The sequence below is a fragment of the Trichomycterus rosablanca genome, chromosome 3, assembly GCF_030014385.1.
Source record: "Trichomycterus rosablanca isolate fTriRos1 chromosome 3, fTriRos1.hap1, whole genome shotgun sequence".
NCBI classification, from domain to species: domain Eukaryota; kingdom Metazoa; phylum Chordata; class Actinopteri; order Siluriformes; family Trichomycteridae; genus Trichomycterus; species Trichomycterus rosablanca.
The window spans coordinates 54,977,240-55,121,418 of record NC_085990.1 but is presented as its reverse complement, the minus strand read 5'-3'; the positions used below and the strand labels follow the sequence as shown (position 1 = coordinate 55,121,418).

General features: G+C 40.2%; 2 protein-coding genes across 5 annotated transcripts in view; one reads left to right on the top strand and one right to left on the bottom strand.

Annotated features, from left to right (window-relative positions):
- Nucleotides 1-28,259, bottom strand: part of LOC134309978 (NACHT, LRR and PYD domains-containing protein 3-like) — a 259,037-nt gene extending 230,778 nt beyond the window's left edge. The window contains exons 1-7 of the mRNA XM_062991482.1: nt 28,195-28,259; nt 27,942-28,062; nt 26,202-26,255; nt 25,193-25,391; nt 22,997-24,788; nt 19,936-20,109; nt 14,785-14,958 (exon numbers count right to left, since the gene is read on the bottom strand). Coding sequence (XP_062847552.1) covers nt 14,785-14,958; nt 19,936-20,109; nt 22,997-24,788; nt 25,193-25,391; nt 26,202-26,255; nt 27,942-28,062; nt 28,195-28,244 — 2,564 coding nt within the window. The 5' untranslated portion in view covers nt 28,245-28,259. The remainder of the gene's footprint in view (nt 1-14,784; nt 14,959-19,935; nt 20,110-22,996; nt 24,789-25,192; nt 25,392-26,201; nt 26,256-27,941; nt 28,063-28,194) is intronic.
- A 22,731-nt stretch (nt 28,260-50,990) lies between these two features.
- On the top strand, nt 50,991-123,565 carry LOC134309981 (NACHT, LRR and PYD domains-containing protein 12-like). Of its 4 annotated transcripts, XM_062991486.1 has the most exons (15): nt 50,991-51,059; nt 51,150-51,213; nt 54,517-54,633; nt 65,941-66,057; nt 68,942-69,058; nt 75,401-75,461; nt 78,100-78,298; nt 78,493-80,284; nt 81,809-81,982; nt 88,543-88,716; nt 92,393-92,566; nt 97,846-98,019; nt 118,229-118,405; nt 119,278-119,318; nt 119,693-123,565. In XM_062991486.1, coding segments are annotated over exons 1-14 (3,351 nt in total). In that variant the 5' UTR covers nt 50,991-51,058; the 3' UTR covers nt 119,288-119,318; nt 119,693-123,565. The 4 variants fall into 4 exon arrangements, with proteins under 4 accessions (XP_062847556.1, XP_062847555.1, XP_062847558.1 ...); XM_062991485.1 differs by having other exon boundaries at nt 119,278-123,565; XM_062991488.1 differs by lacking the exons at nt 50,991-51,059; nt 51,150-51,213; nt 54,517-54,633 and adding exons at nt 66,405-67,717; nt 67,905-68,158 and having other exon boundaries at nt 65,972-66,057; nt 119,278-123,565.
- The last annotated feature ends 20,614 nt before the right edge of the window (nt 123,566-144,179 follow it).

Genomic DNA, 144,179 nt, shown 5'->3' with positions numbered 1-144,179 from the left:
CGATTGATTTTCCGGGTCGGGAGCAACTCAGCGTTTGCTCGGCGATCAAAACTCGGCTCTCAGTCGCTAAGTGTGAACTATCCAACAACTCGATCCGACCGGCTCGCCGAGCGCTCGGTGACTGGATTCAATTTTCTAGCAGGTCAGATATCTGATCTCAGATGTGCAACTGGGAATGAGTGACATGTCAAACAGCCAATGAGAACACAGGATACAGCGTGAAGGGAAATGCAGGAGAGGACAGGGGACAGGGGCTTAATTAATGTAGTTTATATCAGGATACACCGACACACACACGTTTTACAGTATTTCTGATTTGATCGTCCTCTACAAAACATAATACTACAGAACAAGCCATATACTGTTCGTGTTGCCAAATCCACTCAGATTCATTTATTTTTTCTCCTTGATTTTACGCTGCACATCAGCGCACAAACACTTTGATCTCTCGCTACTTGTTGACGTTCATTTTTTTGAACGTGGTATCGTTAAACTTCTCGTCACTTCTCACGTGTTTTTGTAAAAAAAATAAAATAAAAAAAAGAAAGAAAGAAAAAAAGGGAGACCAGAGAAGCTCGCCTGTGATTCCAGTTGGTGATGGATCGTGTAGTGTGAAACCCCCCTATCACCGATCAGTCGTGTAGTGTGAAATATACACCGACTGAAAGACTCCTGATTACAAGAGATTCAGTCGTGTGGTGTGAACTGTACAGTGACCTGACGACTTGGAAAGTCGTGTAGTGTGAACTTGGCATTAGCAGCAGCCAGTCAGAGGACTCGTAGGATCCGGGTTAATTGAGATTTCGGACTCGTGATTCCTGATTCAGTACAAAGATTCGAATCATTAACTGGTCTCTGCATTGTGACCAGATGAACACAATAATAAACATGAAAATGTAATGAAATGATATTTGTTATTGATCTGTACAAAGTTGATATGTCGGGTGTTTAGATGTAAAGTAGGTTTTTCCTCACTGTATATAAATGTCATATAAACGTCATTATGTTCTTAATTCACCTCCTTTTAGTTTTAGTAAATCTGGTATGGACAATTGACTCATTAAAAACTAACATTACAAAATAAAAGTTTATAGTTTAATGAACTTAAATATAAAGAAATAGCTGAACACTGTAGTAAAACTGCTCCTTACTCGCTCTAATGAACCTGTAGACCACTGAAGTCGTGTCGTCATTTTGTAGGCCACGCCATGTTGTTATGCCCATATTTGGTAACCCGGGTCTAAGAGAAATTTTGAATGGGAAATATGAATGGAGATTTCGCAAATTGCCTCTCTCGCATCCTGTAGTCATAAAAATGTTCCAAAGCTGTTAGGTTTTGTTTTATGGAGATTCTTCTGTCTATTATCACTGGATCCTCTGAATTATGAAGTCGTTAAAGAGTCAAAATATGAATATTGCTACATGTAAGCTAATGCTACTGCGCACGGAATTGACGTCACTAAACTTGAAGCCTCTTAATGTTTTCTTTTTTCTTTCTTTTATAAGCCTCTTAAATAAGCGCACGAAGCAGCGCGATTCAAAAGTGTAACAGTGCAGTGATATTCACAAGTTTTGGTTGATATTTTTAGTAGTTAGCTACATTAAAGTAGAAAGCAAGGATGGTCGGGTGTTACGCCTTTGGTTGTACTCAACAAAATCGAGCTGCTCGTTTCGTTGTTTTGGTTGGTGTAGTTCAGTGACGTCTAATTAATGTGCAGTAGCATTAGCTTTCGTGTAGCATTATTAGTATTACGACCCTTTAACAACCTCGTAATTCAGAGGATCCAGTGATCCATCTCTCACGGACATTTTTAACACCCGCTGCATCCGCAAAGCTCTCAGCATTGTGGACGATCCAACCCATCCATCACATGGACTTTTTACTCTGCTCCCGTCTGGGAGACGATACCGCAGCATCCGGACTAACACAACCAGACTGTGTAACAGTTTTATCCCTCAAGCAATCAGACTCCTCAATTCAGTACTGTAACAATTTCCTCCAGAAATTTTCTGCTGCCACACACTAAACTGTGCTATTGACTGTTACTATGCTACTATGCACAAGTTACTATGCACAAGTTACTATGCACAAGTTTCTTTAATTTCTGCACCTTACTCGCATCTTTGCACCTTATTTTAATTTTTAGGCACCTTTTAGGCACCTTATCGGCATTGCCGTTTTACGCTGCTAATGTACAACATGTCACTACCTCATAAACCATTGTACCATCTATTCACCATCATGTACTAACACTTGTCTTTAGTCCTGTCTTCTAATTACTTGTTTAGATTAGGGATAATAAGGAATATCTTTTGTAGTTATTTATTGTAGGAATTTTTTGTATTTATTGTTGTATTTACACTGTTTTGTATTGTCTTGCACTTTTTGTACTGTGTTACACCGTGATCCTAGAGGAACGCTGTTTCGTTTCAATATGTACTTGTATGTAGCTGAAATGACAATAAAACCTCTCTGACTCTGACTCTGATGTACAAGAGAAAAATTTGCACAGGACAAAACGTACAGGGTTCTGAACATGTTTATTTAGCACAGGATAAGTTAGAGCCAGTTCTTTTGAAAACCCAATTCAAATTTCCCATAGGAAATCTGAGTTAGACCCGGGTCTCCAAATATGGGCATAACGAGGACTACAGAATGACGCACGACTTCAGTGGTCTATTCAAACTATGTTTACATCATAGATACAGAAAATCATCAGCTTTATTTCAATATTCTAACTAAATAAAATAGAACAATCCTTACAATCATGTTAGCTTTACTTTAGTTATAGCTTATCTTTAATCATAGAACTGATTACCAAACTCAGTAAGTCATTCCTGAATAAAATCTTCACATTTAAACTCTAAGTGACACATTAAAGACGTTTCCTCTAATGCAGGAGTAAAATTTATTCATTCTGGTACAAGAGTGAATCTGGAACTGCCGTCTACATCCGACCAGTCAGTCTCTCTTATTAACACCAGTTTCATTACATAGCAACAGAGAGAAAACAGCGTCTACAATCAACCTACAATCAGATCTAAACCTGCTGTAATAACTGTACTACTGTTTATAACTCAACATTTATTCACTATTATTCATTTCTACTGTTATTGATAAGAGAACTAACTATACAGAGAGGGGCGATTCAGATCAAGTTCATTTTTATAAATCCTTTACTTTTATTATACAAATCAATTCTCCAGCATGACAGAATAAAATGAAGGTTACTTTACATACTCAATAAAAAAGCACTCGCATTACAGCGTTACATATTGAATTTACTGTGAAGAGTAAATAAAACCAACAAACAGCTCGTAGTGCAGCTGTAAAAGAATCAGATTAGTATGTTCTCCAGAACATTTCCTACTCTCATATTTCTAGGTTATGTAAGACAAGCTGCTGCATTAGTATTTATTTAATGTAATAATGATAAAAATAAACTGTAACTGTAGAACATTTATCAGAATCACTTTATTGGCCGGGTACACTTCATCTCTGGCTTGGTAAAGACCCAGCCTGTCTCCAACATGCAGCTCCAGCAACACTCAAACACATCCTGGTGGGTTACAAGAACAGCTTAACTCAAGGTAGATACACCTGACACCATAACCAAGTGCTGAGGAGCTCGGCCTTAGCACTCGAGCAAAAGAGAGTTACAACCAGTGCCGCCCCCCTTAATGTCCAGACTACCTTCCCACAGTTCACATCCTTTAGGAAGAGGAAAAACAGCAGACTTATGTACACTGAGCATAGCCAGGGACAGTGGTGTATAAAGTACCGGAAGGCCATATGTAAAAGTAAAAGTATCTTACCAGAAATTTACTTTGATAGAAGTAAGTCACCTTTTAGAATATTACTTGAGTAAAAGTCTAAAAGTATCTGATGTTTAATGTACTGAAGTATCAAAAGTAATTTGATATTAAATGTACTTAAGTATTAAAAGTAGAAGTAAAAGTAAATGCTGTTAGTATAAATGGAAGCGGTCATTTTAAATATAAAGATTGTTCTTTTAAGCCTGTAAACCTCCTTAACAATTAACCTGTTTTCTTCCTTTTATCTGAACATGATTTGTGCCAATTCATGATCATAATCAACTGTTGACATCACCTGTTTGAAATCACGACATTATTAAGTTGTTTTTTTAACTTATTACGAGCCCTAAATGTTCCTGTTTCAACGTTTTAGACTGTGAGTCAATGTAAATGTAAGAAACACTGCATCTGTTTTATTTGCATTTTCTATACTGTCCCATTTTTTTATTTGGGTAGTATATTTCAATAACAAAAAAACGATACTAGTATCGGGTATTAGCCCGATACCGCGCTCATTAACTCGTACTCGTACTCGCAAACGAGGCTCCGATACTAAACATCCGATACCGTGTACCTAGTGCACGTTGCTGCGTTAACGCAGGGATTTTCAACCTGTGGGGCGCGAGTGCCTGACCGGGGAGCGTGACATTGCGAGAATTTTTTACTTCTAAAACTAAAGCAATTAATTTTTCACCCACGGGAGACAGACTGAATTATTCTTACTGACCACGCTCACACGCACATTTAATGTTATTTAGTTCCGTTTGACAAAAAAAAAAAAAAAAAAAACTTCAAAATAGAGCTAACAGTGAAGATAACGGTTACAAAAGCAGTGACCGCTGTTATAGGACGTGTTTGTGTTCAATACTCTGTTCACAGTGTCGATACAAGTGATTCAGGAGTCGACTCATTTTAAGTGCAGCGTAAGTTTCTTTTCTCAGTCATCTCTCCGTGTTTACTGTTATAATGAATGATGCGGTTGTAAATAAACACCAAATACTACAGAACATTCTGTGTGACTCGCTTACATTATAAAGCTCAGGCTTAATTATACTGGTTATTACCACCGAGCGGGAGCCGACTCAGAGTCGTTTACGATTTACCGAGGTGAACCACGAATGTACGTGCTGATAGAATCGACTCAGATGGGATCGGACTGTATTATCTTTTTAAAGTAAATATTTCAATCAGCAGAATCGCATCGCATGTGTGATGTGCACAATGTTAATTACGTGCGTTTATTAATGAACGTTTACGTTAGCTTGTCAGAAGCTTTCTTAATGATGTCTGTGCGGTGTTTTTTTTTTACAATTAGTGATGGCAACCCAAGCAACTGTTCCACTGCACTATTTTACACTAAAAACTGCACTATTTTACACTAAAAACTGCACTATTTTACACTAAAAACTGCACTATTTTACACTAAACGTGCTGCATGTTCCTCAGCACCATGAATCTCTCCTCTACTGCTCTAATACAGAAGTTATCTGAGGAAATATTTGTCCACAGGTGAGTTTTTAAAAATAATGGACGTGTTTTCATGAGTTTTGCAGTCAATGAATTCCTAACAAATGTAATGATTTATGAAACGTTTTATTTGTGGTTGGAATGTAATCGGTAAAAATGGTAGGTAGATATCTGAACAATGTTAATGCTAATAATATTAAAAACCGCTGATGCTGCAGCTTTACTTTGTTAGTCATTGTTAACTCACATCAGTGTGTTGGAGCTTCTGAAATCTCCATATTTGCGGGTCTTTGGGTGAACGACGCACTTTTAGAAAACTCTGATAGCATTTAGAGAACGTTTGCACATGCGCATTAATGTGTTTAACCACCGTCTAACTTACAAGCGCAGATTCACCAAACCAGCGTGCAGTCCGTCACACATCTCACATCAATTACCTTCATTCTGTAGTAACGAATTTACATACAGCGAATGTAACGGAGTAAAAGTACACAATTTCTTTAGAAAATGTAGTGGAGTAAAAGTGAAAGTTGCTGAAAATTTTTATACTCCAGTAAAGTACAAGTACTTCAAAAAACTACTTAAGTACTGTAACGAAGTATTATTACTTCGTTACTATACACCACTGGCCAGGGACTGGGAACTGCATGTGGACCTGAGCCAAAGATTCTTTCTATCTAAGATTGCAGTTACTGGACAGACTGTCACTAGAAGATTGAAGGGATGTGGAGCTTCTGATCTCTGTTCTGCTCATGGTGGAGCTTCAGCTTTCCAATGAAGGAAACGTTTCATCTTGATACGAGCTGCAACACACGGGCTGGAGGGCTTTGTTACTACATACTGTAGATGGAGAGAAAAAGAAACAAACATGAACAATAAAAATGTGCTTTTTTAAATGAAAACAAATCCAGAACAATCACTTAACACAACACACAGAGCTGCTGTACAGACTTACTTCAGATCTACTGGTAATGAAGATAATTTTATCTGTTTTAAAGGAACTAAACCAAAGTCCTAGAGATCTGAACCCATACAGCTGATACTTGTACACAGCGCTCCCGTATATTTTATAATCTTTTAAAATGTGTAATATGAGATTTATTTCCTCCTTATTTGCTGTTTTTGTGCTGTTTTACATGGAGACACAAACACATGAGCAGAATGCAGCACTGAATCAGACTGAGAAGGTCAGATCAGGAGTTTACCTGCTATTATTCTTTTATTACACATTTTACACCCCAGATTATTCTGATTTCATTCATCTTTCCTCTTGTGATGATGGAACCAGTTGTACTGACTGGGATGTTGAAAGTGTTTGTCGTGGCTCTGTAGCTTTTTTACTGAAGTTTAGTTTTATTATTTAGTTCCTGAGAACTTCAGGAAGCTCCTTCACCTTCATCATGATGATGATGATGATGATACTCACTGTGTGAAATCTTTCCAACCAATCACAACGTCTTATAGAATGAAACCAGGTGAAGTTTGTACCAGAACAGTTTAATATTTTAACATTATTATCTAGAAACGTTCATGTAATCTTTATATTTATACATGTTAATATAGGGTGTGAATACTTTCTCCTCTGCCACTGGAGGAACTCAGTTTAATGTAACAGGAACTACGTGGCTGTAAAAAGTTTAGGATCCTCTGTTATAATGAAACAGGAAGTCAGTAACTCACTGTAGTTTCTCCAGTTTACAGTGAGGATCCTTCTGTAGATCAGTGAGAAGCTTCACTCCTGATTCTCCTGGTTTATTGTTACTCAGATCCAGTTCTTTCAGGAGTGATGAGGAGTTTGATCTCAGAGCTGAAGCCAGAGATATAAAACCTTCATCTGTAATACTGCAGCTCATCAACCTGCAGAGAGAACAAGAACTTATCACAATTACATCACACACACACACATCACAATTACATCATACACACACACACACACACACACACACACACACACACACCACAATTAAGATATATAATCTCACCTCTCCTCAGTCTCTTCAGTTTACAGTGTGTGTGTGTGTGTTATAATCTCACCTCAGTATTTCCAGTGTAGTGTGTGTGTGTGTTATAATCTCACCCCAGTATCTCCAGTTTACAGTGTGTGTGTATGTGTGTGTGTGTTATAATCTCACCTCAGTATCTCCATTTTACAGTGTGTGTGTGTGTGTGTGTGTTATAATCTCACCTCAGTATCTCCAGTTTACAGTGTGTGTGTGTGTGTGTGTGTGTGTGTGTGTGTGTGTGTGTGTGTGTTATAATCTCACCCCAGTATCTCCAGTTTACAGTGTGTGTGTGTGTGTGTGTGTTATAATCTCACCCCAGTATCTCCAGTTTACAGTGTGTGTGTGTATGTGTGAGTGTGTGTGTGTGTGTGTTATAATCTCACCTCAGTATCTCCAGTTTACAGTGTGTGTGTGTGTGTGTGTGTGTGTGTGTGTTATAATCTCACCCCAGTATCTCCAGTTTACAGTGTGTGTGTGTGTGTGTGTATGTGTCCCCATTAAGAACGATTTCAGACATTGTTAAACTTTCTCAGTAATTTTTTTCTTGGATAATTATCACTTTATTCTGAACACTTATGGCGTCCCCACAACACACCTTCAGTTAGTGTATGAGTAGAAACTGTGTGTAGAAACTGAACTAAACTGGTCCCCACAATGACTGTAAAATTGTGTGTGTGAAAGGTCCCAACAAGGAATGGTGACATTGTGTGTGTGAAAGGTCCTTTTACATACACACACAAGGTTACAGTCATTGTGGGGACCTTTTATATACACACACAATTTTATAGTTACTTGTGGGGACCTTTCACACACTCAATGTTATAGTCATTGTGGGGACCAGTTTAGTTCAGTTTCTACACACAGTTTCTACTCATACACTAAGTGAATGTGTGTTGTGGGGACGCCATAAGTGTTCAGAATAAAGTGATAATTATCCAAGAAAAAAATCACTGTGAAAGTTAAAATCTTCCCTAAATGTTCCCCTAGAACTTACCTTGTAGATACATCACAATAAAGAATTATTCTTACTAGATTATCATCACAATTAACTTATTACATTCCTTTAATTAACTAAAAACCCAAAATACAAAAACATGACAAAAGAGAGGCTGTAGTATACAAATAGTATAAGGCAACAAATTGCAGTTACCATCTGTTTGTGTGCAAAAACAAGTGTACTTGTGTATTTGAGATAATCAAAAATATGTGTAAATTTACTGATGAATTAAGTATTACATTTAGGATTAAGTATTAAGGTTTTTCTTATTATGATTCCTTTTTTTGTAGATGAAAGACACACATCTTGAAGATGAGCAGTGAGCTATTTGATTCTTCATCAAAAAGTGCAGATGATTACATACCTGATACGACTAGTGGCAGTGACACTAGCACTAAACCAAAACAAAAAACAAAGCTTTTGATAATACACTGGATGTCTCTGGCTCAGAGAGTTCCACTGTCTGTGACTCCACAACATCAGACAAAATGACATTTGACAGGCACAGCTTTACACCTGAAGCCACTGGAGCAGAAGAAGAACTTGGTTCAAGTCAGAACATAAATGATCTAATAGTTGTTAGCGGAAGTCAAAAAAGAGTGGATGAAAAAAGAAATCAAAAAAGAGTGGACGAAGAGTGTACGACAAGAAACATTAATGCTTGTATTGCTCTAAGCCTTATGCCAAGATGGCAAGGCACCTAGAACATGTGCATGAAAATTAACCTGATGTGGCCAAAGCTCTAAGCTTTCCAAATGGTTTCAGGGAGAGGGAGAAGCAGCCAGATTATATTCGCAACAGAGGAAACTACGCTCACAATGCTGCAGTTATGGAGTCAGGACAGGGGAAACTTGATGTTGGGCAGCACTTGTTAAACAAAGGGGGAATTCAGACAAGAATCAACAGTATGTGAGAGAGCAGATGCGAGAAATAGGAAGGCTGGTTCACAATGCCAGAAAAGTCACCACCTTAAAGAAAATGAAAGATCTTATGAATCCAAAAAATTACATGGAGACAGTCAAAGCTGTCAAGTTGACATGTGGGTATGATGGTGAAACAAACAAGTTTTTGACCCCATCATTAGCAAACAAACTTGAAAATATCCTGGTTAAAGTAAGCAAACTTTTAAAAGCTCAAGGTTTCATCTCAAACAACCAACATCTTGTGAAGAATGCCAGTAAGTTGTAAGACATCCATCAGGAAAAGTGGAATTAGCTAATATCAGCCACGGCATTGAGGAACATAAGATAAGCAAAGTGGAACGTACCGACTCTCATGCCTTTTACTGAAGACATCCAAAAAATGCATGCATATTTCAGTCAAGTACAAGATGAGTGGTACATTTTACTCTCGGAAAGTCCCTCTGCAAAAGCCTGGATGGAGCTGACTAAGGTGTGCCTGGCTCAGGTTATTCTCTTTATAGGGGAAGGGAAGGAGAAGTTGCCAGCATGCACTTCCGATCACTTCCAATTCCAAAAATGTTTTGTGCATTAGAGCTCCTTGTTAAGCAGAGAGAGGCTTGTGGGGTTCTTAAAGACAATGGTTATATGTTTGCAAGACCAGAAGCTATGACACATTTCAGAGGATCAGACTGTCTCCGTGGCTTTGCAAAGGTGTGTGGGGCAAAGAGTCCCACGTCACTGACATCTACCAGACTGAGAAAGCATGCTGCAACCCTTTCAACTGTGCTAAACATGACAGACACAGAAATGGACCAGCTCGCCAATTTTCTTGGACATAAGAATCCATCATGAGTTCTATCGAATGCCTGAGAAGACCCTACAGCTCGCTAAGATCAGCAAAGTTCCTCAATTCTGTGGCTGATATCAGCTTATTCCACTTTTCCTGATGGATGTCTTGAAACTCACTGGCATTCTTCACAAGATGTTGGTTGTTTGAGATGAAACCTTGAGCTTTTAAAACTTTGCTTACTTTAACCAGGATATTTTTGTTTGCTAATGATGGGGTCAAAAACTTGTTTGTTTCACTATCTTACCCACATGTCAACTGGACATCTTCCAGTTTTTTTTAAGGTGGTGACTTTTCTGGCATTGTGAACCAGCCTTCCCATTTCTCGCATCTTCTCTCGCACATACTGTTGATTCTTGTCTGAATTCCCCCTTTGTTTAACAAGTGCTGCCCAACATCAATTAGAACTTGGTCATTTTTTAATATATCTGTAATTGGGCCAGGATTTATGGCACTGATTACCTCCCAGAGTTGTTTACTCACATGTGAAGGAACAGGCCCTATGTATGTACACATGGCCTGAACACGATTCTTTCCTGGTTTGTGGGTGACCGATCCAGTTCTGAGTGTACAACTACGCATATGTCGCCACAGGACCTTTCTTCTACAAAGTGCTTGACAGTATGCACAGTGCATGAAGATATTTTCCAATGCTTCTTCACATGGTCGTTTAAAGGGCACAAGTTTCCCCTGTCCTGACCCCCAGCTGCAGCATTGTGAGTGTAGTTTCCTCTGTTGTGAATATAATCTAGCTGCTTCTTCCTTGTAGAACACACTGAGTCAGAGACATCCAGTGTATTATTAAAACATCAGCAAAGTTCTAATCTAAGGGGCCTGTGGTAGCCTAGTGGGTAGGGCTTTGGGCTATCAACCGGAAGATTGGCGGTTCAAATCCAGGCTCTGCTATGTAGCCACTGTTGGGTCTTTGAGCAAGGCCCTTAACCCTGTCTGCTCCAGGGGCGCTGTAAGTTGGCTGACCCTGCGCTCTGACCCCAGCTTCCAACACCAGCTGGGATATGCGAAGAAAGAATTTCATTGTACTGTACATCTGTATATGTATATATGACAAATATAGGATATCTTTCTTTCTTTCTTTTTTAATGGCTCTTGAGCAAGGAAGATTAGCTGAGTTTCATGGCAAGAACTTGGATGAAATTGAGCTAGATCCTGATGGTATGTTGTTTTATTTTACTTTTTTTATTTGGTATTCATCATGTTTTTCATTCATTTTTGTTTAAATGCAATGTTAAGCCCTTATACTTAATACATCCACAGAACAAGCTCTGGATAGTGATGAGGAACACATGAGCATACAGAAGGGAAATTGTTTATCTTCAGTTAGTGGTATGTATTGTCAGTAAGTTCCTGTCAAAAGACAACAGTTTGCCTCTTTTGTAGTAAACTTGCCTGTGTGTATTCTACAGTCTGTAAGTGAAGGGGATGAATTGTTGTCATTATAGTGTGTTTTTGTAGAATGTAAATATTATTACGGGGCATATGGACTTGGTACTGGGACGTATGTGTGGGAAGCCACAATTATGTATAACTAAATATAACTAAATATAACTTATGGTGTGACCTAATCAAACAGTGTAACACGGTGTCACTCTTACTTACAAAAACAGACCTACTTTAAAACATTAAACACTAAAGCATGTAGCCTGCTCAGGTAAGTTGCATACAATTGCTACAAAAAGCAGGAAAAACGTAGCTACAGACTGGTCAGGGTGTCCATGCTTACTCCTGTACACAACCAAAAGCACCTACAGTGGACATGTGAGCATCAGAACTGGACCATGAAGAAGTGAAAGAAGGTGGCTTTTTTAAATCATGTGGATAACCATGTGTGTATTACCTGGAGAAGACATAGCACCAGTATGCATATGGGCATTTCCAGTATGCAGTATGCATTATAGAAAGCAAGCTGGCAGAGGCGGTGTGCTCTGGACAATGTTCTGCTGGGAAACCCTTGGGTCCTGGCTTAAAGAATCTGCTTTAATTGTTTTGGTGCCAAGTACCACAACACACCTTTAGAGGTCTTGTGTAGTTTATGTCTCGATGGGTCAGAACTATACAGGTGTCACAAGGGGGACTTACATAATATTAGCCATTTTTTACCACTTTAAGGTAAAGCTGGCCACAAGAAGAAAACACCTTGGCTGCAGAAAGAGGTGCAGGCGGTGAAAGGGCACATGAATCGCCTCATCACATCTTGTATTTTACCAGCAAAGCGAGACTGTGAAAAGGGCTGAACCAGAAGCTCTAAAGAACCGTGACTGGCAGAATCTGAAATTCTATGTTTATAATCGCATTACAGCCTACAAAGAAATTTGCAATACAGATAGTTTAAAGATCATTGAGTCTCTGTTATGGGAGTTTTTGTTTACATTCACATGTCTCAGCAGGACACACATATGCATACACTATATTGCCAAAAGTATTCGCTCGTCTGCCTTCACACGCATATGAACTTGAGTTCATCCTGAAAACCTTACCATATAGAAGCACTTTTTAGTTCTACAATTACTGACTGTAGTCCATCTGTTTCTCTACATGATTTGTTAGCCCCCTTTCATGCTGTTCTTCAATGGTCAGGACCCCCACAGAGCAGGTATTATTTAGGTGGTGGATCATTCTCAGCACTGCAGAGGTGGTGTGTTAGTGTGTGTTGTGCTGGTATGAGTGGATCAGACACAGCAGTGCTGCTGGAGTTCTTAAAACATTGTGTCCACTCACTGTCCACTCTATTAGACACTCCTACCTAGCTGGTCCACCTTGTAGATGTAAAGTCAGAGACGATCGCTCATCTATTGCTGCTGTTTGAGTCGCTCATCTTCTAGACCTTCATCAGTGGCTGATGTGTCTGATCCACTCATACCAGCACAACACACATCTGCTCTGTGGTGGTCCTGTGGGGGTCCTGACCATTAAAGAACAGGGTGAAAGCAGGTTAAAAAGTATGTAGAGAAACAGATGGACTACAGTCAGTAATTGTGGAACTACAAAGTGCTTCTATATGGTAAGTTTTTCAGGTGGAACTCAAGTTCATATGCGTGTGAAGGCAGGCGAGTGAATACTTTTGGCAATGTAGTGTACGTCATAAAGGTCTACTGAACAGAAAGAATTATTTGGTTTTTTTAAAAAAGCATTTAAACATTTTGCAATAAACTGATTTTTTTTTTAAACTGTCAATAATAGGTAAATTGCCAGTTATATTAAAGAAAGCATATGTGACAGTTTATTCTTTGAATGAGGAATTCCTTTGTCAAACTCGGGCAACAGGCATTTTTTGAACTGCATATGTGAGTTTGTTTGTGAAGTTGAACTCATTAAATCTTGAGTTTTGCAATTTAAATGTGTGTTTAATGCCTGTATGGTTTTATAAGTAGTAGCTTTATTTTAGTAGTAATAAGTATCCAGTAGTAGCTGATTCTGGGTGGTTTACTGTGGTACAAAAAAATCATGACAAAGAATTAAAAAAATAATTAATTGGAAAACATGGAAAAATAAAATTATTTGATTTAATATTAAGGTTTAATTTGATATGAGTTAGAAGGTATCCAGACAATAATTTATTACTCTTCAATCCACTGTACATGAGTAGAGATAGTCTTGCTATGTTGTCGAGATGACTACATGCACATGTTCTGTGCAAAGACTCTACATAATATATGAACAAGTAAGCTAAGCTAAATTTAAACATTTTAAATGTGATTTATGTACTATTACTGCATCTTTGGATTTTACATAGATGTATAGATTAAGCCTTTTTGTTTAAAAGTAAGATAATCTGTAGATTAGCTTGAAATAATTACATGCCCTTTAATGATAATATAAATGAATTGTAATGCACTCAATGTTGTTGCAAGGTCCCCACTAATCACATTGGCATTTGTGTGTTTTATGCTAATATTATGCAAATGAGGTATCCATTAGTCATATTTATAAGATTTTTCTAAGTCCCCATTAAACACGGTCCTGACATGACTTCTTCAATTCTGATGTTTAAACGCATGTATAGGCTAAGAAAATGTTGATGTTCAGAACATTGGTCCCCGTCTGACATGAAAACCAGTATGTGTGTGTGTGTGTGTGTGTGTTATAATCTCACCTCAGTATCTCCAGTTTACAGTGTGTGTGTGTGTGTGTTATAATCTCACCTCAGTATCTCCAGTTTACAGTGTGTGTGTGTGTGTGTGTGTGTGTGTGTGTTATAATCTCACCCCAGTATCTCCAGTGTACAGTGTGTGTGTGTGTGTGTGTGTGTGTGTGTGTGTGTGTGTGTTATAATCTCACCTCAGTATCTCCAGTTTACAGTGTGTGTGTGTGTCTGTGTCATAATCTCACCTCAGTATCTCCAGTTTACAGTGTGTGTGTGTGTGTGTGTGTGTTATAATCTCACCCCAGTATCTCCAATGTACAGTGTGTGTGTGTGTGTGTGTGTGTGTGTGTGTGTGTGTGTGTGTGTTATAATCTCACCTCAGTATCTCCAGTTTACAGTGTGTGTGTGTGTCTGTGTCATAATCTCACCTCAGTATCTCCAGTTTACAGTGTATGTGTGTGTGTGTGTGTGTTATAATCTCACCCCAGTATCTCCAGTGTACAGTGTGTGTGTGTGTGTGTGTTATAATCTCACCCCAGTATCTCCAGTGTACAGTGTGTGTGTGTGTGTGTGTGTGTGTGTGTGTTATAATCTCACCTCAGTATCTCCAGTTTACAGTGTGTGTGTGTGTGTGTGTGTTATAATCTCACCTCAGTATCTCCAGTTTACAGTGTGGATTCTTCAGTGCAGCAGAGAGCAGCTTCACTCCTGAATCCTGCAGCTTATTGTTACTCAGGTTCAGATCTCTCAGATTGGAGGAGTTTGAACTGAGAACTGAGGACAGAGCTGCACAACTTTCATCTGTTAGATCACACCAATCCAACCTGAGAAAGAAAAGATGAAACATCAGATTATTGGAAGCTAAATTTGTGTGAAATAAAAATTTCTGTTTTTGTTTTTAACAGAATAATTTCTTTTTTATCTATCTATTTTTTTTTATATCTTATATGATAAATCAGCTGCTCTACTGTTCCAGTCTGATCACTAACAAGTTGTAATTAATTCGTCTCTACACTCAAAAAAACAAAGAATTGGCATTCGTTCTTGTTAAGCAAACAAATCAAATTGATATTAATTGATTTGACCCATTTTTAAAATGTACTTAAAATATGTGTTAATACAACGTAATTATACTAATTGTTAAATTGACCTAATTTAATCAACTCAAATAAAAGAGAATAAATTGAGTTTATCCAACTCTCGCAAGGTTTCTGATTATATCGCGAGATGCACGCGAGCGTCAGAAGAACTCTCTTTCTCTTCAATCGCCGTCCACTATACAGTATAGTGTTAATTTGTTTGAGGTATCAGTACGCATGTCTGTTATGTTTCTTCTCAGGTTCTGTTGTGATTTTACCAATTTTGATTTATTCACTGTAAGCCCGGACTTCATATTTAATAAAAAATTTTTTAGTAATTATTTAAGTTTTTTGCTCTACTATAAAATGCATTGTACTCATATGAGTTCACATGTAAATGTGCTAAAGGATTTAAGTTCATTAAACAAAAAAAATTACTTTTGATTAACTTAAAAAAGTTATGTATTGAACAGAAAACCCCTCCGATAAACGTGTAAGTCTGCCCCTTTGGTGAATCAGGCAAAAATGATTTTCTTGTGTGAGGGTAGCCATTTGTTTTAACTTTTGTAACCTGCAAATTACTTTCTACTTTTCATTTAAGGCTTTTTGTAAAAGTAAACTTGTCTTTCTCGAATATCTTTTGGAAAGTAGAACATTGTTAAACTAAGTGGACGAACTTTATTCCCCCGACTGTTCTGTGTTTGAGTAGCAGGTACATCAGTCTGACGGGGCTTTTTCATCTTTCATCCTTCATCCGTTAACCCAACTCCAGTCTAATTTTGGTAAGTGTTGTACTTTACTTAACAATTTTGTTAAAAATAAATTATCTTAATGTTGACACTAAATAAATAATCAAACAGCGCTGCTTTATTTGCCGTATTTAGGCTACATGCTAGCATGCTAGCCTTCATACGAAGCAAAGAGTGTGCTGGCTTGCCTTATTGTAATCCTTAAATGAATGGTATTAATGTTGATATTAATATTTTTGTTTCTTTGTTTTGTTTTAGAGAGCTGCTAGCCAAACGTTAAGAAATCAGCTCGCCATGTGAAACAGTACAGGTTCATGGTTACTGTAAAGAGTTTCCTAATGTTAATCTTAATGTTTCCTTGACATGTATTTTAAGTAAATACTTCTGAAGTGACATAAAAAAAGAAGAATTTTATGATTGTTTTTCTATAAACATTTCTAATTGATATTTAAAATGTATTTAACAAACTATTTTAAACTAATTTTTTTAATTGAGCCCAAGATAAGTAGAATATTGGGAAAAGCAGTTGGTATAACAAAAAAAGAAAGTTTAATCAACGTGCCTTTTATGTGTAATAACTTAATGTTTTAAAATCATAAGTTAAATCAACAAAGTTAACTAAATTGTTACATCAATTTTAGTACAATTAGTAGAACCAACATAAGTAAAATAAGTTAAATCAACATGGTACATTAGGTTTGGAACAACTTAAATGAAATAAGTTGCATCAACTTAAGGAAAATAAGTTGGATCAACACTAGAAAATCTTGTCCAGATTACCTTGATGAGTTGAGTTAAACTTAACAGATCAAATTAAGTTTAGACAACTTAAATAAATTGTGTTGGATAAACAAAATTGCTTTATGTCCAAATAAATAAATAAAATTTTGTGGAAATACTTTCCATGATTCAATTAAGTTCAGCCAAATAATTTTTTTTTTTAGTGTAATCTGTTAATTTGTTGATGTTTTAAATGGCAGTTTTTAAATAAATGAAAACAGATATTTATAATATTTGTGCTACAAGTTTAATGTTGGAGCCTCCGGGGACGCCTATAAAAATAAAAGAGGTTTTTAAACTAAATAAGATAAAAACGTAACAACTGCTCCACCTTGTTTTCTATGGAGCTGAATTAGTGACAAAATAAAAGTAAAAACTGTCCGATCCATTTTCTGTACTGAATTTGGGGCGTGGCTGAGAAAGCAGACAGAAGTAATCGCTCGTAGCTGTAACTTAATCCAGAGAAAAACGTTCTTTTAATGAAAGAGTGAAAGAGGAAATAAAGATTTACACTGTACAGTTGAGGACGGTTTAGTTACAGACGATGACGTGTTTTTTAAAGCTGAGTGACTTTTACACGAGACAGAACTCAGTAACACACACACACACACACACACACACACTCATACCTGCTCAACACAACCCCACACTGTACTGACCAACACCACACTTGTCTTTTAGTCTCGTGCACTTGATTATTTGAGGTTAGAAAATGTTCTGTGTGTTTATATGAAATCTTTGTATTTATTACACTGGATTTGATCTGTACCGTGTATATTGGGATGTTTACACTGTGTATATTGGGATGTTTGTACTGTGTATATTGGGATGTTTACACCGTGTATATTGGGATGTTTGTACTGTGTATATTGGGATGTTTGTACTGTGTATATTGGGATGTTTGTACTGTGTATATTGGGATGTTTACACCGTGTATATTGGGATGTTTGCACCGTGTATATTGGGATGTTTGTACCGTGTATATTGGGATGTTTGTACTGTGTATATTGGGATGTTTGTACCGTGTATATTGGGATGTTTGTACTGTGTATATTGGGATGTTTGCACTGTGTATATTGGGATGTTTGTACTGTGTATATTGGGGTGTTTGTACTGTGCATACTGGGATGTTTGTACTGTGCATACTGGGATGTTTGTACTGTGTATATTGGGATGTTTGTACTGTGTATATTGGGATGTTTGTACTGTGTATATTGGGATGTTTGCACTGTGTATATTGGGATGTTTGTACTGTGCATATTGGGATGTTTGTACTGTGTATTTTGGGGTGTTTGTACTGTGCATACTGGGATGTTTGTACTGTGCATACTGGGATGTTTGTACTGTGTATATTGGGATGTTTGTACTGTGTATATTGGGATGTTTGTACTGTGTATATTGGGATGTTTGCACTGTGTATATTGGGGTGTTTGTACTGTGCATACTGGGATGTTTGTACTGTGCATACTGGGATGTTTGTACTGTGTATATTGGGATGTTTGTACTGTGTATATTGGGATGTTTGTACCGTGTATATTGGGATGTTTGTACTGTGTATATTGGGATGTTTGTACTGTGTATATTGGGATGTTTGCACTGTGTATATTGGGATGTTTGTACTGGGTATATTGGGATGTTTGTACTGTGTATATTGGGATGTTTGTACTGTGTATATTGGGATGTTTGTACCGTGTATATTGGGATGTTTGTACTGTGTATATTGGGATGTTTGCACTGTGTATATTGGGATGTTTGTACTGTGTATATTGGGATGTTTGTACTGTGTATATTGGAATGTTTGTACTGTGTATATTGGGATGTTTGTACTGTGTATATTGGGATGTTTGTACCGTGTATATTGGGATGTTTGTACTGTGTATATTGGGATGTTTGTACCGTGTATATTGGGATGTTTGTACCGTGTATATTGGGATGTTTGTACTGTGTATACTGGGATGTTTGTACCGTGTATATTGGGATGTTTGCACCGTGTATATTGGGATGTTTGCACCGTGTATATTGGGATGTTTGTACTGTGTATATTGGGATGTTTGCACTTGTGTTCTCTGATGCACCCTGGTCCTGGAGGAATGTTGTTTTATTTCAGTTAGTAATTGTGATTAATTAGGATCTCTTGTGTGTGTACAGCCCCATTAACCACACCCCAGATTCAGTGGAGGATTGTGATTGGACAGTAATTCTTGGCTGGTTGAGACTGAAATACGAGGCTGATCTGAAGCAGCACACAGTGAAATGAAGTCCAGCTGTGAGTTGATGCATTTGAAGCTGATTTGTATTTAATTCTGACACAAATTCTTCACTTTGTTTAGTGAAAGAAAATCCTGGTGTTTAGTTTCTCAGTAAAGACGGTGAGTAAATCCAGGTTTTGTTTTTCATTTTATCACCTTTACTGCATGTTAGTGTGGAAAAGCTCCAATAATATTGTGGACAGTAGAAGAGGGTGCATTACAGGATCTATATCAGAATCACACCTGGATCATAAAGAGGAGCTTCAGGAAATATCTGATGAAATTGAGCTGCAGTTTGATAGAACTGATGAAAAAGTTTTGCTCCTGTTAATGATGTGAGAAAATCAACTATTACAGATAGATCCAGTTTATAGTGTGTGTGTGTGTGTGTGTGTGTGTGTGTGTTATAATCTCACTTCAGTATCTCCAGTTTACAGTGTGTGTGTGTGTTTGTGTGTTATAATCTCACCTCAGTATCTCCAGTTTATAGTGTGTGTGTGTTATAATCTCACCTCAGTATCTCCAGTGTACAGTGTGTGTGTGTGTGTGTGTGTGTGCGTGTGTGTTATAATCTCACCCCAGTAGCTCCAGTTTATAGTGTGTGTGTGTGTGTTATAATCTCACCTCAGTATCTCCAGTGTACAGTGGGTGTGTGTGTGTTATAATCTCACCTCAGTATCTCCAGTTTACAGTGTGTGGGTGTGTGTGTTATAATCTCACCTCAGTATCTCCAGTGTACTGTGTGTGTGTGTGTGTGTGTTATAATCTCACCTCAGTATCTCCAGTGTACAGTGTGTGTGTGTGTGTGTGTGTGCGTGTGTGTTATAATCTCACCCCAGTAGCTCCAGTTTATAGTGTGTGTGTGTGTGTGTTATAATCTCACCCCAGTAGCTCCAGTTTATAGTGTGTGTGTGTATGTGTGTGTGTGTGTGTTATAATCTCACCTCAGTATCTCCAGTGTACAGTGTGGATTCTTCAGTGCAGCAGAGAGCAGCTTCACTCCTGAATCCTGCAGGTTATTGAAACTCAGGTTCAGTTCTATCAGATTGGAGGAGTTTGAACTGAGAACTGAGGACAGAGCTGCACAACTTTCATCTGTTAGAGAACAACATTCCAACCTGAGAAAGAAAAGATGAAACATGAGATTATTCACACACACACACACACACTCACACTCACACTCACACACACACACACACACACACACACACACACACTCACACTCACACACACACACACACACACACACACACTCACACTCACACTCACACACACACACACACACACACACACACACACACTGTACACTGGAGATACTGAGGTCAGATTATAACACACACACACACTGTACACTGGAGCAAACTGCTGGCAAACTCAGGGCACGGATCTCTTTCCAGCAAGAGAAAAAAAAAAATAATAATAATAATAAAAAAAACTTTGGTTCTATCAGGGTTTCAGCAGATTTGTGTTCTTTGTTGTTTACTAAAACTTGAGAAATGAAATGTTTACTATGGAAGCACTTCTGTAAGTCGCTCTGGATAAGAGCGTCTGCTAAATGCAGAAAATGTAAATGTAAAAAGAGACAAGGGACCGCTGTATAATCTGCCTCACAGAAACGTGGTTATCATCGGATACGCAGGACCAAGCCATCGAACCAGCGGGATTGTCTGTGCACCGCGCCGACAGAACGAAGGACCTTTCCGGGAAGAGTAAAGGAGGTGGTGTATGTTTTATGATCAACAATGCTTAGTGTGATCAGAGAAATGTCTACTTTTGCTCCCCGGACCTGGAATATCTCATCATCTCGTGCAGACCGCTGTGGCTACCGAGAGAGATTTCAGGAGTCATTGTTACGACTGTGTACATTCCACCGCAGGCTGATACGGACTTGACACTTGGGAAACTGTACGAGGCTATTAAAAAGCAGGAAACCGCGCGTCCTGAGGCCGCTTTTATTGTTGTTGGGGACTTTAACAAAGCAAACTTTAGCAAAGTTGCAAAGTTTTTTCAGCATATCACCTGCAAAACACGGAAAACACGCACACTGGATCATTGTTACACCCCCTTCTGCAATGCCTACAAAGCCCTCCCCCGCGCTCCGTTCGGCAAATCGGATCACTCCTTCATCCTGCTTCTGCCTACCTATAGGCAGAAACTGAAATGAGAACCGCCTACTATCAGGGAGGTACGTCACTGGTCGGACCAATCGGACTCTATGCTCCAGGACTGTTTTGATGACACCGACTGGGAGATGTTCAGAGAAGCGTCCAATAACAACATTGATGAGTACACTGACACAGTTACTGGATTCATCAGAAAGTGCTTAGATGATGTTGTTCCTACTAAAACTATCCGTGTGTATCAGAATCAGAAACCATGGCTGAACTGTGAGGTCCGTGCAGCTCTGAACAAACGTACTGCTGCTTTTCAATCGGAAAATACAGAGGAGGATAAAAAAGCCAGCTATGCCCTCCGTAAAACCATCAAAGCAGCCAAACGCGAGTACAGAGCAAAAGTGGAATCGCAGTTCAACAGCACCAACGTGAGAGGCATGCGGGAGGGATTAAACACAGTAACGGACTATAAAGTGAAAACTTGCGGTGCAGCAAACATCAGTGATTTGATTTAATTTAAAATAAACAAGGCCATCCCTGAAAGAGACGTTATCTGGATGGGAGTAAATATTTGATAGTGCCTTTCCAGATGCAACCCCATACCATCAGAGATGCAGGCTTATAAACTGAGCGCTGATAAGAAGCTGGATGGTCCCTTCCTCCCCTCTTGAGTGTGCAGAACACGGCGTCTGTGGTTTCCATAATGAATTTCTCATTTTGATTAATCTGACCACAGAACAGTTTTCCATTTTGTTTCAGTCTATTTTAAATGAACTTTGGACCAGAGAAGATGGTGATGTTTCTGGGTCGTGTTGACATATGGCTTCATGATACAGCTTTAACTCGCATCTGTGAATTGCACAGCAAATTAAGTTTATAGACGATGATTTCTGGAAGTGTTTCTGAGTCCATGCAGTGATTACCAGTACAGAATCATGCCTGTTTTAATGCAGTGCTGCTCAAAGGCCCGAAGATCACAAGCATCCAATACTGACCATCAGCCTCGTCCCTAGTGCACAGGGATTTCTCCAGATTCTCTGAATCTTTTCATGATGATATTATGTACTGTAGATGGTGAGGTCATAATTTTACATTGAGGAACATTTGAATGAAATTGTTCCACAATTTTTAGATGCAGTTCTTTACAGATTGGTGAATCTCTGTCCATCTTTGCTTATGAGAGACTCTCTAAAATGCTCTTTTCATACCCAGTCACGTGACTTACTTGCTAATTGCTCCCTCAGCTGTTTTCTTAATTTTCTAGCCTTTTGCTACCCCTCCAAACTTTTTTAAGATGTTTTGCTGATCATTTTGTAAATAATTTTCATGAAATGCTAAAATATCTTTCAGTATCCAATATGTAGCCTATCAGCTGTATCCTAGAGGTTAAGGTGCTGGTCCAGTAATCAGAAGGTTGCCGGAAAATGATCTTGTAGCCTCACCACTGCCAGGTTGCCCTTGAACAATGCTCTTAACCCTCAAATGCTTAGATTGTATACTGTCACAAATGTAAATCACTTTAGATGAAACCATCTGCTTAATGCTGAAAATGTAAATATGTGTTCTGTGTTTTATTGTAAATAAAAATGTGGGTCCATAAAATTTGCATTCTTTTTTATGTTTATTTACATTTTACACAGGATCCCAACTTTTTGAAATTGAGGTTTTAAAATAAAATGTTGAATCTAATGAAATTTACCACACCGACTCACCAGGATTCCTTTTATCTTTAAAATTTGACACATACACACAAACACAAACACACACACACACACACACACAGTTAGAATAAGTTGTGTTTAGGTGGATCAGAACCACTTCATGTTGCTGCACTACATTTATAATAACAGTAAAATGCTGCTGCTGTGATATTAATGATGAAAATACTTACTCAGCTCTTCTGGATTCTTTCACAACTGGCAGCAGCTTCAGAAGACATTCATCTGATCTGTTATATTTCCTCAAATCAAATTTCTCCAGATCTTCTTCTGAGTTCAGCAACACAAACACCAGTGCTGACCACTGAGCAGGAGAGAGACTGGTTCCACTGAGACAACCAGAATCATCAAATACATAACGTGGTTTTATTCTATTCAGGTAAGTCTGGACCTCCTGCACCAGAGAATGATCATTCAGTTCATTCAGACAGTGGAACAGATTGATGGATTTCTCTGGTGAGGGATTCTTCCTGATCTTCTCCTTGATGTACTTAACAGTTTCCTGTTTACTGTGAGATTTACTTCCTGTCTTTGTCAGTAGGTCTCGTAAGAGAGTCTGATTGGACTCCAGTGAGAGACCCAGAAGGAAGCGAATGAAAAGGTCCAGCTGTCCATTTTCACTCTGTAAGGCCTTGTCCACTGCACTCTTGAGGAAATTAGACATGCTGGACTTGGTGAACAGATCAGACAGATCAGTGGTTTGTTGTTCTGTTGGATTTTTGCTGATGAAGCAGATAAATGCAAATAAAGCAGCCAGAAACTCCTGGACGCTCAGGTGAACAAAGCTGAAGACCTTCCCCAGGTGTAACCCAAACTCCTCTCTGAAGATCTGGGTGCACACTCCTGAGTACACTGACACTTCTCTGACATCAATACCACACTCTCTCAGGTCTTCTTCATAGAAGATCAGGTTTCCTTTCTCCAGCTGTTGGAAAGCCAGTTTTCCCAGTGCCAGTATCATCTCTCTGGTCTGATGAAGGTCGGGTTCACATTTCCCATGATACTTTTGTTCCTTGTGTTTGATCTGAAAGATCAGGAAGTGGGTGAACATTTGAGTCAGAGTTTTGGGGATCTCTCCACCCTCTGCTTCACCCAGCATTCTCTCTAGAACAGAGGCTGAAATCCAGCAGAAGATTGGAATGTGACACATGATGTAGAGGCTTCTTGATGACTTCATGTGTTTGATGATTTTACTGGCCAGGTCCTCATCACTGATACTCTTCCTGAAGTACTCCTCTTTCTGAGGATCACTGAAACCTCGTACCTCTGTTATCTGGGCTACACACTCAGGAGGGATCTGATTGGCTGCAGCTGGTCGAGAGGTGATCCAGAGGAGAGCAGAGGGAAGCAGGTTCCCCTTGATGAGGTTCATCAGCAGCACATCCACTGAGGCTGATTCTGTTACATCCCTCACAGTCTCATTGTTCTGGAAGTTTAGAGGAAGTCGACACTCATCCAGACCATCAAAGATAAAAATTATCTTGTAGATGCTGCAGTTTATTGATTTTATTCTTTTAAATTCTGGAAAAAAATAATGAAGAAGCTCCATCAGACTGAGATGTTCCTCCTTCATCAGATTCAGCTCTCTAAAGGGAAGTGGGAACATGAAGAAAACGTCCTGATTGGCTTTTCCTTCAGCCCAGTCCAGAATGAACTTCTGCACAGAGACGGTTTTTCCAATTCCAGCAACTCCTTTAGTCAGCACAGTTCTGATGGCCATGTCTTTAAAGAGGTCGTTACAGTTGATGGGTTTCTCCTGTGTTGTTGGTCTCCTGGATGTCGTTTCAATCTGTCTCACCTCATGTTCATTATTGACGTCTCCACTCGAACCCTCTGTGATGTAGAGCTCAGTGTAGATCTGATCCAGGAGAACTGATGATCCAGGCTGTGAGATTCCTTCATTAATTCTTTTATATTTCTCTATCAGTTTGGTTTTGAGGTTCTTCTGATAAACAGAGACCAGCTCTAATAAACAGAAGAACATGAAGATAAATATTTCACTGTATGTACCAGAGTAGAAAATCTAAATTTATTTACTAATCTAATATGTCTGATCATCTCTATCAGATACTGATTTATTCAGACATAACAGTCCATACTGATCAGATTTAATGACAGAGTTCTGATATCAGTTTGCTGCTATTAATGTTTTATTAGTATTAGAAAGATCAAAACTGAACTGAATATTAAGCAACTAACTACCAGCACGACACACTTTACTATTATACACCTACAATTTCATAGCAAATGTTGTAAATGATGATAACTTTTCAGGGTTTTTTTTAGTTATTGTAGTTTTTAATAAAAAATAACATTATATTGTAGTTCTTCTTAAATAGAAGTGATGGAATAAAACCAGCAGCTCTTACTGGTCTGCAGTGTGTTGGCTAAATCTGTCTGGTTCATCTTCTTCAGGACATGTAGTGTGATCTTCAGCACCTCCTCTCTGAAACTACATTGATCCTCCTCATCCTTCACCTCAGCGCATTCTGGGTAATCTGGACTCAGTATCTTCTTATATTTATTCAGCTCATTCTTCAACAGAGTGAAGACTTTCTGCTCCAGCTCCTGACAAAATTACAGTAACTAGATATAAAAAATGTTAAACCTAGACTGGTACAGTCAGCTCTAAAATAATTGGTTCCCTACTAAAAGTAAAATGTGGATTAATTAAAACATTAAGTATAATTTAAAAAGGTAAAACTTTATAAGACTGCCAGAACCTTAATTAAAATACTATAACAAAGTGTAGGGGTGTACAGGACAACTAGCAGTTGTTTAGAAGAAACTGACTTTTAGGAGTAGGTTATCCAGTTAGGTTTAGAAATAGAAGTACTGATCGATCGTGTGGTGATATGTTGGTGGATCATGTAACTAACGTATCATACTTGATCACAGTTCCAACACAGCGCTCACATCACTGTAGTTTCCTAATTATTATGTTTTAATGAACTGATCAGTGTGTTTGGTGATCTGGTTTGTCACTTTAAACGACCGCTGGTTGTTTCCTGGTTAACTCACACCGTAGAGATACTGTGGGGTCAAATCCCACCTTAGGTCATCAGATAACATTTGTTTCCTTTGGCCTCTGATTATGTTCAGTCACTGCTCTTGGGTCTAGAATCAGCTTGGTGATGAGTCTGTGTACCATCTTTCTTCATCACTCATTACATTTATGAAACTTTAAATGAGTTTGTAGACTGTAGATGACTGATCAGTTATTGTTTATTACACCACATAAACTGTAATCCTCTTTGATTAAGCATTATGTCACTGCTAATAGTTTCACTGTGGAAATTTCTGCAATATCAAAAAGAATAAAATTTTGTAGACGTGCCTGATCACACACAAGTTCCACACAGAGACTCAGATACACACCTTAAATACTGAATCCAACTCATTTCTGCTGCTTCTTTCTGATTTCTTGAATTTCTCTTGTTTTCTGTAAACAATCAAAGCATTAAGTTCAATCTACAACCCCAAATCAGAAAAAGTTGGGACAGCATGGAAAATGCAAATAAAATAAAAACACAGTTTCTTACATTGACTTTGACTTTAATTGGATGTCAGACAGGATGAACCTTAGATATTTCATCTTTTATCTGCTCAACTTAATTTAATTTATTAATAAAAATCCATTCCTGCATTTCAGGCCTTAAGATGTGCAGCAGTACGGGGGGGTCGTTGTTGTTTCAAAATTCTCCACACGTTCTCTATTGGGGACAGGTCAGGACTGCAGGCGGGCCAGTCCAGTCCCCGTACCCTCTTCTTCCACAGCCACACCTTCGTACTGTGTGCAGCAGGTGGTTTTGCATCGTCTTGTTGAAAAATGCTGGACGTCTCTGGACAAGACGACGTCTTGAAGGCAGCACATGTTGCTCTAAGATCTCAATGTACTTTTCTGCATTAATGCTGCATCACAGAGTGTAAATGACCTTTACCAAGGGCACTGACACACCCCCATACCATGATACACCCTGGTACTGACACACCCCCATACCATGATACACCCTGGTACTGACACACCCCCATACCATGATACACCCTGGTACTGACACCCCCCCCATACCATGATACACCCTGGTACTGACACACCCCCATACCATGACAGACCCTGGCTTTTGGATTTGTTGCTGATAACAGTCTGGACGGTCCTTTTCGTCTTTGGTCCGGAGCACACAGAGTCCAAAAAAGACCTGGAATGCTGATTCATCCGACCACAATACATGTTTCCACTGTGTGATGGTCCATCCTAGATGCCTCCAAGCCCAGAGAAGTTGACGCCGCTTCTGGACATGGTTAACATAAGGCTTCTTTTTTGCACAGTAAAGTGTTAAGTATGATTTGTGCAGTAACTCTGTATTGTAGAGCTTGATAAAGGTTTGATAAACTAATCCCTCACCCATGTGGTTATATCAGCTAGTGTTGAGTGGAGGTTCTTGATGCCGTCTGAGGGATGGAAGATCACGAGCGTTCAGATTAAGCTGCACCCTCCACCTTTACACACTGAAATTCCTCCTGATTCCTTGAATGGTTTAATGTTATTCTGCTCTGTAGTGGGAGAACATGCAAATCCCTTCCAATCTTTCATTGAGGTTTATTGTTTTTAAATATTTTAATCATTTTCTCACACATTTGTGGACAAACTGGATCCTCTGATCATCTTTACTCATCAGAGACTCTCAGCCTTTCCTGGATGCTGCTTTTGTACCAAACCATGATTACAATCACCTGTTTAACATCACATCATTATTTAGTTTCTCTACCTCATTACTAGCCCCAAATTGTCCCTGTCCCAACTTTTTTGGAATGTGTTGCAGGCCTGGAATGCAGGAATGGATGTTTATTAATAAATGAAATGATGTTGAGCAGATAAAAGATGAAATATCTCAGGTTCATCCTGTCTGACATAAAAAAAAAGTCAAAGTAAATGTAAGAAACTCTGTGTTTTTATTTTATTTGCATTTTCCATCCTGTCCCAACTTTTCTGATTTGGGGTTGTAAATTCTGCACAGCAAACAGCAATAAACATTTAGCAGATGTTTAACATCATCATATTGCCAAACTTTATCAGGTGGGACTGGTTGTGAAGAACTTAATAAAATAGAAAATACAAGCTGACCTCAGATCAGTAGAAGAATTTCCTTCTCTGAAGTTCATGGGATCTTTCATTGACCGATCACTCTTCATGGACACACAGCTGGGTTCAGGCGAGTCTGATCTTTTACTTTCCTCTGATCTAAAGCACAGAAGAAAAATCAGTGGAGATTAAAATGTGATTATTAAAACTGTGCTGATAAAATACTAATAATAGGTGGAAATCTGAATAATATAAAAAGATTTTTGTCACATTTCCTAAAATCATCCTGACCTCAGATCAGTAGAATGCTCTCTGTCACTGAACTTTGGTGGATCTTCCATTGACCGATCACTCTTTATGGACACACTGCTGGGTTCAGGTGGGTCTGATCTCTCACCCTGAATCCAACTGAAACAAGAACAGAATTTGAAGAATTTCTGTTTTGCAGGTTCTCCATTATACAACACTTTTACTTTCTTCTCTCTTTAATAATCTGATGACGTCACTGTGAAGATCAGATATAAACTACAATCTGTAATGTGAGTCTAAACCAAACTTAACCTCTTAAACTCCACAGAGCCGCCGACACGTCCAACATCAATCCTGTTATTCATATCACAGAATATCTGGAGGACTATAAACCAGTGTTTCTCAACCTTTTTTCAGTCACGGCACCCTTTAAAAGTATTCAAAATCTCAAGTCACCCCAGTCTAAAATGTATTCAAAAACTTACACTCTGCATCCCTCGGACTGCTAACACACAAAAAACTATAGAGAAGAGACAGACTGTGGTTGCATTGCATTAAGTTTCAGAAAAATCCTCTCTTGTACAGAGATGTGACTGTTTGTTTCTGCTTTAAAACATAAGCGCCATGAAAGAACCAGATTTAACACAACTAAACAAGTTTATTTCTCAATTATTTGTCATTATACCACTAGCACTGCTCATTGTCTGCATGGTTTCTCTATAGCTCGGTTACGGCTCTCAAACTTAAACTTAAAAGAAGCTTTATTGGCATGACAAATAAGGACATTCGTATTGCCAAAGCAAGTTACAGAGAAATATTAAAAATAACAATAAAAAAGAACAAAAATATACAAAACAGTTACATGTGCAAAAATATAAAATAGAATAAAATATTAATAAAAAAAGTGCAAAATAATAACAATAAAAATTATAATATTTACATTAATGAGGTAATGAGCTCTCTCTGTGTGTGTGTGTGTGTGTGTGTGTGTGTGTCGCTTGCTCTCTCCGCGATACTGAATGTGATTTGAATTTTGACAATAAACAGCTCTTATTGACTGATTAATTCCCTCTACTGATGGAAGCTGAATGGTTGAATTACAGCCGATATTAACTGCACAGAAATTTAAATATATATTATAACGCCTCCCAGAGGCGCGACTCGGTTCCTTTTGTTCATTTTAAAGAGCCGTCACTATAGGCCCGCGTTGACGTTGTAGCATGGGGGAAAGGGGCGTGTGAGACAAATTTTGATGTTTTCAATGTCAGTAACGTCAGAATATTTTTGACGGCACCCCTGACGAAGCCAGACGGCACCCCAGTTGAGAAAGGCTGCTATACACTATAAAATGGACATTTGCTTTATTCTATTTACACATTTGATCATTAACATAATAAGGGTATGAAATAGTTGTATTTTATAGAAAGCAAAACACTATATGGTGAAAAGTATGTGGAGCACTTATCATCCCAAAGCCCTGGACATTAATGTGGAGTTGCAGCTCTTTTGTTTCTCCTTTGTAACCTTGTTAAACTTTACGTTTTAGGAAGGACTTCTATTAAATTTAAAAACGCATCTATGACAGTTTGTTGCCAGTTAGTCAATCTAGATTCCATATCAATTCCAAAGGTGTTTAATATGTTTGAGGTCGAGGCTGTGTGTAGACCACTGGAGTACTTTGGACACAGACAAAAGTATCTGTGATTATTTAGAACGCTTAATGTTTTTACTCATTATATTTTTGAAATGTAAACAAATGTAGAATTTAATGCCTGCAGAAAAGTTGGGACGGAGGTGAACTTTGTGTCTATATAGCGATGCTGTTGTCATGTGTGCAGAATGAGACCTGCCATCATCTTGCTGAAATAATCATGAATCTCTCAGGTAAACATGTGATTTTATGTCTCTCTAAAATGACACGTATCCTCATCAGTGCTGCTTTTACACACAAGTCACACATGAGCACTGATGCACCACCGTACTATGACAGATGTTTGTTTTTGCACTTTTCACTGATACCAGCCTGGATGGTTCATCCTGTTGTTGGTACTGAGAACTTGACCATTATTCATGAGCCAAAATGTGAACTCATCTGAAATGAAGCGCTCCCAAACCCATGTGACTATATTTCTGAAAGTAGTGTAATGGTTTCTCATGCAGTGCTGTCTGAGGAGTCGAGGACAACGAGGTTTCCAGCCTCGCCCTACATGGACTGGGATTTCTCTGGATTTCCTGAATCCTTTAACAGTATTATGTATGGTAGATGGTAAAACATCTAAATGATTTGCAGTTTTATATTGAGCCAATAGAACTGTCAATCAAGATTTGGCACTAACCTACGACCCATCTTTGATTACAACGATTGATCCTTTGGTGGATCCTCCTTCTATACTCAATCATTCTTTCACCTGTTACCAGCTCACCTGCTTAGTGTGGAATGTGTCATAACAGTGTATCTTCAATATTCTATAAATGTTTTACTTTGATTGTGTTCAGTGTGTTGCAGGTATCATATTTAAAACGTGTTTATACTTATAAAGTAAGTTAAGTTTAAGAATGATGGTAAGATCATGATTAAGGCACTACCTAACCGCATCATGGACCATGAAATAAATCGTTTCCATGTAATAAGCAATTTAATGTTTGTGTTTAGTGATTTAACATTTTTCATTCATGCAGCGTATGTCACAAAATGGACGAGAATTTTTATCTTTGAGAATGTAGCTGGATGTTCTAGGTTTACATTCAACTATTAACCCCTTAATGCCTGAATTTATTCATAATGATATAAAAAAATTAATTATTTGTGTTTTTGCTTTAAAGCCGATGCTACACTAAGTGGAGATTGTTCATTTGTCCATAGCACATAAAACAGATATAAATTTACTTATGTTGCAAATTAGCGACAACAGGCATAAATGGTAAAATGGTTAAAAAAAGGAATTAAACGCATTTTCCCATCTCAGATATGTAGACTTTACATACATACATACATATACATACACATATACAGGGGTTGGACAAAATAACTGAAACACCTGGTTTTAGACCACAATAATTTATTAGTATGGTGTAGGGCCTCCTTTTGCGGCCAATACAGTGTCAATTTGTCTTGGAAATGACATATACAAGTCCTGCACAGTGGTCAGAGGGATTTTAAGCCATTCTTCTTGCAGGATAGTGGCCAGGTCACTACGTGATGCTGGTGGAGGAAAACGTTTCCTGACTCGCTTCTCCAAAACACCCCAAAGTGGCTCAATAATATTTAGATCTGGTGACTGTGCAGGCCATGGGAGATGTTCAACTTCACTTTCATGTTCATCAAACCAATCTTTCACCAGTCTTGCTGTGTGTATTGGTGCATTGTCATCCTGATACACGGCACCGCCATTGGATGCACATGGTCCTCCAGAATGGTTAGGTAGTCCTTGGCAGTGACGCGCCCATCTAGCACAAGTATTGGGCCAAGGGAATGCCATGATATGGCAGCCCAAACCATCACTGATCCACCCCCATGCTTCACTCTGGGCATGCAACAGTCTGGGTGGTACGCTTCTTTGGGGCTTCTCCACACCGTAACTCTCCCGGATGTGGGGAAAACAGTAAAGGTGGACTCATCAGAGAACAATACATGTTTCACATTGTCCACAGCCCAAGATTTGCGCTCCTTGCACCATTGAAACCGTTGTTTGGCATCATCACGAGTGACCAAAGGTTTGGCTATAGCAGCCCGGCCGTGTATATCGACCCTGTGGAGCTCCCGACGGACAGTTCTGGTGGAAACAGGAGAGTTGAGGTGCACATTTAATTCTGCCGTGATTTGGGCAGCCGTGGTTTTATGTTTTTTGGATACAATCCGGGTTAGCACCCGAACATCCCTTTCAGACAGCTTCCTCTTGCGTCCACAGTTAATCCTGTTGGATGTGGTTTGTCCTTCTTGGTGGTATGCTGACATTACCCTGGATACCGTGGCTCTTGATACATCACAAAGACTTGCTGTCTTGGTCACAGATGCGCCAGCAAGACGTGCACCAACAATTTGTCCTCTTTTGAACTCTGGTATGTCACCCATAATGTTGTGTGCATTGCAATATTTTGAGCAAAACTGTGCTCTTACCCTGCTAATTGAACCTTCACACTCTGCTCTTACTGGTGCAATGTGCAATTAATGAAGATTGGCCACCAGACTGGTCCAATTTAGCCATGAAACCTCCCACACTAAAATGACAGGTGTTTCAGTTATTTTGTCTAACCCCTGTATTTATATGCAGGCACGTGCACAGATAGACCCCTAGTGGTGCTCAAGCACCTGCCCTTTTGCCCTGGATGAGAAAAGTGCCCTATCTGCTGGAACCCAATTTTTGTCTGCATTCATTAATATTTAAAAACAAAAATTACCCTCTCTGTCATCAATTCCCCCCCCCAAAGTGTTTTGATATCTGATGGGCATTTATTATTACTACTTGTGAGAATTCTGCCCCGATCTGATCCGCGGCGCGCACAAGCTCCCTCCTCCTCCTCCGGTTAGCACTCATGCAGTGCTGAGCGCCAGGCCAAACCGCTGCTACGCACTTCTCCTCTGACCCGCAGCATCAGACAGACAGGTACTGACAGTGTTTCATACAAAGAGCATCCATGTATAACACATAGCCTACACGTTCTGTACTCATGAGTCATGAAATACGTGATTATAAAGCCTTGTCCAGCTGTTTACTGACGTTTGTCATGTTTAATGAAGGGAGAGGGACAAACTGCAGCAGACAGACAGACAGACAGAATTTAAAGACAGTTTTACTGTTTTACAAATTAGACAAGTTCACTAGTTTTGTTTCATTTAAAATCTTACTTATTTTGATATAAGAAAAAAAAGCATGAGCACAAACATTTTGCAGGAAAATGTCAAGTAGCTCTCACAGTAAAGTGTTGAAAATAGATACAAACATACAATATTTTATAATTACGGCATCCTGGCCAAAACGCCGTGTAGGAAAAGAGTTATTTTCATGCAAGCATTTATACTTCAACAGTTGAGGTTTACAAATGATGAATAATTTTGCTAGGTAATTAACATTACAAACTAATATATGTAGAAGGCTAAGTATAATGCTCTATGACATAGATCAGCATACAAAAATGATGAATAAATAGGAAAATGTTATTTAGCTGTCTATTTGATTTTATTGGCATAATAATAGGCCCATTGTTAACATTAACTACCCAAAGTGGGTTTCTGATTTAAAATCAAAAGCAGGTCTTAAGTTGAGCTACATGACAGTCTGGTGAGGTAAATTGACACTAGTAATGGTATATTATCAGTGTAATGCTTCAACTCTGTCAGAAAACAGTAAAATGATGTATACTGTGTTCTCCCCTTTATGGAGATTCAGTAAGTCACTCTTGATTATTATGCACAACATTGATTTATCTCATTTACAAATTTTGCAGCATAATGCCAAGAAAAGAAAGGTTACAAAAGCAGTAAGAAAAGGAAACTACAGCAGCAGCTCAGGGTAGCAGCTCTCTTTTATCCTGGATTAGGCCATCTAGCAGTAAAGCACATGAGGGAGATGTACTGTATCAGTTGTGTGGTAAAAAGCGTGCACAATATGGCCTTGTTTTTGCCTGTTTTTCATTTATTTATGCAATTTGATAATTTGAGTTATTTGATTAGATGTGTATTGATTGTGTTAACAAAATAAATATATAAGTAAAATATCCTACTGTGTTTTTTTTTTTTTTTTTTTTTAATTTTATTAATAATTTTGGTGATGAGTGCCCTTTTTTTGGCTTGAGCACCTGCCCCCAAAAATGTCTGTGCACGTGCCTGTATATATTTAAGCAATAGAACACGAGAGGGAGTGTGTTATCGCGAATAACATCACGGTTAGAACGCTTCTCAGCCAATCAGATTGCAAGGTCGGAACTAACTGTTGTATAAGTCATAATAATACACTAATAATATGATACACTATACATATAATAATATAATGTTTGTTTGTTTATTAGAATTTTAACGTCATGTTTTACACTTTTGGTTACATTCATTCATTTAACGGTAGTTACTCATTACACAAGATTCATCAGTTCACAAGGTGACATCAAACACAGTCATGGACAATTTTGTTTCTCTAGTTCACCTCTTTTTCACTTCTTTGGACTGTGGGAGGAAGCCGGAGCACCCGGAGGAAACCCACACAGACACGGGGAGAACATGCAAACTCCACACAGTAATAATATATATATATATATATATATATATATATATATTTATAATTATATATATATAATGAATGTATACATATACATACATTCATGCTATTTTATAAATTTTATGAAGTTAGTTTAATATTAAACATTCGTTTGACATTCGCCATTCTGATCTATATAAATGGTTGAAAAAACACCTAACACCTACTTATTTTACGAATTCTTACACATATAAAAATAGGCAACATACTACAAAAATTATTTTATGGTAATTTTAAGATGACATGTATTTATTTAAAAAAAAGGTTCAAATGAAACCTGATGAAGCTCCCACTTCAGCTAACGTGTTAGAGAGCGTCATCAAACTAACAGAGAAACGTAGGAAACATTTACTCTGCACTTATTACAGAGAAATAAATCCATTCAAATCTTGTCATGTATTGATGGATTAATGTCAAACTATTTTATACAAACACTTCCATGTTTCTCTTCTACTACAAACCATATTTCTTTAAAGTTAATATTTATTTTATATTGATTCTAAATGAATATCAGTAAATCTGTGACAATTGTATATTGGAGATGAATAAATTTATTAAAGTCTGGCAAAATTTCATTTATTAAAATAAAAGTATTTTATATACAAACAATGAATGTTCCTCACCCACTACAAACCTTGTTTTTTATTGTAATTTTATTTTATAATAATTGTATATTAAAGATAAATAAATCTATTAAACTCTGATATGATTTAATATAATAAACCCAAATAATTTTTATATACACATAATAATGTTCCTCACAACCTACAAACCTTGTTTTATAGAAACTATTTTTATTTTTTTATTTTAATTCATAGTTAATGAATAAATACATTAAAAGTGTGTATTAGAGATAAATCTATTAAACTCTGATATGATTTAATATAATAAACCCAAAGTATTTTTATATACACAAATTAATATTCCTCACATTCTTCAAACCTTGTTTTATAGATACTGCCTTTGCTTTTATTTTTATTTTAATTTAAGTTAAGATCAATAAATTTATAATAAGTGTATATAAGAGATAAATCTATTAAACTCTGATATGATTTAACATAATAAACCCAAACTATTTTTTATATACACATATTAATGTTTCTCACATCATACAAACCTTGTTTTATAGAAACTGCTTTTATTTTTATTTTTATTTATAGTTAAGATCAATAAATCCATAATACTTTTTTTATTGTAGATAAATAAATCTATTAAACTCTGATATGATTTAATATAATAAAGTCAAACTTTATTTTATATACACATATTAATGTCCCTCACAACCTACAAACCTCGTTTTTAATTTATTTAATAAAAATGTTTAACAATAATTAATAAATTATTATCTTCCACCATCGGGCAAATGTTTTAGAAGCATAAAGACCAAAACAACAAGACTGACCAACAGTTTTTACCCACAGGCAGTCAGACTTGTGAACAAACATGGACTTTCACATACACAACCCACCTCATGAACATTAAACCTCATCATACAACATACAATTGTACATCACATTGACTGCTGCTTTGCATAATTTGCACCTTAAAATAATTTAAAATGCTGATATATTTGTATGCTTTATTCATTGAATATAAACATTTTTATACTACGCTTTTATTCTATCAGTTTAATTTTTGTTATGTATAATACTTATATTGACGTTTAGAGGACGAACAAAGTAAGAATTTTATTGTACAGAGTAACTGCTGGTTCTTTTATGCACATGACAATAAAACTCTTGAATCTCTTGAAATCTATTTTTTTTGGCACAATGTTATTTTTTGGTTGATTTAATTCAAAACTGTTATTTCATTTATTAATGTCAATCTATTTTATACACACATCATTGTCTCTTACTTACTACATACAGTGCTGTGAAAAAGTATTTGCCCCCTACAGATTTCTTTGGTTTTTGCTTTTTTGTCATACTTACATTTTTCAGATGATAAACAAATTTCATCAGACAAAGAGAACCTGAGTGATACAAAATGCAGTTTTTCAATGATGATTTCATTTATCAAGTGAAAAAAGCTATCCAAACCAACCTGACTCTATGTGAAAAAGTAATTGCCCCTAAACCTAATAACTGTTTGTGCTGCCCTTGGCAGCAACAACTGCAATCAAGCATTTGTGGTAACTGGCAATGAGTCTTTCACATCTCTGTGGAGGAATTTTGGCTCACTCTTCTTTGCAGAATTGTTTTAATTCAGCCACATTCAAGGGTTTTCCAGCATGAACGGCCTGTTTAAGATCATGCCACAGCATCTAAATCGGATTCAAGTCGGACATTCTCCTTCAGGATTTTCTGGTAGAGAGCAGAATTCATGGTTCCATCAATTACAGCAAGTCGTCCAGGTCCTCAGGCAGCAAAGCAGCCCCAGACCATCACACCAGCACCACCATGTTTCACTGTCAGTATGATGTTCTTTTTCTGAAATGCTGTGTTAGTTTCACGCCAGATGTAACGTCCCGCACACCTTCCAAAAAGTTCCACTTTTGTCTCATCAGTCCACAGAATATTTTCCCAAAAGTCTATTATCAAGATGTTTTTTGGCAAATGTGAGACGGGCCTTTGTGTTCTTTTTGGTCAGCAGTGGTTTTGGCCTTGGAACTCTCCCATGGATACCATTTTTGCCTCCCCAGTCTCTTTTTTACTGTTGAATCATGAACACTGACCTTAACTGAGGCGAGTGAGGCCTGCAGTGCACTGGCACCCTTTAAAAGTATGCAAAATCTCAAGTCACCCCAGTCTAAAATGTATTAAAAAATGTACACTCTGCATCCCTCGGACTGCTAACACACAAGCACACACACCATAAGGTGTCATTTAGGGAGGGAGGGGTAAACGTGATTTACTTTTAATGGGAAACCTGAGCCTGGGATGATGCCCCCAATCGCCATATTCTGGCAGGGATGGATGAGAGGCAGAACCGGAGCTCCTGGTCCAGAGACCTCAGTCGCTCCCTGTACTTGTTCTTGTAAGTTAGGTTCGAAAAGCTCAGTTCGCACCATGAACGAATCAGATTTAACATAATTAAACAAGTTTATAGTTTATTTCTCAATTATTTGTCATTATACTAAGAGCACTACTTCTTTTCTGCATGTTCTCTCTGTAGCTCGGTTAAAGCTCTCAACTCAAACTCAGAAGAAGCTTTACTGGCATGACAAATAAAGACATTCGTATTGCCAAAGCAAGTTAGAGAGAAATAATAAATATAACAGTAAGAAAGAACAAATATATACAAAACAGTTACATGTGCAAAAAATAGAATAACATATTAATAAAAACAGTGCAAAATAATAACAATAAAAATGATAATATTTACAGTAAAATGAGGTAGTAATAACGATCAGTTTGTGTGTGTGTGTGTCTCTCTCTCTCTCGCGCTCTCTCTCTCTCTCTCTGTGTGTGTGTGTCTCTCTCTCTCGCTCGCTCTCCGCTCTCAGTTTTCGGATTTGAATTTTGACAATAAATCTACTGATGGAAGCGGAATGGGTGGATTACAGTCTGAACTGCGCAGAAATAAAAATATATATAGCGGCTCCCAGAGGCACGACTCGGTTCCCTTTGTTTATTTTAAAGAGCCGTTCAATAGAATCGGATCGTTCGCGAACGACCCATCATTATCAGAATATTTTCGACGGCACCCCTGACGAAGCCAGACGGCACCCCGGTTGAGAAAGGCTGCTTTAGATGTTGTTCTAGGTTCTTTTGTGACCTCCTGGATGAGTCGTTGATGTGCTCTTGGAGTCATTTTGGTAGGCCGGCCACTCCTGGGAAGGTTCACCACTGTTCCATGTTTATCCATTTGTGGATAATAGCGCTCACTGTGGTTCGCTGGAGTCCCAAAGCCTTAGAAATGGCTCTGTAACCTTTTCCAGATTGATAGATGTCAATGACTTTGTTTCTCATCTGTTCTTGAATTTTTTTTCAGATCAGGGCGTAATGTGTTGCTTTTTGAGAACTTTTAGCTACTTCATGTTGTCAGACAGGTTCTATTTAAGTGATTTCTTAATTATACAGGTCTGGCAGTAATCAGGCCTGGGTGTGGCTAGTAAAATTTAACCCAGCTTTCCCAAAAATGTGGTTAATCACAGTTAATTCATGAGGGGGCAATTACTTTTTCACATAGGGCCAGGTTGTTTGGGATAGCTTTTTTCCTTTAATGAATGAAATCATCATTTAAAAACTGATTTTTGTATTTACTCAGGTTCTCTTTGTCTGATATTCAAATTTGTTTGATAATCTGAAACATTTAAGTGTGACAAATGTGCAAAAACAAAAGAAATCTGTAAGGGGGGCAAATATTTTTTCACAGCACTGTATGTGGTAAAAAGTATGTGGACATCTGTCCATTAACTTATTATCCCACTTATTAACCCAAAGCCCTGGGTATTAATATGGAGTTGCATAATTTTGCCCCACCTTGTCAAATTTTGCTTTTTTAGAAAGGCCTTCCATAAGATTTAAGAGTTTATCTATAGGAATTTGTGCCCAGTTAGTCAACCCAAATTCCATATTAATTCCAAGAGTTTTTAACAGTGTTGAGGTCAGTGCTTTTTTTCCATACCAAACTCATCAAATCAAACCATGTCTTTTGCTTTTTACACTTAATTCCTTCGGGATTAATAAAGTATCTATCTATCCATCTTAGACACGGTCATGCTACAGAAAAGAGTGGAATTTTTTCTCTGTTCTTGCTTGATATGAGACTACAGCTGCTCAACAGTCTGTGGTCGCCGTCGTCCTTCATGATGTGTTGTACATTTTATTATTAATTCACTTTTATCAGTCAGTTACAGAAAAACTGAAGAATTTTAATCACTCATCATCATTATTTATTATTTTCACTGAGAAATAAATTCACTCACCTCTGGACTCTTCTCAGCCTTTTAGAGAGATTCATGTTAGAGTTCATGTTTCCTCCTACAGATTGAAGATTTAAAGCTGCTCACACATGTAGAGAAACACAGCAGCACAACAGAATTATTCTTTATGAGGTCTAGATTTATAACATTCACATATTACTGCTTTAAATTCAGTTTCTCACTGTGATTTTCTCCTGAACAACTTTATATTCCTCTCTTCACTAAACAGCACTGATACATTCTCTTTTCCTCAGAGTGGATTGAACTGGTTTATTCAGCAGAGGAGGAGGAGGAGGGAGGAGCTACAGTACAGGTACAAACACCTGTACACACACCTGTACAGATTATTTTAGTCACAGTCTGAAGTGTTGTGTAACTACAATCTAGTGGCTTTTCCCTCTTTAACGTAATGAGGTAAACAACTCTCAACATGTAATTGCACAGCTATTATAAATGTGATGTCAGCAGATCATGTGGCACAATTTTGAAGAAGTAAAAAAAGAAAGCAACAAGCGGTTGCCACTACTAATACTCTAGTAGGTAGTGTTTACATCATGTTTACAGGCCGTGGTCTAGTAACTGGAGGGTTCCTGGTTTAAGCACCACCACTGTAAGGTTGTGTCTGTTGGGCCCTTGAGCAAGGCCCTTAATCCTCAATTTCTTAGATGGTATTGACCACAATTGTAAGTTGTAGATAAGAGCCTCTGCTAAATGCTATACATATAAAAGTTCAACATTTGGACCCACCAGCAGCTACGTTCAGAAATACTGAATGTGTTCAGGTTGATTCACTCGGTTCTGTCATGAGAATCTAACGTTAATAATAAATATATTAGTAACATTACAATTTTATATAATCTTACAGGGAGCTCAAGTGGTGCAGCAGTTTATTACACTAGACCACCACTATCATCTGTCTGGGCATCTAAACAGACAAGATTGTCTGAGGGGAGCGAATAACCAAAACCCTGTAACAGACTGGCCCAGTGATTCTTCTAAACCTAAACACTGTTTTGTTTATGTTCATTCTTTTCCAAATCTACTGCAAGTGTTTTTGGTTTTGCTTAATACACCCACCAGTAAAGTACATTTTTTATTACACTTACACTCATCTGAAGCCACCATTGATTAATATTAAGCATTTAATTTTCTACCACATTAACAACCTGTGAAAATGTGGATAAAACAGTCACATTGTCTGACTTAGACAGTTTTACACCTGATACTGACTCAGTGCACTAACCTGCTGACATGAAGAAAAGCTTGGTTTAAAGAAACTCCAGTGACCCACACAAACCTCAGCACCACTGACCAGTTTTATGATGAACTGGAACATCAATCGAGGTATTCTTGACTAAAATCAGTGCCCAGCCATACAAATGCTCTTTTTACTGAGTGTGCACAAATTCCCACATACATACTTCAGAGGCGTGTGAGAAGCTTCTCATAAAAGTGTCTGTTGTTCTAGCTGAAAAGATCACATAGAGGTCACTCTGTTTTATTACCATTAGTTTTAGTAACAGGACGTCCGAGAAGCTCATGGTCAGGTGTCCACATACTTTTGGTCATGTAGTGTATATATGAGTAGGTTGAATATAAAGTGAAGATAATAAAGGCTGTAAATGAATGTATATGTTGATGTAGTGATGAGTTTGGGATGAATATAGTAAGAAGGTGGTGGGTTTTGGAGACGGTGTTAGTTTACAGCACAGCCTGTATGGAGCGTTTAACCCTGTAAATAGAGAAAGTTCTAGAATCTTCTCACCTGAACGTTCCTCACTAAACTGGGTTTGATTCTCTCTATATGCAGGTATGGAATCATCTCTAAATCACTTCAATACTTTGTACAATTCCTATATTGGGATTGTTTAAAGCTTATAACGTTTCATTTAACTGTTTGATAGTAATAAAGTTCATTAAAAAGATATAAGTAATAAAGTTCATTAATTTTGGTTCATTAGTAACTAACCGATCTGAGGAATGTGGGCTAATGAGTTCTGCTAAAGAGTGAACATTAGTAATCTTCATTAATAACGTGTTTATTTATCAGTTTTACTGATTTGAAAGTGTTGTTAAATGTTTATATAAACTTCTAGTGGAGAAAAGTCTAATAAAAGTTTGTTTTTGTAGTTAATTGTGTCCGTTGATTCAAATTTAGCGATTCATACTAAGTGATTCAGATTCACTGATTCAAATGTACCGATTCAGACTCTGATTCAGTGAGTCGGCGGTTCTGTTATTATAAACTGGTTGCTGCTTTGTGACTCGTTTATTCAGTTTGCAGCTGAAATGGTGTAAATTTGTATGTTCTCTGTATTTGAATGTAAGAACTTTGCAGACTAAACTGGGTTTGATTCTCTCTAGATGTGTCACTAAGGCGAGTTTGTCCAGCTCCGACCTGCAGTAACATTTACAGTTTAGTGCAAAAGTTTGGAGCCCTGGTTACATCTCATCAACTTTACATTTTAAATCATCTACATGAAACTAAATCTGCACAATTTAATGCACAATTACTGTTTTTACTAAATATAACATTTATGATTTATTTTTTATATTTATATAATTTATTACATTCAGCAAGTAAACAAAACTTGAAGATTAAAATGTGCAGAAGTTCGTTTCCTGTAGAGGAAACTTTTACTTTTTCACTAAGAAAATCAACAAAACATAGAATTGAACCAGGGGTTCACAAACTTTAGCAGTAAAGGATCCAGCTGCAGATCCTTATGATTGTAGATCCTCACCTGGTACAGATCAGAATGTATCTGGGATGGTGACTGGGGGAGGGAGGGCAGTTCAGATGGACGCTTCATACTGTGTATAGAGACGTCCAGTATCTAGGAGAACACAGGAAAATCCACACACATACAGAACTGTGCAAAAGTCTTAGGCCACTATTAGATTTGTTGTTTTAGCGCTGGTATAACGAGCATAAATGTCAGTCTCGTTATTAGAATACAACCACACAATACAGGAAACTTGTGTACAGTATTACAAACAGAAGAAAACATCAGGAAAACACCTTCTACAGGCTAAAGTGCACCACTGCTACCACTGCACTTGGGTCCAAGATCTTCAGGTTTTGAGTCTGCTGTGGCAGCATAACTTCACCTCTCCGTTACAGTTCCTCTTGGTTAGCAGCGCTTTTTACCTTTCAGCTCTTCCATAAATCCATTTTAGCCTCTATTCTTAATAGTAAAAATATCTATCATTCTATCTATCTATCACGTCTATCATTCTAATTGTTCTGAACGCTTCTGCTAGTTCCTAAAATGTTAGCATGTGTGCTGCTATTAGCAGAGGAGTTTAGTGTGGGGTGTAGAAACAAAGATCCCTGCAGCAGTACAGTTCATGACTTTATTGTTTACTGTGTAACTGTTGTTCCTGCTGTTTTTTAGCTCATCCTGACAGTATTAGAAATGACGGCTGGATTCTTTATCATTAGTAGGAGAGCATGTTCTGAGATCTTGTGTGACGCACCTGTCCAGGTATGATTTTATGCTCTTAATCTTTCCACTGGTGGATGATGGAACCAGTTGTACTAACAGGGATGTTGAAGGTGCTGCTGTGGCTCTGTAGCTTTTTCCATTCTAGTGTTTAATAACTTCATCCTCAAGAACTTTAGCAGCTTCTCCACCGTTAACATGATTAATACTTGTGTGTAAAATCTTCTACCTCAATAACAACATACTTTAGAGAGAGAGACTCCACACTAATGTTATTGCTAATGTTAATGCTCGGATTGGTGTCGTGTCCAGAATACAAACGTTATTGTTGTTATTGATAAGTACAATGTTGAAAGACCTTGTGAGAGAGATAATAGTCGACACCTCTCATCAAAGTTTAACTGCTTTTAGTGCGGGGCCAAAAGGTCAAAGGTTATGTGTAAGGAGATTATGATGACATAGACTAGAGCTGCAGCTATCGATTATTTTTGTAATCAAGGATTCTATAGATTATTCCATCGATTAATCGAGTAATCAGATAAGAAATACTTTTGCTTTATTAAAGAGTAATAGTAAATATATATAATATAAAATAAGACGTGTCTTAAACACAAAGGTATCCCGGCAACCTGAAACTAAGGTGTAAATAATAATAAATAATAAAACATCAACATTTCCTTTAAGCTGTGCAGCTTTCAGAACTAAACGTTTCAACTACAGCTGATACAGAACATAAAGCTTTAATGTTTTGTTGGAAGGATTTGTGGTGTTTGTACGAGGCAAAACAAGTTCTGTCAGGATTGTATCTCCTGGATGAGGTAAATATGGCGTCTGTGTGCATGTGTGTTTGCCTAAACCCTCAAAGAAGCATGTGGTGGTTACAATGAAGAACACAGATGAAAACAGAAGCTCTGATGGGATGGATGTTGCTGGAATACACAGCAGGGACTTGGACCAGCGTTGGATAACGTGCTGCATTTGTTTTCCACCATGACAGAAGATTCTCTTTCTTGGACAAGGGATGTTCTCCAGAATACATTAAGATCTCCTTCTGTACAGTTTGGTTTAACTGCTGCTCCTCTTCATCACTGGTGCTGGAGTCTGATGATGACCCCAGTATGTTGTGGAGGAATGATGTTGCATCCTTTAGATCCATCCATGCTTTACTACCTAAATCTTCACTGCTGGAGTGTTGAATTTAGCAACATCTTCAAGCCGCTCTGCAATATTGTCAGCCGTGTGTCTCTCCACAAGGGGGCGTTGTTGTCAGGCTGTAGGACTCCATTTCCCAAACCATCCCAAAAAAAAGTGACCCGTAACCCCCAGATAAGCCTCTGTACCAACACTCGTCCTAATGTCAGGTGTGAGTGTAATGCTGTCGGTCTCCTTAAAGGTTTTCTTCAACTTACCTTTGATGTGTTCATATTTTTCCCATCATTCCATCATGAAGTCGGTTCTTGAAGGAAGCGTGTATCTTGGATTGAAAGTGTAAATCATCCTCTGAAAGTCTTCATCCTCCACCATGGACAGTGGACGCATGTCAGTGACGATCATGTTCATAATGCTGTGAACTCAGCTGCTCGCTCAGTGGAACATGATGCAGCTGTTCACACAAAGCTGTTCACACAACGCTGTTCACACAACGCTGTTCACACAACGCTGTTCACACAAAGCTGTTCACTCAAAGCTGTTCACACAACGCTGTTCACACAACGCTGTTCACACAACACTGTTCACACAAAGCTGTTCACACAACACTGTGATTTACTGAAAAAGAGCTGAAATCATTATTACTGAGATTTATGAGCAGCTATAAAGCTTCACTAGAAGCTCATGAGACTGTAAATGTATTTACCATGTTGAAGTGTCCTACACTTACTGACCCGACTCACTGTAACCAAACTAAACTGAATATACCCAAACTTCTCTCACCTAATCCCCCCCCCCCTTCAGTAATCAGCAGCTCTTTACTTTCACCAACCATCTGCAGAGGACTTCAAGCTCCAAGTGTTACAGAGATAATCCTGACTTTGAAACGCAGGGCTGCAGGTAGGCAAACGTCGCTTTATGCTCAATCTTACAATATTTGTGCAACTTTTGTGCAAGTTTTAAAGAATAACTTGTGTTTCTAGAATCGACTAGAAAGAAAATGTATTTACATTCTGTTAATGTCTCTTTTTTAAGGTTCAACTCGATCCATCAGTCAGTCCATCAGCAACCTGTAAGAGCTTAACTTCAATTCTTGTTCATGATTAACTTATTAATAATTATTTGTATTAAAATTTACATTAATTAATGAATTTATTTATTTTAGATGATGATGTTATAATCTGATCTGATGATGAAGAGTTTAATCCTGAAATTTTAGCACCTCGGTGGAAATTGTTAAACCACAAATTAGAATTTTGCAGCTGTAAAGTAAGTAAATAATTTAGTATGAAATATTTTACAGTTTTAATATTAATATTTTAATGAATGAAATAAATCACACCTACATCTGTTTAAAGCTCCTGACAACCAAACCAGCACTGATGCTGAACCAGATCATTTAGATCTATCAGCATCATGTAAGTGTGTATCTCAAATATTTGATAAGATCATCCAATGTACTTGTTGTATATCAGTCATTCATGCATTTTTATTATTTTATTATTTTAATTTATTTATTTATTTAACTTTAATGAGAAATCTGTCACTGTAGATCAATCTTCACCTTCATGTGAGTGTTTACACGTATTTATGAAGTTTATTTTTAAAAAGAATGAATTCTATATGCTCACTCAGAACTCTCTGTCTATAGCTAACTCAGATCAACAGACCCCGGCAGAACATCCTTCTCCATATGATCAGGAACAGCAGGTACCTTTAGAGGGAGACCACCTTCAGCAGGAGCATCTTATTCACAATCATCATTTCAACTGGGAACTTCATCAGCTACTGGTAAATGTCCACAGCTTTGAAGAATTATTCGTGTATATCTGCAGGTGTTGGATGATACACTGAATGTAGATGATGAATTTTTAAGACCCGGTGCGGTTGTGACTCTCCACATTCATGGTCACACAGTCAGTTTCTCAAATCATGTTGAGTTAAATGAGGGTAACTTCACATCCAGTCTATTCTAACACTGTTTATAAACATCATGCATTTAACTTATAACTTTCCTTAGACGGCTCAAGAGGTTTGGCATGAGTACCCGTATCCTCAGGACATTTTACACATGCACTGTGGGACGTGTACTGACAGGCTGCATCAATGCCTGGTACGGGAGCTGCACTGCTCTGGAACAGAAAGCCCTGCAGAGGGTCGTACGGACAGCCCAGCATATCACCAGGGTTCAACTGCCAAACCTCCAAGACCTTTACACCAGCCGCTGCCTGATTATAAAGGACTCCACCCAAGCCACTGCCTGTTCTTACAGCTGCCGAGCGGCAGGAGGTACAGGAGCATCAGGACCAGGACCAGCCGGTTCCGAGACAGCTTCTTTCCCCGAGCCATCAGACTGCTGAACAGCAATGGACAAGCACACCCCTCATAATCAACACACTGATCTCTCTTTCCCCCCCCCCCATACAACCCATTCTGCACTCTGTACTCTACCATGTGTAATTCATATCTTGCACAATAACTGTACAGCTCGGACTTATTATTTCAATTCTATTTTATATATTCATATTCATTTACTTTTCATAATTTTGTACATTTGCACATAAAGATCCTATATTATACTTGTATATACTGAACAAATGGTGCTAGTTTTTATGTAAGCTAATGTGTATATTTTGTAATTAATGTGTATTGGAACTGTGAGGGACTATGCACCTGAGCATTTCACTCAACTTTCACACCTTTGTTAATGTGACGTGACAATAAAGGGATTTGATTCATGCAGAGCAAGTATGGAATATTTATTGATGAAACACTTGAAATAGTGATTTAAATTATAAACCCTCCACACGCTGGAGTTAGTAACAGGAGTAGAATATCCAACACGGAATTATACAAAGTTAAAACATTTGTATGTTTTTAACAACACTAACAACAATCTTTGCTTTGCATTAAGTGTAACTCAGCTTCTTAATCCTGAGAAAAACATCTACAAAGGTGAAGAAATTGCAAATCACATCCAACATCATGCTGGATTTTCTGTGAATGACATGATTAGCTTTGCTCACATTACTCGATTTAACTTTACTGTATTAATGATGTTCACATTGTGAAAAAGGGCTGCAGAAGTTTCAGGAATGAAATCCTGTCTATTGCAGATGTCGTGGAAAAAAGAAGTTAGCAATTAATGACTTAATGATATAATTAATAGCTAATAATCAATTACAGGGCACCACTGGCATTTTTAGGGAGAAATTACCAGGAAAACTGAATTCATAACAGATCAGATCACTTTCTGTTGGAGTAAAGTCTGTTAGTCGAGTATTTCTCTCACACAGGTAATCAAACTCACAGCGATGTTATGATGTTTATTGAACTAACAAAATTTAACACACAATAACAGTTAATAAGTAAATACAGGAGTTATAGCCAAAAAGTTTTCGCCCACCATGCAATTAACCACATGTGGTCAGTAGGTGATGCTAAAAGCTCAGTTTTGACAAAAACATTCTAATTTGGCTCCCAGAGGAAGTGAACGTTTAACTCTTAATATCACTAACATTTATAAAAGAACAAATCTAAATACTTACATGTAGATTAAACAGGTCTAACACTTATAAATCGTTACATGTTTTACAAGATGAAGTTCCTATTCGGCTGTATGTATACTGTATAATCCAACTCTTCACCGAATTGCACCATGTGTGCTGACTTTTGTGCTCCTAATCTTAACATCCTCTGAGAAAGAAAAGGAGAGATCTTCAGTTTGATCAAACACCCCCAGAAGCAACAGTCCTTGAGTCCTTGCCAGACCGAAACACACCACACGTGGCTTGTTTTCATCATTATACTGGGGTTCCACTGTTGGTTAAACTGTCACTAGAAGATTAAGGTGATGCATCACTTCATATCTCTGCTCATGGTGAAGCTTCAGCTGGCTAATAAAGCAGGTCAAATTAAGGATCATTCCATCTGAACATGAAGTGCTGACCACACACAGGTCTAGGTGCTGTGTCACCATAAACTGTAGGAGTAGAAAAGAGAATATATATAAAAATTATGTGACAAAGATGAGCAATAAAACGACATTTTTATTGTTAAATGCATCAAAATCACAACACCACAGATCTGCTGTAACGCTGTTTATACCTAATGCTAATGAGGTACCTCAATAATTCATAAACTGACACAAAACTCACCTTAATGAGCTACTGCTAAATCATGCAGGTACATAAATCTCTAAAGTGGACGCCACTAACCACCAGATTCACCATCATTCCCCCCTGCACGCCACATACCAAAAGCTTAGCATACAATGTACGTATCCCAATTTAGCTCATCATGCTGTTAATGCAGCAATGCAGTTTATAACAGTGTAACATTCTAAAAGTGAGTCTCTGTCCTTATTATCATAAACACTAAATGATTTAGTACTAAACCTCTTCTGTACGACTGACACTGGACTGTTCACGTCACATTAATCACATCCTGCTCATTAATCTGTACTGAATCAGAAAACACAACCATTACAGTTTATTCTTCACCTCCAACATCTCTACAGACCCAGAAACAGCAGCTCAGCTCATTTAGTATTAGCCTGTACCCACAATGAACAGGGAGTCCTAGAGATCTGCACACATGCAGCACACACTTGTATACAGCAAATATTTAATCACCTTTTAAAATGTGTAACATGAGATTTGTTTCCCCGCAGGACTGTTACATTGTGGTGTGTTACAACCCCAATTCCAATGAAGTTGGGACGTTGTGTAAAACTTGAATAAAAACAGAATACGATGATTTGCAAATCCTTTTCAACCCATATTCAATTGAATACACTACAAAGACAAGATATTTAATGTTGAAATGGATAAACTTTATTGTTTTTTTGCAAATATTCACTCATTTTGAATTTGATGCCTGCAACACATTCCAGAGAAGTTGGGACAGGGGCATGTTTACCACTGTGTTACATCACCTTTCCTTTTAACAACACTCAGTAAGCGTCTGAGAACACTAATTGTTGAAGCTTTGTAGGTGGAATTCTTCTCCATTCTTGCTTGATGTACAACTTCAGTTGCTCAACAGTCCGGGGTCTCCGTTGTTGTATTTTGCGCTTCATAATGCGCCACACATTTTCAGTGGGAGACAGGTCTGGACTGCAGGCACGCCAGTCTAGTACCCGCACTCTTTTACTACGAAGCCACGCTGTTGTAATACATGCAGAAGGTGGCTTGGCATTGTCTTGCTGAAATAAGCAGGGACGTCCCTGAAAAAGACGTTGCTTGGATGGCAGCATATGTTGCTCCAAAACCTGTATGTAACTTTCAGCATTAATGGTGCCTTCACAGATGTACAGGTTACCCCTGCCATGGGCACTAACACACCCCCATACCATCAGAGATGCTGGCTTTTGAACTTTGTGCTGATAACAATCCGGACAGTCCTTTTCCTCTTTGGCCCGGAGGACACGACGTCCATGATTTCCAAAAACAATTTGAAATGTGGACTCGTCAGACCACAGGACACTTTTCCACTTTGCGTTGGTCCATCTCAGATGAGCTCGGGCCGAGAGAAGCCGGCGGCGTTTCTGGGTGTTGTTGATATATGGCTTTGGCTTTGCATGGTAGAGTTTTAACCTGCACTTGTAGATGGAGCGACAAACTGTGTTCACTGACGATGGTTTTCTGAAGTGTTCCTGAGCCCATGTGGTAATATCCGTTACAGAATAATGTTGGTTTTTAATGCAGTGCCGCCTGAGGGATCGAAGGTCACGGGCATTCAATGTTGATTTTCGGCCTTGCCGCTTACTTGCACAGATTTCTCCAGATTCTCTGAATCTTTTGATGATATTATGGGCTGTAGATGATGAAATCCCTAAATTCCTTGCAATTGCATGTTGAGAAACGTTGTTCTTCAACTGTTGGACTATTTGCTCACGCAGTTGTTCACAAAGTGGTGAACCTCGCTCCATCCTTGCTTGTGAACGACTGAGCCTTTCGGGGATGCTCCCTTTATACCCAATCATGACACTCACCTGTTTCCAATTAACCTGTTCACCTGTGGAATGTTCCAAACAGGTGTTTTTTTAGCATTCCTCAACTTTCCCAGTGTTTTGTTGCCCCTGTCCCAACTTCTTTGGAACGTGTTGCAGGCATCAAATTCAAAATAAGTGAATATTTGCAAAAAACAATAAAGTTTATCCATTTGAACATTAAATACCTTGTCTTTGTAGTGTATTCAATTGAATATGGGTTGAAAAGGATTTGCAAATCATCGTATTCTGTTTTTATTTATGTTTTACACAACGTCCCAACTTCATTGGAATTGGGGTTGTACACGACAAGGTAGAGTTCACTGTTTAGTCAGGACTTCAATGAGCAATACAACACTTTAGACTGCCTAGCTCCAGCACCCGAACTTCAATGCTGGGGCCATACAGCGAGTCTCATATACAAAACTAACTAACTGCAGAACGTCCAAACACACGTATAAACCAAGTGCTGCATTCTGATTGGCTGAGCTGAATGTCAATCACATATCGCTATATTGTAATATAATAATAACGACCTGGCGAATGCAGCCAATAGAAAGGCACTGTGGTGGGGGGTTGAGTTCATGTCGTGGAGGCCCCCCCCAGCCATGGGCCCCAGTGCACTTGCCCCCCTGCACCCCCGGTAGTTACGCCCCTGGGTGGACGGGTAGAAATTGGATGTGCTAAAGTGGGAGAAAAAGGGGGAAAAAACGTGGTGTTCATTTAGAAATAATTAAAAGACTTCATTTTCAAAATAGTAATCAGAAATTAATATTAAATTGAGGAGTTAAGTATAAGTGAGGCTGCACCCCCCCCCCCCTTTTTTCTTCTGAACAGCTTGTGTTTTACTGCTTTGTTACCTGAGCGGCGGCTGCACATTCTTAAACTCTTCAGTCGCTCCCTAAGTCGTGACTCAGTTATGGTTTAATAAAAGTCCTAATAAACTGATTATTGTGTAAGTGTACTGCTACGAAAAACTCGGTACTTTCTGGGAAACCAAAGATGACTGCTGTTTACACTCATTTCTGTCCTCTGTGTGTGTGTGTGTGTGTGTGTGTGTGAGTGTGTGAGTGTGTGGAGCTCTTTTTTCTTCTCCTCCTCCTCTGCTGAATAAACCAGTTCAATCCAGTTTGAGTGAAAGAGAAAGTAGCAGCGCAGTTTAGTGAAGAGAGGAATATAAAGTTGTTCAGGAGAAAATCACAGTGAGAAACTTAATTTAAAGATATAATGAGATATAATGTTCGAATGTTATAAATCAAGACTTCATAAAGAAGTGTTTTTTTGTGCTGCAGTGTTTGTAGGAAGAGAAATGAGCTCTGAAATGAATCTCTCTGAGGAAGAGAAGAAAATCATGAGGTGAGTGAATTTATTTCTCAGTATAAATAATAAATAATGTTGAGGATTCATTAAAACTCTTCACTCTGAGTGTTTCTGTTACTGACTGATTAAAGTAATTTGGTATAAAAGCTCCAGAAAAGTAAATAAAAGCGTAATTCAACTCGTAAATACGTTTTCAACCATCAGTCCGAATCTCAAATAGTTTCTTACCTCCTACTCCTGTACACTATGTAGGGTACAATAATAATGTCCTCTATTCACTATGTAGTCAGTATGTAGTGTATATGAAGTGATTTAGGATCCTGCTGGTCATCTTTAGAATGTTCTCATATTACAGCAGCAAAAATAAACTCGGAACACCCACTGAATAAACTCGGCCTAAATACCGTGACCTTATGTTACCTCCTCCTGTCCAATTCCACCACCGAAGGTTTAAATATTAATATTTATATATATTATATTATATTTATATTATATAAATTCTTACCAATAGACGATTATTACAAAACAATTTTACCTGATAAAATAACTGTACTAATATTTTATACTTTATACATTGCATCATCTTCCAACAGAATTATTTACAATTAATGTACATCACATCAGTCTGTAACTGTCTAATTTATTTATTTAATCAACATTAACATCAAACTATTCACTAATCTCCAGACTGGTGTCTGATTACTTATTGTGATACACGTCTATCTAACGAGCTTTAATCTATTTAAAAACATCATGTATTAGAAAATCAGATTAGAATCAAAATGGAAATAATTCATCCACAGATTCCATATCAACAAACTGCAGTTTTAACAAGTTATTTAGGATCTACTAAACATGACACAGTGTTTTCCAACAAATGTTTATGATGCAGCCATTATAAAGTTCAGGAAATTTGTGCTACGAGGCACTTTGAAATTAGACTGAACTTTGAGTGTTGTGGCAAGCGCTAAGATCGTGAGCCCATCGTGGCAAATGTGTGTGTGGTGCGCACCGCTCAGGGAAGTGGTGTTACCACTTCTCATCTGAACGCACCCTAAATGGGCACAGTTCCCACATACACACTCCAAAATCTTGTAGAGCCCTTCCAGAACTCGACGTCCACAAAACTCCATATTTTTGAAACCATGTGTTGTTCAATTATGGATATAATCCACTTTTTTTCCTCCTGGTGGCCATCTTTTATGTTTCCAGAATGTTTCCAGTTGTGAGGGTATAAGTGACAGTTTAGTTACCAAATTACCAGTTTCAGCTTTTTACCACGAAAGCCGAGAGAATAAATTGCCCAACTCCAACTAAGTTTTCATTAGTTAGATGGACAAAAACAGTGCTGGAAATCTTTTTTTTGTTTTGTTACATGGGAAATGGTTTAGTCCAAGAACCTATAGTCAAGTAACCGAACATGGCTCTTCAGTCTAGACTGAGAGGTTGAGTGGAGAACACCTATAGACTTAAAGTGACTGAGTATTTTGATTTACTTATTTGTTTGTATTTCTTTAAATTGGAGTTTGTTTATTTCTTTCTTTCGTTAATTTTTTTTATTATTATTTATTGATTATTGAATAGTGTATTTTTTTTTACCAAAGTGTGGCTAATAAAAGAGGGTTATCCCTCATCTGTGGCATCCTGACTAAAGTAGCCTCCTTATACATCACCGCACGGCCATTCAACTCACAGCGCTAAATAAGAGTTTAAATGAAGTTTACCAGACAAAACATGAAATATTTTGGGTTATGATGGAATAAGAGTCGATGTAAATCTAAGAAACACTGCATTCATTTCATTTGCATTTACTATACTGTCTCAATTTTTTATTTGAGTAGTACATTCAAGTCATAGATACTGTATATATCAACTCAAGAGAATTTAACAAAACATGTGGCATTTTTAACACTTTAATGATCTGCTCAACTATTAGTTTAAATCGAAATATTTGGGTAAAAATAAGCTGTATTTAAATCATCTTGTTTGGGTCGTATCTACTCCCTGATTGGCATGTTTTAAAGTAAAAAAATATTGGTATTCTTATTTTAAGAAAACATTGTTTCTAACTTGAAACAGCAGCTAAAATCGTTGAAAAAGCAAAGAAATACTTTTTTTAAACATGATTTTCTTGTTGAGAGCATTAAAGGGTTAAAGACGTGCATTTTCCTCAACACCCTGAATGTTTCCTCTGTGGTGTAATACAGACGTTATCTGAAGAAATATTAGTCAACAGGTTTTTATAAATCAAAATTTCTTCATGAGTTTTGCACTGAATTAATTCCAAACAAATGTAGTGAAACATTTTATCTGTGGTTCAAATGTAATCAAAAATGTTAGCTAGATATCTGAACAATGTTAATGTTAATAATAAGAAATAAAAAAACATGGTACAGCGAATTTACTTTGTTAATCATGAACTTACATCAGTGTGTTAAACGGGGAGATTCTGAAATGCCGATATTTTCGTGTCTTTGGGTGAACGACGCGCTTCACTTTGTTTGCACATGAGCATTAATGTGTGTAACTACCGATCTAACTTTCAAGCACAGATTCACCAAACCTGCTACAGTCTGTCTCACATCTCACATCATTTAGCTTATTTATTATTATTATTTTGTAGTAACGAGCAACGAATATGCATACGTCAAATGTATTGGAGTGAAAGTACACAATTTCTGTAGAAAATGTAGTGGAGTAAAAGTGAAAGTTGTCGAAAATGTTTATACTCCAGTAAAGTACAGATATTATACTTAAGTACTGTAACGAAGTATCATTACTTCGTTACTATACACCACTGGTAATGGACAGATAAATAAAACATTTTTAAAGAATAATTCATGGAATATACGTCCTTTTAGCAGCGTTCCACTACAGTGTTGTATGAACATAAGATATGGCTTCATAAAATATAAATACTCATACTTAAATGGTACATCAAATGTTCTTTAATCCCAAATGTAGTATGTTAGTAATGCTAAACTAGGCCATGTTTAAAATAAGTTTTACTCCATCATTACTTTATTTATTAAAGTATTTCCATTTGATTCAAATATATATTTTTAATTATTTCCAACATCTCATCACCATATATGTAATAATCACATTTTAATCTCCAGTGATCGTTCTTACATTTACATTTTCAGCATTTAGCAGACGCTTTTATCCAAAGCGACTTACACAGTGAGCGGAACACAATGAGCAATTGAGGGTTAAGGGCCTTGCTCAGGGACCCAACAGTGGCAACTTGGTGGTGGCGGGGCTTGAACCGGCAACCTTCTGTTTACTAGTCCAGTACCTTAACCACTGAGCTATCACTGCCCTTCTTCTGTGTTTTAGATCAGTAAAGAGGAAAAGCTCACACTCACCTGAACCCAGCTGTGTGTCAATGAAGAGTGATTGGCCAATGTTCCGTCCCATACACTTCAGCGAAGGAAATTCTTCTGCTGGTCTGAGGTCAGTATTATATTTTCCATTCTACAGTATTATGATCTTCACTCCCAGTCCCACTTGATTAAATTCATTCATTGATTAGTAGTTTCTGAAAGATGAGAGTTTCTGATTGTACTGCATTGTTGTGATGATGTTAAACAGCTGCTGGATGTTTATTACTGTTTGCTGTGCAGATGTGAAAATCGGTTGTTTACAGAAACCAAGAGAAATTAAAGAAATCAGAAAGAAGTAAATATATTTTGTTAAATTAGGACTGTGTTAATAATTACTACAAAACAATTTTGCCTTCAAACACATAAAATCAGTTTGTAACTGCCTAATGTAATTACAACCCCAATTCCAATGAAGTTGGGACGTTGTATAAAACATAAATAAAAACAGAATACGATGATTTGCAAATCCTTTTCAACCCATATTCAATTGAATCCACTACAAAGACAAAATATTTAATGTTCAAACAGATAAACTTTATTGTTTTTTTGCAAATATTTACTCATTTTGAATTTGATGCCTGCAACACGTTCCAAAGAAGTTGGGACAGGGGCAACAAAAGACTGGGAAAGTTGAGGAATGCTCAAAAAACACCTGTTTGGAACATTCCACAGGTGAACAGATTAATTGGAAACAGGTAAATGTCATGATTGGGTATAAAGGGAGCGTCCCCGAAAGGCTCAGTCGTTCACAAGCAAGGATGGGGCGAGGTTCACCACTTTGTGAACAACTGCGTGAGCAAATAGTCCAACAGTTTAAGAACAACGTTTCTCAATGTGCAATTGCAAGGAATTTAGGGATTTCATCATCTACAGTCCATAATATCATCAAAAGATTCAGAGAATCTGGAGAAATCTGTGCAAGTAAGCGGCAAGGCCGAAAACCAACATTGAATACCCGTGACCTTCGATCCCTCAGGCGGCACTGCATTAAAAACCCACATCATTCTGTAATGGATATTACCACATGGGCTCAGGAACACGTCAGAAAACCATCGTCAGTGAACACAGTTTGTCGCTCCATCTACAAGTGCAGGTTAAAACTCTACCATGCAAAGCGAAAGCCATATATCAACAATACCCAGAAACGCCGCCGGCTTCTCTGGGCCCGAGCTCATCTGAGATGGACCGACGCAAAGTGGAAAAGTGTCCTGTGGTCTGACGAGTCCACATTTCAAATTGTTTTTGGAAATCATGGAGGTCGTGTCCTCCGGGCCAAAGAGGAAAAGGACTGTCCGGACTGTTATCAGCACAAAGTTCAAAAGCCAGCATCTCTGATGGTATGGGGGTGTGTTAGTGCCCATGGCATGGGTAACCTGCACATCTGTGAAGGCACCATTAATGCTGCCATCCAAGCAACGTCTTTTTCAGGGACGTCCCTGCTTATTTCAGCAAGACAACGCCAAGCCACCTTCTGCACGTGTTACAACAGCGTGGCTTCGTAGTAAAAGAGTGCAGGTACTAGTCTGGCCTGCCTGCAGTCCAGACCTGTCTCCCATTGAAAATTTGTGGCGCATTTTGAAGCGCAAAATACGACAACGGAGATCCCGGACTGTTGAGCAACTGAAGTTGTACATCAAGCAGGAATGGGAAAGAATTCCACCTACAAAGCTTCAACAATTAGTGTCCTCAGTTCCCAAACGCTTATTAAGTGTTGTTAAAAGGAAAGGTGATGTAACACAGTGGTAAACATACCCCTGTCCCAACTTCTTTGGAACGTGTTGCAGGCATCAAATTCAGAATGAGTGAATATTTGCAAAAAAAACAATAAAATTGAATATGGGTTGAAAAGGATTTGCAAATCATCGTATTTTGTTTTTATTTATGTTTTACACAACGTCCCAACTTCATTGGAATTGGGGTTGTAATTGCAATGTATTATTATTTACTGCAGTATATGTCTATCCAACAAGCTTTCATTTAAACATCATGTATAAAATATCTGAATAAAATGGAAATCTTTAATCTGGAACTAATTCATGAACAACAGCAAACGACCTTCTGAAACAGTATCTACAGTCATGTTAGGACACCCCATGAAAATCTTCAAGTCTTTTTGAACATATTTAAACATGTGAACATTTGAGCTTTATTTGAACAGTACTGAGAGATGGAGCTTATATAACTAAACAAATAGAAGTGAAAAAAAAATTTAAACACAAGCTGTAAAATGGAATGAACAAAAATGGAAATTTATTGTGAGGAAAAAGTTAGGACATGCCCACATTTATTACTACTTAAAATGTCTAAAATTATAATCAGGTCACCACATCAGCTGCAATGATTAGACCATTGTTAGAGAACATTAGAGTTTTATTTAATTAAGCAATAGAACACGAGAGGGAGTGTGTTATCGCGAATAACATCACGGCTGTGATTTGGAAGATTGCGGTCTGTGATTCGCGATAACACACGACCTCAAGTGTTCTATTGCTTTTATACAACAGTTTTTACAAAATAAATTAAGAAAATAAATCAAAGAAGCCCTGAATTTCATATTAAATATGCTTTAATATTGACAATACATCCCACCAAAAAGTAGTTCCACACCGAATATAAAGTTTAACACTACAAAGCAGACATCCCAAGTTGCAAAAACTCATTTCAGGGAGGTAAGAACAACAAGAAGAAAAAGGCAAGAACCTTTGAAGGGAAAAAAAGAAATAAAAAAACCTCTCGCACACACCAAAGGATTATGGGTGATAACAGAACTTTTAGGAGCTGATAACTAGGCTATTAAGCTAACTGTTCGCGTTATAAACACATTAATGTTCCCTACATAGTGCACTAGATTGTGTATCAGATCATGGATATGTTCCCTACATAGTGCACTAGACAATATATTAGACAATTGATTTATGTTCCCTACACAGTGCGCTAGATTGTATATCAGATCACGGATTTAAAACGCGATCGGGAAAAAAGTCTGTGTCGCCTGCGTGCGCGTTTGTGTGCATGAAGCTCGTCGTTACTGGCAACGCGTCAGCGGAGTAATACAGTTTGAAAAGGCTGCGCTGTTATCACAAATATCAGCACGGTTAGAACGCTTCTCAACCAATCAGATTGTGAGGTCGGAACCTCAGATATTAGTTTGGTTTGCTCTTGATTGTTGAAGTGAGTGTTATCACCATGGTGAGATCTAAAGAGCTCTCTGAGTTTGTTACGATATGTAACATGGGCATGTGAGGTGAATTGGAAGGACAGACACAAACACCAGTAGCTGATATGCCAAGTAGTACTTTGTTTACTTTACAAATATGAAGATACAAAAAATGAATGTACAGACAACAAAGATAGCTGTATTAATTAGCTGTGTTCAGTAATGGTTATTACAAAAGTATTTACTAACAGAAAACACATTAGGCATAACACTATACAGTGTATCACAAAAGTGAGTACACCCCTCACATTTCTGCAGATATTTAAGTATATCTTTTCATGGGACAACACTGACAAAATGACACTTTGACACAATGAAAAGTAGTCTGTGTGCAGCTTATATAACAGTGTAAATTTATTCTTCCCTCAAAATAACTCAATATACAGCCATTAATGTCTAAACCACCGGCAACAAAAGTGAGTACACCCCTAAGAGACTACACCCCTAAATGTCCAAATTGAGCATTGCTTGTCATTTTCCCTCCAAAATGTCATGTGACTTGTTAGTGTTACTAGGTCTCAGGTGTGCATAGGGAGCAGGTGTGTTCAATTTAGTAGTACAGCTCTCACACTCTCTCATACTGGTCACTGAAAGTTCCAACATGGCACCTCATGGCAAAGAACTCTCTGAGGATCTTAAAAGACGAATTGTTGCGCTACATGAAGATGGCCAAGGCTACAAGAAGATTGCCAACACCCTGAAACTGAGCTGCAGCACAGTGGCCAAGATCATCCAGCGTTTTAAAAGAGCAGGGTCCACTCGGAACAGACCTCGTGTTGGTCGTCCAAAGAAGCTGAGTGCACGTGCTCAGCGTCACATCCAACTGCTGTCTTTGAAAGATAGGCGCAGGAGTGCTGTCAGCATTGCCGCAGAGATTGAAAAGGTGGGGGGTCAGCCTGTCAGTGCTCAGACCATACCCCGCACACTACATCAAATTGGTCTGCATGGCTGTCACCCCAGAAGGAAGCCTCTTCTGAAGTCTCTACACAAGAAAGCCCGCAAACAGTTTGCTGAAGACATGTCATCAAAGGACATGGATTACTGGAACCATGTCCTATGGTCTGATGAGACCAAGATTAATTTGATTGGTTCAGATGGTCTCAAGCATGTGTGGCGGCAATCAGGTGAGGAGTACAAAGATAAGTGTGTCATGCCTACAGTCAAGCATGGTGGTGGGAATGCCATGGTCTGGGGCTGCATGAGTGCAGCAGGTGTTGGGGAGTTACATTTCATTGAGGGACACATGAACTCCAATATGTACTGTGAAATACTGAAGCAGAGCATGATCCCCTCCCTCCGGAAACTGGGTCGCAGGGCAGTGTTCCAGCATGATAATGACCCCAAACACACCTCTAAGACGACCACTGCTTTATTGAAGAGGCTGAGGGTAAAGGTGATGGACTGGCCAAGCATGTCTCCAGACCTAAACCCAATAGAACATCTTTGGGGCATCCTCAAGCGGAAGGTGGAAGAGCGCGAAGTCTCGAATATCCGCCAGCTCCGTGATGTCGTCATGGAGGAGTGGAAAAGCATTCCAGTGGCAACCTGTGAAGCTCTGGTAAACTCCATGCCCAGGAGAGTTAAGGCAGTTCTGGGAAATAATGGTGGCCACACAAAATATTGACACTTCAGGAACTTTCACTAAGGGGTGTACTCACTTTTGTTGCCGGTGGTTTAGACATTAATGGCTGTATATTGAGTTATTTTGAGGGAAGAATAAATTTACACTGTTATATAAGCTGCACACAGACTACTTTTCATTGTGTCAAAGTGTCATTCTGTCAGTGTTGTCCCATGAAAAGATATACTTAAATATCTGCAGAAATGTGAGGGGTGTACTCACTTTTGTGATACACTGTATATCTACAGCACCTGGAGGGAGCAGTGCTGGAACTTACTATTTATTTAACTATTAATTCAAAGGCACGGTGGACACTGACAGTGCCAAAGAAAAGAAAATAACAAGAGAGACTAACTGCCTAACCCCAAAACTACCTCCAAAAATACAACCAATGGCACCCGCCTCTTACCTAATGGTTCTAACAACAATCGCTACGGTGTGTGTGCGCATATGTACACGCGCGAAGCTTGCCTGTCTGCTCGTTGCGGTAAACCTGAGAGAGAGAGAAAAGAGGAGAGAGCAACAATGAGACTCCGGCAGATACTGGTTACATAAAGTTTTCTAAAAACCAACATCACCAGCTAAAAACTGACACTGCCGGTAAACAAAGCCTCGCTACACGGCAAAATGCTCCTCGCCGAACTCTGCCCAGATTGGTCCTTTTATGCGCCAGGACCCGCCTCCCAGCAGTCAGCAGCAACTTCTGATTGGCTCACCGTCACACCTGTAGTCAAGGTTGATAGACCAAATGAAAAGAGGGGGAAAAAAAACCATACGTTTTTGCACATCACAGAGACCTTCAGAAAGAAGCTTGTACATGCATATGAGTCTGGGAAGGGATTTAAAAAGCTCTCGAAACAATTAGAAATCAGCCAATCCACTGTCCAGAGTGGAGAACATGTAAAACAATTGCCAACATGGTCAGGTCAGGCCATCCTAGCAAGTTCAGCCCAAGAACAGACAGCAAGATACATAAAGAAGTCTCCAATAATCCTACAATGTCATCACGGGACCTACAGGTAGCTCCTGCCACAGTTGATGTCAAGGTTCATGCATCTACCATCAGAAAGACGCACAAGTTTGATTTTCATGGGAGGTGAGCAAAGAGGAAACCCTTACTGTAAAAAAAAAACAGAGCAAGTTTACCAGAGAACTATTGAATTATTTGGGCACAGTAACAGAAGACACATTTGGCACAAAACCAACACAGCATTTGAGAAGAAGAACCTCATACAAGCCGTGAAGCATGGAGGTGGAAATGCCATGGTTTGGGGCTGCTTTGCAGCAGCAGGGCCTGGCAAACTGTCCATTATAGAATCCATAATGAATTCTTCACTGTATCAGAGGGTGCTTGAGGAAAATGTAAGACTATCTGTCCAAAAACTGAAGCTAAAGTGGAAGTGGACCATGCGACATGACAACGACCCAAAACATTCCAGTAAATCCACCAAGGAATGAATCAAAAGTAAGAAATGGAGAGTTCTGGAATTGTCAAGTTAAAGCCCAGATCTTAATCCTATTGAGATGCTGTGGGGTGATTTGAAACAGGCTGTGCATGCAAGAAACCCCTCAAACCTCACACAGCTGAAGAAATTCTGCATGGAGAGAAAAACTTTCTCCCAGTCGATGTCAGAGACGGTAGATGGTTACAGGAAACGTCTAATTGAGGTTATTTCAGCCAAATGGAGAAATGCCAGCTATTAGGACAGGGGGTGTCCTTACTTTTTCCTTACAATCAATTTCCATTTTTGTTCAATATGTTTTACAGCTTGTGTTTAAAAATACTTTTTTAGTTTAATTTGTTTAGTTAAATAAGCTTCATCTCTCAGTACTGTTCAAATGAAGCTTAAATGTTCATTTGTTTAAATATGTTCAAAAAGACAAAGGTTTTCATGGGGTGTCCTAACTTTTTCACATGACTGTATATGAACTGTAAAAAAAAAACTGTACCGACATGACCCAAAGTATTTCAAAGCAGTAAGAGGTATTCACAGCCCGCCAGGGAGTTCCTACTGACAGTGGCCCGAGGAGGAGCAAACAACTAACCAAAAACCAAAAAACTGGGCTTAATATTAATAACCACCATAATTATCTAATAATTATTAGAACTAATTTAAATATCTCCATCATCATCATACCTGAGAGCTTCTCTGTATCGCATATAAACACCCCCAGTATTCATTTTTACATTGTTTTCCTATTTTAGGTTTAAATGGGAAGAAGAAGAAGCTTAACATAAAATTATTACTTTCCTTTAGCACCAGTGGTGTCATTTCAGCAGTAGAGACACTAATGACTGTGATTATTGAGAGTCGTTTGGTCCTTCTTTTAGTACAATTGTAACGGGGGGTCTAGGACGAGACAATAAGGGTGGACACAAACGCAGAGATGTAAACAAACAAAGGATATTTATTAAGTAACAAAAGACAAAACTAGGACAATACAAAACCAAACAAAACTAAACACAGCTAACTAAACTAGAAACAAGACTTGGCATGATCAAGGGCTACAAACATGACTTAGCAAGAGCAAGAGCTACACCATGACTTAGCATGAGCATAAACTACTAACATGACTTACCCTGAGCAAGAACAGACCTTAAGAGAGAAACACAGTTTCACCAAGCCACACAGAGTCAAACAATCCACCATAGCCGTTGAACAAAAACAGTTCCCACTCTAGTGCTCCAGTGCACCTCTTAAATAGAGGGCAGCTGGAGCCAATTAGTCCTGGGGAAGCAATCATGAGCCAGGGTGTTGGCAGGAGACAGAGTGTGCTTATGGAGAGGGGGGCGTGGCACCTCAGGAGCACACAGAGGCTCAAAGCGTGACAGATGCCCCCCCCAAAGGCACTACTCCCGGAGTGCCTTTACCAAAAAAGAAAACAAAACCAAGGAGGTCCTGGGCCCTGCGGGGCAAATTTGAAGTCATTTAAAAAGTTCCGAGGCAGGCATGACAAAAATGCTGGAACGCAGGCCGCGGACGGAAAACCAGAAGCGCCGACGAAGGGCAGCGCCGTCGAGAGACCAGAAACACCGTCGGAAGGCGCCAACTTGAGACCAAAAGTGCCATCGGGGGGCACCAATTTGAGACCAAAAGCGCCATCGGGGGGCGCCAATTTGAGACCAAACGCGCCATCGGGGGGCGCCAACTTGAGACCAAAAGCGCCATCGGGGGGCGCCATCTCGGAAACAGGAGCGCCATCAGGGAGTGCCAACGAGGAAACAGGAGCGCCATCAGGGGATGCCAACGAGGAAACAGGAGTGCCATCAGGGGATGCCAACGAGGAAACAGGAGTGCCATCATGGGGCGCCAACTCAGGAACAGGAGTGCCATCAGGGGGCGCCAACTCAGGAACAGGAGCGCCTTCGGAGTGCACCAACAAGGAAACAGGAGCGCCATCGGGGGGCGCCAACTCAGGAACAGGAGTCAGCTGCGTGGAGCCTGGCGAAGAGGCTTCGGGAGTCAGCTGCGTGGAGCCTGGCGAAGAGGCTTCGGGAGTCAGCTGCGTGGAGCCTGGCGAAGAGGCTTCGGGAGTCAGCTGCGTGGAGCCTGGCGAAGAGGCGTCCGGAGTCAGCTGCGAGGACCCTTGAGAAGAGGCGTCCGGAGTCAGCTGCGAGGACCCTTGAGAAGAGGCGTCCGGAGTCAGCTGCGAGGACCCTTGAGAAGAGGCGTCCGGAGTCAGCTGCGAGGACCCTGAAGAAACGTCCGAAGTCAGCTGTGAAAACACTGGAGAGGCGTCCGGAATTAGCTGCTTGAACCCTGGAGGGACGTCTTGACTCAGCTGCTTGAACCCTGGAGGGACGTCTTGACTCAGCTGCTTGAACCCTGGAGGGACGTCTTGACTCAGCTGCTTGAACCCTGGAGGGACGTCTTGACTCAGCTGCTTGAACCCTGGAGGGACGTCTTGAATCAGTTGCTCGGAACTTGAAGATTCGTCTTGAATCAGTTGCTCGGAACTTGAAGATTCGTCTTGAATCAGTTGCTCGGAACCTGAAGATTCGTCTTGAATCAGTTGCTCGGGACCTGAAGATTCGTCTTGAATCAGTTTCTTGGAACCTGAATATTCGTCTTGAACCAGCTGCTTGAAACCTGGAGGAACGTCGTGAATCAGCTGCTTGAAACCTGAAGATTCGTCTTGAATCAGTTGCTTGGAGCCTTGTGAGGTTTCTTGAATCAGCTGATTGGAGCCTGAAGAGGTTTCTTGACTCAGCTGCTTGGAACCTGGAGAGGTTTCTTGACTCAACTGCTTGGAACCTGGAGAGGTTTCTTGACTCAGCTGCTTGGAACTTGAAGATTCGTCTTGAATCAGTTGCTTGGAACCTGAAGATTCGTCTTGAATCAGTTGCTCGGGACCTCAAGATTCGTCTTGAACCAGCTGCTTGAAACCTGGAGGAACGTCGTGAATCAGCTGCTTGAAACCTGAAGATTCGTCTTGAATCAGTTGCTTGGAACCTTGTGAGGTTTCTTGAATCAGCTGCTTGGAGCCTGAAGTCTGGAACATAAAGCTTGGAACTTCAACAGGAAACAGAACTGGAGAGGACTTGGCACTGTTCGACTCTGTCTGGGTGGCAGGAGAGCCCGAACGCACAGACAGACCATATCTGAAACACTGATCCGCTGACTGACACCCATGGCCGACAGAGACCGACGAACGTGGATCCGGACCAGACATGACCAGCTGACTGACCTGAACTGAACTCGAAACTGGCGAACACGAAGCTACCCGAACTGGTGGGATACAGTCAAAAACTTTCCTGGACAGAAACTTAGACTGACTACGAGTCAAGGAAACAGACAGACCTGGCAAAAAACTGACCTGAACCCGAGTACCTGGAATTGGAGCCGGTGAACAAACAGAGGAACCCCTGGAGCCTTTGGGGTCATTACAAGGAACCTGACTCAAATTATCCTGACTGGCCCCTAACATGGACGTGGAATGGTCACGAGCTTGATAAGCGGGCACTGGCACCCGGACCACATTAGCAGTGGGCACTGGGGGAAATTTAATATCCCCAATGGGCACTGGATGCCGGGTATTAGCTGCAGTGGGCGCTTTGCTGCGTGCAGCGTCTCCAATGGGTATGGGAGGTTGAGTGAACCTCCCTAAACCAAACCCGTAACGGTCTCTACCTGGAAATTTGGCTCTCAAGAGGCCCTCAAAGACTTTAACCGAGTTCAGCTCAGCTTCTCGGTCAGACCACAGCTGCCTAGCCCATTCACGAGCAGCCCCCCTCAGCCGAGACATCATGAACAACACTTTAAGTGTTTCAGTTGGCTGAGGGTCAAGGAGGTGCTGCAGGTAGAGCTGGCACTGTAGAAGGAAGCCATCGACACTCGAGTCGCTTCCATCATATGAAGCTGGCCTACTAAGCGGGACGGTCTGAGGAAACCTCATGGAGCCAAAATCTGGGAACTCCTGAAAAAACATCTCGCTGTGTCCTAAATTAGGGGAACTGTTATGTAACGGGGGTCTAGGACGAGACAATAAGGGTGGACACAAACGCAGAGATGTAAACAAACAAAGGATATTTATTAAGTAACAAAAGACAAAACTAGGACAATACAAAACCAAACAAAACTAAACACAGCTAACTAAACTAGAAACAAGACTTGGCATGATCAAGGGCTACAAACATGACTTAGCAAGAGCTACACCATGACTTAGCATGAGCATAAACTACTAACATGACTTACCCTGAGCAAGAACAGACCTTAAGAGAGAAACACAGTTTCACCAAGCCACACAGAGTCAAACAATCCACCATAGCCGTTGAACAAAAACAGTTCCCACTCTAGTGCTCCAATGCACCTCTTAAATAGAGGGCAGCTGGAGCCAATTAGTCCTGGGGAAGCAATCATGAGCCAGGGTGTTGGCAGGAGACAGAGTGTGCTTATGGAGAGGGGGGCGTGGCACCTCAGGAGCACACAGAGGCTCAAAGCGTGACAACAATAAGCCACTGTAAACTTTTTTTTAAGTTAAGCGCAGTTTGAACAGTTTACTACATTAAATGAAACGGTTTGTGTCATTGGAGGCACTTTAAAAAGGTCAGCAGCAAACTGGGTCAAAGTTCAATTAGATTAAACGTTGAGCGCTGCGGTAAGCGCTAAAATTCTATAATAAGTGCATGCCACTTAGGGAAGCGGTTATGACATGAACACGCACTCCATACTTTTGTAACCTCGTTCCAAAAAATAAAGTAAATGATCCTGGTTTTGAACTGGGATCACCAACAAGGTAATGGCCTGGTGTCCACATACTTTTGGCTTTATAGTGCCCATACACATGCAATATGATTTTTATAAAAATATAAGTAGTTATACTAAAATGGTACATCAGGTGTTCTTTAATCCCAAATCTAGCATGCTAGTTATGCTAATGTAGGCCATGTTCAAAATATGTTTTACATCATCATTACTTTATTTATTAAGATCTTTCTATTTTATTGATTAAAAAAAATACTTATTTTTAACATCTCATCACCATATACGTGTAATAATTATATTTCAATCTCCAGTGTTTGTTGTTCTGTGTTTTAGATCAGTGAAGAGAAAAAGCTCAGATTCACCTGAACCCAGCTGTGTGTCCATGAGGAGTGATCAGTCAATGTACCGTCCCATACACTTCAGAAAAGGCCATTTTATTACTGATCTGAGGTGAGCATTATATTTTATATTCTGTTAGGTTCTTCACTCCCAGTCTCACCTGATTAGAGAGATCCAAAAATTGACCATTTAAAATGCTATTTTTTAACCTACATTTATCTCAACATGAACTAATGCATTCCCTTATTTTGAGATTTCATTTTGAACTACTAGCTTTCAATTTTTAATTTGTATATTTGTTTAACAGATGGCGCTACTTTTCCCCATTTAAAGCATGCAGCAAAATTTCTAAGAGGGTGCGTTGATAAGTGGGTGTCACTTTTGATGTTGAATAATGGTGTGTGTTTGTGTGTGTTTGTGTGTGTGTGTCCAACTTCATAAATCTTTACTCTTTGAAGGTCACACTCTGCATTATAAACTGATTCAATAATAAAAACAATGAGTAACGAGAACCAGAACAAAAGCTCTCGCTCAGGTTGTTTATGTAGGTGCACTGCAGCCATGGGTATAAGTATTAGCAGTAGTGCAGGAGTGGTCATTTTAGCAAGTCATTACAGCACACAGGAGGCGCTGGGATTAATCATGCACTCTGAGTGCTAGGATGGCTCCTTATCCTCCTCCGAATGGGGAGGAGGCCTCAGTAGTAGAAACAGACCAGCTGGAGTCCAACTCCAACATATCTGAAGAGCGGAGAGGACATGGATGAAGCAGCAGCAGGATGGACTTCAAAGAATGGCAAAATACTTTGGTCTCTCAAACACTGAGGTGGTCAGCTATGTCCCAGCAGCCAGAGGTTTGATCCTGTCACTATGCCGCCGTCCGGATCAGTGACTCGGCGTCCAGCTTTTCACTGCTGCTGACAGATGAAATCCTGCAGCATATTGTGGCAATGACAAACCTGCATGGGAGAAGTTCAATCACAGACTGGCGAGATGTGGACACAGAGGAACTGCAGGCTTATGTGGGCTGCTCATTTTGGCCGGTGTTTACAGGTCAAAAAATGAATCAAAACTCAGCCTCTGGAGTGAGAAATCAGGGCGAAGCATTTTCCGGGCTACAATGTCCCACAAGAGGTTTCACCACATCAGCTGAACACTGCGGTTTGACGATAAGCTATCCCGACACAGACGCCGTGATGACAAGCTTGCTGCCTTCTGCAAAATCTGGGATATATGGATGCACTGCCTGCTGATGCTCTTCAGCCCAGACATGGACATCTGTGTGGATGAACAGCTCATCCCATTCAGAGGCAGGTACAGCTTCAGGCAGCACATGCCAAAAAAGCCGGCCAAATATGCAATAAAGATCTGGGCAACCTGTGATGTCAAAACATCCTACGCCTGGAAACTGCAGGTGTACACAGGTAAAGCAGCTGGCAATCCTGCTGAAGTCAACCAGGGGATGAGGGTGGTCCAGGAGATGACAGAGGGGCTCCAGGGACACATCATTACCTGTGACAATTTTTTCACCTCCTTCGCACTGGCAGAGAAGCTTCTTAGGATGAAACTGGCCCTGGTTTGCACAATTTGCCGAAACAGGCCTGAGCTTCCCCTCAATTGCTCCAGGCAATTCTCCTCCACCCTCGACGGGGCAAGAATTTGCTGCTCCTAAGCACAAAACACCGCAGTCCAGACATAAACAAAATGAAGAGAAAGCCCATGATAATCAAGATTACAACAGATGCAAAGGAGGTGTCGACAACCTTGATAAGGTAGGTGTGCCATTATGCATCAGTTACGCACACATTTATTTATTATTTATTCTCCTATGTTCTTGTCTTTTTTTTTTTTCAAATTAGCATTTTCATATAAAATAAATAACGTGTAATGAGAAAGAATACTTGGATCATTGATTCATACTGTCTTATGTTTTTGGGGTTTTTGTTGGCACCTACTCAGAAGGAGACAAATCGAGTGGCCAATAGCCCTCATCCACAACCTGGTTGACATTTCACTTTACAATGCTACGTCCTGTGGACAATCGAGCCATCCTGGCAGCAGCAGAAACCATACAGAAGGAGGCTCTACATTGAAGAGGTGGGAGAAACGCTGGTGACCCCACACATCCAAAAGAGAGGGCATCTTCCCCGCTCATCAGCTGCTGCAGGAATGGTTGCAGATATGCAGGGTGCTGCTGCAGGCCCGTCTCATTCGTAAATATAAGGGCAGAGCTGGACTCTCACACTCAGACACATACACTCTCTCTCAAATGCTCCTTGAAATGTATTTCATGGAAATAATTTTAAGTTTTTAAAAAAAATAAAAAACAGTGGTGCTATGTAAACAAACTGGCCTGTAAAGGGTTAAAAATTCCAAAAAAATCTAATTAGTATTTGATATGTATATTTCAAGCAAAAGTAGTTTGCAAATGTTTGACTTGTTTAAAGGGAAAAATTATTAATGTATAATATTTGTACAGCAGTATTTGGGAAACGAACACTTTTTGTCGTTAGGGACAAATGTGTTAGAATATTAAAAGACCTCTTAAGGGTTTAATTCATTAACCTGATTTGTAGTTTCTGAACAATGAGATTTTCTGATTGGCTGGAGTTGTTGCATTGTTGATGTTAAACAGCTGCTGGACGTTTGTTTCTAAGACATATGAAAACCATCCCAGAACATAAAAAAGGCAATTCTTCTTCTTCCCTCCTAATTAAATGTATTAACTTGGTTTATTGTTTCTGAAAGTATTCACTGCAGACAGTCTGTATCCCAAGATATTTCATGTTTGCTCAACTTTATTTCATTTGTTTATACATTCTCTTATTGTCTCAACTTTTTCTGATTTGGGGATGTAGGTGAAATAAAAGTAAATTATTAAAATGTGAGACTCTGTTTAAAATGGTACTTAAGTGTAGCATGTTAGTAATGCTAGTTCAGGACATGTTCAAAATGTGTTTTACTGCATTAATAATTCTGTTCTTCTGTGTTTTTAGATCAGTGAAAAGGAAAAGATTAGACCTATCTGAACTCAGCTGTGTGTCCATGAAGAGTGATCGGTCAATGAACCGTCCCATATACTTCAGAGGAAGCGCTTCTTCTACTGATCTGAGGTCAGTATTATATTTTATAATTTGTTAGGTTCTTCACTCCCAGTCACACCTGATTAAATTTATTGAATTGATTTGTTGTTTATAAAAGAGGTTCTCAGTATAACGAGGTCTGTGGTAGCTGGTGAACGTGCCCCGGGTTCCCAGCGAAACAGACGTTACAGAGCTCAGCAAACAAAGGGTTCTTATACCAGACCTCCCAATTAGTGCTGATCACCCACAGCTGTGGGGCTGGCTATTTAAGCCAGCTCTACACAGCAGTGGGTGTCGCACCTTTGTTTGTTTTGTGGTCTCTTGTGGCAGCTCGTCCACACTGTTGTTTAGCTATAGGTGGTAGCCCTGGTGGCGCTAGGCCATTAGGGTAAGTAAAACCGCAAGGTTTGAGGTATGAGGGTTTTCTTTCGTCCTCTTAGAAATAGTGTGGTGCGACGCCGCGCAGTCCTCGAACTGCTGTTTGTTTCAGCGCTAGCTTTAGCTTAGCGGTCTCACTCAGTGCTCTAGTAGCGCTGGTTATATCCTAGGCATCAGTGCCTTCAGTCAAACAGAACATTGGATTCTCCAACCGCTGGGTGGCGACTCCGGAAAGTACTCGGTAGTCACGCCAACATCCCCGGTTCGAATCCACACTCTCTACAGCTGCCCAGCTCTCGTGCAGTTGCTGGGCAGACTCCTTATCGCTGTCTCTTTAAAACGCTAACATTAGCATTAGCGGCTTTCACTCCGCGCTGTTTTAGCGTTGGTGGTAATTTCGGCATCAGTGCCTTTAGTTAAACGGAACATTGGATTCTGTAACCGCTGGGTGGCAACTCCGGAAAGTAATCGGCAGTCACGCCAGCATCCCCGGTTCGAATCCACGCCTTACCGTTGTGTAACCTTTCTCTTTTGTTTTTCTCCTTTTCAGATCGGTGTTTGTCAGCTTCCGTCGGAGTTTCCGATTGGGTTTTGTTTTATTTTATGTTAGCTGTTTACCTTTTCTGTTGTCCTTATTAATTAAATAAAATATCTTTTTATAATTTTACTTCTGCATTTGTGTCCCTTTCTTCCCACGTGACAGAAAGGTGCGACCATACCATGGACGCAGCAGAAGTTCCACCCCTTACGGACGTTCTACGTCATCAAGGGGTAGCGTTAGGCAGGCACGAGGTGGCCCTAAACGAGTTGGCGCAGCGGGTAGCTGCGCTCACCCTGCAGTCGCCAATTCTTAGGTCCGGTCCTGAACCCCCTGCCCACTCTCCTACCCACTCCGGAGGGTGCGGAAACCGCGACACCCCTATTTCGCCTCCCGAAAGGTATTCGGGAGAGGCTAAGAGGTGCCGTGGCTTCCTCCTCCAGTGTGCCCTTGCGTTTGAGCTGCAACCCTCTCGCTACCCTACGGAGCGATCGAAGGTTGCATACATAATTTCCCTGCTGACTGGCCGAGCTTTAGAATGGGCTACTGCCCTCTGGGAGCAAAATGCTCCAGAATGCTCTTCGGAAAGCTCCTTTAAGGAAGCTATAAAGGAGACCTTTTTTCACCCTTCGGGTGGCCGTGAGGTAGGCCCTCGTCTACTCGAGCTTACCCAAGGTGCTCGGTCAGTAGCCGATTATGTAATCGAGTTTCGAACGCTCGCGGCTGAGTGTGGTTGGGACGAGGGGGCCCTTACTGCCATATTCCATCGTGGTTTGTCTGGTAAGGTGAAGGACGAGCTAGCCACCAGGGACCCTCCTACCACTCTTAAGGACTTCTATGTCCTGGCCAACGCCATAGACACCCGCCTTCGCCAGCGAGCCCGGGAACGGGGCACCTGTTCCCCGTTCACCCGCTCGCAGGTCTCTCCCAATTCTCCTCCGCCTGTCCTGGATCCTGAGCCCATGCAGTTGGGGTCAGCTCGCGCTGGTGCCCCAACGGCTTCGGGTCCGTCTGCCAGACCCCGGCAGCCGTTAAACTAGCAGGCCGCTCTCGAGCTAGGGACTCGGGAGTGAGCCGAACTACCATCCCTGCCCAAGGACTATTTCTGCAGGCCCGGTTGCTTTGGGGTCTGGGAGACACAGACCTTCGGGTCTGTGTGGATTCAGGCGCGGTGGAGAGTTTCATAGACATCAACCTGGTACACAGGCTGGGGATTGAGGTCCAACCGCTAACAACTCCAGTGTCGGTCCATGCTGTGGATGGCCGACCTGTAGCGGGCAGCCCGATAACCCACCAGACGCGACCTCTCACGTTGCGCCTGGAAAACCACGAGGAACGGATCACCTTTCTTGTGACTCACGTTCCTCACCTCCAGGTGGTTTTGGGGTATTCGTGGCTGCAAAGACACAACCCCCAGATCGACTGGGCCACCGGATCGATCTTTATCTGGGGAACGCAGTGTCGGGACTCGTGCCTACTGCAAGGCGGCGCGAGCCCCGAGCCGTCCGAACCCAAGATGGCGATTCCGGATTTGGCAGCTGTTCCTCCTGTGTACCATGATTTACGGGAGGTTTTTAGCAAGTCCCGGGCGCAGGACTTGCCCCCCCACAGACCGTTCGATTGCGCCATCAACCTTTTGCCCGGCACTACTCCTCCTAGGGGGCGCCTTTTTTCGCTCTCCGGCCTAGAAAAGGTTGCTATGGAGGAGTATGTGCGTGAGGCGCTTAAACAGGGGTTCATCCGTCCTTCTTCCTCCCCAGCTGGGGCAGGGTTCTTTTTTGTGAACAAGAAGGACGGCACCCTGCGCCCCTGTATCGATTATCGCGGTCTGAATGCCATTACGATCAAGGATCGGTACCCGCTGCCGCTGATGGCCACGGCTTTCGAAGCCCTTCAGCGAGCATCGGTTTTTTCAAAGCTCGATCTTCGCAGCGCGTACAATTTGATCCGGATCAGGCAGGGGGATGAGTGGAAGACTGCGTTCATTACGCCCACTGGCCACTATGAGTACTCGGTGATGCCATTTGGGTTAATGAATGCCCCCGCAGTCTTCCAGAGATTTATCAATGAGGTCTTGCGGGAGACTCTTGGTAAATTCGTCTATGTTTACTTAGACGATATTCTTATCTTTAGTCAGTCCATCGACGAGCATATAGGGCATGTCCGACGAGTTCTCCAGCTCTTGCTCGACAACCATCTGTTTGTCAAGCTGGAGAAGTCGGTCTTTCACTCCCCCACGGTCTCGTTTCTGGGGTTTGTAGTGTCCAAGGGCACCCTGCGCATGGACTCGGCTAAAGTATCTGCGGTGGAGAAGTGGCCAACTCCAAGTTCTTTACGCCAACTGCAAAGGTTTTTGGGCTTTGCAAACTTTTTTCGGCGTTTCATTAAGAACTTTAGCTCAGTCGCCGCCCCGTTAACGGACCTCACAGGCAAAGGTCCGTTCCAATGGACGGTGCAGGCCCAGCAAGCTTTCGACAAGCTAAAAACACTCTTGACGACTGCTCCCGTCTTGCAGTTGCCCGACCCAGAGGAACCCTTCGTTGTCGAAGTGGATGCTTCCGAGGTCGGGGCTGGGGCAGTTTTGTCCCAAAGAGTGGGGCCGGGGAAGAAGCTACATCCATGTGCCTTCTTCTCGCACCGCCTGACTCCAGCCGAGCGGAACTACCCGGTTGGAGACAGGGAACTCTTGGCCATTAAGTTGGCGTTAGAGGAGTGGCGACACTGGCTCGAGGGGGCCAAACATCCTTTTCTTGTCTGGACGGATCACAAAAATCTGTCATTCATCCAGCAAGTCAAGAGGATGAACTCCCGTCAGGCCCGGTGGTCCTTATTTTTTGGAAGGTTCAATTTCACACTGTCTTATAGACCGGGGTCCGAAAACGTCAAACCGGACGCTCTGTCTAGACAGTGGGAACCGACCAGGCCGGAGACCGGACCTGATCCCGTGATCCCCTCGACCCAGATAGCGGCCCCAATCACATGGGGCATATCGAAGGTCATTCGGGATGCCCAACGGGCTGAACCCGACCCCGGTGGGGGACCTCCTGACAGACTGTACGTACCTTCATCCGTACGGCGTCAGGTCTTCGAGTGGGCTCATGCTTCCCCATTTGCGGCGCACCCAGGCGTGACTAAGTCCCTGGTCTTGCTGCGCCGAAGATTTTGGTGGCCGGGGATGGAGAATGAGGTACGTGACTTTGTCCGTGCCTGCTCGGTGTGTGCTCTTAACAAGAGTCCCAGAGAGCGCCCCAGGGGCCTTCTTCACCCGTTGCCAATACCGGCTAGACCGTGGTCCCACATTGCCCTGGACTTTGTGACAGGCTTGCCTAAGTCCAGAGGGTTCACGGCGGTATTGGTAATTGTCGACCGGTTTACCAAATCTTGCCTCTTTATCCCACTGCCCAAGCTACCATCCGCCATGGGCACTGCGCAGATCATTCTGAATCATGTGGTGAGAGCACATGGGGTCCCCTCAGACATTGTGTCAGATCGGGGCCCACAGTTTGTGAGCCAGTGCTGGCGGGCCTTTTGCCAAATTATTGGCGCGAAGGCCAGCTTATCCTCCGGTTACCACCCGGAGTCGAATGGGCAGTCGGAGAGGCTTATCCAGGATCTGAGCAAGATGCTCAGGTGCCTGACGGCAGGGAATCCGACCACGTGGTCGGATAAGCTGATGTGGGCAGAGTTTGCTCACAACACCCTGCATCATTCGGCGATCGGCATGTCACCGTTTGAAGCTCAGTTCGGGTACCCTCCTCCGCTCTTTCCTGAGCAAGAGCAGCAGGTAGCGGTCCCGTCTGTACAGCTTCAGGTCCGCCGCTGCCGCGCCGCCTGGCGCAAAGCTAGGCAGGCACTTGTGGCCACCCAGCGCTCTGTGAAGCGCAAAGCTGACCGCAGGCGGCAGCCGGCTCTTACCTTCCGGCCAGGCCAACGAGTACTTGTTTCAACGAGGGATCTCCCCGTTCGAGGTGTTCCACATAAGTTGGCACCCAAGTACATTGGCCCGTTCAAGGTGGTAAGGCGGATTAACCCGGTGACGTATAGGTTGGAGCTTCCTCCCCGCATGAAAGTGCATCCAACCTTCCATGTCTCCCATCTCCGACCATTTATGTGCGGGGGAGTTTTACCCCCTCCCCAACCTCCCGCCCCTCGTATCATCCAGGGTGCCCCTGCCTTCACGGTTCGCCGGTTACTTGACAGCAGGAAGGTTCAGGGTAGTACCCAATACTTGGTGGATTGGGAAGGTTACGGCCCTGAGGAACGTTCATGGGTACCGGCTCGTCAGATCCTGGACCCTGAACTGATCCGCGAGTTCCGACGGAACCGTGCTGCGGGTCTTGGGACCTCAGGAGCTGTCCCTAGAGGAGGGGGTTCTATAACGAGGTCTGTGGTAGCTGGTGAACGTGCCCCGGGTTCCCAGCGAAACAGACGTTACAGAGCTCAGCAAACAAAGGGTTCTTATACCAGACCTCCCAATTAGTGCTGATCACCCACAGCTGTGGGGCTGGCTATTTAAGCCAGCTCTACACAGCAGTGGGTGTCGCACCTTTGTTTGTTTTGTGGTCTCTTGTGGCAGCTCGTCCACACTGTTGTTTAGCTATAGGTGGTAGCCCTGGTGGCGCTAGGCCATTAGGGTAAGTAAAACCGCAAGGTTTGAGGTATGAGGGTTTTCTTTCGTCCTCTTAGAAATAGTGTGGTGCGACGCCGCGCAGTCCTCGAACTGCTGTTTGTTTCAGCGCTAGCTTTAGCTTAGCGGTCTCACTCAGTGCTCTAGTAGCGCTGGTTATATCCTAGGCATCAGTGCCTTCAGTCAAACAGAACATTGGATTCTCCAACCGCTGGGTGGCGACTCCGGAAAGTACTCGGTAGTCACGCCAACATCCCCGGTTCGAATCCACACTCTCTACAGCTGCCCAGCTCTCGTGCAGTTGCTGGGCAGACTCCTTATCGCTGTCTCTTTAAAACGCTAACATTAGCATTAGCGGCTTTCACTCCGCGCTGTTTTAGCGTTGGTGGTAATTTCGGCATCAGTGCCTTTAGTTAAACGGAACATTGGATTCTGTAACCGCTGGGTGGCAACTCCGGAAAGTAATCGGCAGTCACGCCAGCATCCCCGGTTCGAATCCACGCCTTACCGTTGTGTAACCTTTCTCTTTTGTTTTTCTCCTTTTCAGATCGGTGTTTGTCAGCTTCCGTCGGAGTTTCCGATTGGGTTTTGTTTTATTTTATGTTAGCTGTTTACCTTTTCTGTTGTCCTTATTAATTAAATAAAATATCTTTTTATAATTTTACTTCTGCATTTGTGTCCCTTTCTTCCCACGTGACACTCAGATTGGACGATTTTGTTGTGTTAAAATATGAATATGTTAAACAGCTGCTGGACGTTTGTTGCTGTTTGCTGTGCAGATGTGAAAATGTTGTATTATTTACATTAAACTCGTGTCGGTTGTTCACAGAAACCAAGAGAAATTCAAGAAATCAGAAAGAAGTAACAGAAATAAGTTGGACATTTTCGAGGTGTGTATCTGAGTGTTTGTGTGAAATTTGTGTTTCTTTATATTGTGTGGCATTTGTGTTTCCATGTTCAAACCTGTTACTGTGTGATGGTTAATCAGAGATGATTACAGTTATATCTGTTGTAATAAACACACTTTCATAGAACAGTCAAATACAGTTACCTTCAAAATTATTGGCCCTTGATGGTAAAAGATGATTTAAAAAATAGTAGCTAGATAGAGGTTGTAATTCTTTTTAAATTCACCGGAGTGTTTTGAAACTATTTTACTCGGTTATTCAGGACTTCAAAACATGGTTGGGTTAGGGTTAGCTTTTGTTTTGGACTGTTTTAGTCATCTGACCTAAAACCCATTGAAAAGCTGTAATGTAACAATAACACTACAATTCCTTAGTTGTATAAATCAGAGCTGCCCAATTTGGGGCCAGCTGTTTCTTTTTTTTTTGGCCCGCCTCGCTAGATCAAAGTTGCGCCTACTTTTGTCAGTAGCTGGGAATTTCTTTCAACAGGTGTTTAACTGCCTATAATGCTAGCAGCAATCCATTAGCTGACCACAATTTTACATGAAACAGTGTTATAGGAGAGGGGGGTGCTGTGGAGCTCCTGTCAGCAGAGATCAAGTAACCTATAAAGACACGAGTGAGGCTGTTAATCATAGAGCGTAGGAGGCATATGGATAAACGAAAATTTAAAAACAGTTGGCAGCATGAATATTGTTTCACCAAAATAGATTCAGTTGCAGTTTGCCTCATCTGCAGACAGAAACCGGGTTTCCATCCAAACGTTTCGCAAGTGTAATACGCATTTATGAAATATCGGCAGAAAAAAAAGCGGAAAATGCTGCGTTTCCATCAACTACAGTTATGCGAAAAAACCTTTACATCACGTGAGAGACGTCGGGCAGAACGAGCAATGGCCCGTCTAATGTGGGCTCAAATCTCCGTGCCACGGCGACGTTCACCCCGCATCTGGGAACGTAAACGCACTAAACAATTTGGGGAGCACATCGTGCAGAACCATTTTTCAGACGAGCTTTGGATCAAGAATTTCAGAATGTCAAAATCAGCCTTTGATGAGCTATGCACCATGATCGGGTCATCTGTAGAGCCAAAAGTTTACAGTCACCGACCACCCGTGCCAACTGAAAAGAGGATTGCTATTGCCTTGTACAAGTAGTAGTGGGCGAGACGTTCAGCGTAACAACAGTTCACCGTAGTGTATACGCTGTATGCCAAGCAATAACATAAAAACTAATTAAACATTACGTCGTATTACCAAATGCGCAGGAGGCAGAAGGAATAGTGCAGCGTAATTACGCAGCGCACCACATACCACAGGTGTACGGGGCACTGGATGCTACACACATTCCAATCCTCCCTTCAGCAGTCGGGTACAGGGACTATGTAAATCGGGATGGCCATCGATTGTTTTGCAGGCACTTGTGGATGACCAGTTGTTGATTCGTAATGTATGTGTTGGCTCTCCCGACAGCGCACATGACCCATTAGTCTTTAAAACATCACACCTTTTCAGGTACACTACACACGTTAATATATACACGCGTTTGTGTGTATACATGCGTGTGTGTGTGGCTTAGAGCTTGAAACGTCATCGTTTATTCGCAAAACCCGTTTCCATCCCCTTTTTTCGCATTTTGGCGATGCGATATTTTAACTTTTCCACCTCGTTCAAGCGTGAAAACTTTTTTTGCGATATTTGGGTCTTTTTTCGAATTTTGAGCTTTTCCATCCAGGTTTTTTTATGCGCATTTTCAAAATTCGCAAAAAGTTGGTGGATGGAAAACCAGCTAGAGAGTGGCTGTACTAAAGGAGTATAACATCTGTCGGCATTATTAAACAGAACATGTACACCTGTTTTCAAAGTAAAGTGGCGAGGTGAATAATAATATTTTGCTCTGCATGTTTTTCTTTACAAATTTACATTTGTTCAAATGTTTCTGCTCCTAAAAAGAAACATTTTCTATCATCCATTGAAATTAATAAAAGCGCTGTTAATTAGAATAGACAGTAGTGTTTTATTTAACAAAAGAAGTGATATATTTTAATTTAATGCAGTATTAAAATAACATAACCTTTTAGTTTTGGCCCGTGACCCTTCACTGAGATTAACTTTTGGCCCCTTATAGGAATTATTTGGGCACCCCTGGTATAAATATTGTGGCACTTAATGCATTTATGCCACACCCACTGGGACCAGCCTGAGGGCTTTGTATGTAAATAGGTTAAGCTAGTGTTCATGGATATATGTTTTTGGCAATCTACCACCCAGGTCTCAGTTATTGTTTTTAGTGAGTCAGTTTTTTTAAGTGAGATTGCTTAGAGTTTGAGTATCTGTACTGTGACTACTGGGAGTGTTGATCTCTCTGCTTAGCTTGATAAAAGCGTAGTGGTTAATGTGTTAAAAAGTTGCTGTAAACAGCTCTGCTTGAGAATTGGATCTGATTATTAATATAGCTGTCTTACAAGGTGAGAACAAGTGAGAACTTTGAAACCTGGAGGATCTGGAGAGATTCTATCATGATCATTTTACTCATTTTTACAAAAGGTGCCAATAATTCTGGAGCTGAATGTACCTGTGATTTTTTTTTAGATGTTTTATTATTGTGTATTTGTTAATCAGGAGCTGGAGCAGAAGGTCATCACTCTGTTGAAGAATGAGCTGAATAAATATGAGAAAATACTGAGTGCAGATTACCCAGAATACCCTGAGGTGAAGGATAAGGAGGATCAATGTAGTTTCAGAGAGGAGGTGCTGAAGATCACACTACATGTCCTGAAGAAGATGAACCAGACAGATTTAGCCAACACACTGCAGACCAGTAAGAGCTGCTGGTTTTATTCCATCACTTTTATTTGAGAAGAACAAAACTGGTCCAGATTTCACAGATCAGTTCAGTTTTTGTTTTTCTAATAATAATAAACATTAATAAAGACAAAGTGATTTAACAACTTTTTTTAAAACTTTCTGCTGCATACAGTGAAATATTGATCTTCATGTTCTTCTGTTTATTAGAGCTGATCTCTGTTTATCAGAAGAACCTCAAAAGCAACCTGATAGAGAAATATAAAAGAATTAATGAAGGAATCTCACAGCATGGATCATCAGTTCTCCTGGATCAGATCTACACTGAGCTCTACATCACAGAGGGTTCGAGTGGAGACGTCAATAATGAACATGAGGTGAGACAGATTGAAACGACATCCAGGAGACCAACAACACAGGAGAAACCCATCAAATGTAACGACCTCTTTAAAGACACGTCCATCAGAACTGTGCTGACTAAAGGAGTTGCTGGAATTGGAAAAACAGTCTCTGTGCAGAAGTTCATTCTGGACTGGGCTGAAGGAAAAGCCAATCAGGACGTTCTCTTCATGTTCCCACTTCCCTTTAGAGAGCTGAATCTGATGAAGGAGAAACATCTCAGTCTGATGGAGCTTCTTCATTATTTTTTCCCAGAATTTAAAAGAATAAAAACAATAAACTGCAGCACCTACAAGATCATTTTCATCTTTGATGGTCTGGATGAGTGTCGACTTCCTCTAAACTTCCAGAACAATGAGACTGTGTGGGATGTAACAGAATCAGCCTCAGTGGATGTGCTGCTGACAAACCTCATCAAGGGGAACCTGCTTCCCTCTGCTCTCTTCTGGATCACCTCTCGACCAGCTGCAGCCAATCAGATCCCTCCTGAGTGTGTAGCCCAGGTAACAGAGGTACGGGGGTTTAGTAATCCTCAGAAAGAGGAGTACTTCAGGAAGAGGATCAGTGATGAAGACCTGGCCAGTAAAATCATCAAACACATGAAGTCATCAAGAAGCCTCTACATCATGTGTCACATTCCAGTCTTCTGCTGGATTTCAGCCTCTGTTCTAGAGAGAATGCTGGGTGAAGCAGAGGGTGGAGAGATCCCCAAAACTCTGACTCAAATGTTCACCCACTTCCTGATCTTTCAGATCAAACACAAGGAACAAAAGTATCATGGGAAATGTGACCCCAACCCTCACCAGACCAGAAAGTTGATACTGGCACTGGGAAAACTGGCTTTCCAACAGCTGGTGAAAGGAAACCTGATCTTCTATGAAGAAGACCTGAGAGAGTGTGGTATTGATGTCAGAGAAGTGTCAGTGTACTCAGGAGTGTGCACCCAGATCTTCAGAGAGGAGTTTAGGTTACACCTGGGGAAGGTCTTCAGCTTTGTTCATCTGAGCGTCCAGGAGTTTCTGGCTGCTTTATTTGCATTTAGCTGCTTCATCAGCAAAAATCCAACAGAACAACAAACCACTGATCTGTCTGATCTGTTCACCAAGTCCAGCATGTCTGATTTCCTCAAGAGTGCAGTGGACAAGGCCTTACAGAGTGAGAATGGACACCTGGACCTTTTCCTTCGCTTCCTTCTGGGTCTCACACTGGAGTCCAATCAGACTCTCTTACAAGACCTACTGACACAGACAGGAAGTAGCTCTCACAGTAAAGAGGAAGCTGTGGAGTACATCAAGGAGAAGATCAGGGAGAATCCCTCACCAGAGAAATCCATCAATCTGTTTCACTGTCTGAATGAACTAAATGATCATTTTCTAGTGCAGGAGGTCCAGACTTACCTGAACAGAATAGGATCTGATTATGTAATTGATGATTCTGATTGTCTCAGTAGAATCAGTCTCTCTCCTGCTCAGTGGTCAGCACTGGTGTTTGTGTTGTTGAACTCAGAAGAAGATCTAGAGGAGTTTGATTTAAGGAAATATTACAGATCAGATAAAGGTCTTCTGAAGCTGCTGCCAGTGGTGAAAGAATCCAGAAGAGCTGAGTAAGTATTTTCATCATTAATATAACAGCAGCAGCTTTTTAATGTTATTGTAAATGTAGTGAAGCAACATGAAGTGGTTCTGATCCACCTAAACACAACTTATTAAAACCAGATTCTATTCTAACTGTGTGTTTGTGTTACATTTTAAAAATGAAATGAATCCTGGGGAGTCTGGGGAGTTTGGTAACTTTTTTCATTCATTGTTCGTTTTACCACCACTTTATCCTGGTCAGGGTCGTGATGGTTTGATGACAGACCCTGGTACTGACACGCCCCCATACCATGACAGACTCTGGTACTGACACGCCCCCATACCATGACAGACTCTGGTACTGACACACCCCCATACCATGACAGACCCTGGCACTGACACACCCCCATACCATGATAGACCCTGGTACTGACACAGCCCCATACCATGACAGACCCTGGCACTGACACACCCCCATCCCATGACAGACCCTGGTACTGACACAGCCCCATACCATGACAGACCCTGGTACTGACACACCCCCATACCATGACACACCCTGGTACTGACACACCCCCATACCATGACAGATCCTGGTACTGACACACCCCCATACCATGACAGATCCTGGCACTGACACCCCCCCATACCATGACAGACCCTGGTACTGACACACCCCCATACCATGACAGACCCTGGTACTGACACACCCCCATACCATGACAGATCCTGGTACTGACACACCCCCATACCATGACAGACCCTGGTACTGACACACCCCATACCATGACAGACCCTGGCACTGACACAGCCCCATACCATGACAGACCCTGGCACTGACACACCCCCATACCATGACAGACCCTGGTACTGACACACCCCCATACCATGACAGACCCTTGTACTGACACACCCCCAATACCATGACAGACCCTGGTACTGACACACCCCCAATACCATGACAGAGGAAAAATAGCATCAATAATATGCCCAAAGCTTATCGTAATCAAGGAAAAGTTTATCGTGATACATATGGACATCGTTGTATCGCCCAGCTCTACCATGATGACATTTACAGAAATTGGATGAACCTCTGATTTCAATGTTATACTTTGATTTTCAGTGTGAATTTGAGGTCCAGCCCTCCATGGGTTGATGTTTTTGGTTTCCATTGACTGTTTTTGTGTTTTTTTGTTCTTAATTAATTACATAATCTGAATCAGTAAATATTTTCAACTTAAATCTTTCATTCAACCAGATCTGATGTGTGATTTTCCCCTTAATGTTTTGAGCAGTGTATATTCAGTCATTTTCACCCACCATTCTGCATTCTGTCCTGGTCAGGGCCACAGGGCATGTAGTGCAGGTGCCAGTCCATCAGTGCATCACACACACACACACAAACACATTCACTTTTACAGCAGCCAATCCACCTTCTGCATGTTTTTTGGAGAGCTGGAGAAAATGAAAGTAACTTTTATTAGGACTTTTAGCTAAAAAGTTCACGTGTGTGAGAGAGAGAATAATCTGATGTTTCATCTTTTCTTTCTCAGGTTGGATGATTGTTCTCTAACAGATGAAAGTTGTGCAGCTCTGTCCTCAGTTCTCAGTTCAAACTCCAACAATCTGAGAGATCTGAACCTGAGTTACAATAAGCTGCAGGATTCAGGAGTGAAGCTGCTCTCTGCTGCACTGAAGAATCCACACTGTACACTGGAGATACTGTGGTGAGATTATAACTAACACACACACACTGTAAACTGGAGATACTGGAGTGAGATTATAACACACACGGCAAGTTTATCTGTATAGCACCTTTCATACACAGTGGCAATTCAAAGTGCTTTACATAATTGAAAGCATTAAAACATTCCTGAGATCTAGAACCTCAGAAAGACTTCTTGCAAACATTTAGTTACAATTAAGAGAACATGAAATTAAAACAAGAGATTTTTAATTAAAATTAAGAACATGAAAAACGAAAAGAAAATATAGTAAAATGAGGGCCACACAGACTCCCCTTAAATAATAATAAAAATTTCGAGCTCAATCATAGGCACAAGAAAAGTTTTTAATCTGGATTTAAACATTTCTACATTTGAGGAACATATAGGGTGTGTTCGAAAAGCTAGTGCGCTCTCTACATAGACGCATTTTACGTCATCCTGTGCGCGCTCCCGAGAAGGAGTCTGTTCGAAATCCTAGATGCCTTAAAATCCACACTTCTGAGGCATCTTATTATTTCAATGTTATTTTGGCTCAAGAACGAGTGAGCATCGGACGCTGCCTTAGTGATCAAGGCAATCCCAGCATTCATTGCGGGTCGGGCGCTCGTCTCTTACAGAAAAATAAACATGGCTGATGGGGCGGAGAAACGAATGGAGTTATTTTCAAACGTAAATAAAATATTACTGATTTTTAACTTGTATAAACTTGTACCGAGTGTTTTTATTTGCAAGTTCGGGCTTGTCAGGAAATTTAACCGTTATCGGTACATGAAGGGAGATGTTATATTGACGTTAGCGTGCTGTGCTACCTCAGTTTATTGGTTTTAATGGCGAGATGCTAAATGCTAAACGTGAAATGCTAAACCCGATGGAATCGCTGTCGTTAAGTAGTGCGTTCGAATAACCTGACTTATAAGTCACTGACTTATTAGAATCCTCTCTACTAAGTCAGCTGCCTATGTAGACAGTAAGACAGCAAGGCAGCTCCCTAGGTTTTCGAACACACCCATAATATCTCCTGGCAATCTGTTCCAGTTCTATGCAGCCCAACAACTAAATGCCATGTTTAGTTTGGACTCTGGCTCGACTAGCTGACCTGAGTCCATGGATCTAAGAGATCTACTGGGTTTATATTCGCTAAACATTTCTGAGATGTATTCTGGGCCGAACCCATTCAGTGATTTATAGACCAGTAGCAGCACTTTAAATTCTGTTCTATAACTAACTTTAAGCCAGTGAGATTTTAGAACTGGAGTGATGTGCTCAGTTCTCTTTGTCTTAGTTAAAACTCTAGCAGCAGTGTTCTGAATGAGCTGTAACTGTTTAATGGTCTTTTTGGGAAGTCTAGTTAAGAGACCATTACAATAGTCCAACCTACTGGAGATAAAAGCATGGATTAGCTTCTCTAGGTCTTGTTGGGACACCAGACCCTTGATTTTTGATACAGTGGGGCCAAAAAGTATTTAGTCAGCCACTGATTGTGCAGGTTCTCCTACTTAGAAAGATGAGAGAGGTCTGTAATTTTCATCATAGCTACACTTCAACTATGAGAGACAAAATGAGAAAAAAAATCCAGGAAATCACATTGTAGGATTTTTAAAGAATTTATTTGTAAATTATGGTGGAAAATAAGTATTTGGTCACCCACAAACAAGCAAGATTTCTGGCTCTCACAGACCTGTAACTTCTTCTTTAAGAAGCTCTTCTGTCCTCCACTCGTTACCTGTATTAATGGCACCTGTTTGACCTCGTTATCTGTATAAAAGACACCTGTCCACAGCCTCAAACAGTCAGACTCCAAACTCAACCATGGCCAAGACCAAAGAGCTGTCGAAGGACACCAGGAAGAAAATTGTAGACCTGCACCGCGCTGGGAAGAGTGAATCTACAATAGGCAAGCAGGTTGGTGTGAATAAATCAACTGTGGGAGCAATTGTAAGAAAATGGAAGACATACAAGACCATTGATAATCTCCCTCGATCTGGGACCCCACGCAAGATCTCATCCCGTGGGGTCAAAATGAGCATGAGAACGGTGAGCAAAAATGCCAGAACTACACGGAGAGACCTGATGAATGACCTGCAGAGAGCTGGGACCAAAGTACAAAGGCTACCATCAGTAACACACTACGCCGAGAGGGACTCAAATCCTGCAGTGCCAGGCATGTCCCCCTGCTTAAGCCAGTACATGTCCAGGCCCGTCTGAAGTTTGCCAGAGAGCATATGGATGATCCAGAAGAGGATTGGGAGAACATCATGTGGTCAGATGAAACCAAAATGGAACTTTTTGGTAAAAACTCAACTCGTCGTGTTTGGAGGAAGAAGAATGCTGAGTTGCATCCCAAGAACACCATACCTACTGTGAAGCATGAGAGTGGAAAAATCATGCTTTGGGGCTGTTTTTCTGCAAAGGGGACAGGACGACTGATCCGTGTTAAGGGAGTCTGGAGTTTTTCTCCAGAGTGTTTTGGTCTTTTGTATTAAATTGTGACACAAGTCATGTTATTTCTAGGTGTCTGTAGGAGCAGCATGGTTTCATTGTCTGACTGAGTGGCGTTAATGGTCAGTCTAATAATTTGATTTTTTCACAGAAGAAATGAGCAAATTCATTACATTTCTCTGTGGACAGAAGTTCTGGTGTGATCTGTTGTGAAGGATTTGTAAGCTTGTCGACCACGTTGAATAGAGTGCGGGTGTTGTTGATGTTCCTGTTAATGATCTTAGAGAAGTGCAGCTGTCTAGCCCTGCCTAACTCTGAGTTAAAACTACAAAGGCTTTGCTTATAGAGATCATAGTGGATTTGAAGTTTAGTTTTCCTCCACTTACGTTCAGCTCTCCTGCATTCTCTTTTCAGAGCTATTACCATCATTGTGTTACGCCATGGTGCTTTCTGTTTGCTCAACGTTTTCATGACTTTTACCGGGGCAACCACATCCATGATGGTCAATATTTTCATGTAAAATTTATCCAGGAGTTCATCAACCGACTCTGCAATTAAAGTTGGTGACATAGCTATGGTCTCCATAAACTAAAAACTAGTACTTTTATTTATGTACTTTTTCTTAACAGAAACAGAGCTAGTTTGAGCATCTGGAGTGATCAGTACTTCAAAGAAGACACAAAAATGATCAGAGAGGGCCAAGTCCTTGACCATAACAGAGGAAATGTTAAGACCTTTAGAAATAACTAGATCCAGAGTGTGCCCTCGAGTATGTGTAGGCCCTTTCACATGTTGCAATAGACCAAACGTGTCAAAAAGTCCAAAAAGTTCTTTGGTGTTATTGTCCTTGTTATTATCTAAGTGGATGTTAAAATCCCCAGGGGGTGGCACGGTGGCTTAGTGGGTAGCACTGTCGCCTCACAGCAAGAAGGTCCTGGGTTCGAACCCCAGGTGGGGCGGTCCGGGTCCTTTCTGTGTGGAGTTTGCATGTTCTCCCCGTGGGTTTACTCCGGGTGCTCCGGTTTCCTGCCACAGTCCAAAGACATGCAAGTGAGGTGAACTGAAGATACTAAATTGTCCAAGACTGTGCTTGATATAAACTTGTGAACTGATAAACCTTGTGTAATGAATAACTACCATTCCTGTCATGAATGTAACCAAAGTGTAAAAACATGACGTTATAATCCTTGTAGGAGCCGTAACTGACGTAACAGATGACGTCACTTGTCATTTCTTGACGACATGACGATGCGTTCTATAATTAGACAGTTTACGTTAAATAGTATGGGGGAGACGGGGGGACAACAAACAGTTTTCCGACCGCATTATACACATTAACCGGATTTGTTTCATGAACTGTTCTGTACGCATTCCACTATATTTATTTTCTGAAAGTCAACCGGAATTTGTTCAATAAACAATTAATTGCTGGGACTTATTCTGCGAGTGCTTATTAGAAATGCGAGTCGGGATACCCTTCAGTCAACCTCAGTAAGCCAAAGGAAGATCCGTTTGGAATAGCTGTAACAATCCTAATAAAACAAACAAACAAACAAACAAAATCCCCAGTTATGATCAAAAAGCTGTACTCAGTGGAGGTAACTGACAGTGGTTCAGCAAATTCATCTATAAAATGTGCAGAGTATCTTGGAGGTTTATAAAAATAGAATTTTGGGAGTATCCTTCAAAATAAAACAGAGGTATTCAAAAGACATAAAATTGCCAAGCACAGTCTCTTTGCACTGGAATAGATCTTTAAATAAGGCAGCTACTCCTCCACCTTTCCTACCACTTCCACACACATTCATAGAACTGAAGTTTGCTGGTGCTGTTTCATTAAGAACAGTAGCACTGCTGCCTTCTGCTAACCATGTTTCAGTTAGAAACAGAAAATCTAAACTGTAGGATAGAATTATGTCATTCACTAAAAATGATTTGTTGGCTAGAGATCTAATATTAAGCAGAGCTAGCTTTAAAGGAACCACAGGAGCCCCTGGGGCAGCCCGAGGTTGTGGTGGTACAGGTAAGAGGTTAGACTGGTTGACTTCATACGCTGAATGCGTTCTATTCTTTCTATTTCTAATCAACACAGGAATAGAAAACATTTTAGGCATACTGGGTCCAAGCTTACTCTCAGAACTGTTGTCAGTACCATATCTACTGTAGCAAGGCCCCTGAACACATCACAAAGTGTTATCATTGTTTTGTATTCTGCAGCCGCTATCAGTAGTACTCGCTGAACATTCTGAACTCTGTACAGCCAGAGTAGATGAAGTACAAGGCTGCTGCTGACGTTGTTGAAGTGGATTCAGAGAACGGGGAGGGGGCTGTGGAAAGGGTGCCCTGCGATTTTTGGGTGAAACCTGTGGACTGGCTGAGATGGAGTGTGAGAATTTAGTCCCAACACACACCAGTTTCTCCATTTTCTCTGTAAAATCCATATGTGGAGGTGATGATGAGAGAGAGAAGTTGGAGGATGACTGTGATGTCTCTGCTGTTGACTGCTGTGTCACTGCCTGATGATGAAGGTTGTAATAGCTTTCGTCAAGAGTCAGGAACTCAGACTGAGCCGTGTTCTCCAGTGATGGGGATTGTATGTTTGATGGTCCTTTATCATGGTTGAAAGCAGGTGAGGGGGGTTGAGGATGCACCTGTAGTGTCGAGTCAGTCAAAGGAGCAGATGGGTGGTGAAGATCAAAATGAAAGTTGTCCCTTAGTGCTTTCACTCCAGTCTTGTTTAGGTGGGTGCCATCTGGGTAAAAAAATTCTCTGCGCCCCCAGAATAGATTAAAATTGTCAATATAATCCATACCTTTCAGACTGCAGGTTCTGCTCAGCCACTTGGTGAGGTTAAGTAGCTATGAAAACATTAGATCCTTGGGCTGGGAGAGGCCCACTGATGAACTTCTGAGCAGTCAGCTTCTCAAGTGTAATAAACAGTTCAATGAACTGATCTTTAACAGATTATCCTCAAAAGGCTTATACGGCTTTGCATTGGATTGCAAGCTAAAGTGCTGCTTGATTCTGCATAGAGGTTACACACTACATGTGACAACAATCTCTGGGATGTGAAGCATGGTGGTGGCAGCATTATGCTTTAGAGCTGTTTTTCTTTAGCTGGAACTGGGGCTTTAGTCAAGGTGGAGGGCAAATATCAGCCAATTGTGCCACTAAATCTTTAGGCCTTTGCTAAAAAGCTAAAGATGAACAGGACCCATGACCTATAAAATGTTCCACCTTTGACTCATCCATCCACAGACTGTTATACCAAAAACCTTGGGGTCATCTAGATGTTTTTTGGCAAATATGAGATGAGGCTTTGTGTTGTTGGTCAGCAGTGGTTTGTGTCTCTCCCGTGGATGCCATTTTTCTCAGTGTCTGTCTAATATATTTATAGTAGCAAAGTGTTCATGTACATTGACTTTAACTGAGGTAAATCAGGCCTGCAGCTCTCTAGATGTTTGTTTGGGTTCTTTTTTAAACTCCTGAATGAATTTTGGATGGAAGTTCAGGAAGTTTAAATAGAACAGGTCTGGCAGTACCATGATGAGTGTGGCTAATGAAATTGAACCCAGTTGTAAAGTGAGTTTAGTTAACTGGTTGATTTAGTATGTAAGGGGGCATACTGGGTAATAGATGTTTTGAATAAATCTTTAGCTTTAATAAGTGAATTGTTTTTTAAAGCTTCAGTTTATAGTGAACAACACTGGGTGGTATTTTTTCACATTATACATAAATTGGTAGCGTTTCTTGAGTTAGTACTGAACTATGACATATTTTGCATTTTGGGGTTAACTGTGCTTCGTCAGAATTAGGAAATTCGAACCACTGGCCTTTTTAGGGAACAACGTCATTTTGGGGTAAACTCACCCTCGCCTTCTCTTTTGTTTTCGGGTTTCTCTCCACTGTCCATCTTCCCGTAGCTCGCTACTGTTTAAGCCAGCGTTTCTCAAAGTGTGTGGCGCGTCTGACTGGTGGAGAAATTAAGCATCTGTCCTGGTCAGAGCCACAGGGCATGTAGTGCTGGAGGAAATGAAAGCAACTTTCATTAGGACTTTTAGCTAAAATGTGTATGTGTGTGAGAGAGAGAATAATCTGATGTTTCATCTTTTCTTTCTCAGGTTGGCTGGTTGTTCTCTAACAGGTGAAAGTTGTGCAGCTCTGTCCTCAGTTCTCAGTTCAAACTCCTCCAATCTGAGAGATCTGAACCTGAGTAACAATAACCTCTATGATTCAGGAGTGAAGCTGCTCTCTGCTGCACTGAAGAATCCACACTGTACACTGGAGATACTGTGGTGAGATTATAACACACACACACACACACACACACACACACTGTAAACTGGAGATACTGAGGTGAGATTATAACACACACACACACACACACACACACACACTGTAAACTGGAGATACTGAGGTGAGATTATAACACACACACACACTGTACACTGGAGATACTGTGGTGAGATTATAAAACACACACACACTGTAAACTGGAGATACTGTGGTGAGATTATAACACACACACACACACACACACACACACTGTAAACTGGAGATACTGTGGTGAGATTATAACACACACTGTAAACTGGAGATACTGTGGTGAGATTATAACACACACACTGCAAACTGGAGATACTGTGGTGAGATTATAACACACACACTGTACACTGGAGATACTGTGGTGAGATTATAACACACACACACACACTGTAAACTGGAGATACTGTGGTGAGATTATAACACACACACACACACACACTGTAAACTGGAGATACTGAGGTGAGATTATAACACACACACACACACTAAACTGGAGATACTGAGGTGAGATTATAACACACACACACACACTAAACTGGAGATACTGAGGTGAGATTATAACACACACACACACAAACACTGTAAACTGGAGATACGGAGGTGAGATTATAACACACACACACACAAACACTGTAAACTGGAGATACTGAAGTGAGATTATAACACACACACACACACACACACTGTAAACTGGAGATACGGAGGTGAGATTATAACACACACACACACACACTGTAAACTGGAACTATCTGTAATAGTTGATTTTCTCACATCATTAACAGGAGCAAAACAAGTTTTTTCATCAGTTCTATCAAACTGCAGCTCAATTCCATCAAATGTTTCCTAAAACTCCTCTTTATGATCCAGATGTGATTCTGATATAGATCCTGTAATGCACATTCTTCTACTGTCCACAATATTATTGGAGCTTTTCCATACTAACATGCAGTAAAGGTGATAAAATGAAAAGCAAAACCTGGATTTACTCACCGTCTTTACTGAGAAACAAAACACCAGGATTTTCTTTCACTAAACAAAGTGAAGAATTTGTGTCAGAATTAAATTCAAATCAGCTTCAAATCAACTCACAGCTGGACTTCATTTCACTGTGTGCTGCTTCAGATCAGCCTCGTATTTCAGTCTCAACCAGCCAAGAATTACTGTCCAATCACAATCCTGCACTGAATCTGGGGTGTGGTTAATGGGGCTGTACACACACAATAGACCCTAAATAATCACAATTACTAACTGAAATAAAACAACATTCCTCCAGGACCAGGGTGCATCAAAGAACACAAGTGCGAACATCCCAATATACACAGTACAGTGCAAACATCCCAATATACACAGTGCAAACATCCCAATATACACAGTGCAAACATCCCAATATACACAGTACAAACATCCCAGTATACACAGTACAAACATCCCAATATACACAGTGCAAACATCCCAATATACACAGTACAAACATCCCAATATACACAGTACAAACATCCCAATATACACAGTGCAAACATCCCAATATACACAGTGCAAACATCCCAATATACACAGTACAAACATCCCAATATACACAGTATAAACATCCCAATATACCCAGTACAGTGCAAACATCCCAATATACACAGTACAGTGCAAACATCCCAATATACACAGTACAAACATCCCAATATACACAGTACAGTGCAAACATCCCAATATACACAGTACAAACATCCCAATATACACAGTGCAAACATCCCAATATACACAGTATAAACATCCCAATATACACAGTACAAACATCCCAATATACACAGTACAAACACCCCAATATACACAGTACAAACATCCAGTACAAACACCCCAATATACACAGTACAAACATCCAGTACAAACATCCCAATATACACAGTACAAACATCCCAATATACACAGTACAAACACCCCAATATACACAGTACAAACATCCAGTATAAACATCCCAATATACACAGTACAAACATCCCAATATACACAGTACAAACACCCCAATATACACAGTGCGAACACCCCAATATACACAGTACAAACATCCCAATATACACAGTACAAACACCCCAATATACACAGTGCGAACACCCCAATATACACAGTACAAACATCCCAATATACACAGTACAAACACCCCAATATACACAGTGCGAACACCCCAATATACACAGTACAAACATCCCAATATACACAGTGCAAACATCCCAATATACACAGTGCGAACACCCCAATATACACAGTACAAACATCCCAATATACACAGTACAAACATCCCAATATACACAGTGCGAACACCCCAATATACACAGTACAAACATCCCAATATACACAGTACAAACATCCCAATATACACAGTACAAACACCCCAATATACACAGTGCGAACACCCCAATATACACAGTACAAACATCCCAATATACACAGTACAAACATCCAAATATACACAGTACAAACACCCCAATATACACAGTGCGAACACCCCAATATACACAGTACAAACATCCCAATATACACAGTACAAACACCCCAATATACACAGTGCGAACACCCCAATATACACAGTACAAACATCCCAATATACACAGTACAAACATCCAAATATACACAGTACAAACATCCCAATATACACAGTACAAACATCCCAATATACACAGTACAAACATCCCAATATACACAGTACAAACATCCCAATATACACAGTACAAACACCCCAATATACACAGTACAAACATCCAGTATAAACATCCCAATATACACAGTACAAACATCCCAATATACACAGTACAAACACCCCAATATACACAGTGCGAACACCCCAATATACACAGTACAAACATCCCAATATACACAGTACAAACACCCCAATATACACAGTGCGAACACCCCAATATACACAGTACAAACATCCCAATATACACAGTACAAACACCCCAATATACACAGTGCGAACACCCCAATATACACAGTACAAACATCCCAATATACACAGTGCAAACATCCCAATATACACAGTGCGAACACCCCAATATACACAGTACAAACATCCCAATATACACAGTACAAACATCCCAATATACACAGTACAAACACCCCAATATACACAGTGCGAACACCCCAATATACACAGTACAAACATCCCAATATACACAGTACAAACACCCCAATATACACAGTGCGAACACCCCAATATACACAGTACAAACATCCCAATATACACAGTACAAACATCCAAATATACACAGTACAAACATCCCAATATACACAGTACAAACACCCCAATATACACAGTACAAACATCCCAATATACACAGTACAAACACCCCAATATACACAGTACAAACATCATGCTTTAAAAACCTCTTTTATTTTTATAGGCGTCCCCGGAGGCTCCAACATTAAACTTGTAGCTCAAATATCTCAATTATCTGTTTTCCTTTATTTAAAAACTGCCATTTAAAACATCAACAAATGAACAGATTAGACACGAATTAATTACAACTTGTTAGTGATCAGACTGGAACAGCAGAGCAGTTGATATATCATTTAAGATATAAAATAATCTGGATGCTGGAAAAAACAAAAAACAAAAAACTGATAAATTAATCTGATGTTTCATCTTTTCTTTCTCAGGTTGTATCGTTGTTCTCTAACAAATAAAAGTTGTGCAGCTCTGTCCTCAGTTCTCAGTTCAAACTCCTCCAATCTGAGAGATCTGAACCTGAGTAACAATAAGCTGCTGGATTCAGGAGTGAAGCGGCTCTCTACTGCACTGAAGAATCCACACTGTAAACTGGAGATACTGAGGTGAGATTATAACATACACACACACACACACACACACTGTAAACTGGAGATACTGGGGTGAGATTATAACACACACACACACACTGTAAACTGGAGATACTGGGGTGAGATTATAACACACACACACACACACACACACTGTAAACTGGAGATACTGGGGTGAGATTATAACACACACACACACACTGTAAACTGGAGATACTGGGGTGAGATTATAACACACACACACACACTGTAAACTGGAGATACTGAGGTGAGATTATAACACAAACACACTGTAAACTGGAGATACTGAGGTGAGATTATAACACACACACACACACTGTAAACTGGAGATACTGGGGTGAGATTATAACACACACACACACACTGTAAACTGGAGATACTGGGGTGAGATTATAACACACACACACACACTGTAAACTGGAGATACTGAGGTGAGATTATAACACACACACACTGTAAACTGGAGATACTGGGGTGAGATTATAACACACACACACACACTGTAAACTGGAGATACTGCAGTGAGATTATAACACACACACACACACACACACACTGTAAACTGGAGATACTGGGGTGAGATTATAACACACACACACACACTGTAAACTGGAGATACTGGGGTGAGATTATAACACACACACACACACTGTAAACTGGAGATACTGAGGTGAGATTATAACACAAACACACTGTAAACTGGAGATACTGAGGTGAGATTATAACACACACACACACACACACACACACTGTAAACTGGAGATACTGAGGTGAGATTATAACACAAACACACTGTAAACTGGAGATACTGAGGTGAGATTATAACACACACACACACACACACACACACACTGTAAACTGGAGATACTGAGGTGAGATTATAACACACACACACACACACACACACACTGTAAACTGGAGATACTGAGGTGAGATTATAACACAAACACACTGTAAACTGGAGAAATGGGGGGTTTAAAAGTCCATGTGCAGGGTGGGTGGGGAGGATGCAGATGGCTCTTTCCTTACATCTGAATGAGTAAATGTCACTAATGAGTGGTAAGCTGCATTCAGTGGTCCTCTGTGCAGGTCCTCTGGTTCTCTGCCACAGTGCAGCCAGAATACAGTTGGCCCTCGAGTTACGAACGGTTTACTATACGAAGATTTTAGGTTACGAACAATTTTTTTCAGCTTAATGTATGAACAAATTTTGGATTATGAACCGAAATTCGCAAAACATGTGACGTCACGAACACGTTCACTCCGACCGTCTGTCTATATATACAGTATATACACACTACTCACAAAAAGTTCGGGATATTTGGCTTTCGAATGAAATTTATGGAAAGGTAAAAAGTTCACACTACAGTGATATTATATCATGAAAGTTGGGCATTTAAGTAGAAGCATGCAATGGTGATTTCCTCATCTCAGGCAATTTATTAACACAAAAGCCAACAACAGTGGTGGGTATACCTCAACAAAACATGTCAATGTCTCAATAACTTGTCATGTGCCCTTGAGCATCAATTACAGCTTGACAACAAGCTGTTCACAAGTCAACTTACTGTCTGCTGAGGCGTGGCATCCCACTCTTCTTGAAGGGCGGCCCTCGGGTCATTGAGGTTCTGGGGTACAGAGTTACGAGCCTCTACACGGTGACTCAGCTGATCCCATACGTTTTTTTATGGGATTCAGGTCTGGAGAAAGTGCAGGCCACTCCATTTGAGGTACCCCAGTCTCCAGCAGCCGTTCCCTAATGATGCAACCTCGATGAGCTGGAGCATTGTCGTCCATGAAGATGAAATTAGGCCTGTGTTGTTCATGCAGAGGCACAATGAATGGATTAATGATGTTATTCAAGTAGTATGGGCTTGTCACAAAGTGTAGGGCAGTTCTGTATTGACGAGACACACCTGCCCACACTGTAACACCACCACCACCAAAGGCTCGTCTGGTGACAACAGTGGCTGATGCATAGCACTCTCCTTGATGTCTCCAACATTGTTGGATGACATAGATGTCGTCTTGGTCTCACGATGTCAAAATGTGAATAGCATGATGAGGAGGACTGTTTAAATACCAATTCTAATTGAACCAGGAAATGTATTGGTTGATTCATGGATCAAACACCTGAATTTTGCCGTTAAGCTTCTTGTTAAAGAACAGAAAGTTGTGCAAAAAGTACTGAAACACTGAACAGTTGGACATGTGCATTCAAAAGTTTAGAGAAGGTCACATTAAGTTCATCTGTAAAGGTTAGAGCGCATTTTAGCTTCATAGTGAAATTTAATCCGAAAGCCAAATATCCTGAACTTTTTGTGAGTAGTGTATATATATATATATATATATATATATATATATATATATATATATATATATATATATATATATATATACAGTATATATATATATACAGTGAGTGGACAGCGGACAGTGTTTTTTTGTGTTTTCTTTATATTTTGTAAAATTCCATATTAAAATGTCCTCAAAGTGTAGTGCTGAGAAAATGAATCTGTTACATTTGTTGTTGTATAACTCCTGCCAGTAGATGTCACTGTGTATCAGGCAGAGGGGACAGTGAGTGAGAGAGAAGAAAAAACTCCTGAGTACCTCACTAAGTAACGTGTTCTTTCTTTCGTGCAATTATACCTGCAAAATACAATAATGTTGAAATAAAGAAGGAAACAATAGCGAAATATGAGAGTTGTTGTTTCTGGTAGATACATTTATAATACATTTTTATAAAAAAAAGAAATGTATTATGGTGTATGTGATGGTGTATGAAATACGATGTATGTGTGTTATGTACAGTACTACTGTGTATTTTTGTTTATTATTGTTTATTACAGGAATGTCTATTCTATAATTTAAGATTTGAGGGAAAATATTCTTGTATTTATAACAAAAAGAGCATTTAAGACATTAGAGAGGTTAGGGGTGGGGGGGGGGGGTTGGGAGGTCTGGCACATATTAATTCTATTTACATTATTTCTTATGGGAAAAATAGGTTTAACATACGAACATTTTGACTTAAGAACAGCCCTTCAGAACCAATTACATTTGTAAGTCAAGGGCCGACTTTACCACACAGTGAGGCAGGTGGTCAGGATGCTCTCCACCACACAGCTGTAGAAGGACCTGAGGATGTCTGTATGTAGACCTGCCCTCTTCAGCTTCCTCAGGAAATACAAGCGTTGGTGGGCTTTCTTTATGACATCTGTGGTGTTGGTGTGCCAGGTGAGTGTGTCGGTCAGGTGTACCCCGAGGTACCTGACAGAGGGAACCATCTCCACTGCTGCCCCATTGCTGTAGACGGGTGGTGGGGCTGTGCCAGACCTGTGGAAATCCACAACCATCACCTTGATCTTCTGGACGTTGAGGATGAGGTTGTTGTCCCTACACCACCATGTCAGGTCCTCTACCTCCCACCTGTATATGGACTCATCTCTGTGGGTGATGAGACCAGCCACCACTGTGTCGTCTGCGAACTTAACCACAAGGTTGTTCTTGAATTGAGCTCTGCAGATGTGGGTCATCAGAGTGAACAACAGTGGGCTAAGCACACATTCCCTGGGGGAGCCAGTGTTCAGGATGATAGTGGAGGATGTGTTGTTGTTGATCCTGACACTTTGTGGCCTGAAGATCAGGAAATCCAGGACCCAGTTGCACAGGGATGAGGAGGTTCCTAGCGCTTCCAGCTTGGACACCAGTTTCTGTGGAATGATGGTATTAAATGCAGAACTGAAGTCCAGAAACAGCAGTCTCACGTAGGAGTCCTTATTCTCTAGGTGAGTGAAGGCCTGATGGGTTAAAGCAGCAATGGCATCAGCTGTGGACCGGTTCCGCCTGTATGCATACTGGTGTAAGTCTCCTGCTACGTCAGTAGTCTGTTTCAGGTGCCTCATCACCAACCTCTCAAAGCACTTCATGATGACAGGAGTGAGTGCAAAAGGGCGATAAGCGAGATATTGAATATGTCCGTCAGGACCTCAGACAGCTGGTGTGTCTCTCAGAACTCTACCTGGGATCCCATCAGGGCCAGGGGCCTTCCAGGGGTTGACCTTCTACAATGTTCTTTTCACCTCTGCTGCTGTTATGCTAATGGATGGGGGCTTGTCCGGGGAGGGGGTGAGCCAGGAGGGGGTTGTGGTGTTGGAGACTTCAAAGCAAGCGTAAAAGGTGTTTAAGTTGTCGGGGAGTGCTGGGTCCACAGGGCATTGTGCATCATTCTTCTTGTAGTCTGTGATACATCTAATGCCCTTCCAGATGCTCTTTGGGTCATTTGAGCTGAAGTGGCCCTGGATTTTGAGAGCATATGTGGACTGCTCTCTTTATGCTCACCGACAAGTTTCTTCTGGCTGCTGTAAGTGCTGCTGCATCACTGTCCCTGAAAGCAGCATCACGTGTCCTCAGCAGGGAGTGCACCTCTGCCTTCAGCCAAAAAAGTTTACTAAAAGTTTCTGGTTTTGCTGGATGGTTATGGTCTTTGAGGTGGTCACATTCTCCATGCACATCCTGATGTAGCCCAGAACAGATGATGCTTACTCCTCCAAATCACAGCACACACAGATGGTCTTTGTTACAAAATTTCTGCTCCTTGACGCTGGGCAGTATGCAGGAGCTAGCAAGAGGGAGATATGGTCTGAGGCGCCAATGTGGGGGTGGGTCGCTGCTCTGTATGCTCCTCATCTGTTTGTAAACACTTTGTCTAAAGTGTTTTCACCACGAGTGGCGACGTTAACATGCTGGTGGAACATAGGAAGAATATTCTGCAGATTCACATGGTTGAAGTCCCCTGCCACAACATACAACGCTTCGGGGTGTTTATTTTGTAGCGAGCCGATGCTATCGTGCAGTACTCTAAGCATGTCATTAGCGGTAGCTTTTGGAGGTACATAATCCGCTACTATAAACACTGCTGTAAGTTCCTGCGGTAGATAGTGAGGATAGCATTTTACTATTAGATGTTCCACCACCTCAGAACAGTGTTTGCCCACTACAGAACAGTTTGTACACCAACCTTTGTTGATATAGATGCAGAGTCCTCCTCCACTGGTTTTACCGGAGAGCTGCCGATCTTTGTCCAAGCGAAAAAAGTAGCTGTCCACCAAGCTCGAAAACTAGAGAAGCTAGAGAAGCCGCTGCACTGCTGCGCACCGCCATCTTGGATCATAACACACACACGCTTTAAACTGGAGATACTGGGGTGAGATAACACACACACTGTACACTGAGTCCAGTTATCTGATGTTTCATCTTTTCTTTCTCAGGTTGGATGGTTGTTCTCTAACAGGTGGAAGTTGTGCAGCTCTGTCCTCAGTTCTCAGTTCAAACTCCAACAATCTGAAAGATCTGGATTTGAGTCACAATAAGCTGCAGAATTCAGGAGTGATGCTGCTCTCTGCTGCACTGAAGAATCCACACTGTAAACTGGAAAAACTGTGGTGAGATTATAACACACACACACACACACACAGTAACCTGGAGATACTGGGGTGAGATTATAACACATACACACACACACACTGTAAACTGGAGATACTGAGGTGAGATTATAACACACACACACACACACACTGTAAACTGGAGATACTGAGGTGAGATTATAACACACACACACACACACACACACAGTAACCTGGAGATACTGGGGTGAGATTATAACACATACACACACACACACTGTAAACTGGAGATACTGAGGTGAGATTATAACACACACACACACACACACACAGTAACCTGGAGATACTGGGGTGAGATTATAACACATACACACACACACACTGTAAACTGGAGATACTGAGGTGAGATTATAACACACACACACACACACACTGTAAACTGGAGATACTGAGGTGAGATTATAACACACACACACACACACACACACACACACACTGTAAACCGGAGATACTGAGGTGAGATTATAACACACACACACACACACTGTAAACTGGAGATACTGAGGTGAGATTATAACACACACACACAGACTGTAAACTGGAGATACTGAGGTGAGTTTATAACACACACACACACAGACTGTAAACTGGAGATACTGAGGTGAGATTATAACACACACACACACTGTAAACTGGAGATACTGAGGTGAGATTATAACACACACACAGACTGTAAACTGGAGATACTGAGGTGAGATTATAACACACACACACAGACTGTAAACTGGAGATACTGAGGTGAGATTATAACACACACACACACACTGTAAACTGGAGATACTGAGGTGAGATTATAACACACACACACAGACTGTAAACTGGAGATACTGAGGTGAGTTTATAACACACACACACAGACTGTAAACTGGAGATACTGAGGTGAGATTATAACACACACACACACACTGTAAACTGGAGATACTGAGGTGAGATTATAACACACACACACAGACTGTAAACTGGAGATACTGAGGTGAGATTATAACACACACACACTGTAAACTGGAGATACTGAGGTGAGGTTATAACACACACACACACACACACACACTGTAAACTGGAGATACTGAGGTGAGATTATAACACACACACACACACACACACACTGTAAACTGGAGATACTGAGGTGAGATTATAACACACACACACACACTGTAAACTGGAGATACTGAGGTGAGATTATAACACACACACACAGACTGTAAACTGGAGATACTGAGGTGAGATTATAACACACACACACTGTAAACTGGAGATACTGAGGTGAGGTTATAACACACACACACACACTGTAAACTGGAGATACTGAGGTGAGATTATAACACACACACACACTGTAAACTGGAGATACTGAGGTGAGATTATAACACACACACTGTAAACTGGAGATACTGAGGTGAGTTTATAACACAAACACACACACACACACACTGTAAACTGGAGATACTGAGGTGAGATTATAACACACACACACAGACTGTAAACTGGAGATACTGAGGTGAGTTTATAACACAAAAACACACACACTGTAAACTGGAGATACTGAGGTGAGATTATAACACACACACACACACACACACACTGTAAACTGGAGATACTGAGGTGAGATTATAACACACACACACTGTAAACTGGAGATACTGAGGTGAGGTTATAACACACACACACACTAAACTGGAGATACTGAGGTGAGATTATAACACACACACACACACTAAACTGGAGATACTGAGGTGAGATTATAACACACACACACTGTAAACTGGAGATACTGAGGTGAGATTATAACACACACACACACACACTGTAAACTGGAGATACTGAGGTGAGATTATAACACACACACACACACACACTAAACTGGAGATACTGATGTGAGATTATAACACAAACACACACTGTAAACTGGAGATACTGAGGTGAGATTATAACACACACACTAAACTGGAGATACTGAGGTGAGATTATAACACACACACACACTCTCAACTGGAGATACTAAGGTGAGATTATAACACACACACACTGTAAACTGGAGAAACTGTGGTGAGATTATAACACACACACACACACATTGTAACTGGAGAAACTGGTGAGATTATAACACACACAGTAAACTGGAGATACTGAGGTGAGATTATAACACACACACACTAAACTGGAGATGCTGAGGTGAGATTATAACACACACACACAGTAAACTGGAGATACTGAGGTGAGATTGTAACAAACACACTGTAAACTGGAGAAACTGAGGTGAGATTATAACACACACACACACACTAAACTGGAGATACTCAGTTGAGATTATAACACACACACACAGTAAACTGGAGATACTGAGGTGAGATTATAACACACACACACAGTAAACTGGAGAAACTGAGGTGAAATTATAACACACACACAGTAAACTGGAGATACTGACGTGAGGTTATGACACACACACTGTAAACTGGAGATACTGAGGTGAGATTATAACACACACACACTGTAAACTGGAGATACTGAGGTGAGATTATAACACACACACTGTAAATTGGAGATACTGAGGTGAGATTATAACACACACACACTGTAAACTGGAGAAACTGGTGAGATTATAACACACACACATTGTAAACTGGAGAAACTGGTGAGATTATAACACACACAGTAAACTGGAGATACTGAGGTGAGATTATAACACACACACACACACACTGTAAACTGGAGATGCTGAGGTGAGATTATAACACACACACACTGTAAACTGGAGATACTGAGGTGAGATTATAACACACACACCCTGTAAACTGGAGATACTGAGGTGAGATTATAACACACACACACTGTAAATTGGAGATACTGAGGTGAGATTATAACACACACACTGTAAACTGGAGATATTAAGGTGAGATTATAACACACACACACACTCTCAACTGGAGATACTAAGGTGAGATTATAACACACACACACTGTAAACTGGAGATAATGAGGTGAGATTATAACACACACACACTGTAAACTGGAGATACTGAGGTGAGATTATAACACACTAAACTGGAGATACTGAGGTGAGATTATAACAAACACACTGTAAACTGGAGAAACTGAGGTGAGATTATAACACACACACACACTAAACTGGAGATACTCAGTTGAGATTATAACACACACACACAGTAAACTGGAGATACTGAGGTGAGATTATAACACACCCACACACACTGTAAACTAGAGATACTGAGGTGAGATTATAACACTCACTGTAAACTAGAGATTTTGAGGTGAGATAACACACACACACACACACACTGTAAATTGGAGACACTGAGGTGAGATTATAACACAAACACAGTAAACTGGAGATACTGAGGTGAGATTATAACACACACACTGTAAACTGGAGAAACTGGTGAGATAACACACAGTAAACTGGAGATACTGAGGTGAGATTATAACACACTGTAAACTGGAGATATTAAGGTGAGATTATAACACACACACACACTATAAACTGGAGATACTGAGGTGAGATTATAACACACACACACTGTAAACTGGAGATACTGAGGTGAGATTATAACACACTCACTGTAAACTGGAGATATTAAGGTGAGATTATAACACACACACACTATAAACTGGATATACTAAAGTGAGATTATAACACACACACACTGTAAACTGGAGATAATGAGGTGAGATTATAACACACACACACTGTAAACTGGAGATACTGAGGTGAGATTATAACACACACACACTGTAAACTGGAGATAATGAGGTGAGATTATAACACACACACACTAAACTGGAGATACTGAGGTGAGATTATAACACACACACACACTGTAAACTGGAGATGCTGTTGTGAGATTATAACACACACACACACACACACACACACACACACACACTGTAAACTTGAGATACTGAGGTGAGATTATAACACACACACTCTGTAAACTGGAGATACTGAGGTGAGATTATAACACACACTGTAAATTGGAGATACTGAGGTGAGATTATAACACACACACACACTGTAAACTGGAGAAATTGTGGTGAGATTATACCACACACATTGTAAACTGGAGAAACTGGTGAGATTATAACACACACAGTAAACTGGAGATACTGAGGTGAGATTATAACACACACACACACACTGTAAACTGGAGATGCTGAGGTGAGATTATAACACACACACACACACACACACTGTAAACTGGAGATACTGAGGTGAGATTATAACACACACACAATGTAAACTGGAGTTACTGAGGTGAGATTATAACACACACACTTTAAATTGGAGATACTGAGGTGAGATTATAACACACACACTGTAAACTGGAGATACTAAGGTGAGATTATAACACACACACACTGTAAACTGGAGATAATGAGGTGAGATTATAACGCACACACACTGTAAACTGGAGATACTGAGGTGAGATTATAACACACTAAACTGGAGATACTGAGGTGAGATTATAACAAACACACTGTAAACTGGAGAAACTGAGGTGAGATTATAACACACACACACACACTAAACTGGAGATACTCAGTTGAGATTATAACACACACACACAGTAAACTGGAGATACTGAGGTGAGATTATAACACACACACACTGTAAACTAGAGATACTGAGGTGAGATTATAACACTCACTGTAAACTGGAGATTTTGAGGTGAGATAACACACACACACACTGTAAACTGGAGATGCTGAGGTGAGATTATAACACACACACACTGTAAACTGGAGATACTGAGGTGAGATTATAACACATACACACTGTAAATTGGAGACACTGAGGTGAGATTATAACACAAACACAGTAAACTGGAGATACTGAGGTGAGATTATAACACTGTAAACTGGACATATTAAGGTGAGATTATAACACACACACACACTATAAACTGGAGATACTGAGGTGAGATTATAACACACACACACTGTAAACTGGAGATACTGAGGTGAGATTATAACACACTCACTGTAAACTGGAGATATTAAGGTGAGATTATAACACACACACACACTATAAACTGGAGATACTAAGGTGAGATTATAACACACACACTGTAAACTGGAGGTAATGAGGTGAGATTATAACACACACACACTGTAAACTGGAGATACTGAGGTGAGATTATAACACACACACACACTGTAAACTGGAGATGCTGTTGTGAGATTATAACACACACACACACACACACTGTAAACTTGAGATACTGAGGTGAGATTATAACACACACACACTTTAAACTGGAGATACTGAGGTGAGATTATAACACACACACTGTAAATTGGAGATACTGAGGTGAGATTATAACACACACACACACTGTAAACTGGAGAAATTGTGGTGAGATTATACCACACACACATTGTAAACTGGAGAGACTGGTGAGATTATAACACACAGTAAACTGGAGATACTGAGGTGAGATTATAACACACACACACACACACTGTAAACTGGAGATGCTGAGGTGAGATTATAACACACACACACACACACACTGTAAACTGGAGATACTGAGGTGAGATTATAACACACACTATAAACTGGAGATACTGAGGTGAGATTATAACACACACACTGTAAATTGGAGATACTGAGGTGAGATTATAACACACACTGTAAACTGGAGAAACTGTGGTGAGATTATAACACACACACACACACATTGTAAACTGGAGAAACTGGTGAGATTATAACACACACAGTAAACTGGAGATACTGAGGTGAGATTATAACACACACACTGTAAACTACAGATACTGACGTGAGATTATAACACTCACTGTAAACTGGAGATATTGAGGTGAGATAACACACACACACACACTGTAAACTGGAGATACTGAGGTGAGATTATAACACACACACACACTGTAAACTGGAGATACTGAGGTGAGATTATAACACACACACACACTAAACTGGAGATACTGAGGTGAGATTATAACACACACACTGTAAACTGGAGAAACTGAGGTGAGATTATAACACACACACTAAACTGGAGATACTGAGGTGAGATTATAACACACACACACACAGTAAATTGGAGATACTGAGGTGAGATTATAACACACACACACTGTAAACTGGAGAAACAGGTGAGATTATAACACACAGTAAACTGGTGATACTGAGGTGAGATTATAACACACACACACACTGTAAACTGGAGATACTGAGGTGACATTATAACACACACACTGTAAACTGGAGATACTGCGGTGAGATTATAACACACACACACACACCCTGTAAACTGGAGATACTGAGGTGAGATTATAACACACACACACTGTAAACTGGAGATACTGAGGTGAGGTTATAACACACACACACTGTCAACTGGAGATACTGAGGTGAGATTATAACACACACACTGTAAACTGGAGATACTGAGGTGAGATTATAACACACACACACACACTGTAAACTGGAGATACTGAGGTGAGATTATAACACACACACTAAACTGGAGATACTGATGTGAGATTATAACACACACACACATTGTAAACTGGAGATACTGAGGTGAGATTATAACACACACACACTTTAAACTGGAGATGCTGAGGTGAGATTATAACACACACACACACACACACACTGTAAACTTGAGATACTGAGGTGAGATTATAACACACACACACTGTAAACTGGAGATTCTGAGGTGAGATTATAACACACACACTGTAAACTGGAGATACTGAGGTGAGATTATAACACACACACACACACACACACACACACACTGTAAACTGGAGATACTGAGGTGAGATTATAACACACACACTAAACTGGAGATACTGATGTGAGATTATAACACACACACACATTGTAAACTGGAGATACTGAGGTGAGATTATAACACACACACACTTTAAACTGGAGATACTGATGTGAGATTATAACACACACACACTGTAAACTTGAGATACTGAGGTGAGATTGTAACACACACACTGTAAATTGGAGATACTGAGGTGAGATTATAACACACACACACTGTAAACTGGAGAAACTGTGGTGAGATTATAACACACACATTGTAAACTGGAGAAACTGGTGAGATTATAACACACAGTAAACTGGAGATACTGAGGTGAGATTATAACACACACACACTGTAAACTGGAGATACTGAGTTTAAATTATAACACACACACACACACACAGTAAACTGGAGATACTGAGGTGAGATTATAACACACACACTGTAAATTGGAGATACTGAGGTGAGATTATAACACACACACACAGTAAACTGGAGATACTGAGGCAAGATTATATCACACATATTGTAAACTGGAGAAACTGGTGAGATAACACACACAGTAAACTGGAGATGCTGAGGTGAGATTATAACACACACACACTAAATTGGAGATACTGAGTTTAAATTATAACACACACACACACACACAGTAAACTGGAGATACTGAGGTGAGATTATAACACACACACTGTAAATTGGAGATACTGAGGTGAGATTATAACACACACACAGTAAACTGGAGATACTGAGGCGAGATTATATCACACACATTTTAAACTGGAGAAACTGGTGAGATAACACACACAGTAAACTGGAGATACTGAGGTGAGATTATAACACTCTCACTGTAAACTGGAGATATTAAGGTGAGATTATAACACACACACACACTGTAAACTGGAGATACTGAGGTGAGATTATAACACACACACACTGTAAACTGGAGATACTGAGGTGAGATTATAACACACACACACACTGTAAACTGGAGATACTGAGGTGAGATTATAACACACACACACTAAACTGGAGATACTGAGGTGAGATTATAACACACACTGTAAACTAGAGAAACTGAGGTGAGATTATAACACACACACACTAAACTGGAGATACTGAGTTGAGATTATGGCACAAACACACAGTAAACTGGAGATACTGAGGTGAGATTATAACACACACACTGTAAACTGGAGATACTGAGGTGAGATTATAACACACTCACTGTAAACTGGAGATATTGAGGTGAGATAACACACACACACACACACTTTAAATTGGAGATACTGAGGTGAGATTATAACACACACACACACTGTAAACTGGAGATACTGAGGTGAGATTATAACACACACACACACACTGTAAACTGGAGATACTGAGGTGAGATTATAACACACACTGTAAACTGGAGAAATTGAGGTGAGATTATAACACACACTAAACTGGAGATACTGAGTTTAGATTATACCACACACACACAGTAAACTGGAGATACTGAGGTGAGATTATAACACACACACACTGTAAACTGGAGAAACTGAGGTGAAATTATAACACACACACAGTAAACTGGAGATACTGAGGTGAGATTATAACACACACACACACTGTAAACTGGAGATACTGAGGTGAGATTATAACACACACATACACTGTAAACTGGAGATACTGAGGTGAGATTATAACACACACACACACTGTAAACTGGAGATACTGAGGTGAGATTATAACACACACACACACACACACACATACACTGTAAACTGGAGATACTGAGGTGAGATTATAACACACACACACACACTGTAAACTGGAGATCCTGAAATGAGATTATAACACACACACTGTAAACTGGAGATACTGAGGTGAGATTATAACACACACACACACACACTGTAAACTGGAGATACTGAAGTGAGATTATAACACACACACACACACACACTGTAAACTGGAGATACTGAGGTGAGATTATAACACACACACACTGTAAACTGGAGATACTGAGGTGAGATTATAACACACACACACACTGTAAACTGGAGATACTGAGGTGAGATTATAACACACACACACTGTAAACTGGAGATACTTAGGTGAGATTATAACACACACACTGTAAACTGGAGATACTGAAGTGAGATTATAACACACACACACACACACACTGTAAAACTGGAGATACTGAGGTGAGATTATAACACACACACACTGTAAACTGGAGATACTGAGGTGAGATTATAACACACACACACACTGTAAACTGGAGATACTGAGTTGAGATTATAACACACACACACTAAACTGGAGATACTGAGGTGAGATTATAACACACACTGTAAACTAGAGAAACTGAGGTGAGATTATAACACACACACACTAAACTGGAGATACTGAGTTGAGATTATAGCACAAACACACAGTAAACTGGAGATACTGAGGTGAGATTATAACACACACACTGTAAACTGGAGATACTGAGGTGAGATTATAACACACTCACTGTAAACTGGAGATATTGAGGTGAGATAACACACACACACACACACTTTAAATTGGAGATACTGAGGTGAGATTATAACACACACACACACTGTAAACTGGAGATACTGAGGTGAGATTATAACACACACACACACTGTAAACTGGAGATACTGAGGTGAGATTATAACACACACTGTAAACTGGAGAAATTGAGGTGAGATTATAACACACACTAAACTGGAGATACTGAGTTTAGATTATACCACACACACACAGTAAACTGGAGATACTGAGGTGAGATTATAACACACACACACTGTAAACTGGAGAAACTGAGGTGAAATTATAACACACACACAGTAAACTGGAGATACTGAGGTGAGATTATAACACACACACACTAAATTGGAGATACTGAGTTTAAATTATAACACACACACACACACACACACAGTAAACTGGAGATACTGAGGCGAGATTATATCACACACATTTTAAACTGGAGAAACTGGTGAGATAACACACACAGTAAACTGGAGATACTGAGGTGAGATTATAACACACTCACTGTAAACTGGAGATATTAAGGTGAGATTATAACACACACACACACTGTAAACTGGAGATACTGAGGTGAGATTATAACACACACACACTGTAAACTGGAGATACTGAGGTGAGATTATAACACACACACACACACTGTAAACTGGAGATACTGAGGTGAGATTATAACACACACACACTAAACTGGAGATACTGAGGTGAGATTATAACACACACTGTAAACTAGAGAAACTGAGGTGAGATTATAACACACACACACTAAACTGGAGATACTGAGTTGAGATTATAGCACACACACACACAGTAAACTGGAGATACTGAGGTGAGATTATAACACACACACTGTAAACTGGAGATTCTGAGGTGAGATTATAACCCACTCACTGTAAACTGGAGATATTGAGGTGAGATAACACACACACACACACACTTTAAATTGGAGATACTGAGGTGAGATTATAACACACACACACACTGTAAACTGGAGATACTGAGGTGAGATTATAACACACACACACACACTGTAAACTGGAGATACTGAGGTGAGATTATAACACACACTGTAAACTGGAGAAATTGAGGTGAGATTATAACACACACTAAACTGGAGATACTGAGTTTAGATTATACCACACACACACAGTAAACTGGAGATACTGAGGTGAGATTATAACACACACACTGTAAACTGGAGAAACTGAGGTGAAATTATAACACACACACAGTAAACTGGAGATACTGAGGTGAGATTATAACACACACACACACTGTAAACTGGAGATACTGAGGTGAGATTATAACACACACACACACACACACTGTAAACTGGAGATCCTGAAATGAGATTATAACACACACACTGTAAACTGGAGATACTGAGGTGAGATTATAACACACACACACACACACACTGTAAACTGGATATACTGAAGTGAGATTATAACACACACACACACACACATACACTGTAAACTGGAGATACTGAGGTGAGATTATAACACACACACACACACACTGTAAACTGGAGATACTGAGGTGAGATTATAACACACACACACACACACTGTAAACTGGAGATACTGAGGTGAGATTATAACACACACACATACACTGTAAACTGGAGATACTGAGGTGAGATTATAACACACACACACTGTAAACTGGAGATACTGAGGTGAGATTATAACACACACACACTGTAAACTGGAGATACTTAGGTGAGATTATAACACACACACTGTAAACTGGAGATACTGAAGTGAGATTATAACACACACACACACACACACACACACACTGTAAAACTGGAGATACTGAGGTGAGATTATAACACACACACTGTAAACTGGATATACTGAGGTGAGATTATAACACACACACACACTGTAAACTGGAGATACTGAGTTGAGATTGTAACACACACACACACACTGTAAACTGGAGATACTGAGGTGAGATTATAACACACACACACACAAACACTGTAAACTGGAGATACTGAGGTGAGATTATAACACACACACACTGTAAACTGGAGATACTGAGTTGAGATTATAACACACACACACAAACACTGTAAACTGGAGATACTGAGGTGAGATTATAACACACACACACTGTAAACTGGAGATACTGAGGTGAGATTATAACACACACACACACACATACACTGTAAACTGGAGATACTGAGGTGAGATTATAACACACACACACACACTGTAAACTGGAGATCCTGAAATGAGATTATAACACACACACTGTAAACTGGAGATACTGAGGTGAGATTATAACACACACACACACACACACACTGTAAACTGGAGATACTGAGGTGAGATTATAACACACTCACTGTAAACTGGAGATATTGAGGTGAGATAACACACACACACACACACTTTAAATTGGAGATACTGAGGTGAGATTATAACACACACACACACTGTAAACTGGAGATACTGAGGTGAGATTATAACACACACACACACTGTAAACTGGAGATACTGAGGTGAGATTATAACACACACTGTAAACTGGAGAAATTGAGGTGAGATTATAACACACACTAAACTGGAGATACTGAGTTTAGATTATACCACACACACACACAGTAAACTGGAGATACTGAGGTGAGATTATAACACACACACACTGTAAACTGGAGATACTGAGGTGAGATTATAACACACACACACACTGTAAACTGGAGATACTGAGGTGAGATTATAACACACACACACACACACACATACACTGTAAACTGGAGATACTGAGGTGAGATTATAACACACACACACACACTGTAAACTGGAGATCCTGAAATGAGATTATAACACACACACTGTAAACTGGAGATACTGAGGTGAGATTATAACACACACACACACACACACTGTAAACTGGAGATACTGAATTGAGATTATAACACACACACACACACACACTGTAAACTGGAGATACTGAGGTGAGATTATAACACACACACACTGTAAACTGGAGATACTGAGGTGAGATTATAACACACACACACACTGTAAACTGGAGATACTGAGGTGAGATTATAACACACACACACTGTAAACTGGAGATACTTAGGTGAGATTATAACACACACACTGTAAACTGGAGATACTGAAGTGAGATTATAACACACACACACACACACACACTGTAAAACTGGAGATACTGAGGTGAGATTATAACACACACACTGTAAACTGGAGATACTGAGCTGAGATTATAACACACACACACACTGTAAACTGGAGATACTGAGTTGAGATTGTAACACACACACACACACACACTGTAAACTGGAGATACTGAGGTGAGATTATAACACACACACGCACAAACACTGTAAACTGGAGATACTGAGGTGAGATTATAACACACACACACTGTAAACTGGAGATACTGAGTTGAGATTATAACACACACACAAACACTGTAAACTGGAGATACTGAGGTGAGATTATAACACACACACACTGTAAACTGGAGATACTGAGGTGAGATTATAACACACACACACACATACACTGTAAACTGGAGATACTGAGGTGAGATTATAACACACACACTGTAAACTGGAGATCCTGAAATGAGATTATAACACACTCACTGTAAACTGGAGATACTGAGGTGAGATTATAACACACACACACACACACACACTGTAAACTGGAGATACTGAAGTGAGATTATAACACACACACACACACACTGTAAACTGGAGATACTGAGGTGAGATTATAACACACACACACTGTTAACTGGAGATACTGAGGTGAGATTATAACACACACACACTGTAAACTGGAGATACTGAGGTGAGATTTTAACACACACACACTGTAAACTGGAGATACTTAGGTGAGATTATAACACACACTGTAAACTGGAGATACTGAAGTGAGATTATAACACACACACACACACACACACACACACTGTAAAACTGGAGATACTGAGGTGAGATTATTACACACACACACACACTGTAAACTGGAGATACTGAGGTGAGATTATAACACACACACTGTAAACTGGAGATACTGAGGTGAGATTATAACACACACACTGTAAACTGGAGATACTGAGGTGAGATTATAACACACACACACACACACACACACTGTAAACTGTAGATACTGAGTTGAGATTGTAACACACACACACACACACACTGTAAACTGGAGATACTGAGGTGAGATTATAACACACACACACACAAACACTGTAAACTGGAGATACTGAGGTGAGATTATAACACAGACAGACACACACTGTAAACTGGAGATACTGAAGTGTGATTATAACACACACACACACATACACTGTAAACTTGAGATACTGAGGTGAGATTATAACACACACACTAATCTGGAGATACTGAGTTGAGATTATAACACACACACACTGTAAACTGGAGATACTGAGGTGAGATTATAATACACACAAACACTGTAAACTGGAGATACTGAGGTGAGATTATAACACACACACACACACACACTGTAAACTGGAGATACTGAAGTGTGATTATAACACACACACACACATACACTGTAAACTGGAGATACTGAGGTGAGATTATAACACACACACACTGTAAACTGGAGATACTGAGTTGAGATTATAACACACACACTGTAAACTGGAGAAACTGGGGTGAGATTACAACACACACACACACACAAATCAAGGTTTATTTGTCACATACACAGTACAACTGGCATTATAAGAATATATACATATTGAAATGCTTTTGTGACTGCTCAGCCACAGTAGTTACAAAAACCACAAAAAGTCAAAATATATATTTATACAAAATATATAGAAATGTTTGTAAATGTAAAAATGTAGAAACATTAACAATATAATTTTAAAAAAGAGCAATTTAACATGAACAAGTGTGTAAAAGTGACAGTAGTGCAGATCCTGCAACATAATGCTATAGAGATGTGATTACTATACACAAATACAAATCAATACATACACACACACACTCACACACATATACATACATATATATACAGTGAGGGAAATAAGTATTTGATCCCCTGCTGATTTTGTAAGTTTACCCCCTTACAAAGACTTGAACAGTCTTTAATTTTTATGGAAGGTATATTTTAACAGAGAGAGGCAGAATATCAACAAAAAATCCAGAAAAAAACATTAAATTAAAGTTATAAATTAATTTGTATTTAATTAAGGGAAATAAGTATTTGATCCCCTACCAACCAGCAATAATTCTGACCCCCACAGACCGGTTATGTGCCCATGAGGCTACAAATTAGTCCTGTCCCTGTATAAAAGACTCCTGTCACAGAATCAGTTTCTTCCATTCAAATCTCTCGACCATCATGGGCAAGACCAAAGAGCTATCAAAGGACGTCAGGGACAAGATTGTAGACCTGCACAAGGCTGGAATGGGCTACAAGACCATCAGCAAGACGCTTGGTGAGAAAGAGATCACTGTTGGTGCGATCATTCGAAAATGGAAGAAATACAAGATCACAGTCAATCGCCCTCGCTCTGGAGCTCCATGCAAGATCTCACCTGGTGGGGTAAGAATGATTCTGAGAAAGGTGAGGTCAGCCCAGAATTACACGGGAGAAGCTTGTCAATGATCTCAAGGGAGCTGGGAGCACAGTCACCAAGAAAGCCATTAGTAACACACTTTGCCGTAATGGATTGAGATCCTGCAGTGCCCGCAAAGTCCCTCTGCTCAAGAACGCTCATGTACAGGCCCGTCTGAAGTTTGCCAATGAACACCTGAATGATTCCGAGAAAGCTTGGGAGAATGTGATATGGTCAGATGAGACCAAAATTGAGCTCTTTGGCATCAACTGCACTCGCCGTGTTTGGAGGCAAAGAAATGCCCAGTGGGGATGGTGTTCTTGGGGTCATATCCAGCATTTCTGTGCTCCCAGCTCCCTTGAGATCATTGACAAGCTCCTCCCATGTAATTCTGGGCTGACCTCACCTTTCTCAGAATCATTCTGTTTACACTCCTCCCCTGCATTTCCCCTCACACCGTATCTTACGTTCTCATTGGCTGTTCGACATAGCACTTACTGCCAGTTGGGCAACTCAGATCAGATATCTGAACATGCTAGATATCGTTTCGCTCAGCGATCACTCAGCGAGCCGCTCGGGTCGAGTTGTTGAACAGTTCACACATAGCGATTGAGAGCCAAGTTTTGATCGCCGAGCGAATGCTGAGTTGCTCCCAATCCAGCAAATCTAGTTCTCTCCGGGTTTTCTGTTTATAGCCCAGAATAGCTGTGGCTACTGACATCAGTTTAAAGTGTCTAATGATTTTAATTTAGTTAAAAGGTTCAATTCAGACGTTCATATTTTAAGGACATGTTTTACACTTTGTTTACATTCATGACAGGACCAGTAATTACAGGTTACCCACGATGCATCAGTTCAATATCAAACACAGTCACCATCAATTTTGTATTTCCAATTCACCTCACACGTCTTTGTAATGTGGGAGGAAACCGGAGCTGCAGGAGGAAACCCACACAGACATGGAAAGAACATGCAAACTCCACCAGAACAGTGTGTGTGTCTGTGTGTTGAGATGTAATTGTAATGAGTTGTTTGTGTGTCGAGATGTACTTGTGATGAGTAATTTTGTGGGTGTGTGTGTGTGTGTGTAAGATGTAATTGTGATTAGTTATTTCAGAGCAAATCTAAAAGTGCTGGCTAATGCTAATGGTAGATTCTCTAAATCGTTATCCACGTCAGCACTAATGATGTTCATTTACTGCAGTCTGAGGTTACTGAGAGTAATGTTATAGAGGTGTGTGAGTTAGCTAGGTCGATGTCCGAGGCAGTAGTGTGCTCTGGCCCCTTACCGATTCGACCCAGTGGCGAAACCTACAGCAGGTTATTGTTATTGGATGTCTAAATGGTGCTCAGAAAACTGCATTGATTTTGTAGATAATTGGTCCACTTTTGAGGGAAGGCCTGGTCTTTTGAAGCGGGATGGTGTCTACCCCATTTCTTGCAGCATAAGTGACAGGCTTTACCACTGCGTTAGTGTAGCGGCAGATAGAGGTAAATGACTACCCAGAGCCAAGACCAGGCAGCAGACAAACAGACCTAACCGACTGTCGCAATCGGACGTCACCCGGAATCCTTAGGTCACAAACCATTGAGACTGTCTGTTTACCGTGGCAGGTGTAAGCCAAAACAAAGTCAAAAAGCTCCTCTGGGATACAGTTATGAAAATAAGCCACAACTTAGCGGTCGTGGTGGAGGAGTAGCCACAATTTATGACAAACACATAGGTCTTACTGTAAAATCATCTCCCGTAACAAACTCATTTGAAGTTCTTATCTTTGACATAGCCAGTAAATGTTCAACTGATAAAACTAGTATGTTTAAGCTGGTTACTGTTTATTGACCCCCTGGTCCTTACTTAATTTGCCGATTTTCTTTCTAAATTAGTCATATCAACTAAAAAAGCTTTAATTTTGGTGACTTTAATATTCATTATGAGGATAAGTGTAATCCACTCAAAATTGCATTTGACTCTATTCTAGAATCTTTAGGTATTACCCAAAATGTAACAGGACCCACTCACCGCTGTAAACATACCTTAGATTTAATACTTACTTATGGTATAAACATAGACAACCTGGTAATCGTACCACAGAATGACTTAATTTCTGATCACTCCCTACTAATTTATGAAGTGTCCCTATCCAATAATATACAGGAACCACATCGTTTTAAATGTAAGCGCACTATTACGTCTGCAACTGCAGCAGCGTTCGTAAACTGCCTACCAGATTTTTAAAAATTCTTTAATGTTAAGATAGAAAAAATGCGACTTCAGAGTCAGAGTGTGTCACTTGCCAGTGTTAATATGAACTCACGCTGAGCAACATTGGTGATAATAGTGATATAGTAACAAGGTGATCCAACTAAATTCCTTTAATCCGATCTCCCAAAATGAACTAACTGCGTTGATTAAATCATCAAAGTCATCAGATTTACTCCCAGCTATTGTAGAGCCCCTGCTTACATTAATCAATGCATCCCTTAGCCTTGGGTACGTACCTAAATTGTTTAAAAGCGCTGTTATTAAACCCCAGATTAAAAAACCTAATCTTGATCCACATGTTTTATCTAATTATAGGCCAATTTCAAATCTTCCTTTTGTCTCTAAAATATTAGAAAAAGTCGTTTCCAAACAGTTATGTTCTTATTTGAATGAAAATTGTATTCATGAAAAATTTCAATCTGGATTTAGACCCAACCATAGTACCGAAACCGCATTAATTAGAGTAGTTAACGAGTTGTTAATGTCTTCTGATAATGGATGTGTCTCTTTTCTTGTTCTATTAGATCTTAGTGCAGCGTTTGATACGGTCGATCATAACATTTTACTGGAGAGGCTAGAAAATACAGTAGGTGTTAAAGGACTCGCACTCTCTTGGTTTCAATCATATCTGACTGACCGCTCGCAATTTGTTTATGTAAATAATAAATGCTCGGAAACTACAAGAGTAAAGTGTGGTGTTCCACAGGTGTCAGTACTGGGACCACTATAATTTACACTCTATATGCTTCCATTAGGAGAAATTATTCATAAACATGGCATAAATTTTCACTGCTATGCAGATGACACACATCTGTATATATCAGCCAAACCAAATGATACTGACACAATCAGTAAGATAGAAGATTAAAGTGTAAACGACATAAAAAACTGGATATCGTGTAACTTTCTTTTACTTAATTCAGATTAAACAGAGGTTTTACTTGTTGGATCTAAAGCTGTAAGAGACAAGTTTTCTAACCTGGTGCTAAACCTTAACACTTTCTCTGTTACTCCCAGCCCAGATGTAAAAAACTTGGGTGTCACACTAGATTCAGATCTTTCCTTTGATACACACCTCAATAATATTACTAGAGTTGCTTTCTATCATCTGCGTATCTGTTTAATGATGCTGAAAAACTGATCCATGCATTTATAACTTCTGGGTTAGATTATTGTAATGCTCTTCTAACTGGATGCTCTGGTAGATCCATACACAAACTCCAGGTAGTTCAAAATGCAGCAGCTCGAGTGCTAACTAGAACTAGAAAATTTGATCATAATGTTCTCCTGTTCTATCATCTCTACACTGGCTACCAGTTAAATTCCGCATTGATTTCAAAATACTTTTACTAACCTATAAAGCACTACATGGTCTGGCTCCACAGTATCTGAGTGAGCTTATTGATCACTACAACCCAGCGCGTCCACTTCGTTCACAAGATGCAGGGTTACTTATAGTTCCTAGAATTAAAAAGACCACAGCTGGTGGAAGAGCATTTTCTTACAAAGTAGTAGTAGTAGTAGTAGAACTTTATTGTCACTATAAATTGCAACAGGTACAATTACAGCGAAATTAGCCATCAACCCGTCCAGAACATTCAATATGACAAGGGGGGCGGGGGAGACAGAACGGGAAGACAGGATAAGAAACAAGAAATAATAACACATTGGGAGAGTAGGAGACAAAAAAAAACCAGCAACCAGATTGTTCTCCCTGAGGAGCACACTATGGTAACACGAAAAAAAGCCCCTTACAGCACACAAGCACATGTAAACAAGAACATAACATAGTCACATAACGAGCCACGGGTTAGGGATGTGGGGGTAGGAAAAGTAACCAACTACGACAAGCAGCCACCCCGCGATTCGCTGTAAAGCTCCACAACTTTGGAATAATCTTCCTGCCTCTGTTCGGGATTCGGACACGTCTCAATGTTTAAGTCTAGACTGAAAACATATTTATTTTCTCAGGCTTTTGATTAGTATAGACAAAGGCGCAGAGCTTGGGGGTTCTTGGTCATAGAAACTTGTGGTGATCAGGGATGTTGGGTTGCTGTCGTTCTGCCTCGCTTGTCCGATCACTCAGGTTTGATGACGGTGGGGAGGTGGGCACTGATGTCCTGTGAAAGCTTCATGACCTTGTTACCTGCTTGCTCTGCCTTTTAGTTATGCTGTAATAATTGGTTCTGCTGGAGTCTAAAACTCTCTGTAAAACTGATTTTTTTTTTAACTAGCATTGTACATTATTAACTACAGTTTCTATTGTTTTACGCCGAGGTCATTCTGATGGAAATCTGTTTAACCTCCCGAGGTTAAGGATTGAAGTCGAGACTGCCGTGCCAACAATGCTGCTCCTGCAGAATATAATGAGCCTGGAGTAATTGCACCAAGAATGACAAGAACTCACTACAGAATTCATTACATTCTGAACTGAATAATAACTCTATTATCATTAATAACTCTATTATTATTTATTTACTTATTGCCAGTTATATCTTTTAGTTCATTTAATTCTGTGTTTGTATGATTTGTGTAAATCCTATTTATTTAAAGTATCCTCCAGACCACCCATGGGCCCTGCTGAGTCTGGTTCCTCTCAAGGTTTCTTCCTGTAATTTTCAGGGAGTTTTTCCTTGCCACAGTCGCCCTCGGCTTGCTTAATAGGGTTTTTTTGTATCTGTTGGTCCTGGATTTTGTAACGTTGCTTTGAGACAATGTCTGTTGTAAAAAGCGCTATATAAATAAATTTGACTTGACTTGAGTTATTTTGTGTGTGTGTGTGTGTGTGTGTGTTGAGACATAATGGTGATATGTTCTTGTGTGTGTGTGTGTGTGTGAGACATAATGGTGATATGTTCTTGTGTGTGTGTGTGAGATGTAATGGTGATATGTTCTTGTGTGTGTGTGTGAGATGTAATGGTGATATGTTCTTGTGTGTGTGTGATGGAATTGTGATGAGTTTTTGTTCTCTCTGCAGGTTGATGGACTGCAGTATTACAGATGAAGCTTTTATATCTTTGGCTTCAGCTCTGAGATCAAACTCCTCATCACTCCTGAAAGAACTGGATCTGAGGGGCAATAAACCAGGAGAATCAGGAGTGAAGCTTCTCACTGATCTACAGAAGAATCCTCACTGTAAACTGGAGAAACTATAGTGAGTTACTGACTTCCTGTTTCATTATAGATGATCTCTAGGACTCTCGGCCTGCTGTAGATACAGACTGGTACTGAGGGATCTGTGAGCTGAGCTGCTGTTTCTGGGTCTGTAGTGATGTTGGAGGTGAAGATTAAACTGTAATGGTTGTGTTTTCTGATTCAGTACAGATTAATGAGCAGGATGTGAGTGATGTGACGTGAACAGTCCACAGTGTCAGTCGTACAAAAGAGCTTTAGTATTAAATCATTTAGTGTTTATGAACATGAGGACAGAGACTCACTCACACAATGCTTACAAACTTGATCTGATAGATTAGGATAAACTGTATGCTAAGCTATCTGGGATGCTATCAGAAGTTGGGATGTGGAGAGCAGAGGTGGAATGATGGGAAATCTGGTTGTTTGTGAAATCAGGTTTAGAGAATTACGTATCTACATGATTTAGCAGTAGTTTATTAAGGTGAGTCTTTATGTTACACTTGTTTTGGTGATGGAGGACCGAGCACTTTATCTATTTTCTGATCCCAGCTTCCACTTTGATGTGTTTACTAGATGATGTTCTTCACAACAGCAGCCTGTAGCCTAAACACATCCACATTATATAGTGGTGAGAAACTAAATGTAAAATGCTCATTTGGTTTTGGCAGTAATAAAATTAGAATTATTTTTGTTGCTTTAAAACATAAAATAAAATTTTCTTCTTTACCAGTAAGTTCAAAATTGGGCTGTACAGCAGGTGTGTGTGTGTGTGTGTGTGTGTGTGTGTGTGTGTGTGTGTGTGTGTGTGCGTGTTGTAAATTAAGTGCAAGTGACTAAACAAATGTACATTTTATTGCTCATGTTTGTTTATTTCTTCCTCTCTATCTGCAGTATATACTGACACAGCCCTCCAACCCGTGTGTTGCCAGCATGTATCCTGATGAAACGTTTCCATTAGACAGCTGAAGCTCCGCCATGGGCAGAACAGAGTTCAGAAGCTCCTCATCCCTTCAATCTTCTAGTGATTGTCCAGAATGTTTCCGCACAGTTAAATTTACCAAACTATTAGAAATCCCAATTAGATGTCTGGCAAGGTCTCCATTAATCAACTTAATCAGTTTTTAATAACCCTGATCTTGAAAAGTTACAATAATCACAGTGAACTTTTACTGGCTGCTTCAAGGAATCCAACATTCATTAGAAATCTGTATCCATGGCAATATAAATAATGAACTTAGTTTTAAAACAAATTGCTTTTACATGTATTATTATATTGTACTATTACCTTAGCACTGGTGCACTTCAGGCACACTTCTTTCTTTGCACCAATAACTACACCCCTGAAGACCGGCCTGTCATGCTCCCTAAGTTTGCATACGGCACCAATGGATCTCTCATGCCTTGGGTCTGTTCAATCTCAGGATTTTACAACCCCAAAAGAGTGTAGCGGAACACTGATAAAAAAGGAATCCATGGATTATTTTATTCTTAAAAATTCTTCAGTTTTCTGTATTTAGATTAACAATTACATTTTCGGCATTTAGCAGATGCTCTTATCCAGAGTGACTTACAGAAGAGATTCCATAGTAAACATTTAATTTCTCTAGTTTAAGTAAACAACAGTCCAAGAACACAAATCTGCTGAAACCTGAAACCAAAGTGTTTTTTTTTTTTTGGTTTTTTTTTAGGAAATGGAAAAAGTGTTAGTAAATAAGTACAAGTCAGCTTAAGTATTTAGTAAAGAGGTGATGAAGGTTTTTAATCATTTTTTAAAGACAGCAAGAGACTCAGATGTTCGGACAGATAGAGGAAGTCCATTCCACCACTTGAACGAGAACAGAGAAAAGCCTTGATGCTGGTCTTCCTCGAGTCCTGGGTGGAGGATCAAGTCGAGCGAGACTGGTGGCTCGGAGGTTGCGTGGTACAGAACGGGGTTTGATTAGGCCATGAAGGTAGCTTGGGGCTGGTCCATTTTTGGCTTTGTAGGTGAGCATCAGTGTTTTAAAGGAAGCCAGTGAAGAGAACGCAGCAGTGGGGTGATAATGAGGCAGCAGTGGGGTGATGTGCCAGTGTTTGGGTTGGTTAAAAACCAGGCGAGCAGCTGCATTTTGAATGAGCTGCAAGGGTTTAGTAGTGGACATGGGAGCTCCAGCCAGAAGGAAGTTGCAGTCGTCCAACCGTGAGATTACAAGTGATTGAACCAGAATCTGAGTAGCTTCCCTGGAGAGAAATGGTTGAATCTTCCTGATGTTATACAGGAGGAATCAGCACCATCTTGTCATGTTGGCTACATGAGGAGAGAAGGTCAGCTGGTTATCCAGGACAACACCAAGGCTTCTTACCTTATCAGATGGTCTATCAGAGTCATCCAGAGAAATTACTAGGTCCTGGGTTAAAGATTGATCTCCTTGAGAATAAGCAACATCTCTGTATTGCTGGAATTGAGTTTTAGATGATGAGCTGACATCCATTGTGAGATATCTCGCAGACATGCTGAGATGCAAGCTGAGACTTGTGTGTCTGAAGGAGGAAATGACAGAATGAGCTGAGTGTCATCTGCATAGGAGTGGTAAGAGAAGCCATGGGAGGCTATGACCTTACCCAGAGAGCGGGTGTAGATAGAGAATAGAAGTGGGCCAAGTACAGAGCCCTGAGGAATAACAGTTGAGAGAGTGCATGGAGGGGATATAGATCTCCTCCATGACACTTGGTAAAAGCGCCTTTCCAGGTAGGAAGCCATCCATTGCCATGCTGAACCTGTTACTCCAAGGTTGGAGAGAGTGGACAGGAGAATGCTGTGATTCACTGTGTCGAAGGCTGCAGAGAGGTCAAGAAGAATGAGGACCGATGACAGTTTGGCTGCTTTGGCTGCATGAAGCTTCTCAGTAACAGCTACAAGTGCTGTTTCCGTAGAATGTGTTGCCTTGAAACCAGACTGGTATGGATCGTGGAGGTCATTCTGAGTAAGAAAGGCAGATAGTTGGTTATAGACAGAACGTTCAAGAATTTTGGATAGAAAAGAGAGGAGTGAGACAGGTCTGTAGTTGTTAATGTCTGTAGTGTCTAGTGTAGGTTTCTTAAGAAGGGGAATGACCTGAGCCTTCTTAAAAGCAGTAGGGACAACACCTGATGACAGGGTGTTGTTGATGATGGGTGTGATGAAGGGGATTAGGTCCAGTGAGATGTCTTTGAGGATGGTGGATGGTATAGGGTCGAGTGTGCATGTAGTGGGATTGCTGGATGAGAGGAGCTGTGTAACCTCATCCATGGTGAGTGGGGTGAAGCTGGTGAGTGTGTTGGTGGGTTGAGGGTCAGTTAAGTTGGTCAGTCAGAGAGAAGGATTGATTAATTTTGTCAATCTTTTCCTGAAAGAATGTCGCAAAGTCAGTAGCAGTGAGAGAGGCAGATAGGGGAGGAGGAGGAGGGTTCAGAAGTGAAGAAAAGATAGCATGAAGCTTATGTGGGTCAGCAGCAGATTGTTCAAGCTTGGCTTTGTAAATAGATGTTTTTGCAGCAGTCACGTCGGATGAGAACCTGGACAGCAGATCGTGGTAGGAGCGGAGATCAGCACCGAGCTTAGATTTCCTCCACCTTCTTTCAGCTGCCCTTAATTCTCTTCTGTTGCTGCGCAATGCATCTGAAAGCCAAGGAGCAGGGTGAGAAGGTTTTCCTCGTTTGAGGGTAAGAGGTCAGAGCTGATCGAGGGATGTTGAAAGAGAAGAGAGTAGAGTATTAGTAGCAGAGTTAAGTGGAAGGGTAGCAAGCATGTCAGGGTTAGGAAATGAAGTTAGGATGTTAGAGATCAGTGAGGAGGAAGATAGAGAGTGAAGATTAGGGTGTGTTTTAAGAGTGTAAGTGTGGTTGGAAGTAGAAAGTGTTGGGAGATAGAGAGAGAAGGACACAAAGTGATGGTCGGAGAGGTGAAGTGGGGTGACTGTGAGGTCAAGAGTAGAAATGGACGGCTGAAGACCAGGTCCAGAAGATTGCCTCCTTTATGTGTTGGAGGGCTGTGATCAAAGAGGAGGTTGAAAGATTAAAGAAGAGGAAGAAGACAGGATGACTGAAGTTTGTCTGTAGGGATGTTAAAGTCACCAAGAACATTCACAAGAATATTCTTCCTATGGCCCTCTGTTTATCTTCAAAGATTTGTATGACACCAAAGAGAGAGTCTAAAAGCTTCCCCTCCACACCTTGCTAGCAATCAGCAACATTTACAACATTCACCCTTGGAACACTGTCCTTTTTAAGTGTTGGGGAAAATGTAACATACCCAAATATATGTATATGATTATATGCCAATTAAAGATTAATTATAGACTGCTGTAGACAAGAAGAAGCAGAAGAAGCGTGAACGAAAGCAAAGACTGCAGACAAGGCAAAGAGGGGTCAAATGTAGAGGAGAGGATGTGGCAACTCAGCTGAATTTTGAAATCATGAATCTAAAAAGGCAGCTCATTGACACCTGGCAGAGAATACAACAAACCACAAGACAAGGCTTCCGCCCTAGTCTAGCGAATACGCTGCAGATGCAAATGAGACGCCTACAGCAAATAACCCAAAGTATTGAGGCAAGGCGATGCTTCATGCAACAAATAAATCCCCCTCACAGAGCTAGCCCATATGGGTGTTATGAACATGATCTGTCTCATGAGTTAGCAACAATGAGAATGAATGACTGGTAAAGGAAGTAGTTTTGTAAAAAGTTTAAAAGCACAGTCACGGTGCATAATTAATAAGTGTAAAAAGTTCAAATATATTTGCATGTTTTAGCTTTAAAACCACAGTCACGGTGCATAATTAATAAGTGTAAAAAGTTCAAATATATTTGCATGTTTTAGCTTTAAAACCACAATGTACTTACCTAAAGCTAACCCCGCCTATGAGGCTATAAAAAGGAATGTTCAGGAGTATATTTTGTCTTTAATTTCTTTGATTGCTTAGAGCATAGAATTATTGACCATGGTAGGTTCATTGCTTGAGATAAATTGCTTATAGGGACATAGATATTGTTTGCCTATTCTTAGCAATAGTGTGTGTAATAGAGTAGAATTCTCAGAGGAGAATTTAAGTTTCTTTTTCAAGAATTATTGTAATCAGTGTTTTATTTGTAACTGTTTATTATATTACTTGAGAAAATAAAGTGAATGAGAGATTGCCTCTCAGATGCGATAAAAGACAACTCCTGACTTAGTGTGAGTTTCTTACTTGTCTCAAACAAGCCCACAGACCTAGAAGAAGCGGGATCAACCACCTAACGCAGATCTTCAACTCCTGTAAAGTCATCCTGCCTTAAGGTAAGTGCTGTAATCAGTACAGGTGATTGGTATTAAAGGGACGGTTGATTTGTGTCTTTGAAAACATGGCGCCCAACGTGGGGCTCGAGCAGTAAGAACCACAATATCTCAGTATTATTGTTTACTATGCGCACTTAACCTGAAAGGATTAAGAGTAACACAAGAAATACGATAGGAGATAAGTTTAATGACAGAACAGGTACTTGGAATTGAGGTAAGTGATGGATTTCCACAGGGATGGAATTGGTCAGGATCTCAGATCCAACATATTGATGGGAAATATCGAATAGGATGTTTCCCAGGAACACCCTTGCCATGGGGAGAAATGGAAGCCTTGCGTGAACATTTAAAACAGGAACAGGAAACAGGAAAATATACCTTCATGTGGGTAAAACTCAAAAGATAACAGTACCAGAAGGAATGAAGGACATAATTAAAATAAAAACTAATACCAAGAAAGGAGAAGCCACAGAAAACCCGTCAGTATATAGGGGAGAACTAAATATCGATGAGGAATCAGTGGCAGAGGAACAAAAGGGGGAAGGAGAAAACGATATTAATTACTATCACTCCACCCCATGGTCCTATGAAAAAAAAAAAACAGATATGGTATACCCAAAACTTAAACACTCAAGCCTGTACACCACAGAAGAAGGTTTAGTACTAGGTATTGAGGAAAGATTTGGAGTAGGAGAAGGTACAGACAAGGGAAAGATTTGGCTTACAAAACCAAGGAAAACAGGAGATAAGTGGGTAAAATGGCCGAGGGACAAGTTCAAAATGGGATTGATAGGGGGAGAACCTATTAAAACTATGAGAAGTGATGATTCAATACTGGCAAACCTGACAGAAAGTGGAATTACCCAGTATACCATGGAACCAATTTAGGAGGATTATTATCACTCCTAAGTACTCACAAAGAGGAGGACATAATAAGAACTGATAAATTAACCAGGTTAGGAAAACTTTCTCACCTAGGTTACCTAGCAGGGAAAGGAAAAGTAGGACTTAGTGAAATAATACATGAAATACCTGAAAAAGTAAAAAGGGAACTACCCTCTGCAGTAATACACATACTTGAGCCCAGACCATGTAGTGAGGACTCATTTGAGGATGAGTTAGTAGACGAATGGGTCAAGTGTCAGAAACATGACAATAGAAGAAAAACAAACAGCCAGACAACTAAATGGATCTAAGAAACCCGAGGAGAATATTGCCCAGACCTTAGTGAAAGGGATGAAAGAGCAAAGTGAACTGCAAATACTAAGAGCAGAAGCAGAAAAATACAGGGATAAGAAGGATAAAATATTAAATATATGCAGGATAGCAGAAAACATGGGAATGTCCCAAAGTGCAGTAACAACAGCCTGTAATATAACAACCTCCTCTAACAAAACAGCAGCACAATGGAACAGAATATATGAAAAGTCCAAAGAGTGTAAAAAGAAAGAGGAAGAAAATCTGGAAGCAGATATAAAACTAATTGGAATGTATGAAGTTGTCAGAGAACAATTACAAAATGGGGCACAAAAAGATGACCTAGTCACCCTAATGAAAGAAGTGGCCCAAAGGGGAAATGTGCCTGGAATGCAGGACTTTAAACTAATAGGCCCAGAAACACCTAAGAGGGAGCTCTTGACAATGTCCTTAAAATATGACAGAAAAACAGATCTAGTGAAGGAAAGCCAGAAACAACAGACCTGTAAGTCTAAGGAGGGTAAGATAAATGATCTGACTGAGAAGTTTAGGAGAACCCCACCTAGACCCACCTAATAAAAAACTGATTTTATCCATGACATTAATACCATTGAAATACAGCATAGCCAAAACCTCAATAGCATTGCAAGTATTTAGCTATTTTAAAAGTTCAATAGCTGATAAAATATTCATCGAATTTATCTGAAACAAGTTTTATTTTATCAAGAAAAACCCACATAACAGCAAAAGCTAATCATAAAATAGTAAAACCAGAAGGGGGATTAAGAATTCCTTACAGAAAGCAGCAGGGTAACTACCAAGGGGGAAAAAACACCGGAGGTAGACCACAGAAAGTTACAGAGAAGACTAACGAAAGAAAGTTTATCCCTAAAGAGGAATGGGAAAAGCTTTCCACAGAAGATAAAAAGAAGATAATAGGCCAGTGAGAGAATAAAACAGGAACTAAGAAGGTTCAAATGAACAGGAAATTAAGTGATAACAAACCAGGGTGTCAAAGCCAAAGAAAAATACTTAGCATAGGGATGCTTAGACTCACTTAAGGGCCAAATTGAACAAAAAACCACTGAAGAAGACAACAAGCTAATAGTACAATATGGAGACCGTAAATTTCTATTAGATACAGGAGCAGAGATAACAGTGGTAAGGGGGTCTGAGGGTACAAGGCCCACAGGTCAAAGGGTTACGGTTGAGACCTATAATGGAGAACAAGCAGAACAAGAAATATTACAATATAAGGACCTAGAATGTATTGAAGGGCAGGAAAACTTACTAGCTTTAGCAGACCTGAAGAAAGTTAATTGGCTGAAACCGGTTGATCAAACTGAAGAGAAAGAAAGAATAATAAGAGAAACCAACCTGGATAAAATAAAGCTGAGGCAGTTATTAGATAAATATGAAGACATTTACTCCAAGTTTAAAAATGACTGGAAAATTGGGAGCTCAACACACTCACGAGATAGTGGGAGGAACACATGATGCCCAGAGACAATATCCAATTAATAACGAAGCCTTTGCAGAAATAGGAGAAACAATAAAGGAGTTGGAAAAGCAAGGAGTAATATCCAAAACTAAAGCATGTACAACCAATAGCCCTATACAGGCAGTAAAGAAGCCTGATGGAGGTTGGAGATTAGTGACCAATTACAAAGCACTAAATAAGGTAACAGTACCAGATAAACGCTACCTAATTAACGCTCAGGATCTGCTAGGGAGTATAAAAAATGGTAAGTTAATATCTAAAATCGGATTTTGGTCAGTCCCCCTCAGAGAAGGAAGTAAAGAGAAAACAGCATTTACCTGGCAAGGGCAACATTATTGCTACAATAGACTTCCACAGGGATACTTAAATGCACCCAATCACTTCCAAGGAGTAATGGAAGATGTATTGAAGGGTCTACCAGTAATTGTGTACATAGATGATATTTTAATAATAACTGAGAGTGAAAAGGAACAATTTGAGACCCTAGAAGAAACATTAAAAAGGCTTAAAGCAAATGGGCTTAAACCATCTCTGAAGAAGATGGAACCAGGAAAAGAAACAGTTAATTTCCTAGGATTTAAAATAGGGGCAAACTCAATTGAAGTATGTGAGTCAACAAGAGAACAACTGTTGGAAGCACAGAAGAGAACCCCTAAAACCTTAAAGCAGGCCCAATCACTTCTAGGTACCCTAAACTTCGTAAGAAACATAATCCCGAAGTTTAGTAATTTAATTAAACCATTGTATGAATAACAGGAGACAACAAGCTCATGTTACTGTTATTTCCTGCTCCTGTTATTTACTTATTTACTAACATTTTGTTCCATTCTTTTCCATTTCCAAAAAAAAAAGACACTTTGGTTCTAACAGGTTTTAGCAGATTTATGTTCTTCGACTGTTGTTTACCTAAACTTGAGAAATGAAATGTTCACTATAGAAGCACTTCTGTAAGTCGCTCTGGATAAGAGCGTCTGCTAAATGCTGAAAATGTAAATGTAATGTAAATGTATGAAGGAATAAAAGGTAACAAGCTAAACTGGACTGAAAAACTAGAACAATGTAAGCATGACTTGATAGAACAAATCTTAACTAGTGGAAAGCTAGAAAGAAGACTTGAAGACAAGAGCTTAATTGTTGAAGGTAGATGGGAAGAAGGAAAGTTAAATGAGCTTATTTTATCTAATGAAGGCGGAAAAGTGCCTATAATGTTTTTAGGGACAAAACCTTCTAAACAAGACATTTCTGAGGACTTAGAAATGTTAGCAGCAGTAGCGCAACACTTATTGAAACTGAAAAGCATAGCTAGAGGTCAATTAATTGAGATAAAGTCACCACTAGGAGGAATAACACAGTTAAAAAAGAATTTGGTGAAGCATAAAGGAGCTTTGCATGTATATACTGAAGGAAACCTTCACCTGCTATTAGATGACCCCCAATTTAAGGTAACAACTACTAATAAGAAAAAGGAGAGAAAAACGTACATATCAAAAATAGCAGCAGAAGCCCATACTCTTTTCACAGATGGTGGCAAAAGAGGAAATCAAGCTGCTTGGGGCTATGTTTTAAAGAAAGGAAAAACAACGATAAAAACTGAAACAGGAAGCCTAGAGGGCTCGGGCCAAAATGGAGAAATAAAAGGCCTACTACAGGGGTTAAAACAAGTAGTTAAACTAGGAATTGGAACACTAGTAATAATTAGTGACAGTGAATATCTAGTGAATGGGGTGAACGAGCATCTTAAAATATGGAGAGTAAATGGATTTACTCAGGCAAAACATAAAGAGCTTGCACACAAAGCAGAATGGCAGGAGATACTGTAGATGAACTTTTACAGAAGTTGAGAGAGTACTGGATGTACCACCAATTCGCTCATACGAAACAAGAAACGGAGGTTGCAAAAGGAAATCGAGATGTAGATGACGCTGTGCAGACACAGCTAAGGCGAGTGCACGCAGTTAAAGTTGCTGACATGCACACAGATGTTTTTCAGAGAATGCACGATATGCACAACCATCCAACATTCAAATGGCTACAACAACTTGCAAGAGATTGTGTAAAGATACCATACGCACGCAGACAATACAAGAAGATTAGGTTGAATTGTCCTCAGTGCAGAAAGGTCATGAGTGACAAAGTCAGGGATAAAACAAGAATTGAAGCTGACTGTCCAGGTCAACAAGTATCCATCAACTGGGCAGGACCAGTTAGACCCGCCACAAAGGATAAGAATTGTTATTTCTTACTGGCGACAGATAACCACACTAAAAAAATTATGATCTGGCCAGCCAGACAAGCAACGGCACAAGTTCTAACTAACTCCCTGAGGGAATATTTTAAATATAAAGGAATACCCTTATCTATTAGAGGAGACAATGCACATAACCTAACAGGAAGTAATGAGTTTCAGAAACTTTGTAAGGATTTAAGCATAGAAATTGTACACTCAGTACCTTATAGGCCTGAGACAAATGGTATAGCAGAAAGGGCAATTAGAAGCTGTAAAGATTGGATAATAAAAAATGATAAACAGAAAGGATTCGTATGACATCCAGGGGCTACCTAAGAGGGGTAATAACCAGGTTTAAAGCCCTAATGGCTAGTGATCAGGTACTAGTAGCAGATCAGGCATATACTAGTGAAAATTGTGGTATATGTACAAGAAAGTGTACTACCATAATAAGTGCAAAAAGGAAGGATAAACAACCAACAAAATTGGCAATGCAGGATAAAATCAAACCATGGCATGAGGATGAAATGAACCCTACTGAAGGGCTCACCAGCAGAACTGCAGAAGTGACCATGTGTGGTCAATGCAGATATGACAAATCCAAGTACCAGGTCATTAAGGAAGTACTGATTCATACATGTCAATGTGAGACTTGTGATGGATGCAGGAAAATAGCAATGAACCAATAGGGAGGATGTAAGTGTCTGTGGCAGAAGGTTAGGCTTCAGTACTGCACCTCATGTCAGGAATTGAGAAATCTGGGGTTATTGAGTCAATATACCGCCAGAATGATTACACACACAAGAAAAATGTACACTCCATTAGGATTTATGGAGAAAGGGGAAGATGGCCCAATAATGGACCATCACTTAGGTAACCTGAAGTCAATGCTACCAATGAAAGATTGGGAAGACTTCGAGATAAGGGGGACCCTATTGACAAAGGAAGGGGCGGATAATGCAATCAACCCAGGAAAGTATATGAGGCAATTGTGTAGCCTGTGGCCTTATGGTCCAGAGTATACCAATCCTCTAGTAAGAGTCAAAACCAAAAGTGGTTGGAAATATGGCTCAGTACAATGGGCAGTTCATACTGCAATTAGCCAGTCTAATTGGTATCAACTGTTACCAAAACCAAGCCCAGAAATCCCTGAGGGGGTATGGGAAGAAAAAAACCAAGGAGGATATGACATCCAGGAAAGTAACCTGGTGGCAAATGAATGGTGAAATTCAGTTGGCCCCACTTCCAGGTATTGGAACGGGGGAACAAGTACCAACAGTACAAGAATGTAAAGAAAATCAGGGGGTCCATAACAAGGTTATGAGAGACCAAGAGGGCGCAATGATGCCACTAGAAAACCAGGTTATGAGATATGTAGTCTCATCCAGAGCGGTAGAGAGAACAGAGTGGCGACACTCCCATAGGGAACCGTTGGAAAGGGGGCGGGACATTTTTTCTGTGCAGCTTCCGGGTTGTGGAGCTCTGTATAGTTCCAAACAACCCATAGAGCCCCATTCATTTCCACTACTTATCAAGCATTTTTAGCTGTATGTTGCTTTGTTTTAAAAAAATTATGAATTTAATGTCATTAATATACTTAATACTGTTATTGTTTAGCATTTGCTCAGCACTAAATGTTACATGTTTATTTTAATTAATAGGTATAACTGAATTTAGCTTAGTCAGTTAAGCTTAATTAATGACACTAGAGTCTTTTTACCTAAAATGAGTTGATTAATCATGAGTCTTGTTACAGAAATGATCATAAAACATTAGAGCCATAATAAATCATGCTACTTTTACTTTCATACATAAGTACATTTGAAGGTAAATACTTTAGTACTTTACTCAAGTGGAGGTAAAGAGTATTTTTACTTTTACTACTACTTTTACTGGAGTAATATTTTACCTTGGATATCTCTACTTTAACTCAACTACATGGTTTGTGTACCTTGTCCACCACTTACATTAGACAAAATGAACTAGTGCACATTCATAATGAATTCATTAATGTATTACATGTAGGAATCAATGATTAATCACTCATGAAATAAGACATGAATGAAGCTATTTCATGTACCTGCACTATAATGTTAAAGGTACGGTAGTGTGTTTATCAATCTGTTCATTCAGTGCAGGTAAACCTTATGAATCCAGCACATGACTTAGTGTTTAGCCAAAATGATTATTATTATGAATCCTCAGGAAAGTGAAGGGAGATTAGTTTATGCAAAAAACAAAACATAAAAAAACTTTAATGTCTATACTGTATATTGTCTCTACTACTTAATGATATCGCATTATGTAATGTATGCTAATATAATGTACTGTGTGTAAACAAATCATTATAAACATCAATCTTCCACTTTATATACCAAATTGACATTAAAGCAGATGCAGTAAATGTAAACGCAGTTGAAAATACCCAGAAATTGTACAAATGTTTATTATTTGCCGTTTAATATTTCATTTACTGCTGCCTGTCCCATATGAGAACATGACAGCGCCGGGTTTGTTTGGAACTATTGAGGGTTACATGAACCACGTGACCGCGTAGCGGCGAGATCAAGGAGTGTCACAACTCTCTCTATCTACGGCTCTGGTCTCATCCACAATGACAACAGTGGATGGAGGATGGCCGGCAGAGATCTGGATTACTGGAATTGATTATAGAATCAATCCAGCAGCAGAACCAGTTTACAGGACAAAGAAACTGTTTAGAGTAACAATGAATTGGGGTCCTGGGGCCTCCAATTAGAAAGATACCCCAGGTAACAAGTGTGTTTATGTGTTCCAGGCAAAATGAAGAAAAAGAGGCCAGATAAGGAAACAACAGCAAGTAGCATATTATTTTATTAGCATGTCTAGTGGCTAGCTTATTGATTGTAGTGCTGCCACTAACAACATAATGAAACAATATACCAGCAGTTTCAAATTTTTGAAGTAACGGACACAATAATCGAGGACCCATGCCTCCATACTAACACAAGTAATATAACTGTTGCAAGATTAAATAGGCTTAGACCTTAGCCTGTCAGTAAGTAATGACAGTAGGTGTACAGTATGTATACGATATGGTCAGCAATTGCCCCAACTAACTACACCTCTGAATCAAATAACACAGATAATTGGAAAATATATCAGCGACAAAATAAGCTGATAATAATTAAGAAAACCTATAAAGGAACAAAGAAGAACGTTACTCTCAGATCCTACACCACTAAATGGTGGGGTCATCAATTGGCAAATAGAAGAGATGAAATACTTAATGACTGTGTTCCAGAACCAATAATTAAGGAAATAAGGAAACCACTAAAACATGAATGGATGGAAACCTATAGTAAAGGTACTGGTCTAACTGCTAAAAGCACAAACCAACTTAATAGTAAATATCTTCATGGAAATTATACACACTGCCTACCCCTGGGAAGAAATTTTTCCAAAATACAACATGACCAAATTAGATGGTTTCAAATAACTGATGGACACATTTTTTTTAGAAAATTGGCCAATCAGGGCAACAGCCACAGGAGTCATCTTATTGGTTGACCAAATAAGAGATGACAAATTTAGAAAAGGAAAAGGAGCCTATTCCTGCTGGAATGCTTCAACCATACCATTTGAAACTCAACTAGAATGGGCAATGGGTAACATAAGCAAGATTGCTAACGAATCATGTACCACGGATAATTATTTACAGTTGTGGTGCATAAATGACAGAACAGCTGTTAGAAACCCATCAGTTAGCTGTTGCAAGCACAACAATTCCCATTTCAGTTGGAAATGGTGGACTGATAACTGTAATAAGAGGAAATTACCAAATGGTTATGCAACAGCATGCCCACACTTTATCACAGGAATATCTAACATGAATAACCCAGGACTATTAATGAACCATACTAAATATAGTAAGATAGTGAGTTATTTAAACAATAATATCACATCCCAAGTTGTGAGGATGCATGTGGCGTTATATACCCTGCAATGGAATATGCCAAGGATTAATGCTACCAGAAAAGAACTGAATAGACAGGAAAATTGGGCCACGATATTAACTAGACCTTTTAGACAATATGGAGAAGGTGAAACTCACGCCTACAGATCAAAATTAAAGAATATCAGTATAGAACAAACTGTGGTCCCAATACCAATGGTATATAATGGAAAAACCTGGCAGGTTACATTTCCCTTTACCATCCCTACCTCTTATGTAAAGGTAAATGGAGGACCAAGAACCTACTGGGTAGGATACCCTGATAAGTTTACTAATATAACCTTAAAGGATGAGTTAAAAAAGGACTATAATTGGTCATACATACAGTGTATCACAAAAGTGAGTACACCCCTCACATTTCTGCAAATATTTTATTATATCTTTTCATGGGACAACACTATAGAAATAAAACTTGGATATAAGTTAGAGTAGTCAGTGTACAACTTGTATAGCAGTGTAGATTTACTGTCTTCTGAAAATAACTCAACACACAGCCATTAATGTCTAAATGGCTGGCAACATAAGTGAGTACACCCCACAGTGAACATGTCCAAATTGTGCCCAAAGTGTCAATATTTTGTGTGACCACCATTATTATCCAGCACTGCCTTAACCCTCCTGGGCATGGAATTCACCAGAGCTGCACAGGTTGCTACTGGAATCCTCTTCCACTCCTCCATGATGACATCACGGAGCTGGTGGATGTTAGACACCTTGAACTCCTCCACCTTCCACTTGAGGATGCGCCACAGGTGCTCAATTGGGTTTAGTCCATCACCTTTACATTCAGCTTCCTCAGCAAGGCAGTTGTCATTTTGGAGGTTGTGTTTGGGGTCGTTATCCTGTTGGAAAACAGTTTTCGAAGGGAGGGGATCATGCTCTGTTTCAGAATGTCACAGTACATGTTGAAATTCATGTTTCCCTCAATGAACTGCAGCTCCCCAGTGCCAGCAACACTCAAGCAGCCCAAGACCATGATGCTACCACCACCATGCTTGACTGTAGGCAAGATACAGTTGTCTTGGTACTTCTCACCAGGGCGCCGCCACACATGCTGGACACCATCTGAGCCAAACAAGTTTATCTTGGTCTCGTCAGACCACAGGGCATTCCAGTAATCCATGTTCTTGGACTGCTTGTCTTCAGCAAACTGTTTGCGGGCTTTCTTGTGCGTCAGCTTCCTTCTGGGATGACGACCATGCAGACCGAGTTGATGCAGTGTGCGGCGTATGGTCTGAGCACTGACAGGCTGACCTTCCACGTCTTCAAACTCTGCAGCAATGCTGGCAGCACTCATGTGTCTATTTTTTAAAGCCAACCTCTGGATATGATGCCGAACACGTGGACTCAACTTCTTTGGTCGACCCTGGCGAAGCCTGTTCCGAGTGGAACCTGTCCTGGAAAACCGCTGTATGACCTTGGCCACCATGCTGTAGCTCAGTTTCAGGGTGTTAGCAATCTTCTTATAGCCCAGGCCATCTTTGTGGAGAGCAACAATTCTATTTCTCACATCCTCAGAGAGTTCTTTGCCATGAGGTGCCATGTTGAATATCCAGTGGCCAGTATGAGAGAATTGTACCCAAAACACCAAATTTAACAGCCCTGCTCCCCATTTACACCTGGGACCTTGACACATGACACCAGGGAGGGACAACGACACATTTGGGCACAATTTGGACATGTTCACTGTGGGGTGTACTCACTTATGTTGCCAGCTATTTAGACATTAATGGCTGTGAGTTGAGTTATTTTCAGAAGACAGTAAATCTACACTGCTATACAAGCTGTACACTGACTACTCTAAGTTATATCCAAGTTTCATGTCTATAGTGTTGTCCCATGAAAAGATATAATGAAATATTTGCAGAAATGTGAGGGGTGTACTCACTTTTGTGATACACTGTACATCAGATGCACATGGTAATGGCTAAGCAAACTTACCAATGGGAATGGGGTGCAAATAAAGCTTTACATTACGGCCTCCGAGGATTCTATGCCCTTAGTGGAAAATTATGGCATGAAATCTTTGTACCAAATAATAGGCCTGTATATGGACCACCTTACTCTAAAGGATTCTCATCATATCTTAATAAGTATAGATCATATCGATCAGGCGTGATTCAGTTATAGTTATAGAGAATTTAATCATACAGCTAGATGTAAGACCCATCCAAAATATAATATATCAGCTACATCCAATTGGAAGCACATAAAACAAGCATCTTGGTTAGAAAGAAGGTACTGGATGGTGTGTTGGGGTGATCTATACTGTTTCTAGATCCCAATAGATATAGATTGGTTACAGGTAAAAGTACTGCAGATGAAAAAGCTTACCTGAAATGGGACTTTAATAGCGAAGAACAAATTAGCACTAGATATGAAAGGAGAGAACCATTAGAGAAATTGCATAAAATGAGCCAGTGGAATGACATTGGCGGAGTACCATTTAACCTTATTTGGCTTAAGTTTTATCAGCAACATGTTGGCTATCAGTATCATGCATCGCATGGAGATGTAATAAAGCAATATACGACTGATGTAATATATACTACATTCAATGTCGTCAAAGAAATTGTAATAGATGCTGTATCCTTAGGATGGGACTTCTTGCCCACCTGGTTACAAGACTGTGTTGAATGGCTTAAACGTAATGGTTGGACAGTTTTAATTATAACTGCATCTGTGGCCGCAACATGCGCTGGTCTGGCCATCACTTGTAAATGTGTTGCTTTATGTGCAAGTTGCAAGACTGTATTTTGTTCAAACCGCAAGCCTAGATATGTGCGAGTTCAACAAAAGGTCGTTTAAAAAAAAAAAAAGATGGTCACTAAAGTATAAAGAGGGCTCTGTAAAGCCCTACAGTTATCAGATCTTTGTTACACCAGAGACAATCTTATCATTTAACTTGAAGAAACTAACCATGGACAGCAGCACCAATACCAGTATGACCAACCAAACTGTGGCGAATAGAACTTCGGATGAAGTCCCCGGCTGCTCAGGGCAAATTCCCAAGGTAAATTGGATATTAATTATTACATTAATTGTAATAGGCATTCATTATTGGATACAAAATAGAAGCAAAATTTGGCAAATGGTGTTGGTCCTACAATTAGGAAATTTGTTAATTTTTCATAAAATGCTGGTAAGATTGCTTTTGGTGCAATTTTATTTGTCTAGCAAAGGTTGGGATGAATTTAGGGGAAGAATAATAATGACAATTGTAACATTAGCCTCAGAAATAATAACAGTTATATAAATGACTGTGATACATTGATTTGATTTTTGAATTAGTGAATTTGTGTTTGCTCTCTGTGGGGCTATTGTGGATTTCCCTTTGCCTATATAGGAAAATGACTATGACTACAGGGTCATTGATGAAATCCTTGATTGTTAATTTATGATTGTCCTTATACTACTGTTATGGGAATGTATTTAATGATTTGTACCACAACAATTCCTAAATGGAAATGTGAATGTGATGTGGTGTCTTCTTCCCTAGACTAAAGAGACATCAATGGCATGTACCAACTGTCCAAGAAGATTTGACATGTGTTTTGCATTCTTAAGAAATGGAACAAGATTGTGTATAAAATGTGCATCTACCATAGAGACTGTATGGGGAACTAAAGCATATTTGCATATAGTAAATATTAGGGGATATTCTACTCCACTAATATGTACATATTTATTAAACAATGATTGGATCTTATTTGGATCAGAAACTGAACAAACTAAACTTCAGCAATTGGGTAAAATGCCTAGTACAATTGTATATCTTAACATATTGGATCATTGGTTTGGGGGATTTCAAACTACAAAGTTTTACCCGACTTATGGTACTATGAACGGTGAACAAGTAATGGTTTTTGACAAAATGGATTCTGTGTTTTACAGATTTTTGTAAAAACAAGGATTAACAATGTCCAGACGTTTGACCAAGATATAAGAAAATATCTTGATGAACATAATTTCCTGGACTGCTATATTTTGGACTTAGCACTGCAAAGTCTGCCCAAAGTAAAACTTGGATGTAACTTACCAGTGCTTACCCTAAACATGGAGCCCATTCCAGACCCATTACCGAAATGCCATTCAGTTCGCCTGACCCTAAATAAATTTTGGATTAATGTATACCTGTTGGATACTCCAAGACTGATTATTAGATCCAATCATGTGATTGTTAATTAAGATGTTCCTATTGTCTATACTTGTTTAATTGCCATGAGGGGGTGTTGGGGAAAATGTAACATACCCAAATATATGTATATGATTATATGCCAATTAAAGATTAATTATAGACTGCTGTAGACAAGAAGAAGCAGAAGAAGCGTGAACGAAAGCAAAGACTGCAGACAAGGCAAAGAGGGGTCAAATGTAGAGGAGAGGATGTGGCAACTCAGCTGAATTTTGAAATCATGAATCTAAAAAGGCAGCTCATTGACACCTGGCAGAGAATACAACAAACCACAAGACAAGGCTTCCGCCCTAGTCTAGCGAATACGCTGCAGATGCAAATGAGACGCCTACAGCAAATAACCCAAAGTATTGAGGCAAGGCGATGCTTCATGCAACAAATAAATCCCCCTCACAGAGCTAGCCCATATGGGTGTTATGAACATGATCTGTCTCATGAGTTAGCAACAATGAGAATGAATGACTGGTAAAGGAAGTAGTTTTGTAAAAAGTTTAAAAGCACAGTCACGGTGCATAATTAATAAGTGTAAAAAGTTCAAATATATTTGCATGTTTTAGCTTTAAAACCACAGTCACGGTGCATAATTAATAAGTGTAAAAAGTTCAAATATATTTGCATGTTTTAGCTTTAAAACCACAATGTACTTACCTAAAGCTAACCCTGCCTATGAGGCTATAAAAAGGAATGTTCAGGAGTATATTTTGTCTTTAATTTCTTTGATTGCTTAGAGCATAGAATTATTGACCATGGTAGGTTCATTGCTTGAGATAAATTGCTTATAGGGACATAGATATTGTTTGCCTATTCTTAGCAATAGTGTGTGTAATAGAGTAGAATTCTCAGAGGAGAATTTAAGTTTCTTTTTCAAGAATTATTGTAATCAGTGTTTTATTTGTAACTGTTTATTATATTACTTGAGAAAATAAAGTGAATGAGAGATTGCCTCTCAGATGCGATAAAAGACAACTCCTGACTTAGTGTGAGTTTCTTACTTGTCTCAAACAAGCCCACAGACCTAGAAGAAGCGGGATCAACCACCTAACGCAGATCTTCAACTCCTGTAAAGTCATCCTGCCTTAAGGTAAGTGCTGTAATCAGTACAGGTGATTGGTATTGAAGGGATGGTTGATTTGTGTCTTTGAAAACATTAGTATTATGTTAGTGTAAAGATATGTTCAAAACCTGGAGTAGGAATTTTTTAATGAGGTAATGGGTAAAGTAACCTCCAAAAGCATGGGGCCCTTATGGCCCTGGATGCTGGGCGGTACGCAAAGAATGCAGCCTTATCAAAGATCTGGAATGGATCAACCTTGATATGGTCTAGTAATGTGTTTTGGCCTCGGTTGCGGCCCTGACTCACTTGCAGAAGCATTTCTCTTACAGGAAAAGAGAAACAGTTAAATACAGTGGTGTTCAAAAAAATAGCAGTCCAACCTGATCAATCTAAAAAAAAAAAATTAAATCAGTTTGCTATTTCTACATAGCAAAAAATGTACTTGAAAGTGTAGTAGAGTAATGAAAACAAAATAAACCCAACAATTAGGACATGCATGCCGCTCATTCTGAGTAATCGAAGCATTGATTGAAAGGGGCTTGTTCAAAATAATAGCAGTGAGGATTTCAATTGGTGAAGTCATTCATTCTGCAGAAGAACGGGTGTCAATTTTGGACTTTATTTAATGTAGGAGGGGGGCAAATGTTGCACAGGTTGGTCATAGCACATTTTCTTCCGAAATACTGGGTAAAATAGGTTGTTCCAGACATTGTTCTGATGAACGGCGTACTTTGATTAAAAAGTTGATTGTAGAGGGAAAAACATACAGAGAAGTGCAGCAAATTATAGTCTGCTCAGCTAAAATGATCTCAAATGCCTTGAAGTGACAACCAAAACCTGAAAGACGCGAAAGGAAGCGTGGAACTACTGTTCGAAAGGATCAAAGAATAACCAAAATGGCAAATACTCAGCCAGTGATCACCTTCAGAAAGATCAAGGAACATCTAAAGTTACCAGTGAGTACAGAAGATGATTAAGTGAAGCCAATTCACCAGCAAGAACTCCTTGCAACGTCCTGAATGGGTTCAAATTTGCCAAGGAACACATAGACTGGTCCAAAGCTAAATGGCTTAACATTTTGTGGACTGGTGAAAGCAAAAAAAATTTTTTTCGGGTCAAGTGGTCGTAGACAGTATGTCAGACGCCCCCCGAGCACTGAATTCAAGCCAAAGTTCACTGTGAAGACAGTAAAAGCATGGTGGTACAGAATGATGATATGGGATGTTTTTCATACCATGGTTTTATGCCTATTTATCACATATGAGGAATCATGGATCCGTTTAAATACAACCCCAATTCCAATGAAGTTGGGATGTTGTGTAAAACATAAATAAAAACAGAATACGATGATTTGCAAATCCTTTTCAACCCATATTCAATTGAATACACTACAAAGAGAAGTTATTTAATGTTCAAACGGATAAACTTTATTGTGTTTTGCAAATATTCACTCATTTTGAATTTGATGCCTGCAACACGTTCCAAAGAAGCTGGGATAGGGGCATGTTTACCACTGTGTTACATCACCTTTCCTTTTAACAACACTCAATAAGTGTTTGGGAACTGAGGACACTAATTGTTGAAGCTTTGTAGGTGGAATTCTTTCCCATTCTTGCTTGATGTACAACTTCAGTTGCTCAACAGTCCGGGGTCTCCGTTGTCGTATTTTGCGCTTCATAATGTGCCACACATTTTCAATGGGAGACAGGTCTGGACTGCAGGCAGGCCAGTCTAGTACCCGCACTCTTTTACTACGAAGCCACGCTGTTGTAACACGTGCAGAATGTGGCTTGGCATTGCTGAAATAAGCAGGGACGTCCCTGAAAAAGACGTTGCTTGGATGGCAGCATTAATGGTGCCTTCACAGATGTGCAAGTTACCCATGCCATGGGCACTAACACACCCCCATACCATCAGAGATGCTGGCTTTTGAACTTTGTGCTGATAACAATCCGGACAGTCATTTTCCTCTTTGGCCCGGAGGACACGACGTTGTTAGAATAATTAAAATTGGACACCCCACCTATTAGCAAAGTGAAGGATGTAGCAAAGTAAAACATTGAGTTCCAATTAAGTTGGTGCAAGGTCGATGTGAATAGCTACAGGAAGGGAGTGAACAGATAATTGGTAGCACACAGCTCCGTGGAAGAACTCCCTAAAAACCTTATGCCGATAAGGACAGTTCAGTGCCTTGGACAAGGTCAATGGCGCTGAGAAAGCAACATCTGAAAGAATTAATTAGGACTGGTTTGAACAGACCATGAGAACAAAGAACTCAGGAGGTGTGGGCAAAATTATAAAAGCACGTTGAACCCTGCGCTCGGGGTCTGTATCTCTCTGACTTGCATTGATTATTCTCTGAAAGCAGAAGTGCAGATACCAGCTGGTGAGGCCTGAGGAGAACCAAACCTTTTCTAAATAAATTTTGTTAGACTTGAGAACTTGGCTAGTTGATCATTTGTCACCCAAAACTCGATTTATCGGTTAAATAGTAGCAGAGGATGGTTTTGGGTTTTGATAAATGATCAATTTTTGTGGTTTTAGTTAATTTTACATATTAGAGGATTTGGAATATTTTTGATTGGAGCCAGCTGAGCGGACAAATTTCCTGCACTCCCTGCGCACGCACTAAAAGGTAAGAGCATTTTAGCTCTTTTATTTAGCTGAAACTTGTATTTAGGGGGAGTGTGGAGAATTAATTTGCTCAGTGTAAGTGCGTGTAAATTCAGTGTAATTGAGGGTTTGATTGTTCTCTGGTTTTCATTCTTTCATTCTTTGTTTCTGCGAATCTCACTTAGTATAAGTTGGCCAACGACAGAGAGTATAATTGTGTGAAGTAATTAGGATAAAGGAGACTATCTGAAAAAGCTAAGGGAGCTTTTAGGGTTCTTTGTCTATCTATATGTCTATGTGAATTGGATTTTGGACAGTTGAAATAAGACTGTATTGGTTTATGTGTTTAGTTTGAGAATTGGAGCACGAGCGTGGACAGGTATTGCTGAGGTGGCGTAATTCCTGGTACCTTGTTACAGGTATCGCTGAGGTGGCGTAATTCCTGGTACCTTGTTACAGGTATTGCTGAGGTGGCCACGTGTAAGAGTGCTGAAGAGAGCCATTACCGTGCAATTGTGGAACTCCTTACCACGTAGTTTTAAGTCAATTCCAAATTAATTTTCAGTGAGATTCTGGTGAATTATTTCCCTTACTAACTGTGTGTGTTTTATTGTTTTGTCCTGAGTCTACTAACTCTTGCTGGGTATATTTGTTCTGCTTGTTTAAATGTGTCAATAGGGTAGTTGTATTTGTATGTAACATGACTGCTGCTACTGCCGGCGAATTGAAGAAGCTGGTTATGTTAAGGATTTTAGACACAACTACCTCAAAAGATAGAAAGGACGTGGAGCAGTGTTTGGCAGAGTGGTTTGTGAAACACACCAAGGTGGGCCTGTACCCAAGTGATTTTGAACCAGTACCTGACAAATTAGAGCGTCAAAAAATTGTCATCGTAGCAAAGAAAAATGTGGCCCACGCCCAACAGCGAGTTGGACAAGTTACAGCCGTCAAAAAACTCTTGGAAGTTAGTAAATTGGAAAATAAACTTGCTTTTACAAAGCGTGTGTTACAATACATGAACGGTGTGTGTGAGGAGAAGGGAGGGGTGGAGAAAGGGGTGCTGCCCACTGCTGCACTCACCGGACAGCCCACCACAGAGCACACCCTGACTACGTCATTATGTGACGAGAAGGGAAGGGTTGAGCATCTGACTACTCAGCCCACTGCTGAGCAGACCGTGGCTACGTCATTCCCCCCACCCTACTCTCACCACTTCCTCTGACACACAGACACAGATTCACAGAGCAGCACCGACCGCTCCGGTTTACCCTGACTTGACTACATTACAGATGCCGACTATGGTTGACAATACACAAGTACTTACTGCCTGATGACGTCAAGCCAATTTTTGCTTTCACTTACTTGCATCAAAAGTACACTTACACCAGACTTCCCCAGGGTTACAAAGACAGTCCTGGTATCTTTAATCAGTGTTTGCTTACTGACCTTTCTGTTCTGATTGACTCAAAGATCTTACACAAGCACACAGTCTTGATCCAGTACGTGGATGACCTTTTGATTGCTTGCACTTCAGACACTGTCTGCTTGCATGACACAGTTTCCACCTTGACTCATTTAGCCAATTTAGGTTATAAGGTGAACAAGACCAAACTTCAGGTTTGCAGACCTGTTGTTACCTTCTTGGGACGAGTGGTTTCAGTCAAAGGACATTCCATGACCGCAGACACTAGAAACACCATTTTACATCACCCTCAGCCGACCACAGTCAGTCACCTTCTGTCCTTTCTTGGTCTCACGGGCTACTCAAAGAATTATATTCCTAACTATTCTGGTATTGTTGACCCATTGAGAGCTGAAGTTACCAGATTGGGCCAGAAAAATTTGTCTGCGAAAATCACCTGGACTCCTGACCTACATGCTGCGTTCATTGCCTTAAAACAACAATTGTCACTGGCCAGTGAGCTTCAGACGCCAGACTACTCAAAACCATTTCACTTGGATGTTTCTGAAAGAGAGTGCATTGTGAATGCAGTTCTATTTCAGAAAAGGGGGAGTGAGAGAGCAGTACTTTTGTATCACAGCTCAAAATTGGACCCAGTAGTCTGTGGACAACCAGGATGTATAAGGTACTTGGCAGCATTGGCAACTGCCATTACAAAAACTGCTCACTTGGTGATGTGTCACCTCCTGACGGTCAACACGACACATGGAGTAGTCGCTTTTTTGACGTCAGCGGCCTTCACCCTGTCTAGAACGAGAAAAGACAGGATTGACAGCATTTTGACTCAGCCACACATCACTTACACTTCAGGAGGAATTGTGAACATGACTGAAGGACTGACACAGGACCAACACTCAGAACCTCATTGCTGTGAGGCAATTACCCACAAACTTCTGAAAAGTAGGGAAGACCTCAGAGACGAGCCTCTAGAACAGCCTGACTTAACACTTTTCTGTGCTGGGTGTTGTTATAAAGCAGAGAAAGGACTGATTGCTTCTTTTGCAGTAGTCATGCACACACCAGATAAGTTCGTTGTAGTGGACTCAGGAATAGTCCCACAACCAGCTTCAGCTCAATTAGCAGAAATAACAGCATTGACCAAAGCTTTGGACTTTGCTGTAGGACAAACAGTTAACATTTACACTGACTCTGCCTATGCCCACTCAGCTGTCCATGTTGATGGACCACAATGGCTGAGGAGAGGTTTGGTGACAGCGCAAGGCACCCCTATCAAACACAGCACACAAATTCACAACTTGATGGAAAGCTTGAACCTCCCAGCACAAATGGCCATCATAAAGTGCAAAGGCCACTCTAAGGAAAGTGATCTGATAGCACAGGGAAATGATGCAGCAGATCAGGCAGCCAAGACAGTAGGAGGGTACAAACTAACTCAATGTGTTGTGCTAGGGACAGAACAAGAGCCAGAACTAACAGAGGAAAGCTTGAAAGAGATTCAAGGGAAAGCTAGTCCCTATGAAAAATCAGTATGGATAGAGAGAGGAGCAAAAGAGAGTGAAGGGATTTGGAGAAATCCAGAAGGGAAACCAGTAGCCACTTCGGCACTTCTAGGACTGCTAATGAGAGAAGCACATGGACCCACACACACAGGCATACCAGTAATGACTGACTTAATTGGGTCTAAATGGTGGCACCCTTACCTTAGGGACATGATCAAACAACATGTGAGTGAGTGCAGTGTGTGCCAGTCTTTCAATCCAAAGCCAGGTTACAAGATTGACATAGGGAAATTCCCAACACCCGAAGGGCCGTTCAAAGAGATTTGTATTGATTACACTGATATGGGTCCTGACCAACGCGTGAATGGGTACAGGTACATCTTGGTGATGGTGGATCGATTTTCCAGGTGGGTGGAGGCCATTCCTGCCAAAAAGGAAGATGCCAAAACAGTGGTTAAATGGCTAAAAAATGAACTGATTCCCAGGTTTGGTGTGCCCAAGGTAATCAGGTCTGACAATGGGACACATTTTAATAACAAAACATTGGCTGAAGTTGAATTGGCCCTGGGAATCATGCACAAATTTGGCTCTGTTTACCACCCGCAATCTCAAGGGTTGGTGGAAAGGGCCAACCATACTCTAAAGGTCAAATTGGCAAAAACATGCCATAACTCAAAACTATCCTGGGTGGAAGCACTTCCATTGGTGCTTATGTCAATGAGATCCTCACCAAAGGGGGACGCCCATTTGTCTCCTCACCAAATTTTGACTGGGAGAACCATGCCTGGTCCATTTA

What these genes read in the sequence shown, in the direction of transcription:
- LOC134309981 (XM_062991486.1), top strand. An exon ending in TGTACACTGGAGATACTGTG is followed by an intron (nt 81,983 to 88,542) that starts GTGAGATTATAA and finishes TTTCTTTCTCAG; the next exon opens with GTTGGCTGGTTGTTCTCTAA. An exon ending in TGTAAACTGGAAAAACTGTG is followed by an intron (nt 98,020 to 118,228) that starts GTGAGATTATAA and finishes TTCTCTCTGCAG; the next exon opens with GTTGATGGACTGCAGTATTA.